At 40.0% G+C, this 128,178-nt stretch overlaps 2 protein-coding genes and 1 long non-coding RNA gene across 15 annotated transcripts; 2 read left to right on the top strand and 1 right to left on the bottom strand.

Moving 5' to 3' along the window:
* The first annotated feature begins 10,073 nt into the window (after nt 1–10,073).
* Nucleotides 10,074–89,523, top strand: ABCC9 (ATP binding cassette subfamily C member 9). 10 transcript variants are annotated; one of them, XM_074871388.1, is made up of 43 exons: nt 10,074–10,204; nt 11,528–11,610; nt 16,757–16,831; nt 18,412–18,577; nt 21,461–21,602; nt 21,970–22,091; nt 23,086–23,252; nt 23,937–24,179; nt 30,381–30,575; nt 33,221–33,385; nt 34,909–35,064; nt 37,842–37,976; nt 39,264–39,426; nt 40,066–40,106; nt 41,045–41,187; nt 43,960–44,068; nt 45,472–45,582; nt 46,541–46,613; nt 48,256–48,361; nt 49,916–49,954; nt 53,422–53,460; nt 55,026–55,124; nt 56,545–56,629; nt 57,123–57,203; nt 58,152–58,289; nt 58,778–58,903; nt 59,429–59,525; nt 61,595–61,842; nt 62,769–62,917; nt 63,682–63,751; nt 64,558–64,715; nt 67,384–67,476; nt 70,215–70,317; nt 72,673–72,774; nt 75,562–75,682; nt 76,677–76,807; nt 77,360–77,438; nt 80,358–80,466; nt 80,703–80,806; nt 81,522–81,655; nt 82,022–82,084; nt 83,258–83,437; nt 84,263–89,523. In XM_074871388.1, exons 4-42 carry the CDS (start codon nt 18,433–18,435, stop codon nt 83,393–83,395), a joined length of 4,722 nt encoding a protein of 1,573 aa, XP_074727489.1. In that variant the 5' UTR covers nt 10,074–10,204; nt 11,528–11,610; nt 16,757–16,831; nt 18,412–18,432; the 3' UTR covers nt 83,396–83,437; nt 84,263–89,523. The 10 variants fall into 10 exon arrangements, with proteins under 10 accessions (XP_074727489.1, XP_074727494.1, XP_074727484.1 ...); XM_074871393.1 differs by lacking the exon at nt 49,916–49,954; XM_074871383.1 differs by lacking the exon at nt 83,258–83,437.
* A 995-nt stretch (nt 89,524–90,518) lies between these two features.
* On the bottom strand, nt 90,519–97,963 carry LOC141944596 (uncharacterized). Of its 2 annotated transcripts, none has more exons than XR_012629281.1 (4): nt 97,914–97,963; nt 93,151–93,312; nt 92,293–92,374; nt 90,519–91,441 (listed from the first exon to the last, which is right to left on the bottom strand). It is a non-coding gene; the product is annotated as an uncharacterized LOC141944596 (long non-coding RNA). The 2 variants fall into 2 exon arrangements; XR_012629280.1 differs by lacking the exon at nt 97,914–97,963 and adding an exon at nt 97,536–97,905.
* Nucleotides 97,964–98,141: 178 nt separating this feature from the next.
* Nucleotides 98,142–105,883, top strand: KCNJ8 (potassium inwardly rectifying channel subfamily J member 8). 3 transcript variants are annotated; one of them, XM_074871380.1, is made up of 3 exons: nt 98,142–98,560; nt 98,822–99,268; nt 103,020–105,883. In XM_074871380.1, exons 2-3 carry the CDS (start codon nt 98,904–98,906, stop codon nt 103,918–103,920), a joined length of 1,266 nt encoding a protein of 421 aa, XP_074727481.1. In that variant the 5' UTR covers nt 98,142–98,560; nt 98,822–98,903; the 3' UTR covers nt 103,921–105,883. The 3 variants fall into 3 exon arrangements, with proteins under 3 accessions (XP_074727481.1, XP_074727482.1, XP_074727483.1); XM_074871382.1 differs by having other exon boundaries at nt 98,143–98,329; XM_074871381.1 differs by having other exon boundaries at nt 98,142–99,268.
* The last annotated feature ends 22,295 nt before the right edge of the window (nt 105,884–128,178 follow it).

Below are 128,178 nucleotides of genomic sequence, written 5' to 3'. Positions count from 1 at the left end.
CAGTGGTCTGCTTTCAACTATTTGGGCTACAACTTGCATGTACTATATGGCATGAGTTGTACACCATGTCTTAAAACAATTTAGAACATTCACAATTTTTTGTTCTAAGTGATTTGAAACAAAGGTCTCTGTCCAAGTGCAGGAATGAGCTTTTCTGGGAAGTCTAAGCAAATCAGACATCACTCCTGTGCCTTGTCTCTAAGGAAAGGAGTCCTGGAAAACTTTAATAACTGTTGACAATACAGCACTTGCAAGGACCTGTCCAGTGAATGGTGCCAATTAGATCTCTTACCTGTTACAGTATTTTAAATGCATTGATGTCTCCTTTAGCTTTGCTAAATGTGAAAACTACCTAAAAATATATCTTTGACATGGAAATAAGTATTTTTCTTAGGTTGGATTAATTGTGCTCAGGCAGAAAGTGCAGAGTTAGCTGCAAGGGGATTAACATTCTGGAGCCAGAGCTCCTCCTGGTGCTTACTATGGCCACACTGACCACAAGCATCCAACAGTTCTGTCAACCATTTTTGTCTTCAGGCTAAATTGCTCATGTGAATATCATTTCAGGCTAATTTTCCTCTTGTCTGTCTTCCCACTTTCCCTAATCAAGTACTCTGTTAGCTCAAGCCAAGAACTTTTTGTCTTCACTGATGTGTTTCTTAGAGCTCAAAGGGAATGACACTTACTGGTCTGGTAACAAGCATTGTTGATAGAGAGGAGGAACTTACTCCACAGCTCCATACGAAGATGGAAGATACCTGAATACTGGTACACTTTGTTTTGGTACCAGTGTTGAATGCTTCAAACTATGTATGAAAACAAAGTTGTTTTAAAATGATAGCAGGATCATTATTAACAGTTGCAGGCCAGGAACTTGCAGGAAGGTACAGCAGCAGTAGGCAAACTCACCTTCCTTGGGAGACTTCATCAGCTTCTGTCTGTGCAAGATAAAGTTTATAAATTTGAGACTGTTAATGCTTTAGCAATTTATTTATTGAATGAACGTAATGTTTTAGCTTCTGAAATTCCAGCAACCTCAGTACATGCTTCAAAAGGCCTAGAGGAGAATGTTGTTGTAGATAATATCATGGATGTTGTATTGAACACTTTTATTGGTGATACCTGGTAATGAAACACAGAATGTTTTGATGAGGAAACTATTCTGCCATTGTTACAAACTTCATAACTTTTCATGATGAAAGCTGAAATGCGTATTTTCAGGAGAGAAAGCTTTCTGAACAAGAATCTTGTTTTCTACTGTTCAAAGTGTGCCCAGAAACTGTGGTAAATGTAGCGGGAATATTATCTATTATAAAATAGTATTTCAGTTTGTTTTATTTATCAGGATCCCATTTTATTGGGGCATAATAAAATGTGTTAGTACATGAAGTAACTACATCATCCCATACATTCCCCATCTTCTTTTACTTCAATTAATCTATCTCTCTCTTTTTAGCTCAGGAAATTTCCTCAGAAAATTTGATTCTCAAGGGTATCAGGAATCTGCATCTCCTCCCAGCTTCAGTGGGAATATACTTAATGGGCACTGATTCGTAAGAAGATTTTCAAAATATGAGGCCTAAAGTTAGCATTTTGCACTTTGAAGATGCTGAAACAAATGTCATAGGAATCAGAAGGATAAATTTTTCATGCATAAGTCTTTCATCATAATTTTCATCTCAACAAATAGGAGATAATAAGAACTCAAAATTCCAGAAAAAAGGTTTTCCAAGTTCTTCCTCTGTGTTTTGCTACTAAAAAGAGGAAATAAAAGGGAGAAAAAGATAGAAATAAGAAAAAAAAAGGCTGTATTTTTCACAAGTAAAAAGTAAAAACGTTGCAGAAATACTTTTTTTTTTTTTTAAATGAGTAAGACAAAAGCTTCTCAAAGCAAAATTCCAGTCAACTGTACTAGTCATGGTTTTCCTACCAGCTGGTATTGAACCAGCTTAATTAAACACTAGTTACCTGGGCTGAGTGTAAGCATTAGGCAGCATACAGATCTGAGAAACTTCAGAACACACCTGCTCCACCGTGGACCTGCTCATCTTCTTCGTTTCTGAACATGAACAGATTCCTCTCTCTTTTTTTCCTTGGATCTCACCTTTTGAGTTACTTTAGCCAAATATCCAGTTCAAATGAAGCCACCTTGTCTTACAATAGGGTCTGCTCAATGAAAGTAAGAAGGGTGTGCAGCTGTATTTTTCTTCAAAGACACAAATGATCCTGGAGACATCCTCTAAAGTATCTCTCCTTTCTCTTCCCCTCACTTTTTCTCACAATTTCTTTCTCTGTTCTGTGGAATAACATCATTCAGAATATTAGCTACTTTTTCCAACAACATAATATTGCCATAGCAACAGTGAGTTTGGAGGTTTTTTACACTAAATAAGAGTTCGCATACACATCAGCTGCTCAGGACACAATACAATATATGAAATGTGTATTGGACATATTGCATTCCGGTTTCATGAACTCATATTTCCATTCAGTATTTTCTGAAGTGAGAAATGGGAGTTTGGCTTCCTGAAGATACCATTTCATCTTTTCAGACATAACATGTCATATGTGTATGATTCTTGTCACTAGTGGCTGCTGCCTTATGTTTCAAATCTAAAACCAATTATATTCAACTGCTCTCAGGCATCCCTCAGCCACATCTAGCAGTTAGTTGCTGCAAATTGGCTCACAGAATCTGTCTCACTGTAAATAAAAAAACACACTTTAGTTTGAAATGTCTGCTGGATAATGATACATCTACAGACCAGATTTGGATCTGAGTTGTACAGATGGGGTTAATTCTTAATTACTGCTGGAGTGATAAGCAATACATTACTTAACACATAACACACACTCATGCACATATACTAGCTTGGTCTTCCTCTCCCTGAGATAACTGGGAGGAGGGATAAATCAATTCATCAGAATAGCTGAATGCAGGATCATGTGCAGTCAATTTACACACCAATTCACAAACTGAAAATTTGGCTAGAGTGATTCTGATCATATTTGTTCGATTATCTCCAGATTGCCTCAGCATGTCAGCATTTCCTGTGCAAAGTTATAAAAGAATCCATTGGTCCACTTGAAGTGAGTTAGTGCTCCCTATGAAGCCCATGACTGCTACAGGGACAAGACGTAAAACAGAGAACTAACACAGATGACTGTCTGTCTAATTCACTTCTACATTTCTCAGACCATTTGCTTTATTACAGCAAGTATGATATAAATCTCCCTGAAGTCTTGTTAATAAATCTTATATTGTCTGCCAAGAGTCTGCCTTGAAGCATTATACGCTTCAGGGTGGTGTTTTACTACTACTGTTCTAGAGGAGCTGCTATTTTCACCCCAAAGACCGTTTTATTTTTTATAATTTTGTACCATATGGTATTATCTTGTTGCTGTCTTGGAAGTGGACCAAGTTGTGTGGTAACAATTTATCCCACTTTTCCTTTACTTGTACGAACCCTTTGACCATCCTATCAGACTGCTGTCACAGGCTCATGAAGTATTACAGAAGTACCTTAGATATATCCTACCGAGGAGCTTCAGAAAGTGTTTTGGGAGAGTCTGTGGGAGTACCATTCCTTGTCACATAATGTTTTTGCAGTGTGCTGATTGCTGGATAATTTAGGAAATTTTTATTTGTTTTCATTAATGGGCTTTTGTGTCTTCTGCTAAGACATTGCCTTCCACTGCCTTGCCATTGACATGTCCTACTGTAAAGGAGTAGAGTTATTTTAAATTAATCTTAATCCTTTTGACATTTATTATTCCAGATTTTCCATGAAAGCATGGAATTTAACAAAGTTCTGTGTGCTGTAAAATGGACTTACCTTGCCATCTCCTGTTTTCCAACAAGGGTCGCAGATGACATCAGCAAAAAGAAATAAGAAAAGATCGGAGATCCAGCATATGAGTGTTTAATACCCAATAAATACAGGGGCAGCTAATAACACAAAGAACAGGGCAGTGCCTATGAAAGCCTCCATTACTATGCTTACACTGCAGCAGTTAAATTACCCAGATGACATACATGAATACAACTGAAATACAACATAAAGCGTGACCACAATGATTTTAAGTATATTTGGGGTTTGCCTTTTTTATGAAAGTGATTTTTAATAGTTCTTTTTTGTTCCTGGAAACCTGAACAGACTTTGTTAACAAGCTTCCAGCTTTGAGATATGCAACTTCAGAGACTGGACTATGAGGATTTAGATAAAAGGCAAATGTGGGACCCTTTACAGTTGAATGCTTTTTTGAAAAGTAAGGCAACTGCACTACATATCTTGCCTGAAAAAGAAGATATGGAAGGTATGGATCTTAAGGATTGAATGCATCCTCTTATGGTAGTGGCTTTCTGAAGAATGTATTCTATATGGTGCAAATAACAAGAACAAAAAAAAAGCTGTATTTTGTATACAGCAGATGTGAGATTTCAGGGTTAGTATAGGCAAATTAATTTCATCTTTTCCTATAAAAGAGATTTCTTATAGTTTTGATGATTCATCTTTCCTTATGCTATACCTTTATCCCAGCATAGAACATAGCAATGCTCAAGTATGACAACTGGAATTACAGTTGGAGATGATAAGGGCTGTGGGAGAAGGACTGTGTGGGTTCTACCAGGTCTAGTAAAAAAGGTGGGGATAACTTCTACAAGATACTTGTCATTTTTTTATATTCTCTTGCTGTACACAATAGTGTAAAGTTGATACATGGAAAAATATCTCAGGCTGAAAATTTATTTCCATACAGAATCACAGAATCACAGGTTGGAAAAGACCTTGAAGATCATCCAGTCCAACCATTAACCTAACACTGACAGTTCCCAACTACACCATATCCCTCAGCGCTATGTCAACCCGACTCTTAAACACCTCCAGGGATGGGGACTCCACCACCTCCCTGGGCAGCCCCTTCCAATGCCTAACAACCCGTTCTGTAAAGAAATACTTCCTAATATCCAGTCTAAACCTTCCCTGGCGCAACTTGAGGCCTTTACCTCTTGTCCTATCGCTTGTTACTTGGTTAAAGAGACTCATCCCCAGCTCTCTGCAACCTCCTTTCAGGTAGTTGTAGAGGGCAATGAGTTCTCCCCTCAGCCTCCTCTTCTCCAGACTAAACACCCCCAGTTCCCTCAGCCGCTCCTCATACGACATGTGCTCCAGGCCCTTCACCAGCTTCGTTGCCCTTCTCTGGACACGCTCAAGTAATACAATGTCCTTTTTGTAGTGAGGGGCCCAAAACTGAACACAGTAATCGAGGTGCGGCCTCACCTCAAAGAAGAAGAAAAGAGAAAGATAATAGGCTAAAATTTTCATAAATGCTACAGTGATTTAGGTTCATTTCCAAGTGTAGCATAGGATGCATAGCAGCAGGAGTCCAATTCCCTAAATCTATGTGTGAGAATTGCTTAAGCCTGTAACAATCATATAGACTCTCTCTTTCTCCATGGGGTGAGACCATCATATCCAGAGGGGAATGAGTTCCCACTATCTTATATACCTGTTCTAGGATGAAAAGAATTATCATCTGAAAATGTATTATTCTCTCCAAATGCTGTATAGGGAGCCTGGGCAATGGACAGAGACATAAGGAATCAAGTATCTGTCATCTAATCCTGGGTGAGGTGAGTTCTGTGTTTAGTGTTTAACTCCCTTTTCAGGCATTCACACTGAAATTAGACACCTAAACATCTTTTTATTTCTGACTACTATGTATCTAAAAGCCAAAATTTGTAAATGGGACTAAACAATGTAGGTGCCTTGTGGAGTTCAATGGGAGAAAATGAAGCTGTTCCTAGTTTAGTCCTGTCTTGTTTGCAGAGAGGATAAGTCTGACTGGTAGGTTTGCTGGCTTACAAATAAGTGAAGATTTTCTGGGCAACATACAAGAATAGTCTGAATTGTCCAGTGTCAGGCTAGAGGACACAAATTCAATACAGCACAGTTAAAAACAAAAATTCAACCCTTTCTTCCAGCTCCACACACAGAGACACACACACAGAATCCACAATGTCATTGTTATTTATAATACAAGTGGGTCTAACGGTTTGATGGAATTTATATTATAGTACAAAAAGTCTATTTTATGATATTTAGGATGAAATTCCTCTATGCTTAGGGGACGTGTAAATTGTTCTTGACAGCCTCGAAAAGCCCTGCGATATTAAAAGAACAGCTCTTAAGTTTTGTGGGGTTTTTGAAGCAAAAAGAGTGTAATACAAGCCATATGTATTTTCTTGCCAGTGTGACAGATTAGAAAAAAACACCTTTATCAAACAGAATGAATAAAACTGGATATCTGAAAAGTTATATTGTGTGTAGCATCTAACCTGCAACTTTGCACACAGATTCAGCCAAGATTAAGAGCTACCAAGACAAATCATAGCGTTGCTTTTAGTGCCTCTGACTCCACCACTGCGCCACTTATGCACAGTTGTCCATCAAAGATCAGAAGGTTTGTAAATCCCCATTCAAGTCCTGTGGCTTTATACACCTTTTATAGCGATGAACTTTGAGGTCTGGGGTTCTCTTGTAGTTCTCCATATAGAGCTCTTCTCTACTTAGGTTGCTCTGTTGAACTTTTGCTGTATATGTTTTCCACAACAGTTTTCCCCATAGAAACCAGGAATAATAACTTTAGAAAAAGCTGTGGAAAATATTTCAAATAATACTAAGCTTCTACTGCTTCCCCCCCTCCAAGCTTAATCACAATAATTATTTAAAAGGGACAGAGAAGTTATTCAAAGACTAGGCTGCATTTTCCATTACATTAGAAAATTAAAATGGAAAACAGAGTCTTTACTACTTCATTAACATTTTCTTGGTAGATCCTTTTTTTTTTAGAGCACTGTGCAATTAAAACAAATACCACGAACCTTTATTTTTTTAAATAGGGTTGTGAGCACAAATAAAATTAATCTTGAAGCTGTCTCAATCTGATCTTTTTATATGATGTCATGAGTTCTGACACAGCGCTGTGGGGATTCTGTCACTGTGACAGATTTAGAAGTAAAATAAAGACTTGATAGACCATAACATATAATTTACTCTGACCATTTGTTATATATTGCTATATTAGCATAAAGCCTTAGTATAAATGATATATGTAGGTTTAAAATAAGTCAAGGAATTTATCACCACTTGCTCACCAAAATATCCATGAGAGTTTTTCTTCAAAACATCTCCTTTAGTGTCAACAGTTCCAACAAAATAACCTGCACGCATGGGTGAAATGACGGTGATTTCAGCTCTTCACCTAAGAAATGGGAGAGGCTAGGAGTCTGCATGCAGCTACCCGAGGAGTGGTAGCTCATTACCGTCCAGTGACTTGATTGCTAGTGTTGGTGTGTCACGAAGTACACAGAGGGAGACCTATGGACTGGTCCGCAATATGGAAATTGGCATAGAGAGTTGTTGTCAACTGAAACCAGAATAGTTTGTTATGTGAACTCTACCCAAAGTACAGATACCCTTCCTTTCCTGTTCAGTGAGTTAAATAAATCAAGACAATTCAGGTGGAGAGTGCTCAGCTGGGAGCTACGGAAAATTAATCCATACCTGCAGTGGCTGTCGGGTCATTTCCCTCACAGTGGTGATTCCTAATTTGTTAAAACTGTTTTCCACTCCCGCTATTCCTCCACCATTTAGGTTCCTTCGCATTTAGCCAGTCAAGCTGATGGAAGCCCACCACAGCGTGGAAATCATTGCCAGCTGAGCTGTGGATTTTGCCTGCCTCGTAGCGAGGAGCCAAAACTCAGCGGTTTTGTTAAAATCTGCTTAGAATTTTTTGCGCTTGCCCCCCTGAAAGCCATCAGGTAAAGCAGCTTCTGTCTTTAAGCTGTCCGTCTGCCACGGTCACGTACGCCTGCTCCCTCATCCCCGGGGGTAGGCTGGGGGTGCCCCTCCAGGGCCGTGGGGGCACCTGCCCGAGGGGGCGGGCCCCCTCCCCGCTGCCGGGGGCCGTGTCGACGCGGCGGCTGCCGAGCATCGCTGCTGAGCGGCCGCCTCCGGCCCGCCCGGTTGCTGCCGGTGCTGGGGCCCGGGTTGGTTCGGGGCCAGCTTCAAGAGGCGTCGGTAACGGAGCGCTCGACTCCTGGAGGCTGACGTGGGGAAGTTGGTGGCATCTTGCGCACAGGGATATCTGAGAACCGGCCCGTGTTTTTTTCCCATTCACTTACAGGTCCAAACACACCCTGAAACATTTAGAATTCCTGTTACTGCTTTTTTTTTTTTTTTTTTTTTTTCCTTCCCCTCTCCCCCCCGTCCCAGTAAATTGAAAAGCCCAGATACAAAAAATCATTTCAGATCAGAGCAGAATGTGTTCTGACATATAAGAGCTTTTTGGATTTTTTTAATCCTTTTAAAAAATGCTTTTCAAAACATTTTAGCTTGTCATGTAGAGGAATGAAAGCACTTCATTTAGAAACAGCAAAATGAAACATGCTGGTTGTTTCCATATTCATTTTACCCTTCTTTCCCCTTTTCTGTTTAAACAATTCAGTAGAAATAACAGAGCTGAATTACAATGAACCACACTTTCATGTTTTGGTAAAGAAAATTGTGATCATAAATGCTGCTCACTTCTGTCTGAAATTATATGTATTTTCAAAAATACTACATGACAATGCTATTTTAGATGATGATTAGATGAGTTAAAGTTTTTATTTTTTATCTCCTTTAATGAAACATAGATATGTATCAGAATTCAGAGTTTTCAATCCACAATCCACAATCTTTAGAAAATCTAAAGCATTGAACATGAAAGGGACGGGAAGTAAATGCAAGTAAAAGGTTTCAAGTGCCATGGAGGACTGTTGAGGACTACTGCAGTTGCTCAGTGTAATGCTATGTTGATGTTTCAAGTCGATGGGAGATAACAAAAGGCACTAATTTTCTCTAGATCTGAGGTTTATGCTTTCTTATCCCTACAATCATAAGGTAAGAAACATCAGAGAAAAAGAAGCAAGCTGGGTTTGCCAGGATTTTGATGAGTCCTGCCAGTGTTTGGCCTCAGCCATCCAACTACATTCTCAGCTCAGAGCTTGCTGCAATCCCTTTCATGGCATGAAAACAACTTTGATCTCAATCCATTGGAAGCCATTTTCTCTCTAGTGATTGAGGTGCAACCCCTGGGTTCTGCAAGGTCTGAGCAAATTTTGTCCCAAGGCCCTCCACCTCTGGTACCTAATGACTGAACAGCTGTGCTCAAAACCACCCTGTGCTACCATGTGTCCTGTGACACACCACCAAGTCCCAGATCTTTGCTATCTGTGCCCTCGAGTTGTAGGGCTCAAGTGAAACTATCATGATGGAAAATCTGAACCTTGGAGTACCTTGGTTCAGTGGCACTGAAAGAAAATGAGCAAACAAGCCAACCAACTGCATGTAGGCTCTCCTGGGACTTCATTCTCTCTAAGTAAACATATACAATGTATTTTGCAGACAAAAAATATTATCCCTTGGAAACAAGGGCTGTTGTATTCAAAATTATATTCCTGGTATGAGCATCAAATTAGTTTTGAATTTTATTTCAAGTTTTAAAAGATCTGTTTCAAAAGAAACAGATCTGTGTGATCAAAAAGTGGGATTTGTTCTGTATTTTAAGTAGAAGAGTCTGGAGGGATCTAGGGTAAAGTAAAATATATGAGTAGACTTCTCTTTTCTCTTCTGCTTAAGATGATGGAAGACATGCAAAATTATGTTGTCAAATTCAAATTATCCAAGATTAATTCAAAAGAAATCAAAAGCTGAATCTCTGCAAGCCTGCCAAAAGTTAGACTACCTTGTCTAAATCAATTACTTCAGAATAGCCATCTGCTGATAGCCCATACACTGTAACACAGCCTCTTGAAATCTTACTACTCCAGTGAGAGAAAAATGAAAATAAAGCAAGCAGAAGAAATCCCAGGGGACTGTAGCTTCAGGAGGCGAAAAATTGGTGCTTTTTGCTTGCCTGTCTCTTCCCAGTTTCCTGCCCCCTTCAGCGTATGAGAAAGACAAGAAGAGTTAGTGCACTTTGGAAACTCGATAGGAGGCAGCAGCTGATCTTCCCATCACCAGCCTAAAAATAATCCACTCCAGGGCTTGAAGCGGCTTCACTAAGTGGAGGAAAATCCTGCCATCGGGATGATATTGATCACATAGCACAACCGAGTGACAATTTGGGTTGGTATTTTGTTTTTGTGTTTACAAAGGTAAGCTACAGAGTTTGATCTAACATTCAGCAACCAAACGGGGCATGTGATGACCCTCCCCCATTATCTCCCACTAACCACCTCCTCCTCCTTCCCTTTATATCTGTGGGACAGGGCTGCTCCTTGTTCTTTCCTGGGATTACAACTCCAATCTCTTTTTCCTTTTCCTTTTCCATTCACAGGCATTCTCAGCCTTTACCGTCCCCTCCTGCTGATGTTTTCTTTGCTGCTGTTCACAGGGTTGTGTTTCTTTTTTTAAACTGTCCTGTCTTGGCATGTGAAGTCGAAGGTTTTACAGCAGGCAGTGTAGCACGCTGATGTTGGAAATAGCATTGTGTTAAGAAGCTTACCACAAAAGAAAAAAGCAATGTATTGGATGTGTGAGATCACTGCAGATGTTTGTGTGAAATGCTTTTCAGTGCCAATAGCCTGTTTAGCACTACTGCTGTTGTCATTTTTTCGGTGGTTGGAGCCTGATCCAAAAACCTACTGAAGTCAATGAGATTCTTTGCACTGACTTCAGTAACATTTGGATCGGGCTGCTGGTATATGCCAGTTAGTGATGTGAATGCTGACAAGTATCAGAGGTAATTCATCACCTTAAGGCCCAGAGTAACTGGGACAGTGCTTAGCAAGAAAGAGGGGTCTATTTAGAAGAGATGCCACAGCTGAAATAGGAATAAAAAGGAAAATTATATTTTGTATAGGATCATTTTGATAAAATAGATTTTAAAAGGGCAGCACTTTTTGCCATGACCTTAGCAGAACTCTTTGCAAATAATGCGTGGACTATAGAGCACATAGATTGCTTTTAGGAAGGTAAGAAGAACAAACTGGTAGGTTTATACCTAGAAAGGAAAAAGATTCAGAGCACTCACCTGAAATCTGTGGCAAAACTCAGAGTTAGGCCTTCCAGTGTGCTTATCCAAACCTATAAATTCATAATTTGTCCTTAATTTTGAATTTTCTCTCTGAAATTCAAGAAGGAAGGACAAATTCTTGCTTTTGTAATGACTTAATTATTCAGAAGATATGAACTACCTACTTCTGTAAAACTCTGAGTACTTTCTCCATCCTGCATCTGTATGCCTACACATATCTATATATGTATATATATACGTATATATATACATATATGAGTATATAATGCACATTATATGTAAGACCAGGAAAAAAAATCTTAACTAAGACCCAAGTATGCTCTGTAAGATGATACATTTTAATTAGAAAGTGCAGCTATTAATTTATATATTTTTTAAAACATGGGCAACAGAACTCCTGAAATAAATGTTTTTCAAAATATTCTTATTTCCCCCCAACAAGGTCCACCTGAGGAGTGTATTTATACTCTTTTCTTTATAGTCATAAGTATCTTGCAGAGCATGCCGAAGAAAGTGATAATCCAGGTAAGATGAAATTCTTGAATATGAAGACTTTTAAGTCCACTTACAAAGACCTTAAGGTAATTAAAATGTCTTTAAATAGAATTCTTACAGTTTTGCACTCAGTGAGGATGTTCCCATAATTTTCCCATTGTCTTCTTCACAATTGCTTATGGAAAATATATCTCAGGAACTGGCTTAGTGCCCTGACAATCTCCATTTATGCTTGTTAAAATGAGATTTGTAAGTGTTTAGGTTCAATGCTACATCATATTAATGTTTACAACTTTGTCCTGTCTTTTTTCTTCCCAAAAGCTTTTTCTTCTTCTCAGTGGATATTTATTCCTGATTCTCTTTTGTACTGTTTTGTGTTTATTATATTATGACTATGTCTGTACACCTTAGCCCAAAACCAGAAAGTCTGAACTTGCCAGTGATGGGGATTTTAGCATGAAAATTTAAATGCTTAAAGGACATAAGTTTTTTTAGCTATTTCATTGCAGGGTGAACTGCTGTTCACATAGTTCACATCCTCATTAAAGTAAATCAACAGGGAATCAGATTCCAAAATGATGTAAAGGAGAGCTGAAACTTGCCTTCCACTGGCACCATCATGTGCCCACCCTCCTGATTGTTCTTTCCATTCCCCTCCTCTGTGAAGTTTTGCTCATGGCTTTAGCTTGTAGCTGACTTCTCAGCAAAGGTCATTTTCAAAGGGAGAAAGAAAAACCACCTCTGAAAATTTCTGACCAGTTCTAGAGTTTGTAAAGACTCAGGTGAGGAATTTGTCAATAACTTTGAAGGTCAAAGGCCCTCCAGACTACAAGTGTTAAAATAAAAAATTTCCTGGTACTTGACACTCCTATTGGAGTGCTGAATGTAGTGGGTACCCTCAGACAGCATATGCTTGTTATTGGATGGATGGTTTTTATCACATCACTGCATTTCCTCTGACTGAAATGCTGTTAAATCTAGTGTGCTTGACAACATTAGTATAAAGTATAACATTCCTGCTATGATTAGTAGTGAAGCATGTTTTGTGATGTACTCACTTTGGTGTAATCACCCCAGCATAATTTCATGGCCTACTATATTCAACAGAAAGGGAAATTTTCTCTGGGAAAGACATTTTTTGTAACGACTATGAATAACGTTGTCTTCTTAAATGAGTAGATGAGGATCTTAGTTATTCTGAAAGACTGCTACAACCTGATGAGAAATGGTGGTCAATAACTTCAGACGATCAACTTTCAAAACAACTTGCTACCCTTTCATGTGTTGTCTCCTCAATATTTTTGTTTGGGTTATGCATTTTATTGTTTTAATGCGGCAGTCGGACTGCTCCCATATTTTGCAGACATTGCTGTTCACTAGACAAAGCTATCTGCCTGTACAGAAGCCTTTAGATCCAAAGATTGCAACCTGAACATGATCTTAGAGAAAAGGTCTTGGCAACCCATATGAAAAGAAGAGGCCTTTGCTTTCCAGTGACTATCCCTTCGTTTGGGACCCGTAGATAAAAGATTTGCTAAGAAACTAGTGGACATTTCTCTGCTGTTATGCCCTATGGCTCACAGGTCCTTGAGCTAGTTCTGCATGAGCCAACTTTGGAATTGAAGTATGGCAACTGCAACTACTCAGCACCAATGTCAGGCTTGCTGTGAGCAGGGCTTCTTATCTTGGGAACAGCACCCTGGTGATTAAGACCATCAGTTCTGAGACTGAACTAATATTTGCATGTCTCTTTTACTAGACTGTGTAGCCTGCAGCAGCAGACTGGCTGAGGATGATCTGGTTTCGCTGCTTAATTCACCTGTGTACAGATCCAGAAAGCCCAGCTTTGTGCTGCTGCCAGTGTTACCAAGGAAGGGGTGTTGGCAGGTGTAGGAAGGCAACTGTTAGTATGGAATATGATAACCTCTCTGAGTTGCAGCAATAACTGCTTTTATCTCTTCTATCCATTGACAACAGAAATCTCTTCAAATTTCTCCTCGTGTGGCTCTGCAGCCCAGTTCTTTCTCTTTGATCTCTCCCTGCATACTTACCGTGGCCTAAAAATCTGTCTCCTCATCTTTGGTAAGGAGAAAATCCCCTTTGACTACACTGTGGGAAACCTTGAGCCAGCTCTGTATTCTGACTGGCTTTGGGCTAATTCAAAGATCTTCAGCATGGCTATTCGTTACAGGATTAGACTGTTGTTCAGTGTGGTCAGCATTCTCTTTGGCAATGATCAACAACTGGTGCTCGGGAAATATATAAAATCTTCAGTGTATTTAATTACATGCTTGCACAATGCTCAGCACTAAGCGAAGCAAACAGCACTTCCTCACATAGGCAAGATACCTCTATTCACCTCTACAGATCTAGTTCTGACTGAAGCCCAGTATTGCCTTACTAGAAGAGTTAAAGCCAATGGAAGAATAGTTTAATTATTCTTAAAGGAAACAAATTTGGTCAGTGATCAGTCATAAAACTGTTTCGTCTTCCTTTCTAAATTCAGCTGCAGTTTTTGATGACTTACAACAGTAAGCACAACTGCAGTTCTTCATGTTTTTTTCTAAATTTCTTGTTCTTCCATTTCACATTTTCATTTCATGAAAAGAAATCTTATGGTTTTACAGAAGAGGAGGGAATAGTGTATTTTCACTCTGCCTTTCATTGGTTATCTGCAGTCAAGATCTTCCAAACAGTCTTCATTTCCAGGCTCAGTTTTTTGAGTGAATATTTTCAAAACTGGGGCTCATTAAAAGTCAGTATAGCTGAGGCTTTTTAAAACTCTTTAAAAATTTTAGAATTATTAAAGGTATCTTCAACCGTAACTCCCAATACTGAAATACTGTTTGAAAATGCAACTCAGACTCTCAAATTAGTCTGAAACTTTTGAACATGGTACTTGCACCGTTTGCAGCCCTAAGAATGTGTTCATCTGTAGCTACGCTGAACTTTGCAAGCATGGGATCTGAGTGTGGGCACAAGAAATTTTGCCATCAAATTTTCTTTTGAAGGAGACTGAAGGTTACACTGTTTGCTTGGATGAGCAATTGGATCTGGAGACCTGTCATGGTCCAATTCCAGTAATTTTGGTGGATCTGTGCAAGCGTTGTTGTAAAATGTCCCATACTGTCTAGAGAAATCAAGGACTTGTTCTTCTGACTTAGGGGCTTTTCTTTCTGTCCTTTGGAAATGAACACAGCTTGTTGGACCATGAGGCCAATGAAGATGAGCTTCTGGAGGCATGCCCTGATGCAGCAGGAAGTAATGGTTAATTTCAGCTTTGAACCAAATGGGAGTCTGGCTTGCATTGACTGTAAATGCAAAGCATCCTTTCTTACATGTCAGTAAAATTTCATCCAATATATTTCCCCTGTTCTTGAAACTTGAGCAAAGAAATAAAAACTACATGACATGCTTTATGTCTGTGGTGATGGGCCTGTGCGTCAGTGCATCTCCAGAGCCTCCTGTGTATGTAAGTTTTCCAAAAAACAGAGCAGAGTCCAGTGTTTTGAGTCACATGGGCGAAACCGTGGAGGGCATATCAGATCTGCATTCTGCACCAGAAATGGATGGGAAGGCAACAGTGGAGTGGTTTCTTGCTCCCCGTGAGGCACACCAGAGAGAAAATTATTTCCTAGAGCTCTGATGTACTGCAGTGTATTTTCATATGCCACTCTTGAAGATACAGAGAACTACTAGCAGCCTGTCTGTGTAAACACCGGAAAGTGTCTGTGAAAGTTGGCATACATCAACAGGTGCCGAACATGAGTCCCCCACTTCCAGTCACAGTTCATTTCTAGCACAGTGGTAATAGCCCAATGGATGGAAGAAAGGAAGGGCAGAAGGAAGGATCCCTATCAGTGCCATACTGTACTAGATGTGTGTCCTGAAATGGGTACTGCTAAAAAGGGAAGTTGTACCCGGTGAGCATTTTATGAGGCCAAATCATAAGCTGTGTTGGGTCAACACAGCATCATGACACTGATCAGAATATTTTGATAGATTTTAAGCCTGTGGAGGTTTAATGAACACGGTCACTGGATGTGCTGATTAATGGTGAAGTGTTTTCTGATTTAAAAACTTGGGAATTTCTTGTCAATTACCGTATCTCATTGGCAATGCAATCTTTTTTATTTTCTGGGTTTTTTTTACAAACTAACCAACCTAGGCTCTTTGATTTTCTCTCTCATTTTAAGAAAAGACAATTAAGTTCTAACTCTTTTTTTGGTAAAGTACCTTTAGCAAAAATATTGTATAGATGGCTTATACCTATTCTTGAAAATTATCATCAGTGTGATGGGCACTGTCTCTTTACATCAGTATTAAAAATAGGACCAGGTTCTTTCCTCAACCCTGTTAACATGCCAAGGACAGTTGGTTTTAAGATGTGTTATTGGACATACTCCATCACAAAACTAGGCCCAGCAGAGGTTGTTGTGAAGATTCAGATGTGATTCTTGAAAGATGCATCTTTCTTGAGAGCTTTCAGGGACTATAGTTTGAGGTGTAATATGAAATCTCTGCAAACTGATGGTAGGTCATAGATATGGTAGTATGGCAGCAGATAGCAATCTCCATGCAGTTATACAGGAACATCTACTGCCTATATTCCATTTCCCTTCCAGAAAAAATGGAAAAAAATCATCAGTTCCCTTAGCTTCTCTTGGACACAGTTTTAATCCTTTCTTCCAGATTTATTTTTGACTAGAAGCCAAAAGCTACACTGGAAGTCAATGATTCAGCGCTCATTTGAACCCAGGATCTTCCTGCCTTTCAGTACCAGTCCAACCACTAGACAACAATAACATCTTATGCTGTCTCAGAAAAGAGTCCTCTTTGTGGGAAAGGGAGGAAAATTCCCAGCAGAACTCCCTTGGACTTCTGACCTTCGATAAAAATGAGGAAACAACACTTATGATTTTCAAGAGATTATCATTACCATTATGTTTCTCTTAAAGGAGACACATCAAGCTTTTACAAATTAAAAATAAACAATCTCTGTGTAGCTTTTTTAAAAGTTCCATATTTGTTTTGCTAATAACTTCTCAGTCTGTTCAGACAAAATTAATATTAACATGTTTCTTTTGTGTTACTAATCATATGCATTTATGAATATGTTTCTATATAAAGATAAAATGATAGAATGATAGTGGTCATATCACTCTATTCATTACAGAGAATGGGCCAAAATCGCCATCAAATTGTGTTCTACTGAAGGTTGAGTGGGTTACCCATCAGCTTTTGCACCACAGTAAGTACATGCATGCATTTTTGCAGGATGTGGTCCACCATCTGACTCTGCGTTATGCTTAACTTCTGGCAAATCTCAGACCATAAATTGCTGATATGTTCGGAAAAGGGACTGTATTTATCACATTCTTTTCAATGAAACTGCTTTAAAAATTTCACTGGTGTATTTCAATATGGATTATGGTTTTCAGATCTAGTAAAAAGTTAGTTAAAAGCAAAAAGGGGGTTTAGCAGAGGTTCAGAGTGCTTCTGAAATCTGTATTCTTTTGAAGATCTATATGTTTCTGCTCTAAGGGAGTACTTGAGTAGTTTATGCTTACCTTGTTATGCTTATCTTGTTTAAACAGTAGGCTCGAAGAACTAATCTGAACTATTTGAGGAAAGAAAGCAAACTGCCATCTCCGCATTCAACTAACTTTTTTTTTAAACTGCTTTCATGCATTTTTTGCATGTCTATATTGTTCTGACTCCTCAAAATTCATTAATGACAGTGTTGCTGCAGAAAGATGCTTTCACCAAAGTATACATATACTTTGCTGAATTAAAGATACTTTTTACATTTCAGTATATAAAATTTGGAAAAAAATTGTGAGCAAATGAGTTCCCACAACCTATTCTACAGCACTATGTTGCTGTGTGTAAGTCTCAGGCAAAGAAATTAGCAAGTGAATGTTTTTATTACAATCTTGCTTCATCTTCTTATAAAGAAGAATTCAAAAATAAATGATGCACAGGTTGATAAAAGCCAGAAGGTGGCCATAACTCTGGGTCATACTATGGCCCACACTCTGCAAGCACAAATGCATGAGCTTATCTTGGTTTACAAAGATAATCTCATAAGAAATCATGGAAGTCAGAGAAGTGCTTAGATGAGACTAAGCATGTGCATAGGGATTTACAGGATCAAGCATAAATGCTGATTTACTGCCTATGCAATCTTCAATACAACCTACTCTGCTTAAGAGTTTGGCAATTATCTGTAATAACTAGTGTATGTGACCATTGTTCTATGGGACAATAAAGAAATACAAAATATCAGTGAATGCAAAGCTGCCAAATCACAAATATCAAAGGTTCAGAGCTTGCACTGAGAATGTAGGGCAACAAATTGTATGAACAGAGGTGTTGCACAGAGAATGTTGGCTTGTCAAAGAAGCAGTAACACACAGGAGTCAGCTTATGTGCATTTGAGTCTTCTTATGAGAAATGGAAATAATTTTTTTTCAAAACTTTCTTGTTCTTTCTCTGTATTCTCATAGAACATTTCAGCATAACATTTGTGTGTATAATGAACGCTAGAAGACAGCATAGTGTATTTAATAAATCATTCTTATAATAGTAAATATAAATAATTATAAATAATATTAACTAAATATAAATAATATTAATTTAATATCAACACAGCCTTCATTCTAATGTGCTTGTACTTGATGGAGCCCAAAAGAATTTTCAAAATACAGCTGAATTATTTTCTATGGGTTGTTCAGTGTATACTGCTTCTGTATCTATTTTATTTATTTTATGTTTAGCTAAAGGGAATGCTAGCAGTCTTGGTAGTCAACTATTCTCTCTTTTTTGTAGTAGTCAGACATTCTGGAAGCGATGAGGCTCTCATTTTGTGGTAATGACAATGCTTCAGCCTATAACATCAGTGCTGGTGTCCTAAGAAATGTCTGCTTTGTGGATGCCCTCAACTTGGTTCCCCATGTCTTCTTGCTATTTATCACCTTCCCGATTTTGTTCATTGGTGAGTTATTCAATAGAGCTGTGCAATCCTACAAACACTTGAGCATGTATTTACACTCAGTCATGTTTATATGTGCTTGGAGGCCTGTGGTGCAAGCCATTGGATGCTTTGTATTTATTAATTTTAACAAGGAAGAGAGAGAAGGGCTTGACCCAGAGGACGTGACACCAGCCTGCTTGAAATATTGGGGAATTTTACATATAAATCTGAACTAAGCAGCATGAAAAGATGGATGAGAACCAGACAAATCAGATCCAAATGCTTTGAAACTTCTCTCTGGAGAAGTTTTCTTCAGATTTGAAATTGGCAACTTGCAACCTTTGCTATTTTTAGATATGAGAAGACTTAGGGCAGTGGATCTGAATTCCCTTCACGTTACGTGAATTTCAGAGAATATCCAAAATGTGCAACTTGAATCTAAGGCTAGGAGAAGTGTAAGAAGGAAACTTTTGAAACAGAATAATTACTTCTTTTGCCAACATTTGTAAACAGAAGTAGAGCAACGGAGATAATCTTTTTTCCACAGGAATGAAAATAAGAAATGATAAATCTCTCTTGAAGAATTTAGGACAGTGAAGTGGCTCTAGCTCACACATTCTTGTAAAAAGCCCCATCTAAACCAGTACTCTATAGTTGTCTCTTTATCCCAGTTATTTGCAGTGATGAAATAAATGCAATCTAATACTTTTTCAGAGCTGTCAAAAAACAGCATTCTAACTGATCATAGGAGATAAAGAGACTTGAATAACCATCAAAAGGCAATAAGTATTAATAAAAATTAATATTCTCCTGACAACTGCATGAGAAATGGCATGTCAGTTTCTTCCATGTTACCTTCCTGATGACACATATATACATTTCTTCAATGAGGAAGATTTTAGTTTGGGAGTATATTCAGACTAAAGATTTAAGGACTTCCATTATGCAAAAAGACTCTAAAGTGATTGAATAATAGGCTACAGGAACCTGTGGGCTCAGACACTCAGTACCTAGCAGTCAAAGGTATAACAAGATCCAGTGACTGAAAACTAATTAAGTAATTAAGCAAGGAAATAAAAAACTTCTAACTTAAGAATACAAGAACGTTCTAACAAAATAATAACTAAAGACTGGAAAAAAAAAAAAAAGGCTTATGGAGAACTCTCTCAGACAGTGCTGTATCTTTGTGCTAGTGCTGGCTCTTTCTTTGATATGAGATGCAAGTCATCCCTGAACACTTCTGCAGAAGTATCTGATAGAAACTCAATGCAAGGTCTGAGGGCAGAGATAATCTTTTACAACATTCTGTGTTATGCATCACGTGGTAGCAGACAGCTCCATTTTTTTCATGGGCATTAGCCAATTAATTTTGAAATAGTTTTGCAGCCAGTGAAAATTCCCTCTATTTTCTAACAATGTTAGGAAAAAAAGTAATAACTTAAATTGTGTGTTATGTATGTTATGTATGTAATCATTTGTTTTCTATTTTGTTGCTTGATTATCAGGACAAATAGTTGTTGAACAGAGCATTAAAAGCCAACTGGAGCCCACAGTATTGACTGATTCCAAAACCAATAATAGATGATGAACCGTGTTTGTGTAGATGTATGGGCAAAGAGGAAATAAAATGAAAAGCATCTTGGGAGAGACAAAGATAGGAGCAAGGTCAAAGAAAGCCACATTAGATTAGGAAAATCTTTGGGAAACTATAGAAAATGCTTAGGTAGGTTTGGAGAAGAGAGGATATTTTGTTCCTGCAGTACTTTGCTTATTAAACAAGGATAAAATGGTGAAATCCTGACAGTTTCCAAGAATGAATAAACCTGGTCACCTGATAAGCCCCTAGGGACAATGAGATGCTGCATCCTTGTGTATCAAAAGCATATCCTGGATTTTAAACTTGGTTGGTTTTGTTTTCTTTTGTTTTGTTTCTTTACTTCCCCAATATGTGCTGTGGGATTCGGCAAGTCTGTCAGGGAATTCCAAGAGTTGCCTTACAGTAGGTGGGACATGTATGGCTGTTTGGGCTGACTGACTCATGACAACCCTGTACCAGGGTGGGAAGGGACAGAGGCCAAAGCAACATGCAGGGCAAGACTTGCCATCACACGAGGTTAACACCTGGTCAGTCCTCAGCTCCCCCCAGCACTGTCACATCCTCAGGTCCTTGGTGTCCCGCTTCTTGCCAGGTTGCTGGCCTCAGAGAGGATCTTGCCTGAAAAGGATAGGTGCCATCTCAGGTGATGACATGGAAATAGGCTTCAAGATTAATTTATTGATTAAATCAGCTGAGTCCTGGTGCTGTGCTGGGAGCTTTAATGTGCCAGGAATGCACAAGGGTGGGAGGCTGTGCTGTGCCTGAGGAGTGGAGGCTGGGAAATCGCTGTTCAGCATCCCCTGAGACAGTGATCCCAACCAGGCCTGAAACAGAGATAATAAATGTTACTCTTCTGAAGTAAATGTATCTCTTTGAGGTCTCATTGGAGGATGCAACTTTTACATTAGTTGGAAATTTTGCCCACTCTTGTCTGTGACTGGGAAAGACATGATGATGCCATCACTTAAGATCTGTCAGTCCCTGTTGTGAGCATGAGACTCAGATGTTTCTTTTGGTTTTCTCATCTTTGTTCTTGGCCAGGGACCTCTTCTCTTTGATTGTGATTGTGAGAAGTCTGTTGTTCCATTGTCTACAGGGTTAGATTGAAATTATGGGGAGCTGCATGGCAACTCAGATGCTCCTGGGTCATCTTATTAGTAACAAGAGCCCCCATAGTCTTGTCGGGTTTTTGTATTGATTGTATATTATTAAGTGTGATCTATGGATTAGAACAGAGAATTGATAACCAGATCACTCACTGGCTGGCTGTGTGATAACCTTCCTCTTTCATTACTATTATTTCCCAGGCTGGGGAAGCCAAAGCTCCAAAGTCCAGATTCACCACAATACCTGGTTGCACTTCCCTGGGCACAACCTGCGGTGGATCCTGACATTCACCCTCCTGTTTGTACACGTGTGTGAAATAGCAGAGGGCATAGTTTCCGATACGTAAGTGACAGTGTTTGGTGGATAGCCAAGCTAATTGCATTCGTTAATGTATAGTGTTACTGTGTGATGGGCTGGCTAGTAAGGCGTAAAGAATTTTTCCTCAAAAAAGCTGGGGTATCATTTCAAAGCTGTCTGGATTTTAATGGGATGAAGGTGAAACAATTATTATTAGCACTTTGTTACTCTCTTCTCAAGTATAATGGCAAGTAAATATTGACAAAAGTTAAAGCACTCACATGGAAAGAAATATTTTAGTCTCTAGGAAAGCCATATTTGTCCTCTTAAATAGATTATCAGAATACCTGGGAATGTAACAATGGTGGAAAAAGACACCAAATTCACTAATTTATACCCTGTTTATTTTCAGACAAATGAAATCTCGCCATCTGCATCTCTTTCTACCAGCTATAATGGGATTTGTGGCTGCCACTGTATCCATAGTCTATTACCATAATATTGAAACATCTAACTTTCCAAAGTTACTGTTGGGTAAGTCTAGGTCTGATATTTATACACTCTTACAAAACCCAGTAGGTTAGCCAAAGTCAGCTTGCATAGATTGGAGAGGATGGTGAAATGTGTGAAAATATTGAGAGGAATAATTCTCTGCTCTTCAAACTAGTATTTTGTAGGAGTTGTTACACCTTTTGTAAGGTACACACTGAAAACTATTTTTAAAAATGATCACAAAAGGAAAAGCATTGTATGCCTGTAGTATTTCTAGCATGAGATTTTAGGTATTTTTTAAGACTGCTCATTATTTTGAGGCAAAAGCTTGCCCTTCAAAAGGGCTATTTTAAAAGGCTACTATGAACACAAACCATCCTGTGCAGATGGCTGTTGTTTCTCAGCATCCTTTGTGGTTGATTCTGAGATTACCCAGTCTGCTGTCTCATTCAGGAGATGATCAGAAGAATTTGACTAGACATTGCAGGATAATGTTTCATACAAGGATACTGTCCAAATTACCTATAACTCAACAACCTGAATGAGCCATTAACAGATACAAGCCAGGATGCAGAATATATTTAAACTATATGAACTCTTCTTCAAAATGAGCATGTTTCCATATGCTCCCCTGGGAGGCACCCTGCTTTTTCAAAGAGGAAATATGATATTTGTCAAGTTAAGTGACTTTTACTTCATTTTAATAACAAAGTTCCCCCTCAGATTACCTCAGTGGACTTTTGTAATTGTGTGAAGACCCACCATTGTGGACATCTTTGAAGAGTGATAGCCCAGGAAACAAAACAGTGACTTGGGAAAAGGAAGTGCAAAGCAAATTTCTTGAACCTGGCTTCCTGACTTTGGCTGACATCATGCGTCGCCAGCCTGCAGGCTGGTGATATAGAGGCTCACCGTGCCTGCATTACACTAAGCCATGGAATATTTCTGTTTGAGAGAGCTAAAACTTTTGCAGCACTGGTGTGATTCATTTATTATTTTTTTTTTTTTTAATTATGCATGTGCACCTGTTTTACAGCTCTCTTTCTTTACTGGATAATGGCCTTTGTCACCAAAACAATCAAGCTTGTCAGATACTGCCAGGATGGTGTGCCTTTTTCTCAGCTGCGTTTCTGCATCACTGGAATTATGGTCATTCTCTATGGGCTGCTGATGGCTGTGGAGATCAATGTCATTCGAGTTAGGGTATGTGGTTTCTTTATCAGGATCTGACAAAAATCAGTGGTATCTCGGGGATGGAGATGGGTCTTTAGTCCCAGTAACACTGGCTTGTGTCAAGTTTAGGCCCAAGTTTAGCTTAGTGGTAAATGTCTGGTTAATTCTATGGAAATTGATGGGACCTGACATCTCTTTAAAATGTATGTCCTTCATGTGTCCCCTGTGCTTGGTATGTATGCATGCCTGTGTATATGTATACACACAGAGAGTGCATATTTACTTGTATAGATAGATATACATATTTGTGCATGTAAGGGTATATGTATGCATGTATGTAATCTATGCTATGTTAATGTAGATAAGCTATATATGTAGTGAATGTATAAATTAGCATATGTTCTTACCCATGATAATCTAAAATATAATTATACCCCAAGAATTCTTTTTTGTTGTTGTTCAGATAGAGACAGGTGGTGCTGGTAGGCTACAGAGCTTTGTCCACATCCCATATTGCTCAATTTCTTGCCAGTTATGCTGTCAAAATGGAAATGTTCCTATTTGTATGCAAATTTATATTTATATTCAATGTATAATTACCTTTAAATGCTTTTAATACTTTGACACTGTAGTTGTATTATACATAATTTTTACTAAAAATTACCATTAATAAGATAATTCCTGAGCACATGCTGTCTATTTTCTCCTCTCCAGAGGTATGTTTTTTTCATGAACCCTCAGAAAGTAAAGCCACCAGAAGATCTACAGGACCTGGGGGTGAGGTTTCTGCAGCCATTTGTCAATTTGCTCTCAAAGGCAACTTACTGGTGGATGAATACTCTTATTATATCTGCTCACAAGAAACCCGTGGACCTGAAGGCGATTGGAAAGCTTCCAATTGCAATGAGAGCACTGACAAATTATGTTTGTCTCAAAGAAGCGTATGAGGAACAAAAGGTAACCAAAGATGTTCATGTCACTGTTTGGCCTTGGAAACTATAATGTCACTTTGAATTTCTTCTGCTTCTATGAAGTCCTAGTTTTAGGAATTTTTAACTTAGGATAATTTGTTCCAAGGTGAAACTTGGCTTAGGAAGTTCCAATCCAATGGTTACTGTTTGGTTTTAAGTGAATTTACAGCAGGGGAGTGTTGCCAGATTGAGAGCAACTGGAAACTAAATCCATAACAGACTGATCACTTACTAGATTTCATTTTAAAGGTGAAAGCTTTGCTTAAATCTTAGCTACTTATGACAGCATCTTAAATTAGAAGACATTCTGTCCATAGTTTCAGCTGGAAACACTCATCTTCACTTTTTTCTCTAGAAAGAGAAATAGCCAAAAACACACATCAAGAATAGCCAAAACGCTTGTGTCTTAACAGCTTTTTAGTCACCAGTCCAAAACACAGCACTGTTCAGGCTGCTATGAAGAAAATTAACTCCATCCCAGCCAGACACAGTACAAAAACCATGGTTGGGCAAACTCACTGGGTAGGGCAGGAGTTTCCAGAGAAACTTCTCGATGCATTTAGGCAAAACTGTGGTGTTTCATTTGTGCTTAAACCTTGTGATTTCTGCCAAAAAAGAAATATTTTGTTTTGCAGAAAGGAGGAAGGATTTGAGAGCCTGCCTCCCTGCTTTGTACATACATATCAATTCTCAAGCATAAACAGAGAGAATACAGGCATTCAGAAGTCACTTTGGAAAATGTATCATGTAGGACAAAAGTATATAAATCCCATTCCTGCAGAAACCAGATAAATGTGTTTCCATGCAGTGTCTGGTTTAGAACTGCAATGAGAAGGAAAGCCAGGAGGAGCAGCTCTATGCTCCCAGCAACTGATGGAGCTGCACTCTACTTGCTGGGCTCTCTGAAATGAAACCTTAATCAGTACAATTGTTTTTATTTTAATAGATGTAAGTTGCTTCTCCTTCCTTTTGTAGTTGATGTTTACAGAGAGTAGAGACTAGAGACCCTTCTGCTTTAAGCAGAAAACTACGGAATTATTGGAACTGAGCTTATCATAGCAAAGGGGAAGTGCATCCCTTAGGCCAGCTCCTTGGAGAAGCATTTGGTGCCTAAATACTACTTAAAGAGACTGGAGAGTCTTAGGCACCTACATGCCCTGAGGATCTGAGTCTCTGTGCCATTCTTAATGACAGGCATGATGTCTGGGTGCAAGCATTGTCTGTAGCTCGTTTACATCTGCAGATACTGTGTGTTCCTGCACAAATATGTGGTTCAGGTGCCAAAAGGCAAGTTAAATGTGCCATTGCTCATGTGCATGAGTGAAAACATTCAGTGTGTATCTTCCCTCGGTGTGTGTCATGCACATATGAAGACTCGCATAGATACGGTTACATGCACCTACATTTAGTTGGCTGACTTCAGATTTTTTGCTTTCCGTAATTGTTTCAAGTCTCAAGATTACCACGGCATTTAGCACATTTATGCTAATATTCAAAACCAGGCTGTAACCTTGACATAAACTGATACTTCATAGATAAAGTTAAAGTAAACCAGAGGGCTAAAACCAATCCAAAGAGTCAGGCAGTAAAACTTGCTGCAGTTCACTCCCACAGAGAAATGTGTTGGTTTGTTCATGGTTGGGTCAGAAAACAGCCACAGAATTAGGAAAATTCTTCAGGTTGAAGCATGGTCTGCAATCTGGAAGAGATGATATGTCACTGTCTCTGCTGTCAGTGTGTATTTTACACTAATCTTCCGCAGCCAGCGAGGGGAGCATCCCCAGCATCCTCTCGATTAAGTGGGGTTATCCCTGCCTGTGCATGAAGATAGCTGATCTTAGCTGTGCTCTGTGGCCCTGCAGACAGAAGGCTTCTGTTCCTTTCCAAACTCTTCTTATCAGGCTTTGATGAAAGATGCTGAACATGATCATGAATATTCTGTATTGTAAAATGCCCTTGAGATAGCTCATGTGATGTTGCTTTGCTATCCCTTCTGCATGCTATGAAAATTGAAAGCCGCTGAGGTTTTCTAACAAGTAATAGCTTGAGGGAATTGAGTCAGGTTAAATTTTGATTACTGTTTTCTCAAAATCACTGTTTTTTCCAAACCTGTGTCTCCCAAGCATATAGGAGTGTAAACTAGTGGGTCTGAGACTGACTTTTTATGGCTGCTATATTCTGCTAAAACAGGATATTGCCACTTGTGTAACCATGAAGTCTGTGAACATTTGAAGTCTGTGAACACTGACATCTTTGATGTCAGTGGGCAACTCCTTAAATCTGTATTCAACTATTTAGAGAGAATTCTTCTGACTCCTACCATATGAAGGTTTGCCCACTGACACGAGACGTAAGCTAACATTTCTCAGTGACAAATCTGAATTCCCTAGTCTGTTCTATGTTTTTTTACATTTTTAAATTTTCATCAAGCAGTTATTATTATTATGAATACATTCACTACTCAGATTTCTTTAGTTATAAGTAATTTTTTCAAACCATTGAGTAATTTAATTATAATATCACTTTCATGCTACATGGTATTTTATAGAATTTTAAAGCCAGTTATCAGTAATTTTACTGTAATATTAAGTAATATAAAACAACACAATACAAGGATAAATAACTTTGACATTCTAATTGGCTATTAGTCTCGTAGTTGCTACTGCAAAAGGCATTCCAACTCTTACAGAAAGATATAGGTAATTTGTTATTGATTTCATAGATAGCTTGTGTGTGGCAACATAGCATAACACAGCCTATCATAAGAAAACAACATCGCATACATTCTTTCAAATTAGAAGATACTATAAAACTACAGGTAAAATAAGCTCTAATTAAGCTTACTTAAATATGCCGTTTGAGGTTTCTTCCTAAACAAAGTATTGCCAAAAATAAATTACAATCTGCTTTCCTTATCTCATTATTTCCTGCCATCAGTAAATATTCTAAAAGATGGACATGATATATTTTCTTGCTTTTCTGGACAGTCTCCTATAGAAGCAGACATACCTCATCTTACAGTATTTTTATCATACCTTTCTAAGAATCCGGGAGAAATTAGAGCTGTGGATAGGAAGGCTTCTTCTGCAGAATAAGCAGTAATGCACTTCATACACATAGGCTTGGATCCATGACTTAAATTCATATATTCTCTTTAATACACGTTCACAGTTCCTACTATATTAATGGATATTTTGGCTGAATATAAAGAATTCTTTAATAAGATTAAGAAGATAAAGATGTCCTTAACAATATGCAATGAAACTCTCACAGCCAAATTTTTGGACCAACGTACTATCTGTGGCTAGTACTTGTCACATAATCCCCTGCCAAAAAAAATTGATCCTGTTTCTGTTGTTGCTTGGCTTTTGGTTTGTTTTCCATACAAGTGGTTTAGATGTTTCAAACCTCTTACTAATGCATCATACACCACATACCCCAAAGTAGATTTAACACATTGATATTACATTTGGTTTACCCCATCAACCAAAATCCCATGTAATTTGCCTTGACAGGCAATAGAAGGTTTTACGTTTGGGATGGTGTAATAGAAAATGCAAGTTTTAAAGTCAAGGACCGTCAGAATTTCCTATGTCTTGCTATTCATGTGCCACTGTGGATCTTACCTGTTATAGCAAAAAGAAGAGGAAAGAAAGTGTGTTATATAGCTAGAAATCACAGGAACAGAGCATTGCCCTTCAGCATCAGACTGACACTGTCAGCTCCAGCACTAAGGAAACAGTCAGATTTCCATATTTACCAAGGTGTACCTTACAGGTGGCTTGATTTACCAGCAAGTGCTGTCTCACTGCCCTTATTTCAACTGTTGAGTGCCCAAGGTAGAGAAAATTACAGTGATTTAAAATGGAGGTGACAAAGACAAGAAAACCTAAGCAAGTGCCGCAGGTGAGAACAGCGGTCCAGCCCAGTAATTCACACAACAAATGCTACCAACTTTACCAACAAAACTAATCAAATGTGAACAAACACCAAGATGCATAGTTGTGTAAACTGATTAAGTTCACATTTGTGTTGCTGAAACTCTTCCCTGTCTTTAGTACAGCTCCATTCCTTTTCTGTAACTGGATCTTTTTTAACATTATGTTTTAAGGTTCTTTTTCTCACCTTCCAAAAGGAAAGTATGTCCTTCCAGTCTCCTGTGACCAAGAGGAGAAGTTCTTGGCTTCAGGTGTCTTCCCAAGCCACAGTGTCTTAAAGGGACTGGGAAACTGCAGAAAATAATCATGATAATAATGTTTTTTTCTGATGCAGAAGGCCCAGACAGAGCTTTTTATTTGATTCTTATGACATTGGCCAAACTTCCAACTGTGGATTTACTGAAACATGTCAGTGGTTGTCAGAGAGCTATAATGAGTGGTGACTGACAGATCAGCACCTAAATAAAGGATAGGATTCAAACATACAACATACTACACTGGAAGCCCATAACATTGGGCCTCAAGAACCGTTGTGGAATAGAGTTTAAGATTAGAAAAAAAAATGCACTTTTCTTGCTCCCCCCTCCTCATTAGATGCTTCAGCTAATTTGAAGTCCTGATTAAGAAAGAAGAAACAACAATAGAGATTATTAGTTAGTTTAATTTAATTAGTTTTTTTTCCAATGAAAAGTGAATAGATTTCGTGTAGTGATGACAATTATGTGAATTTTGTAGTAGTACTGAAAATGGCTATTGAAATAGCAAAATCTTATTAAAGAAATAAGAATTTACCATTGCCATTTACCAAATTTACCATTAAGTGAATGCCCAGAACAGTACGTGCAATTTTTTTCCAAAAGATGGAAGATGTGTTTTCCTTATAAGTTAGTTTAGCTCCTATCAAGCTGTTAGAGTGCAGATTGTTTGTTTGAGGAGGATGACAACAGCCCCTGTAGTGCAGTCTAGCTCAAAACCCATTAGGCAACAAATTCAGAGCCTTTGTCTGAGAAACTCCCATGAGGCCTCTGTGCTCTTTCCCTCATCGGAAGAAGCAGTTTCATTCTTACCACTTTCGGAAATGTTACCTCTAATTTGTCCCCATGCTGCTTATTTCTGTGTACTCAGCTTCTTGGCACTGGGTATGTCCAGACTGACCTAATCTCTAGAAGCCAGTAAGCAGTTATCTGGCCCTCCTGTACACTTGTACATTTTTGGCACCATGCGCATATTCTATCTCACTGTTGAAGTGGCGTAAAAGGACAAACAGAAAAGAGGAAAAATGATGAGGCAACCAGGCAGGGTACAGGCTTTTCTCTGGTTAATTTGCTGGGGGCAGGGAGTTGTTATTGCTGGGCTACACTTAAAATGTCTCTGTGAATGCTCAGGAGGGCTTGGCTTGGGTTACAAGTTGCAGGCATCCATCCTACTTGAAGAATGACAGATGCTTTTTTAAAGTGTCAAAAGCTGCTGCCTGAAGCACAAGGAAGTGCTCTGCAGGCCATGGATCTGTTATGTAAAACTCTTTCTTCTTTAGATTAAAAGGACCTCCGAAATACCAGAACTTCTCTGACTAGATACAGAGATAGCTGCCAGTTGGTGTTTTAGGGCAAGAGTTGTGATACTGCATAGATTCACAGAACTGAAGGCTAGAAAGGACCCTTAGCTGATTTAGTCTTACCTCCCTACAAAGCCTCTTACTTTCATCTCTGAGCACAGTAATTAGTGATTGGCTGAAGTGTGTCTTCCTGGAAAGCATCCAAGAGATGGGAAAAAATCCAGATAAATCAATTTAAATTATATTCTTGTTGGTGTCTGTCTGTGTTTTTTCCTTCAATCCCTTTCTCACATCAGAAGCCTTTACTGGATCGAGTGGTTTCACAGCTACTGTAAAAGTCAAGATTACCCATATGAGCAAGGGCTTGAAAGGTCAGACTTTTTTCTGAGCACACATGTGACAAGGAACGTGCCAGTACGATTAATCTGTATTTGCATTCCTGTGTTCACAGGCTCAGAAAACTGTTAGGATTTAGAGGTGAGGAACCACAGTTACCAAGAGAAAGCAGAATTTGAATTTGATGTGAAGAATGTCTGAAATTTGTTGATACCTACAGCTCGCTTGCTACCTCATCTACTCCAAAATACCCTTCAGGAATCATTTGGGCATCCAGACAGGAGCGAGGTGGAAGCTGCTGTATACAGCCTGGGAGTTATCTTCTTGGTGCATTGATACCTGTTTCTCTGTTTTCCAGAAAAAGGTAGCAGACCAGCCCAATCGGAGTCCCTCCATATGGTTAGCAATGTACAGTGCTTTTGGACGACCAATTCTTCTCAGCAGCACATTCCGTTACTTGGCTGATTTGCTGGGTTTTGCTGGGCCATTATGCATTTCTGGCATTGTCCAGGGATTCCAGAATACAACCAATAATACAAATACAACAGAAAAGGTAACCTGACAACATGGATTGAAAGACTTTTTTAATATGTCTGGCTGCATGATTTCATATGTCTGTGATCATCGCTGTATTATTTCATTGTTTCTTTCAAGCAAATTGGGTATTTTTTTGTGAGAGGCAGTCAAGTTATAAACCTGAGTAGTGGAAGTCTTTCGTGTGAATGCAACACAGGTGTGCAGGCTTCCCCCAGTTGCCCAGCTCTCTGCCTCTTAGTGGAGTCGTCCCTGCAGTTTTGGGGAGAAGGAACAGATTTTCTGCTCCTCTTCAACTGTGCCTCCTCATTTCAGGCAGGATACCCGCTGTTGGTGGATGCATCCATCAAGGATGAGTCTGGGAATTCTTCTTAATTTCTGTTCCTGTCCATTCATAGTTCACTGACAGGTTTGAGCTCTCTGAAATCGGTTTTCTGCTGGGAAGCTGAGAGTAGTCACTCCCTGTTTGTGACTGATAATGCTGCTTATTGCTATGATGAAATGCATTGACTTATAGAAGTTGAAAAGCATCCACTTTATTCAGTGGCATTCTTGATACTAGAGATGCACAAAAGATGCTAGTTCACAGCTCATTTCAAGTTTCACTGAGACTGAACTTTCAGAGATCACCTCTAAGCACTGAGCAAGCCTCTGACACAGAACATTTTCTATCATAAGAAAAAGAAATTATTAGTAGCCAGTGAAAAGATACAGGTAAAATGATTGTACTAGTTGACAGCAGAGAAGACATGATGAAGAAATTTTCCTGCTTCTGTGTTCTGATACAGAAACATCTCCATACACTTTATGCAGTGAGTGTTTTGAATTTGAATGAGCAGATAGGTATGTAATGGAATAACATTTTCCCCTTCAGATAAAGCATTTGACTATTATCACTACCCAAATATCTTCTTCTTGGCTGCTCACTTCTGACATTAATTTTCTTGACTGATGGTCTGAATTTGGCTTCTGACTCTCATTCAGCCATTACACTGAAGAATGAGACTTTAATTGTGCAGCTTGTCAAATAAAGCTCTTTATCATCCTTGAACCTCCATGTGTTGGATTTGAGCCACAGAGTTAAAAGGCAAAGTGCATATTTTGCCTCAAAAATGGGGGGTTTTTGCATGTTGAACAAACAAGGTATTTTAGCTTGAAAATTATTGTTTCTGGATCTCAAATTTAGGACTCTGTACCTTGTTTGCTTCCTTTATTGTACTCTTCAGTGTAGTGGTTTTAGTTGTGGGGTTTTTTAAGTTTTAATCGACACTTGGTAAAGGGAAGATTAAAATCATTGGATAACTGAAACCACACCAAGGGCCTGGCTTGGTGACACTCTCTTGAATACATTTCAGAATACATTTGCTTTTGATTTATGGATTTTGATCAACTTTCTCTTGGTTGTTCTTGCTATTATGTGTTTCTCCTTTAAATTCTCTCTAGTTTCAATTAATGTGAATTAATTGAATTTTATGCTTATTCCCCCCTAATTCCTGAGAACTTTATGTACATTGATAAAGGTATCTACAAATGTTATTTTATTATTGATATCCTCACTGTGTAAACATGGGGAAGTTAGATGCAGCAGAACATTAATAAAAGAGTTTTCAAATATATTTATCTGACCAATCAGGTACTTAAGCAACCCCCGTTTCAAGGAGTCTTGGGCTGGTGGAGCCACTTAGTCCTATTATTTCAGTGGGATTTAGGTGTCTTACAGACATTAGTCCTTTTGAAAAAATGGTTGGGTGCTTATACACACCTTTTGGGTGTCAGCTGCCTGTGGCAGAGGGAGGAGTGTGTGGTGTGGAGAGGCTGGGGTCACTGCAGTGAGGTGAGCCTGCACGGCTTGGGGCGCTTCTCTCCTGACTGAAGTCTCATGGCAGATGACAGTAATCCAGAGTGATGAAGTAACCTTCAAGAGGGTAGGTACATGGCTTACTTTCCAGTATTTTCCAAACCTTTCATCTCAGTAATGGTCTGGGTATTTCAGTAGAACAGTCTTTTTCCTTCTTTTTTTTTTTTTTTTTTTTTTTTTTTTTGGTAGGAATTTCAGTACATCCTGCTTCCAGCTGGATCGGAAATACCAAAGGAATAGCCTTTTCTGCAGTATTTTGGTACATTTATTTCCTTTTTTGCCTGAAACAGAGCAGCACAGTGAACATAACTAGAAAATGAAAACAAATAAAGTGATTTAAAGGAGCTTATTTTTCCCCCCTGTTGAGGCATTTAAACCTCATTTTGTGTGGAATACTGGCATATATATTCTCATTTTATTCAGAATTCACAGGTGTCATAGAAGGAATTGTTTCTATTATATGCAAATGCAACATAAGTAACTAATCCTGTATAATAAAAAATACTTTCTTGCAGCTTTGCGGTGCAGGTTGAATGAGCATTTCTGTCCTACAAATCATCAAAATTCAATGGAGAAACTAAAGATAAGGCAGACATGGTGATCTCATTGTCCCTTTCCTGCTAAAACCAATTAATTTTACAACTGCTAAAATTTCAGATCCTAATTCTTTGGAACATGAGAGGAGTATCTAATTTGTATCCATCTAATTTGTATCATTTGCAATGACTGAATTTCCTTGTTTCCAGTGTCTCAAGAATATACAATCCCTCCTATGCCACTTCCATAATTTTTTCCTTTCTTTTCAGGTGAAGAATCCATCAAATTCATATCTTTCCTCAGAGGAATTCCTCAGGAATGTTTATGTTTTGGCAGTTCTTCTCTTCCTGGCCCTTATCTTGCAGAGGACATTCCTGCAGGCATCCTACTATGTGACTACAGAAACTGGCATCAACCTACGAGGTGCTTTACTGGTGAGCAAAGATGTTCCCATGATCTGCCAAGAAATTCACTAATAATAACTCCAGCTTTGTACTTTCATTTGTCTTGTTCTTTATCTGAAGACTCATTTAACAATTTTTTGACAGAAGATATGCACTGTATTTTTATAGACAAAACTGGAAAAAGTAGTATCACTGACACAGCCAAACTGATGGCAGCAATACCTTTTTCTAAAAACTAGACCCATCATACTAACATGTAGAAGTTTAACACTCACTCTGTGCATGTAAGAACATATCTTTGCAGATGACGTTAGGTATATGAAGATAAGCAGCGTCGTTTTGGCTCTGCATCTGCTTTGTTCATTTGCTTATGAGGTTAATTCTGCTGACTGTTGAAGAGTCATCTGCAGCATATCTTTGGCTGGGCTATGTTTTACAGAAACATTGTCCATGTATAATGAGTGGTGATTCTGAGTATTTATGCCCTTTTGCACAGAGCCCTGTGGGATGGGACAGGAGTGTTTCATCTCCAAAACTGTGTCTCTAAAACTGGCGTCCATTGACCCTTTCTGAAAGTCATGTTTATGACAGCTCAGCATGTGGGTGGGTTGTAGCAGGGATCTCTGCAGACCAAACTCCACAGGCAGCAGTAGCACTGTGTGCAAAACAGAAGCTGGTAAACTAACCATAGGAATATCTTCTCAGCACAGAAGCTTCTGGGGTTTGTGCACACTGTGATTGATGTAGCTGTTTCAAACATTTTCTGCCTTCTCCCAGGATAGATGGTACAGACTTGGGGAAGAAAGAGTACCTGATTATTTCCTTGTGCTTTTCTGACTCCCACTTGTCAAAATGGGGACTCTTAGGACCATATGCAGCTGATGTAATTCATCATGGTCTGTAGGCATTTCTGATTAATTCTACAAGATCTACCTTGCTCATGGATGAAACAGGGCAAAGAGCACAGGTTATTTTAAAAAATTCCTTAAAGCTGCAGTGTTGGATATTTGGTCATCACTGAGAACTGGGCTCACAATATTTGTCTTTAAAATTCTAGTAGATATAAGCCCTGATTAACTTTAAGCCCTTCTAAGTTCCTACAAATTTTATAAAAATAGATGGCCAGGTAAAGGAAAGAAACCCAAGGGAATACATACCCACCCTGATTAAAACTTCATAGCTTGAGTTTAACTATCTTATCAGAAACAAGAATCTTTTTGACAGAAAGTGTCACAGAAAAGCAGGCTCACTAAATATTTGTTAAAAAAAGATCTCTTTGCCCAGTTTTCTAGATTTTGATGTTTTGTTGTCATTTTGTTCTATTTTAGGTCTGCATTAAGCAACAAACCTTTTAAGAGGAACTGGAGTTTTTTAAGTCAGTTCTCTCTCTTGTGCTTTCTCTCTGTCTCCATCTCTCTCTCTGTCTCAGGTGAGAGACTGGGAGAAGGGCTGTCTTAGGTAGAGACTGATACTGCAGTTTGAAACATCCTGCTGCTACTGTTGTTTTAGAATTATATCATTTTCATATCTTCCATTTTATTCCCTTCCCACAGGCAATGATATATAATAAGATCCTGAGGCTTTCTACATCCAACTTGTCCATGGGAGAGATGACGCTGGGACAAATCAATAACTTGGTTGCCATAGAAACAAATCAATTAATGTGGTTCTTGTTCCTGTGCCCCAATCTGTGGGCAATGCCTGTTCAGGTAGAGCATCAAAGTAAGGGCCTGATTTCAGAGATCCTCCAACCTGGTTGAAAAGCATATATGTCTGTGAGAATACTACAAAATCCAGAGGGGAACCTGGACTTCACACTCATTTGCCAGGAAGACTAACAAGCAGAACCATGGCCCATCATCTCCTCCAAAGGCTGGGAGGCTGTCTCTGCAGTAAAGAGAGAGGATTTTTTGAGCAGGATGTCCATGTCATGGATGTGGTCTGTGAGTTTAAGAATGATGACCTGTCATCCTTTCCCTGCTCATATTTCTTCCACTACTGACACAAGTCATTGCTTTTATTTCTGCCACATGGCAGCAGCACTGGCATCTGACTAGCTCTAAGTATTGCATTTGCAGTGTCCACTTGTAACTGTGTTTTGTGGCAGGAGCAAAAAGCAATTGAATCCTGCTCAGTGACTGACAGCAGCACTGACAATGTGCTGCACAAAATGCTCAGAGGAGCTCTTATCTAAACAAGCTTAGTTACTGTAAACATCTGGTTCTTAACAAGGCTGGGAAAGATCTGTAGGCAGATCTGTAGGAAGAAAAGGTAAAAATTATTAGCCTGAAAGAAATCTTTAAGTGCTAAATAACTTAATGACCTAAGCCATGCTGATTTCCCATGAAGCTTGGACTTCTGTAGCACCTTCAGAATTTTAGCTTGGGATGAGATTGGCATGGTCCTTACCTATAGGTGATCCTGCTGACATTAAACAAGTTTAAAAAGGGATAGAACCCACTCTTATAGTAGATCTGTTTTGCTGACATTCCTGGAACTATATCAGTAATCTGTTATAATAGTCAGCAATATTACTACTACCAGTGGATTGGGTAGGGTTTAGAGAGCCATAAAATAATTTATGGAGAAAAAGACAAAAAAGTTTACATAGCAACAGAAATCAGAAATAATGCAGAGAGTTTAAGTCACTGTTTCACATCCAGGTTTATTTGGAAGTGTTGCTGTTAATACTTTGAATGTTATTAAATGAGCAGGTGGTCTGATTGCTGTGGCTAGTGAATAGTTATATGTAGCCTAAATTCATGATTCATTTGTCTCTTTAATAAAGTGTCTGTCCCAGCCACTGTAGAAGTGTAATGGCCTTCCTCACCGCTACTGTAAAAGGCTGGTTTGAGGAAGCTTCTGATGATTTTGCTGGTTCCTATAGTTCACCTTCAGGCAATCAAGAGGCAGGGAACACGGGTAGCTTGACCATAGCTTTGGCTGGGAATGAGCATAGCATGACCTATGAATTTGTACTTGATGAGTGCACTTGGTGAATGAGCATCTGTGGCCAAGGCAATACAGGGGTCCTTCTGCTCTTAAGCTCTTAATCATAGCAATTACCTTACACCTCTACTCCAACAATAAAATCAAAAAGTGAATACTTACTATTTCCTTCTCAAAATATGCAGCTGATACCAATGACACTGGTTTTGTGGTAATACGTCTTTCTGCCTGATAAGCTCAATTGGCTGTTTTTTGGGAAAAAGAGGGAAGAAACTAACCTTGGTAGCTATGAGCTGGGTTATAACTATACCGCTCTGGAAGGGGTGGTAGAACTGTCCTGTCTTGCCTTGTGCAAAGGAGTTGACCTTCAAGGGTTATCCCAAGAAACAGCAGTTGTCAAGGCTGCCCCCTCCTTGAGCAAAATAGCTTGTAGCAAATACCGAGCGTGTATCCATCCAGTGTGATCAAATATAGCCATACCCTGCTGAAGATGAGGGTGAATCTTAGAAAATATACTGTGTATCCACCAGTTATGGCCTGCTATCAAGGGCAAAAATTCATTGCAAGAGCAGGCCCCCAGTAAGGGCTTCAGTTTACACCAAGTACAAATTGCTACCTGTAACCTTGTGTTATTCTCCTAAGAAAATGGCATCTAGGTATGCTAATTTACATTACAGAAGCCCGAAAAGTTAAATAATGCTTTCAAAATGTTGAACTCCATTGATTCTTATTTCTGATATTGTGTAATAAGAAGGCAGATTTAAAGACAGAACTGACTTGTCTAAGAGATAACAAAAATGCAAAGTAGGGAACTAGTTCTGTATGGTCTGTTATCACTGAGGACATCTCTATACCATAAAGTGGGGCTTTTGATAAGAATGCTAAGTAGTAGAGCTTGTATTAACTCGGAAACCAGAATCACAGTAGTTGCATGAGAGTCATTCTCAGGTAAACGTCTGGGGGAAGTGTTCCCAAAATCTTTGTAGGGCTAAGGTTCCATCTTGGTGTTTTCCTACAGAGCTACATGGTATTGATGCACAAGCTCAGGTTTGTGTCACTGCCAGCACATCTGCTTCATGCTTCAGTGCCTGTCTTGGATGTGCCTCTGTCTGCAGTTGCAAGAGGATCACTATAACAGAATGCAACTGTGATTCATGACAGCCCTAAGACCTTTGAATACTTCCAGAGTGATGTAAGGAGCTCTAGTGTAAATAAGACTTGAGACCAGTGATTCTGTAAAATGCGTTGGGGCAAGCACCATCATTTTAGTGCTCTGTTAGTTCTGTGGAAACTTCATCTGGAATTAGGACTACCAGGCTGTAACACAAACAATGCAGTTAATATAAAAAATAAGGGCTTCTGGGTTCATTTCCCACACTTTCCAAAAATGACCTCCTGAAGTACAGGCTCAGCTGATTCCTGTGAACCATTCAACTGTTTATTGGAAGAACAAACATTTTTTTCTTGCTCTCATTCCAGCATATTGAAATCTACCTCTTTTTTTTTTTTTTTTTTCTATTTCATTTTTTCTTCATAGATAATAATGGGTGTGATCCTACTCTATAATTTACTCGGAGTGAGTGCCTTGGTGGGTGCTGCTGTCATTGTACTGTTAGCTCCAATACAGTACTTCATAGCTACAAAATTGGCTGAGGCTCAGAAGAGCACTCTCGTAAGTAAATTATTTCAGTGATATTTGTGACCCAGAAATGAGAACTGGGAGCCAGGTCTTCTGGATTCTGTTCTTGTTGTTAGTGAACATTCATTGCAGAGGTTTGGGCAAGCCGTCCCTTAATTCCATCACCACTTCCTTTCTGTTTTTCTGTGGCTTAGTATCTCTTCCTTCCTAACATTTGTCATACAAAAACCTGAAAAAAGTGTGTAGGCTTTAACCTGCCTTCTCTGCAGAGAGTAGTTTTCACCCAACTGGCAGTTTCATCTGAACTCAATTCCATGAAAGGATGTTATTCCTACATTCAGGTGTTGTATTTCCTGGGATGTTAGCAAACACTACAAATAACTGATAAATTATAGGAGGACAGTATTAAAGAATGTGTACAACCACCCTCTGAAATGGCTAGAGACTTTATGGTCTCACCCCAAGTTTTGGTATTCTCTAAAAATACAGCTGGTGTTGCTGGATTAATAACTATTGTACTTTCTTCAGTGCTGCAAGTTTATTTTGTTGTCTAATTTAGTTCACCAATTAGAAATGTTTTCTGATACTTTGTCTTTGGTAACTTTATTCTCATAATCCTTGAACTTTCTGAATCAACCTTTGATGTTTGTGTTGTGAAATATTTAAAGATCCTTGTTATCTTAATATTCATAAGCAAATTATACATACATGTATCTAATCTTCAGCACACTTCAATCCTGTTGAGCTGTGCCAATTTATAGCAACAGAGGATTTATTTTTGCATAATTTCAGAAATAGTCTGAATTTTTATTTTTGCTCCTTTCTGAGTTCCTCTGACTCATAACATCTTCTGGATTATGATTTTACGAAAACTTATGATTACTGTTTTCTGTTGAGGGGCAATTAGCTAAGTATATCAATAAACATCTTATTTTCATGACCAGGCTGTATGAATCCCAGAATGAATCTTGTATCAGCAATTACAAACATGTAGTATTCCATCTATTGTTATGGACCCCACTGACCTACTAACCTCCCTGAGTTTCACCCTCTATTTGAAGGATTTGGATGTTTTGGTTTATTTTTATTTTTAGAACAGGATCACTTAATTTTTCCTCATGATTTTAAGCATTTTAATATCTCCAAAGAACATGGAATTTTATATTGTTTTACTTGGTATGGCAACTGAAAGCCTTTACAAAATCACAGACAAACAAAGTAATAAATCTTTAATGAACTTTAGAACAGAAGTGAAGGGAAAAGAGCATTGTCACTAAAACTGCAAATTATTATCAATCCTTGTTTTCTTTTGAAATGAAGGACTATTCTACTGAGAGATTGAAGAAAACCAATGAGATACTAAAAGGCATTAAGTTATTAAAACTGTATGCCTGGGAGCACATATTTTGTACTAGTGTGGAAGAAACGAGAATGAAGGAACTCACCAGCCTCAAAACCTTTGCACTTCATACATCTCTTTCCAGTAAGTAACTATGCTTTTAGCACTCGTAGCACTAGGAAATGCATCCTTTTCTTCATGTCAGTATTCCTCCTGACTTCAACTAAAGCAAGATACAGCTGTGGCTATGACACTTTTTTTTTGTGCATGTGGAATGTGATTAAAATAAAAAGACATGAGAAATATATAACACAGAAACTTGAAAATATAGAACATACCTAGTTGATTTTATTTTGTCTTTTCTGTCACCTTCATTATGAAATGACAATTATGAGTTGCTTTATAGTAAGGAGGCTCCAGATAACATTAACAGCTCTGATTACAGCAAAGATAAATTAGTGTCTGAAAGAAATTGTATTTTCTGTAATGTAGAAGAGCTGAGAGGGTAATGTTTTAATTGTGTTGCATAATTGTTCATATAAATCTTTTTATCTCAGTTCACTAAAGTATACAAATGAGATAATTCCTTGGTTTATTTGTTTGTGTGTTTAAGATTTCTCTCTGTCCTGGAAGGAAATTTCTTCCTGCAGAGCAGTTTTCCTTTTGGAGTTTTAATTACTTGAATTGGAAATAACTGGATTCTTCTAGTGCCATACAACTAATTGTAAAACTGTTTTTTCTTATTTCATATAATCTGATGCCTATTTTATTTATCTTTCACAGTTTTTATGAATGCAGCCATACCAATAGCAGCTGTTCTTGCAGTAAGATACTTTTTTTTTTTTTTCACTTTTCCTTATAAAAAGGGAGAGAAAATAGAGGGGGAGAAAGAAAGAAAGGACACCATTGTTACTGAAGGACATATTCCTCGTAAAAACAGCAGATGAGTCAATAAGTCCCTGCTAACTGTAGGATAGCATGACACTGGAAGTGCCCATTCCCAGAGCTGGTATTTCACCAGCTGTGGTTTGGATTGATAAAACCAAAAGGAAATATAAATTTTTACTGTAAGAAATAAAAAAAAATAATCATTGCAACTTGAAAGAAGACCCATTTTGAGCAGCTCTCATTTTGAAGGGATTTTGGGTTGCTTTGCTTTTCTATTGTCTAGCAGTGAAAATCATTCCTGTTTCAAAGTGCATTATAAGCCACCATTTCAGTATTCAAGGAAGGGTACTCTGCAGTTTAAGGAGAAATAAATTTTGCTTGTCCTCTGGGCAGGTTTAAATCTCAGCCTATTGCACTAGAGGAACTATGGCATGCTGGTCATTACAGAGTCTTCATAGACCAAATTCTGAGGGCATTACTGCCAACAGTATGTACCAGAATTGGATGAAATATGACCATAGCTCTGCATCTGTGAAAATAACCCAGAAGATTTATTAGATCCTTACTGATTTTTCTGGGTTGTATGTTTCCTCTAAACCCTGAATTCAGTTACAAAACTTTACAAAACTAAATGCTTTGATTTTACACAGACTTTTTTTCATTCGTAAATGTGTAAATGTCTTGAAATCACTGGCGAGTGTTTAAAAGCTTTTTCACTTTAATAGAAGACACCTTTCTCTTCAGTTTACTGGGATTCCAAATAAATTGAGGTATATAGTCATTGGCCTTAGTTGAGCAAAATATTTTGCTTGCTGTCCTTGTCCATCTTTTTCAAGAGTCCTTATCCTGACATGCTCTTTTCCTGATGTGACAGACCTTTGTGACTTATGCATATACCAATGACAAGCCACTCCAGCCTGCCCAGGCCTTTGCATCACTGTCCTTGTTTCACATCCTGGTCACACCATTGTTCCTGCTCTCCACTGTGGTTCGTTTTGCAGTCAAGGCTATCATAAGGTAAGTGGACTTTCTAGTTTCTCCAAATCTTGAACACCTATGTTCAGTACTACAACAGAGAGGTGCTAGACAAAAAGAATGTTTCTACCTGCTTACGTGGAAGAGGATTTAGAGGTGGGCCTGTGATGTTCAAAAATGTGAGAGAAATCAGAGTAACCATTTCTTTTCACTCCATGATACAGAGACAAAGAAATGCTCCATTCTTTTAATAATATCACCAAGTCTGGCAGTCCAGATTCAGAGCTGGACTGTCCTTCCTTGGACTATGCTCTTCTTCTCACAGTGTAGCCACCCACCATTGCTCTCACCTAGTACTTTTCTGGGCTCTCATGGACACAGAGGGAGATGAGAGAGACTGGCGTGAAGCTATCTAGCAAGACTGGCCCTGCTGATGCAGGGAAGAGCAACTGGCTTAACTCTACCTCCACAAAGGGTGCTCTGGGCTTTAAGTGAGAATTTGGTATTGTCCCCCCTCTCATTGTCTAGCACTAGCGTGGACTCTCTTAGGAAAGAGAGTGGATGGAGGAACATTGGATACCAAAGGATGAGTTACTCAAGGGAAACAGTCCTACAGGATTTCTCCTATAGAGGAAATGGTGTTCCCCTGAACGGCAGTAAAGATATGGCAGGAGAAGAAGCATGGCAAGGCAGACATTTGGGATTTTCATCTGTGAGGGTTAGGGATCTGCATGGCAGAACAGTGAGGAAGTTGTCATGAAGTGGAAAAGATTTTGGAAAAAAAAAGAAAAGGAATTAATAAAATACGTTGCCTCATCAGAAACTTCTATGTTCCAGGCATTTATTTGTGCAAATAGCCTAACAAAACAACTTCCTTCGTGCTGGGCTATAGAGCATTTAATCTCAAGGGAGTTGATTGGTAGGAAGTCAAATTTCAGACTTTTCGCTGTTGCATCAGTGGTCTGTATGGAAAGTCAGGGTCATGGGGCAGTTATGTAGACATACACACTGTCAATATGTCCCAAGAGGCACAAACTCACACCTGACTGGCAGTAACGTGTCAGATGCCAAGCACTAGCAGGATGTGAAGATGGAACTAATCTTCCCACCCAGAAACATAGTTCCTTCTTGCCAAGACTGGGGCACATTGGCAAAGTATTGCATTATACTGCTACCACTGCCTCTTTCTGGTGGGTAATAATAACAAATAGCAGTCAAGGGGACTTCAAGCTTCACAGCTGTCATTTGCCAGCACCACACCCACTTTAAAAAAAAAAAAAAAAAAATAGGGTTTATTTTTATTGAAGCAACAGCAGAGCCACATGGGAGATTTTCCCTAGGTTGAAAATTATTTCTGACCAGTTGAAAACCTCAAGCCTCCTTTATAAATCATGCCAGCCTCTACATCTCTGCACTGTTTATCATAGTTCTAATGTCAAAATGGTATGTACAGTTTCCTAGCACTGCTGGCCACCCCTGAGGACATTATTTAAAAACTATTTTTGCCAAAACAAACTTTACCCTTCAGCAAACTTATTTCCTAACATCCTTCTCCCATGAACATCACCCAAGTGAAGAATGAAGAATGTATGCTTGGCCACTACATGGCTCTATCATCAATCAAATACATGCGCTCACTTGTGTTATGATTAAATGCTTATACTTTGGTCAGAATCTCCATTTTTTGTTAAAGAGTAGTTCTAATAACATGAAAGCTTTTGAGGGTACCTGTCCTCATTCAAAGGCAAAGTAGTGGTTGATGTCTTCTTAGGCAAATGATCAGAATAAGGTCTCTTATCTTCTACAAGAAGATAAATTCTTGCTTGATGCACTTAAGACTGGAATTCTGATGTGGGAGTTAGACGCATGAATTTTCCTTCCAAAAGAAGAAATAGGAACAGGTATACTGGCAGGAAGAAATAATGACAAGAGCAGTGCTTTCTTGCTAACCAGTATCTCTCTGGTTTGAACATGTATTGATAATTTCATACAAAATGCTCAGACAGGCCTTGAACAGGACGGCTTTTCCATTTGCAGATTAATGTTCAAATCCCTGATCTGAAAGTCATATGTCCTTCTGCTTTCTCAGTCTCTGGCTCAGTGCACTTTAATTTTAGTTTTTGCAAAGTAACATAGCTTCACCATGACCGGTGAGTGCTTTTGTGGGTGTTTTTGTTCCCCAGAATGATAAAGAGCCAGGTGCTTATAGCATTCTGAAAGGAAGTGGGGTAGAAAGAGGTTCAAATCTTTCTGTGATGAAGAATGGATTGAACCCGTGTGCTGTATTTCCCAGGGGACAGTTTTAAGAAGTAGGCAAAGAGAGCTCTTGCTGTATTTCTCCAAGGCTGGCCATGACTGTGCTGATTTGTGCAGTAGTCGGTCCTGTTTGCAAGCAGTGTATGCAAAAACTGTGTTCAGGATTCACCTAGTGCACTGGCATTTTCAGAGGATGGAGGTGGGTGAATGACTCGTTTATGCATCCTGACTGTGTAGGCATGAGAAATACACAGAGGAAATAAGCCTGCCAAGGTGGAAATCATTCCTGAAGAGCTCTAGTGGCACTCCCATGACTAGCTCTCCTCTTCATTCCCATCTACCAGTACAATGTTTAATTATTTTCATCTCTCCTTCTTCCATATAAACAAATTTTCACTTGCCATCAGGGTGGCAGACAGTCCAATAGAAAACCAGAAGTATCCCATGAACTACTTTTGAAATATTTCTGATACATCCTGCTGGCTGGACTGCACAAAAATGGAAATGTACTCATGGAAACCTGGGTTTAATTAACTCACTGTCCTGTTTTCTTTCAAGTGTACAGAAGCTAAATGAGTTTCTCCTGAGTGATGAGATTGGAGATGACAGCTGGAGAGGAGGGGACAGCTCTGTAGCTTATGAATCCTGTAAGAAGCACACAGGACTTGTAAGTTCCGTTTTATGACATACAGCCCCCCATAAAAAGCCAGTGGCCTAGCTGATAGGGTGTGGGAGTTTTGGCTTTGAGGCTGACAGTAATATTGACCAGTTTTGCCTCTTCTATGTTGGGATCTCTGTGCTTCTGTGATATGAAGGGTCCCCAAACACATTTAAACATTGCTCAAGTGCCAGTAGTAATAAAAACCTCATAACACCCTGACACATTTACACAAGGTTCAGATTCATCCTTCTCAGTTTTTATAAAAGGCCCAGATGCATTTCCTGTGGCTATGGGGTTTGTACTGTATATTGCCAGTACAACCTATAGTATGTTGGGCATCTTTTAGGTAGGACCAGTTCCTGCTCTGGGAAATTCAGAATTGGAGGTGGGAAAAATACCACCAAACTTTGTGAAATAGGAATTAATTCCAAAATGCTGTTTCTGGAGTGCTAAACACATGGTAAATTTGAGTAAAATTTAAGTGAAAAAATCCACCAAGAGAGATGATTTGGGAAAAGATATTTTTTTCATTTTGATGTTTTTCTAAAGCTAGATATTTCGACTGTTTCAAACTGATTATATAATTTGAAATGTGACTGAAACTTGAAGACAGAAACAGAAAGAAAGGATTAGTACAAAATGAGTTTTATTTTGAGCTGAATTAAATTAGTTTGTGAACCCAAGCCAACATTTTTCTTGTTTTTCTGGGTTAACAGTTATAATAAAAGAAATAAAAATGAAATTGTTTCAGCATTTATTTTGTTTCTCTTGTCCACCTTTTGCTTAGCCCTACAGACAGAAACAGACAGTCTAAATGATGGGGAGAGGGAAAAATAAAGGTAATATCTGTAAAGGTTAAATCATACAGCTCAGCTATAAGGAGTTACTAAGATTACACCAATTCAGCTCAATACAGTGGTGCTTACAAATACCACAGGTAGCTCTGAGTGAGCTGGCTCCACAGTCACTATTATGCATTAGCGAGGTATCCTGCACAAGCTAATTTGATATGCTTCTCACTCCTGCAGCTGTTCTGCTTCCAAGAACCAGACTGGTAACTCTGCATGTCATTACACTTTTACTGACACAACTTTGTTTGGAGCTACCTCAGGTGGGGCAGACTTACCTGGTGGTTTGAGGAGGATGATAGAGCTGAAATTTGGGGTGGTTATGCATGGGAAACCAAAAATCAGACATTTCCTGTGCTTTAGTTATGGGTGTTTTAAACATTACACTATGTGCATCGCAGTAGTGTAGCTTTATTATCATAAATATTGAAAAGCACTGGTTTCTTCCTGTAACCTAGAACAGTGGTAAGAAGGGGAATGGATTGTTTGTTTTATAGGGAACCAAATGCTGTCCTCTCTTGAGAATTCCAACTTTTCTCCTTTCTTCATTTCACTATGTAGCACACCAAGGCCATCAACAGGAGGCAGCCCTTGAGGTATCAGCTTGAAAGCTATGAACAGCCAACAAAGAAGCAAACACGTCCTGTGGAGATAGATGATATTGCAATCAAGGTGGTTTGACAAAATCGTCTCATTCTTTACAAGGAGCAGGTCCTCCTTCCTGCAACAGTACCAGATAGTGCCCAATTGATGCTTTTCTTCCAAAGGCAAATTGTCCATTGCAAGAACAAGCCCTTAAATAAATTAGCACTTTAGCCAAAAATAAAGTGAGAAGAATTTGCTTCAGATCAGTTCTTTATAGTGATTCCCTGTCTTCTCAGGAAACAAAGAGGCATCATGAGTCTAAAGGAACAAAACCTAAATAATTTGATATGCAAAAATTAATATAGATTTTTTAGACTTTACCTTTATGCACTTCTCTTTCACTCTTAGAACCAATATCAAAACTTCTGAGTAATTTTTTGACAATTATTACGACATGTCATTTATTATGACATTATTTAAAGTCACGTTGGCCAACTTTTCCCCACATAGGTGCTCTGTGCAAAGAATGTTTCATGGCCCTGTCAACTCCAAAGGATGTATGCACAAAAAGGCTAGGGTCCACTGGGGAACATTTTTCTTATGTCCAGCATAAACCTTGTGAATACTCAATTTGTACTTTGGGAATACATTCACAAGTGGACATATATCACAATATGCAGAATGATTCATTCCTTGATAAGCTATGCTATTTAGATTGTCACCTGTTAGGTCTTGTGATTATTATTCTTAGTCTTTAGTATTACATTGACAGAATGAAAGTATTTGGTAAAGAGAGTTCAGCTCAAGATCATCCCTTTATTGCATTTCATACAGTATATATAGTATATATAACTTTTCTTATTCACAAACTTTTCTGAGTTTGGCAATCTTTACTAATGTAACGGGATTTTTGGGTATGAGCATACCTCACCATGTGTATTAATTACAGATTTATTTTAGTAATGTATTTTAAATCCAAAGTAGACAATCTATTTTTTTTCCCCTCATGTGTTTATATATCTGACAAGTGGTAATTGTTTTGTAGGTGACCAATGGATACTTTTCATGGGGAAGTGGTTTAGCTACATTGTCCAACATAAACATTAGAATCCCAACAGGTAGGATAAAAGCACAGTTTAAACATTAAATATATAATATCAAACTGTAACTAATTCTATTTCTTGAAAAGCACAAAACCACACATTTAGAATTTTGTAAGAAAAATTGAAGGTTAAAAATGTACACAAAGTCATGAACTGTATTGTCTTGTAGCTATATCATTAACCTAAAATACTATAAATAAACAAAAAATCACATGGTTTTTGTATACCTATATAGTTTATATAGTTTTATAATAGTAGGAACAAAGTCAAGAGTAAGAATAAATATGAAAAAGAAGGTTGCAAAAAAAAATCATTATTGTTTTTAATAGACAAATTAAAAAAAGAAAGAAGGAGAACTCCAGACTCATTCAAACCTAAGGTCCGTCTAATTCAGTATTTTATTTCCAGCAGTGGCTACCAGTGGGTACACAGGGACACAGCACTCATGTATTATACTTCTTTTGCCATTCTTCAACATTATAGTCATCTTCCAGTTCACAACTATTTTCATCTCAGAAATTCCTTGAGCCTCATGCAGTTTGTCTGTCAAGAAATCCTCAATGATTTTCTCTTTCAATGAAATTCTTTGTCCAGATGAGCTCCTTAATTCCTTGGACCCTCAATGTCTTTTGGCTAGGAGTTCCACAGATTTACAAAACATTGATTTGTTTTGGAAGACTTACACAGCAAGTGTGAAAAGTAGCAACTATTATTTTCTATTATTATTATTATTGTTGTTGTTGTTGTTGTTTTTGTTATGGATGCTGTAAATTTCCTAACACTATCTGTTGGTATTTCATGGTTATTAAGTAGTCTTATATTTTATTTTTATATCCTATCAAGTGCTTAGTTTTAAAATAGCTTATTACTTTAGGCTGACACATTTTTGATGACACATAGTTATTAAGTAATGCCAAAGTCTGTATCATTTGTTTCACTGTAGCATTAGGTGTCCCATACATGGATGAACACTTCTTTGTACTAGCCCAGTGCCATGTACAACACCAGCAGAAGGTCTCTGCTCCAAGGAGTTCACAATCTAAGGCCATGGGTTCACAAGCTGGGTCACCCAGTCTAAAAGTTTACCTCCTTTGGAAGGAATAAGACCCTTAGCTCCCCAGCTGGCAAGAAGCTTATCTGGCAAATGCACTAACAGGCCAGTTAGTGAGTTCAGTTAGTTTACAGGAAGATCTGAGAAGCACCATTGCCACTACAGAGTAGGACTGAAGGTGGGAAATTGGTGGTAGGGGCAGGAGAAGTACAGCAAAGAAGAAAAAAGTAATGGATCTTTCAGTTGCAGTAACTTGTTGGATTGGCACAAATTTTCATGGAACCCCAGACTGAATAATCACTCCCCACTTTATATGATTTGACCCTAAATAACTTCCATAAAGTAACACAGTCCCATGCAATGTACGATAATATATGTCAAAGCAATAGTCTCGTTCCTTTGGAGATTAGTGTGTACTTATAATATCCGTTAATGTATACTTCCATAGATGAATACATGCAATATTGCCCATTTACGTAGTGGGTGCTAACAAATTTAACCAACTAGTTCAAGTGATCTAGAACTGGATCTAGCTGGGCCTTGTGGACTTGAGTAGAATCATTTTTTTCTTTTTTGCAAATGTGTTTGTTATTATTGTTATCATAGGTCAGATGACAATGATTGTGGGTCAAGTTGGCTGTGGCAAGTCATCACTTCTCCTTGCTATACTGGGAGAGATGCAGACGCTGGAGGGAAAAGTTCACTGGAGCAAGTATGTTTCATATAGCTACTAATTGCTGTATTCATTTAAGAAGGAGGTAGTTGGGATTTGATGTGAGAAATGTAAACTTCATGTCTCAGATCTGCCTGTTGAATGATTATCATCCAGATCCTCTCTGGAAGGCATCACCTGCAAACTGCTGTTTTATCATGGTTCAGAGCAGGCAGAGCAGAGTCCCTCAGGAGGGGAAAGAGGCTAGCCTGACAATTAATATCTAATATATTAGCCCTAGAAAATGACCTGAATAGAAAGCTTATACTATTCCTGTTACCAAATAAGCTTCAGTACTTACTATAATTGAAGTCAGCATTGTTATGCTGCTACTGTACACAGCAGTGGAAGCATGACAGGCTGGAGCTTCTTCAGTCAAGGGGTACCAGCATACAGGAAAGGCTGTATTTCCCACTCAATGATGCTACTGCTAGCAGAAAAAACCATGACATAATAACATGTGAGCAATGCTTTTCCCTTTCCCTGGTATCTGCCCAAGCCTTGCCTATGGAAGTCAGTGTTACTCTTCACATTAATGTGTTCAGAAAGCAGCCTGAGGACACTGAATACCTAAAGAGTAAAGGCTGTGAAGAAGCTGTTGCTGAAGAGGGAACTGCCAGTGAGGTCAAGCCTCGGGATCCACATGGATTCAGCCCCAGTGAATGAGAACTTCCTACAGAAACTAAGTGGGGCAGCAGCGACTCTTCCATCTTAGGCAGGGCAGAGGCTGGAGAAGGGATGTTGTGTAAGCCCAAGAGTCATTCTTTGGTTTTAAAGATCAGTTCTGTTTCCTTAAAACTACTAAGCCAAACTCTTCTTAAATAGCTTTTTGAGGAGAAAGGGTGAATTTTGTCAGAGGCACCAATATTTTGTTGCCCCATCCCTTGACTAGTAACTTCCTTTGTCATCTTTTTCTTACAGCAATGTTGCAAGCTGGATATTTTTGCTTTTCCTGTGCTAGTATGCGTGGCTTTTTTTGTTCTCTAGCCATATTTCAATGTCTGCTATTCTAAATGTATGATCTCACTGGAGTAGCAGGTACAGTTGGAGCCAAGGCAAGACTAACTTTATTTTAATTATATGAGAGTTTAAGCTTTGAAGGAAGAAGAATATGTGACTTACCACAGTTAATTTCTTTGAGACACATAGTGAAGATTTTGACATCACAGTCAGGCATTTTTTTTCTGAGTAGTTTAAGAAAAGTCAAGGAATTAGTAGAGTGTACCTTGAAATTATTCTGACAATTGTTTTCAAAGATATGAGAAAACTGAAATTTGTCCTAGAGAAAGATATGGATTCTTAGGAAGATCAGAGAAAACAAGAAATCTTAGAAAAATACTAGAGAAATTTTATGAAATACTATTTAAGTTTCACATTGTTCAAGAGAGATTAAGATCATATTGTCAGTTGATTAGCAGTCTGTACATAACCAGGCAACTCAGGTTTTAGCAAGCGTCTCAGGCCTTACTGAGTGACTTTTTTTCATTGCAAATTATAATTTGGTACTGTGATATAGCTGATGCAAACATGGTTATGTTTTGCTGATAATTTCAGACTGCCTGACAGACAGATGAATGCGGAAGGATACTTCAGGTATTTAACTAAGTGGATCCTATATTTTACAAAACCATAATAAAGGTCCTATTTGCTCTCTTAAATCCATTTCCATGTGGTTCCACATGCATGACTAACGCAGCTACTGATCCAGGGATGAAATGCAGGCTAGGTGAATTCCCCAACAAATTCAGGTATAACAACACAGTAATAATAATGATGGATAAGATTTCAGCCCCATTACTGGGGTAATCCTGTGATGCATCACTGTGGAAGCCCATCATGGGGCTTGAATACCCTGTTGCTGTTGTAGTTGACCGCAGTGAGAGCTGTACTGCCAGGGTTGTGACTGGTTTGGGACCTTAGGGAAAGAAAGTGTGTTAATGTATCTTTCTGTAAGAGATCTTGGCCAGGGCAAATCTTATGGGCCAGATCTCAGTTCTTCCCACTTACACGAGACATGCCTCAGATACATTACAAACCTTAGACAAGGAGCTGGCTTTTTGTTTTCCCAGTGATCAATCAGCTAGAGAGACTTCTTAAACACTGAAGCATGAGGCTATCCGGATGCAGCGATTCAGCTGAGCCTGTTTCAGATCTGTGTTATTAACTGTTAAGTCTATGAGGGACAGATGGGAATATGCAGAGATATGTATTCGCTTCATCCACACCAAGCCAAACAATCAGAACTATCTTCTCAGACCACCAAGCAAAGAAGACTAGCTAAGTGGAAGCCTTTCATTTTCATTTGGTATATATTTTCTGTACATTGAACTGGTTTCTGTGCAAACAGGTTGTTGTGTACTAAGTGAAAAGCATAGGAAACACAAGAATTACAACATAGATCCTCCCAAATGGCCTGTTCTGCCCTCTAGCTATGGAAGGGTTCAAGGAAAATTAGGAAAAATCAGTGCTCCCCTCAGAAGGATTGCAAAGTACAACTGCTTACCAAAAGGTTGCAACCACAGTAGTTCATAGAAAACACTGAAAGGCATTATGGACACTGAAGGGATAAATGAGCAGAGAGATAAACATCAGTAGCCAAAGTCCGCATGAATATTAGTGCTGCTGTTCTTCTATGGCTGGTTGCAGGGATAGGAACAAATTCCTCCGAACTGCTGGATAGAATTTGGGTGGATGGTTGGTCCTTGTCTTGCCTCAAATCTCTTGCCTATATTAGGAGAGGAAATGGTTCGTTCTGCCGTTACAGTGATATCCTAGAGATTTTGTATCCTTTTTCCCCCCACATTTTCATTTTGAAGGCTGAAGGAATCTGGGCCTGGTTAGAGATGCTTTAGTCTATTTTAAAACATCCAGAGTTAGCATAAAAGCTGTCCAAACTTCAACAAAGTTTCTTTTTAACTCTTCCTTAAAACTTTGATTTAAATACATTTCTGACAGATCATCTTATATATTCAAAATCTTATAAAAATATCTAATCAATCTAATCAGTTTGATCTTTCCTACCATTTCAGACTTGAACTTGACATGCCCCATTTTAGGGAATATGTGTATTTTATAGTACAGAATAAAAATCAGTATAAATAGACACATTTCAATAAATAAAGAAATTAGAGCAAATATTACTAATCCCAGTGGGCAAATAAAATACTCTCTTTAGAAATCTCAGGAGCTTCAGTTTCAGCCCACTCCCATGCCCTGCAATTGCATCACTCTTTCAGATTCAGGAGGGTTATAAAGTACAAGACCAAATACTTTAATCCCCTTATTTGTGAAAGCCCCAGCTCAGCAGAGGTATTATATGTGTTTATTCATGAGATTATTAATGGTCATGGGTTCTCACAGAAATTTCACTCAGAATTTGAAAGAATTAAAGTATATTTGTCAAGCTAAGCATGGAATGAAATTTCTAACCAAGGAAGAAGAGTTTAAGAAATTGAGATCCTAAAATTAGTCTTTGCTCATTCAGATATTCTATTTGATTATGATCACAAGCACATTAAATCTGGTATTGAATTGCAAGAGGTCTTGCAAGGCTTGTGCACAGTTTTTGTTAAACTGTACTTCAGAGGGCACTCCCAAACTTATACATGAACGCATTATCCCTTTCTCTACCGTTGCAATGCTCTGCTGATAAAAGTTTGGGTTTTTTTAATAGAGGGTATTTAGGCTTTCTTCTTTTCTGTTTGGTTTGACCTAATTTCTGACCTCTTTTTAATCTCTCATTAAACTCCATCTTTTGCTTTCTTGTAACTTTTTCCACTGTAGAGAAGACTGGAAGCTTCTGCTGAATAAAGGACCAACTCTGGTGAAGCGATGTCTGTTTTTGAGCCTCAGTTTATGGCTCTCTGTTCCTTCTGAGATAACCAACAGGGCTTATTCACTTCTGATGTAACATCTTCTCTGGTGATAGGTGCATGAAGGAAACACACTTTAGGAGGCATGAATTATCAAAGTTCTTAGAAAGATGATGTGCAGCACAGAAAGCAACACGTCTCAGTTCTAGCATTTTGGGAAGATGTTTAATATGTGAGTCTGGCATTTTGAGGGGTCTGCTATTAGAATTTTTATGCCCTTTGCCAGACTTGGATCGTCTGCTTATGAGTGCAGCTGCAGTTACTCGTATCCCAGCAGGCAAGCAGATGTTTCTGTCTCAGCAGTAAAATATTTCATCTGGAGGATTTGTAGGCTTGGGAGGGGAGGATTTGTTTATCTGGGGGTTTTTTAAGTCAGGCAAATAACACATTAATGATTTTTCTATTCCCTTCTAATGCCCATTTCCATTTACCTAGGATAAACTTACTCTTTTAGGTTTTGCACTTTGCAGGGATGTGTCGCCATGCCTGGACATGAGCACCATCGCTGGTCCAGAACTGCTTTGGCTGCCATTCCATAAGTCAGATAACAAACAGAGGGAGCTGCAAAGTCATTCATGTCATTACTGACATTGCATGTTCTTCAAAATGTATTTCATGGATATGATCCTTAAGAAGTGGAGGTTGACAAGAAAAGCCTGTGTGTTGTGGTGCCATGCATGGCTTGATGGAGTCTTACTGCTATAAACAGGTTGAAAATCAGTTCTGATTCAAAAGTGTGTTTGCACCTTGCAAAATCATATCTGCAAAACTAATCTTTGCTCCAGGAGAAATTTGACATTAGAGTAGTTACCAACTTTTGCAGGTCATTGATGGAACTGGGTGGAGAAGCTAACTTATTGCTTGTCAACCTTTTATATGCCTGGGCAATATTAATAATTTCATTTTTAATAGGTTTTACAATACACTTTTCATTTTTAATACATTTTCTAACAACATAGATTGCCTGTTTAGCCACTATGCACTATATATATGAAACTGTTGTATTTAGAAAAGTTATATATTTTTAACTAGACCTTGTTTATTTTCTCTTTAAGAACAAAAAAACCCAAAGTGATGTTGAGTTCTTAAAATGTGCACTTAACTCCAGTTTCCCCATATATAAAGCTGGCACAAAATGTTATTCTCAATATTTCTTGCTTACTAAATGTCATTTACCATAACTTACAGTGTAAATGAAAGTGAACCTTCTTTTGAAGCATCCAGAAGGTATTATTTCTGTTTTTAGTGTATCATAATATACTCATTCATTTCTTCAGAGTTTCCTTAAACCCTCATCTTTATACCCTTCAGCCATCTCTGTGTTTTCTTACCATGTCCATAATAATTTACTGTAGGATTAACTGACGAATTCTGTTAAATCCAGTGGATCCCAATCTTCTCAAGCAATTGTACCACTACCTCAGTCCAGTCTGAAAGATGTTCAGTGCTCCCAGTTCCCATTTGATATCACTGCATGTTTAGTGTGCTCCATATCTTGCAAGACAGTGACTCTAGATATAAGACATCATCCCATGTGTAATTCCATGTTTTCTGATCAGCACTGGTTTTCATGTTGCTTGCAACCCAGCTTGACAGCTGTGTGATGGAGCAAGGCACAAGCATGTGAAGGGAGCTGGCAGTGCTCCAGCTGAAATCAAGCAGTGACTCCACCCCTGGCTTCAGGGAAAGGACCTGCAGGTTTAAAAGAAGGACAAGCTGTACAAAAAACACGTCATAAATGATAGAGGAGTAGTGGCACACATAGCTGTGGTTGGGAGCCACACCATTATTTGCTACCTGATAATCCTGAGGATGTATTTCATACTAGTGCATACTGAACTTCTAATACTCCTAAAATTTTGGGAATACTATTGACTGCTTCTAACCAGCTATTTCTCATACCATAGCACCCTCTCTCTCAATAGCAAATCCTAGATGCTTACATACAAAGTTATATCAAATGTTTGGTTTGAAGCAACACCATCAAAGAAACTGAGAAGGAAGATAGGTGTTCTGATCCACAAGCTGGTACCAGTTCACATCTCCTTCTCACACACTTTGGGCACCTCAGAAAAATGTCTGAAAATACATGACCTTTTTTTTGCTGCTGTATATAGGCAAAACAGCCAGAAGTAAAGAACATTCATATCCCTATTGTACACATCATTAGGTATTCAGACACATTTAAAGTATGACTAATAAATACTTGGGAGACTGCAGTGATTCCTCCCCAGTCTGTATCAAGCTGCCCTCTTTTCCAATTTCATGTCAGTCTACTGAGGATCTAATAGACTCAAAGGAAAAAAGCATTCACTGAGAAAAATGTATTTCATGTGTATGGCCACATGAAATAATCTAAAACTTCAGAAAGCAGCAAGTCAAGTGTACTGATGCCATTTAAACAGTGCCTTTTCACTACCTGTTTTGATGTTAGAGAAAAAAATACCAAATAACTATTTCTGTGAGAATTTAATAATTTTTATTACTTATAATTTGCCTTTGGATTGAAATTGCAGTTACTAGATTGAGGTAGGTATCAGCCATTTATAGCAGAATAGATTACAACCTAGAGCGTAGATTTTGCCATCAGGGGAGAGAGTGGGTGCTGTTCTAACAAAAGCATCTAATTTAAAATTCTTCCCTTCACCTTTGTAACAGTTGCCTTGCCTGTGTGTTTCCCTGTATTTTTATAAATGTACATTCATAAAATTAATTTTTAAAAATCTGATTCTCAGACATTTCATAATGTGGGTGCTTTGTTTTTTACTAATGCTCTTTATCTGTCTACATAGAAACAGATACTCAGTGGCTTATGCAGCCCAGAAGCCGTGGCTGCTGAATGCAACCGTGGAGGAGAACATTATCTTTGGGAGCCCGTTTAATAAACAGAGGTAAATATTAACTCCCTTGCAAAAACACCTGGCAGCTTCTTTTAAAGAGGTTTTTGGATTCTCCTTCTGGAGGAAGTTTGTAGATTCTGAAAAATGTCAAGGCACATTAACCCTGGGTGGATTTAGCTAACCTGACTTTAGCCATCTCAAAGGAAGGTTTCTGTTTTAAATTAGTTTTTCAAGGCTACCCCTCTAGCCAGAGTGCTAAAATGTTTGTGAGAAATCACACAGCAGCAGTGACTCTCCATGGAATACAGCGGAAGCCATATGTGTAGTTTTCAAGCAGCTAAAGTTAGGTAAGATGAATCCCTTCTTTGGAGAATACTGACATATTTTCATTTTGTTTAATGGAGCCTGAGGTTGCCAAAGGACTCTGGAAACAGGGATTCTAGACATGTTTCTACTGAGTTTATGTGCTAATCCTGCTGTGTTCAGATTACTGGAGAAGCCACTCTACCAAAAGCACTGCATGTATGAAGATGGGTTGCCTCAAGGAAGTAACCTTAATTCTTCCTTTAGAAATACAGGAGAAGGGAATGTGAAGGCTGACGTGCACAGCTTCTGTTGTACCTATCCAGCACTTGCTTCTTGTGTCCTTCTAAAAGGTCAGCTAAGAAATGCAGTGGAAAAAGTGGCCTGACTTAAGGAAAGCAAATTGCTGGTGTTTTCAAAGGCAACAGTCTCTTTGTTTTAAGTTATTAAAAATATATCCCATTCCTCTCAGTGTGTGCTTTTTTAAGATGTATGACTCCATTCCCACTTAATAAAACTTAGCAATGACCAAAAATCTCAAAATCCAGATAATCATCATCTAAAATTTCAGGGACCAGATCCTTCAGCTGCTGCATCCATCAGCCTAACTTCACTCATATCGAAGGGGCAAGGCTGAATTACAACACTTGAATAGTCTGATCCCAGCTGCTTATTAGCAGATCATCTGTGATACCCCACAGACCTAAAAATCTCAACAACAAATTTCAAGCTTTTGCATGTGGTTTCCTGGTTCTGGCAAGATCAGAAGCACTGTAAGGATCCTTTGTCCTGTAATATCCCACTGAAGTAAATGAAGAGGCACCAAAAGGGGGAACAATAATAACTTGTTGGAAAATGGCTTCAAATACTCCGGAGTCCAGCAAAACAGCTCCATGATAGGGAGGAATGTATTCAATAATTTACGTAATTGATTCTTTAAAAAGTAGGCTTGCCAATAAAGATCTCTAATAAATATGTCAGTTTACAATGCTTAGTTTACAATGCTCCATGATTAGTTGCTGTGTAATCATTTTGCCCTACTTATTTTTGCAATTATCGAACCATTACAGAGCCATAATAGCTTAGCAGTGAATTCCAACTGAAGGTTTTTGTGTTAGCAAAGTAAGTGGCTGGTTAAATATTTGCAATGACCTTATTGTTTTAACAGATACAAAGCTGTTACAGATGCATGCTCTCTGCAGCCTGACATTGACTTACTACCATTTGGTGATCAGACAGAAATTGGAGAAAGGGTAAATAATATGAATCCTTTTATGTCTACTTAGCCTATGTATTAAGAAGGCATGCTTTGATGTCACTCAGACACATCTAGTCTGTATTGGGCTGCCAGACTGGTAAATAATTGTAATTCATCAGGTGTTACTGCAAAAAAATTTGAAAATTTTTTCCTTCTTCAGCTGTTTCTCAGATAGGGTTTTTTGATTAAAGTCTCCTATATTTTGCTTACAGAATTTGATGCTAGTAATGGTTGCATTTTTCAGTCTAAGAATCCTACTGTGCTTAGAGAAGCTCTTGATAATTTACACTTACCCATGATTAGTTGCTGAATAGCAATTTTTCTTCTGATATGATATGAGGATTATGCTTGTTTATCAACAGGATTAGCATTTTAACAAAGTTTTTTATTTTTATTGGAACTCTGTATAATTGTAAAAAATCACGTTCCAAAGTCCTATCATAATATTTATTCAAAGATGCATATTTCTGATCCATTATACTCATTAGGGGATTAATTTAAGTGGCGGCCAACGACAGAGAATCTGTGTAGCTCGAGCACTCTATCAGAACACCAACATCGTCTTCTTGGTAAGATTTTTCTTTTTCACATGGAGCATGGAAAGTTAGTAATAAAACTGTCATTCCTTGAAGACTATATGAATTTGTATTCAACTCCAAATCCAAATTATAGAGATGGGAAATAAACATCCACCAGAGGCAGCAGCAAAACATACTGGGAGACCAATGGAGGTGAGATTTCCTACAGAGATTAACAGCGGAAGAGTAGAACAGATTGTCTGACTTCTGCTCGCTGTCAGTGGTGACCTACTATCAACATAGTCCCACTGAAGTCAGTAGGACTTCTGATAAGGAAAAGCACCTTGTGAGCAATGAACAGACTGAGGGTTCAGTGCTCTCCTGCAGAGTGCTGTGGGTTTGGACAAACATTCCCTTCTCTGTTACTAGTTTCAAGGCATGTCAGGAATTTCAGAAGGCTGCTTAAGCCTCTTCAAAATTAACCAGGGACTTCTGTTCTTAGAGAAAAAGTGTTTGCATATTAATATCCTTATCTGAATGTTGTCTTGTTGCTAGCCACACTCACTCATAGTGAAGACCAAGCACATCTGCAGTTTAGTTTGGATGAAATCAGAACAATTCCTAACTCTGTTTTAACTTTCCCATGCCAGTTTCTCATCAAAATTAGGCCCAAGTTTGGCTCTGGATCCTGGCATTTTCAAATTTGGATGGGAAATTTCAGTTCTGGTGTTCTTGATCAAGGTTATTCCACACTGTCAGTGTGGCACCAGCACTGCACACATCTAGCCACAAAAAATTGACTGAGTCCATTGCTATGAACTGAAGAGCAATGGATTCTACCTCACTGTTTTGTAGTACAGCCCTCTGACTAGATCTTAGTCATGAGAGAGATGAAATGTTAATAATGGTAGATGCTTTCTACTTTTTAAAAACTCTTGAAAGAAATAAAGCTAATATTTGTATTCTGCTCTAATATTTTTTAATTTGTTTTGATTGCAGGATGACCCATTCTCTGCACTGGATATTCATTTAAGTGATCATTTAATGCAGGAAGGGATTTTAAAGTTTCTGCAAGAAGACAAGAGGACCCTTGTTCTGGTGACACATAAGTTACAGTATCTACCACATGCTGACTGGGTAAGAGAAGAGATACCACAATGCAGATTTGCTAAGGATAAATATACACTTGAAGTTAGCACCATAATGCTTAATGAGATCACTACTTTTCTCTGTAATAGAGTCCCTCCTTCTTAATTCCATATGTCATGTGGCTGCCACTTTACATAATATGGATTTTATAGTAGAAGGAACAATTTTATTTTTACATTATTTGTTCTTTTTTTTTTTATTATTTAAAGCCACCAGAGAATTATAACTTAATTGCAAACATGACTATTACTTATTATGTCTTGTCCATGCTTTTTACAAGTACAGGTAAGCATGGCTTATAGAAGTTTCAGTTTATGAGCTGTGTCAACAAACTTAAGAAATTATTAATAAAATATTGAATAAAATTAACACAGAAATTTGTATAATGGTAATCTCACCAATACTGAGAAATGTCTTGTAGGGTCCAGGTGGTGTCTATGTTTCTGAGTAGACCTGTTGGATTCTTTCTCCCCTAGATCATAGCAATGAAGGATGGAATGGTGCTTAGAGAAGGGACACTAAAGGATATCCAAAACAAGGATGTTGAGCTGTATGAACACTGGAAAACTCTGATGAATCGCCAAGATCAAGAATTGGAAAAGGTAAATAGGAGCATTTGGGCAAGGATGACCTTTCTGAAAGAAATATTTTTAAGTTGGTTTCTAGAAAAACCAAACCATTCAGAAAACAAGTTTTAAAGTAGACATTAGGGAAAAAACACATGAACTGTAAGGAACTTTAAGGACCAGAATAGATTGTCTAGGAAGTGTGTGGTGTATCTGTCATGGGTGGTTTGTAAGGACACATTAGGCAAACATCCTTTTGAAATGTTGTACACAACTGATCCTTTGCTGGGGCAAGGGATGGGCTTTTATTCAGTTATTGCCATGAATACTTTTTTTGATGTTTTTATCATTCCAGAAGAGAGGGAATGAAAGAATGGAAGAAAGAGAGAGGGAAGGAAGTGGATAAAGCAGGATTTTCTGAAAGATAAATCCTAAAATACTGTGCTTTTACATTCTGTGAGCTAAATGATCCAAATAAAGTCTCTCTGAGGTTACTGTTGGTGCTACCACAGTGGCAGACAGCTAAGCTCTCAAATTAATAATTAAGTTTCCTTATTACAGGATATGGAAGCTGACCAGACTACTCTTGAGAGAAAAACCCTTAGAAGGGCCATGTACCCTAGAGAATCCAAGTCGCAGCTGGAAGATGAAGATGAAGGTATGTTTTATAATTTTGCTTTATTTACTCTATTACCACATTTCATTGCCTTTCCACTTGAATAGCTGGCAGTTCTTAGCAACGAAGTATGAAGACACTGATGACACTTGGTAATAACAGTGGAAAGTCCAATACTTCGACATGTTTACAATATGCTTGTTTAAGGGATTCTCCATAGATTTCTCTAAACATTTTACAGAGATAAGGGTGTACTAAAACAAGTTAATTTCTTTGCTAACTCATACTGCCTGGAGGTATTGAGGGGTGAGATAGAAGTAAAACAACAGTAAGAATTTTAGTTAAAGCAAATTGAGGTAGCTTTGCCTAGTCATTGGCACAATAATGTTAGATCACCTGTAGTCTTATTCCTCATGAGATATCTGTGAATGGTCTGTTCTGGGCTTTTGAAATATCATCATGTGATCAAACTTCGTAGTTATTTTCAATTCCTTTTTGAATATGGAGTTAACCTGCTATTTTTCTAGCTGCGACTATTTATGGGAGAAGCATTAGGTTTTGTTCTCGAGCCTGTTTCCCCCAGGTCTTGATGCTTTTAGAAGTGCAGATTGAGATTCACATCATTTTTAAAGTGGGGTAGGGGACAGAATGGTTGGATACTGGCAGCTGGCAACAAGGCGCATCAAAAACCTTCCTGGGATGCTAGACCAGGCCTAAAGGGAGCAGTCAGCCCTGGCAAGCAGTAAGTTTGTGCCAGGGAAGAGAAGAGGTGAACTGCAGGCTTCACCTTAGCTCAACAGGAGCACTAATTGCAGGAATTATCATGGTGATGTTGGCTGGAGCAACCACAGAATGAACACTGGCTACTAACAGGCTCTTTACTGCTGCCTTGTGTTTCATCTGGCAATGCTCATGTTGGATTGTCATCTTAAATTATAGGTCTGTAGGTCCTGGATTGCTCCATTTTGATGAGATTCCCAATCACTGTACAACAGGCAGAGTTGGACCCCAAAACCCGTGAGATTGAAATATTATGTTGGCTTCATACTTTGGCAGAGCTGAGCAGAACACCCCTTACTATGTGCAGTCATCAGTACACTTTACCAGTTAAATTCTTGGAAGAGTTTAAATTGAGGTCATTCCCAAGCTCCTCCTTTTGGTCTGTGCAAGAAAGCCTTGCTAAACACCTGTATCTTCTTTGTGGGATAACAGAAAATGAGGAAAAAAAGGCATGTCCATATAGTCCACAGAATGCCTACAAAAAGAAGACATCATTCAGATCAAAAACCACATATCAGTAACTTCAGGACAGAAATATAACCTGACAGTGCATTCTAGGTTATCCATATGTGACCTAGGGAATGTACACAAAGTCTCTGTGTCCCAAAAAGTGTAGAATTTAAACTTTCAAGAAATCACTTGCTAACTCATTTTTAATGTTCAAAACCAGAAATGAGTTAGTTCAGGGCTGTCAAGAGCAGGTCAACATTTCTCCTCCCCAGGTGTGGCCTGCAAGGTTGTGAGATGCATATTCTTATTACCTGGAAAAAAATCATTTTTAAATCTCATGTTTATGCACCTACGAAATATATATTTCCCATAACAGAAGTCTTCCACCGATTAGATTTCAGTGTAATGTGAACAATTACCATTTTATCATAGTCAAAACTTTAGTACTCTTGAATGAAGGGAAAATTGAACTTTTTCATGTGACAGATGACAGAGCCTCTGGATGGAAAGCTTTGGAGATCTTTCTGGAATCTTCCATGTGATCCAAAGTGCTCTGCTGACTATGTAGTAAAAGCAGCTGACTAGGTTGGGAAAGGCCTACTCTACTATAAATAGTCAGTACTGAAGACCTGATTTATAAAAATATTTTATTAACAAAACTGTAACAAGTCAGATTAACAGTATAGCGTTCCTCAAAGAGCACAGAGGAAGTCTATGAAAATATGTGTGAAGTGTTTGCTATTTTTAAATGACAAACTGAATTTTGCTGTTAAAATTAAAATTCAAAATTAAAAAAAAAAAAAGTCAACCAAATCCAGTAAAACCAGGTATAATTCTTAGTACTGAATCCAAGCTAACTTGATCAAATGTCTGAGTCACAGAGGAAGAAGAGGAAGAAGATGAAGATGATAATATGTCCACTGTCTTGAGGCTCAGGACAAAGATGCCATGGAAAACCTGCTGGAGATATCTAACCTCTGGAGGATTTTTCTTGCTCTTTCTGATGATTTTCTCAAAGTTGCTGAAACACTCAGTTATAGTGGCCATAGATTACTGGCTTGCTACGTGGACATCCATGGACAATGCAAATGAAGTCAGGAACGTTGATGATGTTAAGAGCACAAATAAGGTGGGCCATATCTTGGAGCTTGACAGGGGGGAAAAAAAAAAAAAAAAGAAAAGAATGTTCTAAAGTAATTATTTGCTGTTCATATAGAAGCCAGCTAGATTGGAAAGACAGATACAGATATAGTGAAACTGATTATTATATAGGATTAATTAATTGTTCATGCTAAAACATGACAATTCGAATTTTATCAGTCTTTTCAAACATGCAAAACTGAAACAGAAGCATGTTTGAGGTTAGAAAAATGATTGGCCTTTCAAAGGAAGGAATCTCATACTAAACTTTTCCATCTGGATTTTTTAACACCTAAGTCAATGACCCCATTTTCCTCAGTACTGGCTGTCCAGTAATGTCCTGCCAGGAAAAAAAAAAGAAATTTCAAATGTACTACTTAAATACAATCTGCTTATATCTGTAAATTTGACTCGTATACAAATATCTCACTGGAATACATTTAGTAAACTTTCAGAAGGTTTAAATGTGTTATAGGCCTGGCAGATTAGTTTAGGATTTCCTCTGGAAATTTTAGTGGTGCTTGAACTTAGTAAAGTGGAACTTTCCAACATCTCTCAAAGGTCTTAATTCTTGAGAGGTTCTACTTTGGTTGTCTGAGTTTCTTGGCTAACAATTTGCATACTTTTGTATTTGTCCAGTTAGTCATCTTCACAGTTCTATCCCTTCAAGGTCTTGAAGGGTACTCATCAGTAGTTTGAGGGATCTTAGAACTGCCAGATCTTCTTATTATGTGAACTTAATGAGTTGCAGTTCCATCATAGTTCTTTTATTTCCCAAAGATTATATTAATATAATTATGTAATATAAGTGATATGACATACTAGCTGATTGGTAGCAGGTACCTTGGGAACTTCCCAGTAGGAAAGAGAAATGGGTGTTTATTTCTAGGATTGATGTATTTGTCATTTTATTAGACTTATCATGTAGCTGTCTTCAGCATCCTCTCTGGAGCAGGGATTGTCCTTTGCCTCATCACATCTCTGACTGTGGAGTGGATGGGCCTCACAGCAGCCAAGAACCTACACCATAATCTCCTCAACAAGATCATCCTTGGACCAATCAGGTACAGCAAAAAAAATGTTCCTCCTGAAAAGCTACATGGCCAAAACCTGTCCTCTTTGTAACTGGGAAGGTACTCTTGTGAAAAGCTCTTGTATTTGCCCTGATTCCTTCAAGACTCAAAAAGTGAAAATAATTAGTGAGGTAATCAAGGGGAAAAAAAATCCATGTCAGGACATGTGAAATGTGTCAGATAGCTGGCACCACCTTCAAGGTGTCAAGGATAACTTTGAGTGCAGTTCTAGCTCCAGGGCACCCTGATCTGACTCTGACCAGTAGGCATGGTGTCAAACAATGTGGACACCAGGCTTCTTCTGATGGCTAGGGACAGGTTCTGTGCACAATGACCACAGTCTCTCACAGGCAGCAGGATGGCCAAAAGGGTGCCTGCATAACAAACGCAGTTATTATGGTGCTTTCATGAATCAACTGAGTCCTGGTGCCCAGTACTATGCAGGAGGCTGAGTAGCAACCAGGGTGTGAATCTTTGGAAGGGATCTTAAGTCTTGAGGGAGCATAGATGAAAGAGCAGGAGGCAAGACAGTAGGTTTTTGGAAGAGGAGACTTAAAAGTTTTTGGGGGGGGGAAATGCCAAGAGAAGCATCTAGAGGGTCAGGACGCGGACATTATGATCTGTTATGTTATTCATATTTATTGCTTGGTTTTAGAAAATGGCTGGACACAGCTGTGTGTTCTGTCTGACTGGGCTTTTTATCCAAAACTGGAATTTCTTTTCAGGTAACCTTTTGTTTTTAATTTGTTCAACAGGTTCTTCGATATGACTCCACTGGGGCTAATTCTAAATCGCTTCTCTGCTGATACAAATATCATTGATCAGGTAGACCTATCAATATATTCTGGTTTTGTAAATTTTCACTTAGCTACTGAATAAGATGATGCATTAAAATATTCGTAGAGAAAGGCATCAAAAACAGGGTCTGGGAATGATAATAAACAGACTCAGAAAGTACACACATCTGTAGTAATGAGGGCAGGTAGCCATTAGAACAAACGTGGTGGGAGATGGTGGCTTTTAATTTAGTCATATGCAGACTGGTTGCTTCTGTTGGAAGATCTGGATTAGCAAAACAGATTTTGGGCTCAAACTGGAAACAGGGTAGACCATAATAACTTTAACTACATGGGAGTACACATGACAAATAGATGTTCCATCCTGCCTGTAGCACATGTGAATTTAGAGCTTCCAGGGAGAGGTAGAGATTCTTTCACTATGGCTGTGAATTAAAATATTTGGATGAGCAATAATCCTGAATGTAAGGGTGATGGGAACATGGAAGGAAAATTAAGCAGCTATGAAAAAGAGGATTCTGTTTCTCTAAATATTTGGGATATGAACAACAGTTATCTCTTTCTTTCCTGTTATATAAATGAGGTGGAAATTGCTCCTATTTCCCCATGATCTTTGAAACACTGACCTTTAGAAAAAAAACCTACTTCTCATTTGTTAACCTCTGGACATCTGAGTAGTAGACCCACAGAAACATAAAGGTCCCTGAAATAAGGAGAATATCAATGAGTGCGCAGTGGTATCATTCCACTTTCCCTATGGTCCTCTGTAGGAAAAGGCATATAGTGGTACTGCTAGTGATTATTGCCTTATGTATGTTTTTTGTTTTGCTCTAGCATATTCCTCCTACACTGGAGTCTCTTACCCGGTCCACCTTACTCTGCCTGTCAGCCATTGGAATGATTTCCTATGCCACTCCGTGGTTCCTTGTTGCCCTCGTGCCTCTTGGGATAGCATTTTATTTCATCCAGAAATACTTCAGAGTTGCTTCCAAGTATGTATTAAAAAACTGTTCTGAAAACTTCTTCTAAAAAAATTGTACATAAGAATTGTGATGAAATGTGAGGTTATAGGAGGTAGTATGATGGAAAAATAGCCATGGAGTCCTGCTTTTGATCCTGAGGTATGAGTTTGAGACATACATTGGAGGATGTTTCCAGCTGACCTGACTACAAATGGGGTATTTGGGGAAGTAACACTAGTTGCATCACTTTTGTACACTGTTGGCTCGATTTGGATGAGCATGAAGTTTTTTAATCAACTGAGCCAGCTCTTCTTTGACCTTTTGAGGGTTAGTAGAGAATGGAAAATAACTTCCTGGATTAACGTCAGTCACTGCTTTTTTTTCATATTGGGAAAAACTCCACAGAAAGTCATTTACACTGTACAGCAACATTCCATATTCAGAATGGTTTGGCTGGTTATAAAGAGTACAATTTTTCAGCAAAAAGAGTGTCATGATTTCTTAGAGTCATGCTTCTAGTGCTAAATTCATTATATAATTTAGTAAAACATCTTAAGCAAGCCATTGAAGTGTTTTCTTAAATTCAATCAGTCATGCTCCTTTTTTTATCAGCCAGATTTCTGGCTGGATTTACTGCACTTTCTGATACTTAAAAATACCCATCAAGCTGCCTGCTGACCTGCAGGAAGGCCAGAACAACCTACGATCATTAGCAACTGTCACTTCTGGCTCTGTCTCTGCAGTAGCCAGTACCATTGCGTAGCCAACGGTAAAGCGTTAGCTGCTGGTTTTCAGTAGCTCGTTAAGATACACGGTGATTTTCAACTGTACCGGTATAGCTGGCTTTACAGATAATACCCTTACTTACGTAGCCTGAGAAAGAATTGTGTCAATTATTCCCCTTAATGAAGCAGGAGGAGCACAGAACAACATATCAATAATTTAGCTTCACTTTACCCTACTTTTCATCTGCTTTCCTCAGAATTTCCAAGGAGATTTATTCATAAGAAAACTCTATATTCAGAATTCACAAAACAAAAATGTTTAATTCTGAAATAATTTGCTTAAATTCTCAGAGATTTTTCAGAAACCTTGTTCTTTCCCCACCAGGTTTCCAAACTAAAGCTGTATGTGGCAGTACACCAGGTCTCAAGGTGGCCGAGGAATCAGGAGACCTGGTTTTCATTGTTAAATCCATTGTGGTCTTCTGAGTGTCACCCTGTCTTGGTACACATAGCAGTGCACACTGTTTAAACTTATTACTTCAAATACACAAGAGTAGGCAAAATCTGATGTATTAGACCCCAGGGAAATACTACAGTTTCTCTCTGTATTTTATATGTGAGACTAAAGTCTCCATCCATCTCCAAACCTGGTTTTCCCACATGCTATACCGATACCCATACCATGCAAGCTAGCAAGAGGTTGATCACCTCTGTAAGTCAGCACACACACACACATGCACCCATTGGCTCTGCAAGTCCATAAGTACTTCATTCATTTTATTCCCTTACAGTTTTCTGAGAAAATGTGTATCAGCAAGTGTTTTTCTTAAAATCTGTTTAAATTAAACTCTTTTAAATCACTTGTGAAGCATTCAGGGTTGACTTGTGTTATTTTAATCCACAATAGAAATTAATAAATCAAATTTATTTGTAGAAATAATAGTCTTGGGAAATGTAGGATGAAGGAATAGCTTCAGCCAGTATTTATAACTTACTTGCATGGAGTACTTTCCAGGCATATAAGCTTCATTAATTTTTAGAAATGCAAATATTTACAGTATTCCTTGCAGCACTTTGACCCTTTGTTGTATTTTCCATTACATCTCTCAAAAACTTATGTGAATTTTCCATCATAAATTTGAAAGAGAGCATATTTATCATCAAAACATAAGCAGCAATTTCAGTTCTGTATATTGTAACATTCAGCATCATGGAGCAGTTATTTCTCCTGGCTTGTCTAATACAGTGTGCAAACATAGCAGGATTTTAATAAAGATTTTAAATATCTAATGATCTGGCCTCTCTTCTGTTTATACAACTGGCTGCTATGCCAATGACAGTGTTACAGAAAGATATATTTGTCCCTGTGGTTTGGAAAACATTCCTGTTTCAGGAGACTGGAGCTTTTTAGACCTAAATATCATTGCTCCATGCAGGTCTTGAAAATACCATTGCTGAATAATTGAGGAAATTTCTCATTCATATTATTTCTTTGTCAGTGATGTCTCTATTTCAACCAATGTGATAATGTTAGCACTACAAATAGAAGGTCTGCTATAGTCTGTTATATTCTACATTCATCATGTTGTGGTACTTACAGATTCTCAAAATGAGGCACGGTTTATATTCAAAGGCACCCTATTTGTTAGGCCGGCTGATACAGTTGCAATAAAATAGATAAACTTGCAGATACACGAACTCTATTTTATACCTGATGTAAGATCCACAACATGCTATAAAGTGTAAAATCAACTGTTCTGAATTTAATGATATTAATTTTATTAATAATTTAGAATGTTTGAAATGTGACATTTCCACGTCAGTGTCTTTCTATACTATAGAAATACTATTTTGCGTGATCCTGAAAAGAATATGTGCAATACATAAAAATGTCTGTTCTTGTCTGTTATGCAGTAAAATTCTACAGAGATGTTTACATTGTAAGGGCTGTCTGTTGTTTTTTGTACTCCCAGGGACCTCCAAGAACTTGATGACAGCACCCAGCTACCTTTACTCTGTCACTTCTCTGAGACAGCTGAAGGCCTCACCACCATTAGAGCATTCAGGTTAGTAAAACAAATGATTGGAGGGAGGCTCGGGTTTTGGTCTGGCACATGGAGCTTACTTGAAGTATGTCTCAGGGCAGATTGTTGCATTTGGTGGACTTTAAATGTCGTCTCAAAAAAGGGAAGAGATTTTGGTTTTGTGTTGCTTTGCCATGCCTTTAAACACTTGTGTATATTTTCAGCTACACACTAATTTATCTATAGGTTTTCTGCTGAATTAAAGATGATTAATTTTTTAGGATATGATATTTAAACTTTCAGTGTGTCTAGTTTAACCATGCCTTAGTTGGACAGCAGGGAGCTCTCCTTTGCCAGGCAGGCACAGGCACCACTCCTTCAGACCTCCTTGCTCTATCCTACAAGCTGTGTTATCCAAGTGCCCCTGAATCATTTCTGTATTTAACACACTCCTCAGGCAGAGAAGCATCATTAGAGCGGTCTCCAACTGAAAGTCAGTATGAAATTTGAGAGACTTGCCAAGAAAACTACAGCAGAGCAGAACTTGATCTTAATATTGTAAAACCTAACCTTGTCAACTAAAACCGAAAAATAAATTCCAGAAGATTCACAGAATTTTTCCAAATTTCCATGCTAATATTTTTTTCTCTAGTTACTACACGAAATATAGACCAAATTCTCCTTGTATATTCACTACATTATAGCTAGCATGACTGTCAAAGTGTCAGCTTGATGTTGCTCCCCAGTAAGCATAATTTGCATTCATTCTGTACAATGTAGAATTTTGAACCAGTGCAGATATCACTGCAATGCTGTTTACACACCTATTTGATCAGCTTAAGACTGTTTCATCACTTCAAGCTAGCTTTAGGGCCTAGGCTATTAGTACAGAGTGCTATGTTAAGGACTGTAGCAGAACTAGCAAAAATGTTGTGTGGAAGACATGTGAGCCCAGTGGTCAACAAGAAATATTTTAACAAGCTTATATTCAACAAGAAATATTCTAACAAGCTTTAACAACCGGAATGATGTATTGAAATATTGTCATAATTAAGGCCTGATGCTGATGTATGCTGAATGCATCTTGGGAGGTTCAAAGTGGCCTTTCATCACATTATCTCCTGAGAAAGAGGAAGGAGCTTAGCACTCCTTGGGAGTGGTTCAACTCTTCTTTACCTTACAAAAAGGCAATGTGGTCTTGGATGGCAGAGAGCAAAAGGCAGTCCTAGGGAAGGAGTAGGCATCGTAACCATCACTTGAGTTTTCCATGATCTCTGGTGCTAATCAAAGCCGTTTCATTTCCCTGTCTGTGCTCCACTGTCAACCAGTGTTTTCTGTCAGCAAGCTCGTATTTACTGATAGTCCTGTTAGTCATCCTCTGCAGTTTGAGTTCAGTATGTTCCAGGATAAAATAGAGCAGTTCGTCACATAACTTACCACAAAGTAGTACAGTTGGATCAGAAAGCGATTTCAGTGACCTTTGCTGTTTGTCATCTGACAGGATAAAAGTCTAAAACTGCCCAGAAGATCAGCTGGACGTGGATGAAAAGATACAGATTGAGCATGTCAGATTTTCCATTAGGAAAACGGGAGTTTTGCTGCCAGAAAGGCAGACGAGCAAAATAGTCAGTGCATCTTTGCTCCTTCCTGTGTCATTACTGTTACCATTTGTTGTTTTGGGGAGGTTACTTGACATGTTTACAAGCTGTACAGAGGGAAATAAAGTATCAGTGGGAAAAGGAAAAAAAAAAAAGAAGAAAGAAAGAAGTTTCTGGCAGAACAGGGGTTACAGGTGCTTCACAGCAGGGCCCTGAGACTTCAGAATGGAAGAGCTTGCCATGATAAAACAGATGATAAACTGCTCAGTGAAGTTCAGCTAGTTCATTCAAGTGAGGGTATTTAACAGACAATAGAATACAAAAAACCAAAATGGTTTCCATCTGACTGCAGGTCATACCTAAAGTACTGCAAGGCACTTAGACCAACAGAGACTTCCCTCTGCCCTCCCAAAGTGTACCTCAGCTCTTAGGCTCTCTGACATCCTTGCACTGTTTTTCAAATCTGACTGGCATTACATGGGGGAGAGAGAAACAAGTGACAGTGGAGGTAACGCCACCCATTTCTGTAATTCGGAAATGATCTATATGTCTCCCTCATAGTTTTTCCGAGTTGCTTAGGCAATGTGTGACTGGCTGAGAAAACAGCTGAGCCAAGTAGCTGAAAGGTATTGATCTACTGATCAATCTGCAGTCTACGTTAGTTGAAACCTTAGAAATGTCACTCCTGGTGGACTTCTGCAGCTGGCCAGGTAACTTCTGAAATCAGATTTTAAGCTGACAGGTGAGCTCTCTGCTCCTGCTAGCAGCTTGCGAGGAAGAAGCGAGGGGCCACAGCAGTGCTCACCGGTGAGAGGACCAGAGGGCAGCAGCAGCCACAGTCCACAGCTATAAAAGCGGATATGCTCTGAGAAGTACAACTCGGCCCTAGCACTCTGGCATTGCATTCTCTTTGAGGGGACAGGCTCTGATCCAAAATCTAGTCCAATATAATTGTTTGTCTAACAAATTCCTCCCCATTGTATGTGTGGCTCTGCCTGGTTAAGGAGAGCCCTGGCAGCAGGTATGGGTCCTTAGGGAAGAGTTTTTAACATAAAATTTACAAAAGCACAAAGGCAAAAAGTTTTGGTTTGGGAGGAGGGGAGGGAGAGAAGAGTTTAATACTTTATCCATTTGTGTATGAGTGTGTAATATGTTGTAATATAACAACTTTGCTCTTGGCAGGCATGAAGCCAGATTTAAACAACGTATGCTGGAACTAACAGACACGAACAACATTGCCTACTTATTTCTATCGGCTGCCAACAGATGGCTGGAGGTCAGGACGGTACGTTCAGTTTCATCCCAGCCGTGGTTTTGAAACCTTGGAAGCAAATAGAGACTTTGTCTGATGCAGAGAAGATAATGATGAGAATTAATCTCACAATGAGATTATACACACTGTTCCTTAAAATAGGTCGGGATTGTTTATGTTAAACCCATAGGGGTTTTTCAGCTTTCTTGGCCAGGAGTGAGAAAATACAAGTCTCCCTCATCTTTTGCTGTTTTGATGTCTAGCATCTGAAGAGAGTGCAAAAACAAACATTTACATAATTTGAAATGAGGCTTTCTCTCCTACTGTGCAGCAGAACTGCTGCTGCAAGAACTACTTTCAAAGCAGAGCATAGCTTTTTAGTAGTTTCGTGAACTATGCCATCATTCTGCCAGGGCTGTTTTAGGCACCGCTGAGCTTCCAGGTCCTGAGGTGTCTCTCCAGCAGCAGTTTTAATCCCATAGCTGTAATTTAAGACCCTACTGCAGCTGTGAGGCCATACTGTTTGTGATTTTACTGTTCAATATTACAAAAGATGGCAGAACTAGACTCCAACTGAAAACCAAATGACAGTAGGGCACAATGCAGATACTGCCAGTGAGACAGGCTCCTGGCTTTATGGGGGCTCTCCAGGGACAGCACATCAGGAACTTTCCTGATCAGCAAGGCGAGAAGAGGCAAGCAAAGTCACTGTGATTTCCTTATTCATCTGACACTAAAAGAGCAGTGAATAAACAGAGCAGTGACCTGCTTCTGCTAGACACAAATAGTAACGGGCATGATTAATCCTCACATCAAAGGCTGTATGCTCACCTTCTTTTCCTGGTATGCTGGCAGAGCAACAAAGCTGTGCTCCATTTCTTATGATGGCAAAGCTTGCTCTTGTACATGAAGTTTTCAGCTTCCTACAGCATCCAAGATCAACTGAATTTGCTTCCAAATCAAGACAGATAAATAATAGAGAGATAGCCAGTCCTGGAATAAACTGTGGCAATGCCTGTTAATGTCTTATGGTCTTAGCCTTGCTTACATGCGGAATGAGTTTGATCCAAGAATATGCATTGCTTCATCATAGAATTATAAATAATGTGGTCTTGCCAAGAAATAGTTCATTTAGCTCAGCCTACTGGCACAGTGGTACTAAGATCACTCAAAAGTTTGTAGGATTTAATAGCAACTGTGAAGTTCTGTCTCAACTGCTGATGGAGACTCGAGACCATTGTGCTTCTACTTCCCTGTAGATGTTAAGTTTGAGTCCGTCATCTACTCATCATATTTTTTACAGACAGATGAACTAGGCAGCCCTCATTTCAAATCTCAGAAGGAAAGATTCCAGGCAGGATATTGTCAGAGAGGAGGAAAAAAAATGGATGGAAAATGCTAACCCTGTAATCCAAAGTAAACATAATGCAGGGAGCAGTGGGAGAGTGGAAATACCAGCAGTCTCATGAATCAGGCACCTTGACAACTACATGACATCACATGTGGCATTCACTTCAAAACTGAGGTACACATCAAGAAGATGGGTTCAAGCTCCTGCAAAGGTTGTTAGAAGCCAGATCTTTCTAATACAGCCTACACAGCAATTTCTGTAAAGCAAGTCATCACCATGCGACAGAGCTCAGATCCTTTAGGTATCTACCACAGAATCACTCTGAAACCCAAAGTGCTGTGGCTGGAGCAAGGCTCATTGCAGCACCACAACTACACAGCTATACTGCTTTCAGAGTCTACACTGCCAGCACCCACATGGTGATTCACTGCAGGCTGTGAGCACATAGCAGGCTTAGGGATGCCTTCACCATGCACGGTGTCCCATTGCATGACATAGACACTGTCTGTCAGTCTGCCCACTTCTGCCAATAAAACATGTGCATGACCTGTATAAATTCTACCAAAATTCTTCATGGACTTTGTGAAGTCACCGATACTTCTCTTTTGGGGGGGGAAAACCCATGTCTGAGAAGACCTGAAGGAGAGTGGAGAGAGTGGAACCGATTTGTTTTAGTGGTAGGAATTAGGGGTGCCATTGTTACGCCATTCTTATGATTTTATATTTTTTTATGTGCTCATTAGATTTTTTGATACCTCCTCTTTTTGGGGTAGCCACAATGAGATACCCTAGCCCAAATGGATTTGCAGAAAATACTGGCCTGTTTCACTGTGTTCAGCAAGTTCCTTTAGAGTGTTTCAGGTTGGGTTCCACAACCTCTGACCTTTTCCAGGAAAAACAAGCCAGAATTAAGGACTAGGCATCATTATAGAAATAATCCTCAGTAAAGCGGACCTGCTGTGCAATTAAAGAAATTTTCTTGTTGCTGCATTTTAATGTTGCCTAGAATCTTTCTCTCCCCGTCTCTCTCATTCCAGGATTACCTCGGTGCTTGTATAGTTCTGACTGCTGCTGTCACTTCCATCACCGAAGGGCCTAACTCGGGTTTTGTGGGGCTAGGTCTCCTGTACGCTCTGACGGTATGTACCAAGGCAAAGCATAAGAACTTTCAGACCAATGTATTAGTTTTATAATATTTTTTTAAATATTCATGGTTATCTTCCAGCTTTCATAATCTTGAAAAAAACAATCTTGCAAATAATGGATTTGAGCCAAAGCTGAGAGAGTTCAGGGCAACTTGGACTTGCTTCAGGTTTTATGAGCCAATTAAAAAAACACAACCATTCCCAGGCCCTGCATGCTCTCAAGCAGAGCAGGAAAATTAAAAATGCGTAAGAGGACCTGCTGTGCACTCTGTTCTGCACAACACAATGTTGGTTCTGCCTGTGTATAGCAAAACCTGCCAGAAAATACTGTTCCACAGACTGTCATAACCTGGGTAATCTTTAACCAAAGACCAAATAAAATAATTGCTGGAGAACCAAAAATACCAGTTCTGCCTTTGGAGGGAAACTACTCAGATGCCCAATATTGTCCATGCAATTCTGAATGGATTTGGGGATTGGGACCTTTGGGGCTGGTGGGCATGGTCCATCATGACAGGTAGCAGTAGAAAAGCAGAGGAGATGGGGTTAGGAACAATGAGATTTTAGTGGCATGCTGGCATTTTGACACTATAATTAGCAATGAACTGTTTGAGCTGAATCATGGAGAAGGAACCATGTTTTAGTGTACTAGGCTATAAGAGAAGCTGAGAGTGCATCATGAGCACAGAGTGAGTACAATCACCAATAGAGAGTAGAAATATCACTGAATTAACCATGAAAGTGGGGACAAAAGCATGATGAGGATAGTGGCAGGAAGAATTTCTGAAATCATGACTGGCATGGCAAAAATCTGGCTGCTTTATGGCACTGGTATAAGGGAGGGATATAGGTATGGGTCTAATACTGAGATCTGGCTTTGCACGTAAATGCTGGCAAGCCCATGGTTACAACAGAAAGCTCTCAGCCGCTGCCTTAGGGTGGCCTTAGATCCCCTTCGTGCTGCTGTTGCAGCAGTGTAAGAATCTGCCAGCAACTGGGAATCAGTCCCACTGCTTCAGCTGCACTCTGAAAACATTCCTGATAATCCTACTTCATTAGCAGAGATCTGGAAGCACCAGGATGTCTGCATCATCTTTGCCTTCTTTGTATTTAGTCTGTGTTTGCAAACAGATCATTAGTGTAAATTTAGCCATGTGCTGAAGTCTGGCATAGCAGAGGAAAAAATGCTGCAGTCACCAAGTGATTACCTGTCTCTCTTCTGCCCCACAATAACACTGATAAAATTTTGAAACCTTGACACAGGTTTTTCTATCATTTCTCTTTGGAGCTAAGAGAGGGCTGATGTATGGACCCAGGTGAGAGCAAACTGTTTGTACCAACATTGTGTTTACAGTAGACATCCATAAGCTTATTCTCTCCCCTTGTACAAACACTGCCAACTCCCTTGCACAACAGTGATGAAGGTTGAAATAATGCGTAGAGCCTTTCAGATGCCAGGCTCTGTTATGAAATCTGCCAGGTCTGTGATTGCAGCCTGCTACTGCTCAAGCAGCAGTTCTGCAGTGTTCAGCTTACCTGCAAACGCATTTCCGTAACTTCCTGACTCAAAAGCTGGACACTGAATGAGCGGGTTTCTAAACAACAAAGAAAATAATACCCCCTTAAGTAACTCTATTTTAAGGATAAAGCAAGCAACTAAATCCTCTAAATCAACAACAAATGTTATTGCTGAATCTCAGTGAAAATTATTTACTGTATGCCTATTGGATCAGTATTAGGTTAGTGGAAAAGAAGTGGCGCTGAGTGATTTATTCATAATAAAGTTCTTACTTGACAGATTCAGCAATTTCCCACAAACAAACGGAAAAACCTTTCTCTGAATATATTTGTGTACAGGTTGTTTTCACTGTGTTAAGTTTCTAGACCTTTATTCAGGTATGTAAAGTATCTCCATTTTTGAAGGTGCTTGGCAATCAACTGTTCCTAATAAGATCAGGTTTTTTTTATATGAGCACCTAAGTACAGACATAGGCACATTTAGCAAATGTTTAGGAAATTGCTTTACAATTTTCAGCTTTAAATAGTCAGTCCTGACTAGAGATCAGTTTGTCTAAGCTACTGGGCATTGTTAGACAACTAATTATCAACTATTATCTACTACAGGTAGTACCTTTACTATTGATCAAATCCTTTTCATTACAGATGGGAATAAAAACCAAGAAGGAAATACCACTGAGCTGTTAATACATTTTTTTCTCATGTATTTCTATGCTAAAAAACCTCACATTTTCCACAGAGAGAAATTAATTATCTAAATATGTACATAGAAACAGAAATGAAATTCCCATCAAATCTTTTCAATATATTTGCAAAGTGAACTTTCTTAATCCTTAGTTACAGTCTTTGAAAGATTAGAAAATGTAATATTTTCAAACAGCACTTCAAATTTTGTTTCATTTTCTGTTTGTGTGCTTAAAGATGCCTTTCAGTACTGATTACTAGATGCTGAGAACAAGAGATTCCCTTAATCAGCCACATCTTCAGACCGTAGGTACAACCTTTCCATAGTGCTCCTTCAAGAAACAAGGATGAGAATACCGAACACTAAATTACTATGTCAGGGTTGTTTGTGTTGGAGTACAACTGGCTTATTAGGTATTTGATGCTGTTGCACTGAGTCTTGAACTGTTATTTAATAAGAAACCCACTGTGCTGAGTCAGGACAAAGACTTTTACAAATTTATCCAACCTTTATTTGCAAACAGGTAGGTGAATAGACAGAAGTCTGAACCCTGTCCTTGCTTTCATTTTGTGATGCAGATAACCAACTATCTGAACTGGGTGGTGAGGAATCTGGCTGATCTGGAGGTGCAGATGGGTGCAGTAAAGAAAGTCCACAGCTTCCTGAACATGGAGTCAGAAAACTATGATGGCTACTTGGGTATTGCACTCTAATCTTTTTGGGTTTTAATGTGGTAATTGTGAAAGCATGCAAAATGTATACACATCTTTGGTGGCCAAAATCTGTTCTCATTGAACTCAACTCGTGTTGGAACTTCCACTGATCTGAATGACAAGGATAGCCAAAAGCAGCTATGAGATATGTAGCCCATGATAATCAACATAAAAAAACCTCCAAAACTACCAAATGCCAGGGAGACAGAGCATGGCCCTATACAATCAGAAAGTACCAGGGCACAGTTATAGATGGGATGAACAAAACATCCATGTAGCTATTTAGAAAATAAAAGTATGGATAAAAATTAGAAATGCACCATCAGTCACATGCTTCAAAATCTCTCATCTTTGCAGCAAATGGGGACTTCAAGACTGGGTCACATTGGCAATCAGACCTCAGCAACTCTTCCCTGAACTGCACATTGGTGTTCATACTCCACATATTTCAAATTGGCTTTGACTGGTATTTTAGAAGTGCTTGAAATGCAAGACCAAAAAGGCTCACAGGTCAGCAAGTTTCCCTGGAAAGCCAAGCCCCTTAGTCTGGAGACAAAACCTGCCTGTGTATTTACAAATCAGGATGAAATATGAGCTGTGATAATGTCAACAGCTCATATTGTACAGCAGTAACAACATCCTTCCTTGTGCTGCCCTTCCTGTGCCGGTTACTGACCAAAGAGCATGTTAACACTGCGCTGACACTACATTCTTCTCTGCTCATTTAGCTTCTCCCCATTTTGTTGCCAAGAGCCACTTCAGCATCTGCCCTCTCTTCTTACGTGTTGAGATCTGGAAGCTAAGTGCTAATGCACCTGTCAGGCAGTTCCTAGCTCCCTCTTGGCAGGGAAGTGGGAGTCCATTTCTGGAGTGGATTCAGGAAGGTGCCCAGCCAGGAGAGAGGGGGGAAAAGGGGAATGTCATAAAGGGTGACCCTCTGATTGCATTTGTTTTGGTTTGGTTTTCTGTAAATATTTCAGATCCCTCTCAAGTCCCCAAAGACTGGCCCCAGGAGGGGGAAATCAAGATTGAAAATTTGTGTGTTCGATATGAAAACAACCTGAAACCTGTTCTTAAGCATGTTAAGGCTTATATCAAACCAGGACAAAAGGTACCAAGTCAAGCAATTACCTATCATCCTCATTCCTTATTGTGTTTTCTTTTCTAAGATGGCAGAAGAGCAAGAATAACAACTTGTAGTGACAGCTATATACCTTGATGGTCCTCTCTGAGGTCCCTGAATATGAGTCAAGAAACTTACACTGATGACATCTTATTTTAGGCTGGGATCAGTTTTCCTTCTGAGAGTCCCACTTCTTTCCAAGTCCATCTCCCTCACATAGAGTGAGTCTAGGTGGCCAAATGAGATTAGATGATCACCAGACTGGAACTGGGTAAAAATGCAATAATACCTCACATTTCAGCATATAGTGTCATTGGAGTCCAGATCAAAATACTGAAGTTTCAAAAATTTCCTGGGACAAGTCCTTACGATGCTGAGAAGCAGAAAAGGGGAGTGAGCTTGCTGTGCTGGTCTGCCACCAGCCATTGGGAAGGACCTTTCTAGTCACCACTAGGGCAATCCAGTCCTGCTTTCCCAAAATCAGTTGCAAGTCTGATTTACAGCTTCCCTCTGTAAGTAACATCTTGCATTCTTTTGCAGGTTGGGATCTGCGGTCGTACTGGCAGCGGCAAGTCATCCCTGTCTTTGGCATTCTTCAGAATGGTGGACATATTTGATGGTTAGTTTTCACTGGAGTATGTTGTCACTCCTGACCTGCTTCCCCCTTATTTCTTCAGAAGAAGTGAGGAGACTTTTTGATAGTTTATATGGCTCTCAGGCTCAGAAGATACTTGATTAGAATGGGGCTTGTTATGCCCGATCCTTCAAAGTACAAAGTGTCCTATTTTGAGTAGCGCTTGGTTCTTCCAGGAAATGTTATGCACAGATTATATTTCTAATTTTTTAAATTTTTTTGTGTGTATGGTCTGACAAAACAATATGCCATTTTTGAGATAGGAGGAAAAAATATGCAACCCTTTGGAGCCTCTAAATTTCTCTGTAAAAAATAACTGCATTAACTTATAATAGTTGTCAAAATATTAGCAGAATAGAAACTAGATTTCCGCAAGTCCATTCCCTTGATATTTACTTTTGATTTTATTGTGGTTTCCCACAACTACAGCAGAAATTGACTAAAGGTTTTGGAAACATTTGGCTGTTTTCACTCCTGCAGCATTTCACTCTCCCAGATAATTGGCGTGGACTGGTGTGCAGCAATATGCATCCTGGCATTTATAATAGATATACGTGTGTACTGTTGCGGGAATATGGAAACCTACTGGAAAGTCATCTTTTTGTTTCAAAGATTTCCATGTTTCTAATTTAGCCATTGCACATGGAACATTTGCTAGGGAAACCCCTGTAGGATGTGGGAAGATAAGTAAATCTGATGCAGCTAATATTTGCTTTTGTTGTGGTTCTGTGCCTATATGTATCTATGGTAATAGGTTTCTGATTCATGACTGGGGTTCCTGGGTATATAAATAGTGCAAACAAATAATAATTATGTTTATGGTCAACTTTAAGCTTCCTTCTACTTTAATCTTCTTTCTGTATCTTTTTTTTTGCCTGTTCCTTCTGTATCCCTGCTTTTTCCCAATGGGAATGCCTAAGTCTTTTCTAATCAAGCTCTGTTTATCCTTTGTGCGCATCCCTCTCTCAGCTAGACCCATATTTGGCCTTTATGCTGGTCCACTTCTGGGTGGAGCCCTGGCTCTAATAAAAGTTACAGTAACTCTTCTAGAGCCAAGATTTCATTCATGTTGTCCATCTTGGTCCGTTATGTCTCTGTTACGTCTTTAAATTTGTATGTGTTCCATTTTATTCCCCTACTCTCGCTTCCTTCTTTTTTCTTTAGGGTTTCCCTTTTCTTCCCTCTGTTCAAACTACCTCTTATTTCTCTTCTGTCTTGTTTGGTCACCCTCATTACTTTCCCAGTTTCTCAACTCCTCTCTAATTTACTTTTTCCCTTAGGTCTCCTCATCTGCTCTTTTCTTTTCCTTGAGCACCCTGGCTTCTATCAAAAATGCATTCCCCTATTCCCAAAGCATGCCATATTAATTTATTCCACCTCATCTCCTGCTAACCCTCTCTCATGTCCTCATTTGTGAAGAAAAGGAATTGCTTAAGTTTATGCAACCACTAATGTCTCATGCTGAAGTCTTATGATCTGATTCAGGCTTTCTGAAAGTCTGAAAATAATTGGGCTTTGCACACTACAAACTAAATCCTGGTTCCTCTCACCATCTAATAAAAGCATAAGACTATTGGTAGTCCAGCTAGGTGGGGATTAAGTCTTTCATTGGAAATGGGCCAAACAGAGGAACCTACAAAATGCAGTATCATGACAATTGGGAATAACAGAAGAGGCATACGTGAACAGCTTTGAATATCCGTGTATTTGCCAGTTCACAGTTAGGTCCTTGCTGTTGGGAGAGAGAAGTGAGGAACTTAATGTTAGGTACTTCCCAGGGAGGAATGCAACTGCCCAGTGAAGTAATCCACAGGGAAACTGCTGAAGTGAGCCTGATGAAAATACCCCTTATGATACCCTCATTCAGTTTGCCCTGGCCCATCCCTTCCCCATAACCTGGAGGAAGTTTCTGTGTTCAGGGAAAGTCAGTGGAGTCAGTAGTTCCTGACTTTTGTTTGAGGATTCAAGGGAAGAGAGCAGCCAACCAAGTTTCTCTTATACATTTCCCCCATCTCCCTTGCCTGAATACCAGCAGTTGCCACACCCAGCACATCATAAATCAGATTTTCAGATGAGATCCATATGCTCATTGACCTGAACTAGTGACTAGAAAAGGAAAAATCCTCTTACTTTACCAAGTATCCCAGCTGTTGCAGCAACTTCTGGTCAGGGAATGAACACTAGGGTAAGGAGTGATTAATGTGACTGCTTCCAGTAATCTTATGTTAGCAGAACAGTATGTGGCTAATTCACAACCAAATACTCAAATAAAACTGAGCTGTAGGAACCAGCATGAATGGTATTAAAATGCCTTGGAGTAGGACATCCTTTTTGTTTTTCTGATCTGCCTCCTGTTAAAAAGTTAATGCTACCCCATTCCTTCTAGAGTTCAAAGGATAGTTTTGGCTCCTGATGTATGGACTGCAGACACATACATACATTATGTAAAAGAAATTGTGCACAGTCTCAAATTAAATATCTTCTGTAACTGTTAAAGTCAAGGGGAACAGAGAAAGGCGCAGGATGTGGCTAATTACATAAGTTGTTCTCGTTCTCGCTTTGTTTGAATGAAAGCTCAGGTTGCCCCATAATAAATTATTCTTCTGGTGCTATCATTAATCACATAGCATGGAAGCCATGTATTTCCTTTAAGGGAGGGGGCAAGGGAGAAAAATAAAGGGAGTAAGGCAACAGTGTCACTAATAAGCTGGGTTTGCTCTGGCTTGTGTTACTACATACATTCACCTTCCAAGTGTTTATATGACAGTGCTGAGAGATCAGAGGCAAGCTGCCTCATCATGTGGAGTCCAGCCCAAACTAGCTGTTTTATCCTCTGTCTGCTACTTGCAGATCACGCACTTTGTGCAATTCCTTCACATGTCTTCTGCATGCTATTTTAAACAGGGAGGATAGTGATTGATGGAATAGACATCAGCAAATTGCCTCTTCATACTCTCCGTTCCCGACTCTCCATTATTCTCCAGGATCCAATATTGTTCAGTGGCTCCATCCGGTAGGTGTAAGTCATTGGGGGGTGACAAGCAGCATTGCATGGCATGTTTGTGATGGGCACTGTGGTACAGGAAGGGATGGAAAAGGGAAGGAACCTTCCCAGCTCAGTCCAATCTATCTACACAGTCTGTCCAAGGGAAGTCAAGTGACATACACAATGCCAAAATATTCCTTTGCACAAGACCTGAATGAACTCTAATTGCAGTAACAAGACTCCTGTTATGGTTTTGTTTGCAGCTTTAATTTGGATCCAGAATGCAAGTGCACCGATGATAGACTGTGGGAAGCTTTGGAGATTGCTCAGTTGAAGAACATGGTCAAGTCATTGCCAGGAGGCCTTGGTATGTCTGAACGAAGTCTCTGAGAACATAGGCCAATAATGAAATTATGCATGCATGAGCATGCACACATATAAACAAATACATGGAATCTTACACTTTGAACCATCATGTAGAAGTTCACAGGCACCTAATGAATATTCTTGTATCTATGCTGGAGAGAATGTTCTCACTAAAAACTGAAGACTAGTCTGGTTTTCCACTCATTGCAGAAAAATCCTGCAGCACCTCAGCATCATAGTGGGGTGACTAGTCAGCAAAGAGTTAAAAAAGAGCACTTTTACCTCCACTCCATCAGCAGAATCTGACTCTGCCAGAGAGCTGTGGCTCTTGTCTAGAACACTGACACAGCATTTTCCTTAGAATTTCAGATCTGGTTCATGAAGGAAACTCACATATTTCCTTCCACAATATGTGTATTTCATATTACTAAGGTATTATCCTGCAGCCTACCAGATTTGCTAACTATTTGTGCCAACTATTTGCTTAATGATATATTTCTCCTTTCCCAAAAAGTTGTGCTCACTTTTCTTGGTATCACTCCATTCCAGTGTTCAGTCAAGATCATGCTTATTGGCTTTTACAGGGATTTTGCTTGTCCCTGGAATAGTGCACAAGCAGAGTTTTCGTGGTGCCCACTCAAAATCACTGGGTCCTGACTGTACAAACATACCGCATTTTAGTGGGGCAACATTCAAAGTAACTTATTTTATTACAGATGCAATGGTCACAGAAGGAGGAGAGAACTTCAGCGTAGGGCAAAGGCAGCTCTTCTGTCTGGCCCGAGCCTTTGTTCGTAAGAGTAGCATTCTCATCATGGATGAAGCCACAGCATCTATTGACATGGCCACAGTGAGTATATCAATTAGCACCATTGATGCATGGATCTACCCGGGGAAGAGGCATCTCCTATGAATATCAGTCATGAGATCTCTTTAGTCGAAAAAAATGACAGCTTTTTTGCTTTTCTCTTGTGTTTGGTTTCAGCCATTGCTGTTGATGTGTTTTGGGGATTGATGTCTGTGGTGAGGGGAAAAAAGACAAAATGAAATGTTTTAGAAAATCGCTGCTTTCACAGATGTGGCATTTCATTACTGAGAATCTGGTGCACAGATCAGAGATAGAATGGAATATGATTCTCTCTCTTACGTGCTTGAAGACACATGAACTAAAATGTAAAAGGATGTAGTAACTGAAGTAAGCCTTTTCCTTTGGTAGGAAAACATTTTGCAGAAGGTTGTGATGACTGCCTTTGCAGACCGCACAGTTGTAACAATAGCAGTAAGTATTGATGCCAGCAAATGCTCTCTTTCCTTATTGCTCAGGCAGTTAATCTTGCCTTTCACCAGTTAAACATCACTGTATAAAACTAAGAACAACACAAAATAAACCTAAAACACAAGGTCAGAATATTCCCAGATACTAGAACAAGTCAAGACACATACTATCAACATGAAATTTTGCAGTAAATGCTATCTTGCTACCAAGTAGGCCAAACTAAAACACTTAGGTCTGAGGAAGGACTTCACAGGCAACTTCAGCATCTACATCATCTCCAGGAAAATTTGAAGTCATTCTCGCTAAAAAATTGAAACCAAACCCATGGTTTAAACCATTATTGAAAGTTGCATCAAAATCTAGATTTGAATTTAGCCTCTGAAGTCTATGCATAGTGTGTACAATCATGGCACAGATTTATAAAAGGAGACGAGATTTCAAAATCTTTTTGGTATGGTTTCTCAAGTTAGGTTATCTTTTCTCTCTTTCAGAATAAAAAGTTGGGTTTATGATAAAGATTTTAAAAATTGGAATCAATGGGAATTGCTCAAAAAATGAATATCTGTTCAGCTAAGGTTTAGGATATTTTTTCCTGTTTTCCTGCCACTCCTAGTGCCCAAAAGTTCCATATAACTTTTTTTATATGTATGCACATGTACATGCATACACATGCACAGACATACAGTAGATACCATTAAGAGTACTTCCACCTTGTGACAGCAGGCTTACTCAACAAACAGATGTTTTATCCATGAGATAAATACATGTTTTAACAGCTGGTTCGTTTGCTTTGTCTGGAATCCAGTCCTGCGGTTAGAGATTAGCATTATGCCTCCTGGACTGTGGTTTCAAGTCTGTCAGTGACTAGTTTGTGTCAGGCAAACCACTTAACCTAGCTCATTTACAATAGGCTCTAAGGTTCTTGGACGTGTAAATGCTGAAGATGCTAACAGTAAGCATATTATCCTCCAGTTACATGCTGTTCAAATTTTCAGTATTGTCCTTCTGACTGGAATCTCACTTTTCTTTTGCTTTGCCTTTCTAAAGTTGGTGTCCCAAGCCAAATAGCACACTTTAATATTTAGTTTTCCTCACAGAGCTGGCTTCATTTCCTTCCTCTCTTCATTCATGGCAGATCCTTCCTTCACCCACCTGTTTTTCTTTTCTTTTTTCCAGCATCGCGTATCTCACATTTTGGATGCCAATATTGTCCTAGTCCTTTCTGAAGGCTTTCTAGTTGAATGTGACACTGCCTCAAACTTACTCCTCAAAGAGGACGGCCTGTTCACCACTTTGGTGAAGACTCACAAGTAGACTCTCTCAGTCCACACTGTTCACGAGACTCCTGGCTCTTTGGTAGTTATTTTACCTCTTTAGTTTCCTTTCACTCTGCTTCCTTTCTACTGCACAGCTTCTGAGACGGCAGTGCAAGAACGTGTTTATTGTGTGGTTCCTGGGTTTGTTTAATTTCATGACTATTTATGCTAATCATATTTAACTAAAGCTTAGGCATACAGCTAACACTGAATCTATCATGTCAAAGGAATCTGCCCCATAAAGTAATCCCTGACCTTCAGCCTATATAGTGAAATATCACACTTTTAGAGTTTGTCCTGCCTATACCTGACTGGCTGTATTCATACAGAACTGAAAACAAACTCAGCCTGTTTTCATTCCTGTTGCCTATGGGACTATTGCCTGTAGTACACTCAAAGTTAATCTCAGGGAAGCGAATTTATTTACAGAAGAAGACAGCGCAGGAGTGCCCTAAGGTACATGCAGAGTAGTCAGTCAGGGTACAGAGACCAAGGAACAGGGCAGAACACTAAGCCACCTGATAGTGCAGGCATACCCAGGATGTTTCTCGCCCATATTTCCTAAAGGAGAAGATGTATTTCAGTGACACCGTAGGATTTATTCCAGCAGCTGTGCTGTTCATAATGGCAATTAGCGGACCTAAAGTGAAGTGCATGTTTAAGTATTTTCAGGCTTTGTGGCAGAGGCTGTAAAAGTAATTGGAGATCTCTTCAGATTAAAGATACAGAACAAGGACCTACTCCAAATACCACTACAAACAGGGATAGCCTTTCACCAACTTCGTGTGCCTTGCATTAGGCCCATTAATGAACTGCAGTGAGAATTATCATACTGAAAACTTCTGTCTGCTTTTCTTTACGGCAGCATCGGGTTCACACCATCCTAACAGCAGACCTGGTCATCGTCATGAAGCGAGGGAATATTTTAGAATATGATACGCCTGAGAACCTACTTTCTCAAGAAGATGGCATCTTTGCTTCATTTGTCCGGGCTGACATGTGAAGAATCGTATGATGCATTTTAATAGCTTATTTTTAAACAAATGAAATGCAAATATTTTCTATTCAATGTGACATCACTTTTATATCTTTTTTTAGAGCTTCCTTCTTCACACTTCCATCTTCCAAAATAATAAAACCAATTGCAATACACATATGCCTCAAAGCAATAAAAATGTCACTTCATTCAAAAGCTATTAAACTTCACACACACATGCACACGTACACACAGACTCAGAAGGTTTTATTTCTTGGGAATTTGGCATTTTCCTTAGACTTTTTAGTGGCTTTATTTTCTTTTATAGAGGGCGAAAGAATGCACTGCTCTTATAAACTGCATATGTTATACTGGAACCAGCAATCAAATCGTGCAGTTTGTCAAGGAAACAAGAGATCCCCAGAAGCATTCTGTCCCCAGTGGGGGAAAATTAAAAAAAAACAAACAAACAAATCCGAACCGTTAACACTTGGGGCAATCTGCCACATTCCAAAGGCATAAACTTTGCTCTTCAAGTGTGGTGGAGGAGCAGTGAATGAGGGAAAGGATTTAATCAGAAATAAGGAAATTCTTCCTGTCCTTCACTTTAGTTAGCACACTATAGTTGTCACGGTACTATTTTTCAGTGCAATGATGCCTTATCGCTATAGTCAGTTTCTAAATCCATATTTGTTCTGCAGACTTTCTTCATTCAAAGATGCAAATCATTCTATGATTATGCATGCTTTGATACACTTATAGAGGAATTTTGTCCAGTATCTTAAGACTTTGTATTAATCTGAATTTATAAACTTGATATTAGTCAATCTTTTAAACATGTCCACTAAAATATTCTACTTAAAATGGCATGTAATTAGCCAACCACTAATTGTTTTGTATGTCTTTAGCCCTTCACATTATTTTTTATCGTGGGACAACCTTTCTTTTCCTTTTACACATTTCTGGCTTATCTCTAAATCAGATCTAGTCCAAGAAGGTATAATTTTCAAATTATTACTATATCTTCAAGAATTTAGGTGAATTTAGATACATATTTACATCACACAGCTTTGAAAAGGTTGCTTGCACTTGACTAATGCATATGGCTAGATTCTGAACCATGATAACTGCACAATGGACAGTAAACCTCCAGAAGGAGTTTTACAGACATACTTCCAAAGGCACGTCTTGAGACATCATCTTCACTAGTAGTATTCAATGTGATTCTTATTCATCTATTGTTATAAGATCTAGGAAGAACACAAGGTGCGCTTAAGCCTATTTCTAGTGTAATTAAAAACATAAGGCACAGTACTTGGCAAAAAAAAAATGCTATGAATTTTGGAGAAGTTGTAGGACTTAAAATTGGGATTACATTTAGTTTGGTAGTGTAAAAATGATACAATGGTTTATCTTTTTTTTTTTTTTTTTCCGTCTTAACTATCGGAAATAAAAGCTGTGTGACACAACTAAACAAAAAAGCTCAGTCTTGAACATTTTATGAGGGGAAGTACTTCTGTGATTTCCCTGTCTACTGCTGTGAAAAGATTTTGCTCTTTTCTGGATTAATTCCCTGTGTTGACCTTTGTCATACAAAGAAAATAAAAAAATAAAGCAGATGTTTACAGCGGAAGTGCATGTTGTTACGCAGATTCCAGAGCCAAAAGGCCAAAATCCTTGTTGATTTAATTTCATTGTCTTCAGCGAAAAGCTAATTGGATTCATTGTTGTCAGACTCAGTATGAAGATGAAGTACAAATAACTTTGTTTATCCATGTATCTTTGATGACAATGCAATCCTGATGTATTTTAAGTGGTTCCAAGTAGTTCAATGTGATCCCGGTTCCCATTACATTAAATGGCTGACATGGGCCTGGGATTGTGTCATGTATCTTGTAGTACTTAAGAGGGACCAATAATTAGTTCCTCTTTCCTCTTACATTTGTCCCAGAGCCAGGGTTTAAGGAGCACCCAGGTTTAAGAAGCACCTTCTTTGCTCATCCATCCCTCCAGAGCTATAGAACTTAACACTGCTGTTTAAACATGTAGAAAAGAAAATATATTATGGAATGAGAAAAAACCTACCAGCATGCTTCATTCATTCTGAGGGAGGTTTGCAGGAATATTGGCCCTAGTATTACATTAACCATGGTCAAAATGTTTGATGATCATTGTAGCATGTCCCACAGCTGCCTAGCAGGTTTAAAAGCACAATTTGATTCCTGAAGCAACTAATCCTATTCAACATACACAAATCCTAAGAGAGCTAGCAAACATAAACCAACTGCTGTAGACATACTATATCTCTTTGCATTATAGCCACTGTGCATATGATGTTATATACTCACCAAGTGCTTAGGCTGAACTTTGCTTTTTTGTGTTTTCCTCTAATGGAGGAGGGTAATCCCAACAGTTGCACAGCTGTTTTGTTACTAAGAATGGTACAGAAGGGACAAAGTCTTTGAAGCAAATTTCTTTTCATTTCATGTAAAGTTCACAAATGTGTCCTCCTTAGGAGCAGTTTCCCTAGGCTGTGACGTATACATGGTAAAGGAAACATCAGTCTGGAGATTTTACTTCTTTGACTATTGTCACACTGCCTCTTCTGCTGGTCACCCCTTACTCTCTTGCCACAGCCTCCTTCCTTTTTTTTCTTCACCATCTCCTTATATCATACCCTCTTTGAGGCTCCTGCTTGTATCCCTGAATGCTCCTTATTCAGTCTGCAGTCTCCCACTCCTTCCTGATTTAGCTCCATACCCTCTGCCTCATTTTCTCTCTGACACAGCTCTGCCTCACTCTCATACCCCCTGGCTTTCTTTAGCTTTCTGTGATAACACCCTCCTGTTCAGGGGGACACTTACTCTAGCGTCATCATGTTTTGGGGTTGGTTGGTTGTTTTTTCCAAGCATTAAACTAAGCAAGCTTTTATTATTGTGATATCATGCTCTAGAACTATTAAGGTCTTCCTTTTAAAAATGACCTTTGAATGCAAACACTGGCCGTGTGTACATTTCTAACTATGGACATCTCAGTGAGAGATCCTGAATTATATTTCTCATCTCATCTGCATTTCTTTTTCTGTTAAGTGTTTCTCTGACAGAAGCAGCAAAACAGGAGTAGGATCCCTTGTTGCCAATCACAGAACCATAGAATGGTTTGGGTTGGAAGGGACCTTAAAGACCATCTAGTTCCAACCCCCCTGCCATGGGCAGGGACACCTTCCACTAGACCAGGTTGCTCAAAGCCCCGTCTTACCTGGCCTTGAACACTGCCAGGGAGGGGACATCCATAACGTCTTTGGGCAACCTGCTCCAGTGTCTCACCACTCTCACAGTAAAGAATTTCTTCCTAATATCTAATCTAAATCTACCCTCTGTCAGTTTAAAACTGTTACCTGTCGTCCTATCACTACATTCCCTGAAAAAGAGTCCCCCCCATCCTTCCTGTAGGCCCCCTTTAAAGTGGAGCCACAACAGTGTTTCTCAACCTTTAACTTGCAACCAGTGGGTGGGTTATCTTTCCCACTCTTTGAGCCAGGTCTAATGGTTGGCATGGATGAGACTGCTCCCTTCCTATATGTTGTCTTTCAACAAAATCGAAACAAACAATTAGCTGCTCATTACTGCTTCTTCTAAACTAGAAATATCCCATAAAACCTTTGTGTTTATTACTGAGCCAAAACTCAATTGTGACAGGAAACACACTGTGGGGGTCTTTAATTCTTAAAGCAGGTCCACAAGCCTCTGCCATAAAGCAACACTGTTGACAGGTAGCACAAGGGGAAGATTTCCCTCCTCAAGATCCAGTGCTTAAAACAGATTTCTCCATTTATTCATTTTGCTGGGGATCTACAACAGCACAGTGGATGCTGGGATTCATCTAAGGTGAATTATTTTGATGATGTTTTCCAGGCAATTGCAGCTTGAAAGACAATGAGAATCTCTTTAAGAATAGCTTTGCCTGAACCACTTGTGTTCTGCTAATTGTTATTTACGCTTCAGGGATTTTGGGAGCATGACAATTATTTGGACTTAACATTTCAAACAATACAGTTACCAAATAGGAAAGTTGCTTTTTTTAAAAAAAAAAAAAAAAAGGAAATAAGTCAGTGACTGTGAGGATTCCTAATTCTGAGCTGGCTGCTGATTTTTTGTAATTTCAAACTTGGTTTAGATTAATATTATATGTTATTTCAAAGAGTCCCTTACAACTAACTGTTCATACTCCCTTTGCTTTGTTATGAAGACCCCTTAAAACCACCTGGATGAGTTTTCTGTTTGATACACAGTATGTTGTCTGCATGTGTGTGTGCTTATACTCAAAAACACACATGTGATCTTTTATTCTAAAGAAGTGTGTGGTACAAGCTACTCAAGGTTCATTTCCTTTCTGTTCAGAAGAAAGATTTCTTCTGAAAAGATCCATGTCACATCAGTCAATGGGATGATTCACCCACTGGAGGTGCCTGTCTCTCACCCACCTCTGCAGGAGTCTAGGCAATGAGCTTGAACCAGATGTCTGCCTTTTTGATTGCTAAATTTAGAGCCTCAGGGAGCCTCTGAGAGTTAGAGATAGGCAATCAGTGGAATTTTAGCCATGTATAAACTGAAAAGGACAAACTGATCCACCAGCATTTCCTGCAAGGCAGGAAACTCCCCCATAGAAGTTTGGGATAGATCTGATAAGCCAGGGGCATAAGCCAGGCAAAGTCTGCAGGGAGAGATCATTTCTTTGTTAGGCAAATTGATATGCAGAAGAGGTATCTCAAGTGTTTATAAATTCCAGTTTCATTGCAGACCTGAAAAAGCTCTTTATTTGCAAGAGCATGCCTGCTTTTCCCAACTGTATCATTCAGCTGAAAGAACATATTATCAAAAGTTTCTCAAGCACTTGGATGAGCCCTTTTTAGGTTAGTGTAAACTAAGCAGAACACCTCTGCTATAAATTAATACACTTCCACTGAATTCAATTAGCGACAACATGAATATGGCCCAAAGGATTTGGCATCTCATTATATGTAAAACCTCTGTCAGCAAAAAGTAATTGTATTGAATTATGTTTTCTTAAAATACAGATGACATCAATTTTGAATGTGGTCAAGTAGGTCTCTTCAAACTTCTTATACAATAAATTGTTTGATTAAATTATATGTGTTCTTTTTGCTTCCTAAAGTAATGTGCTGTCATGCTTTGTTGTGAAAAGATGACGATACATTCACATGCTGTTTTGCTAACGTGTCATGAGAAGATGAAGGAAACAGCACACGTACATTTTAAACAAGCTATGCAGGCATTTTATCACAAATGGAGATATAATGTATTTGAGGCAAACAGCCACCTTCATAAAAAAGCTGTGGACAGGGGCCATGTTTTCATTATTATGTTTCCATTATCTAGTGGCAAAAGCTGGAATATGTTTCTATTGCAAGCACTATGTCCCAGCATCCCCAGTGTGATACTGCCAATAGAAATCAGTTCTAAAATATGTAGTGAAACCACACCGCTACTTGTTAAAATCTCTCTGGAGCAATGATTCTCCCATAAAATGTGTTTTAAAGCAAAAATTAATTCAGCACATTTACTATTTTATAATCTCAAGTAGTATCTTTTGAAAGCCTAATTTAAAATCAAAATATGTTATGTAAATTCTGTGATATGAATTCAATGATGCCATGTGAAGAGCTCTTTAGTTTCTTTGCAAATAAATCCTTTCAAAGGCAAAACTAAGAGAGTACTAAAAAAAGTCTGAAAACAAAACTGTAAATCAAATTCTTCGTTGCCATGCAAACATCCCAATCATTTCCACATTGTTTTTTTACTGCTCTGGTTTTTCTCCACCAGAACTGACCTCTGTGTGGAATTGTGGGGAAAGATTATCAGGTTTTCAAATTATCAAAAAATTGTTGTGAGGCAAAAGTTCTCTGACTGTTACAAATTAACAATGTGCTGATGCTGTTTTGGCAGGACAGCTTAGAGTATTGGCTTGTATGATGCTGTGGAGTTAGAGAAGCTTCCAAATGTAATCCTTCAAGAGAAGAGAGATTTTTAGAAAAGTCTTAATCTATTTAACTACATAGTTATTATTAATTATTCACTATTGATAGCATCTGTCTGCTGCTAGACACTACCCATGCAAACATAGCATACATTCCTGGCAGGAGCTGTTTATTTCTCTAATATAATAAGCCACACTCTGAAAGGACTATAAACAAGCATTTCATATATATATATATAAAAATTAGTTTCTATTTGGTGTAATTGACATTCATCACGTGCAAGATGCCTTCTTTTGTTTTCATTGAACACAGAGATTTTCATCCTATGAATTACTATATAATAAAGCAGCATCCACTTCACATTACCATGTTGCACATTTCACTGCCCGGTGCATTAATTCCTGTGTATGTATATTAGTCCATTTAATATATAAACACATTACATAGTTATACATCCTCTGGATAAAAGGTATAAATAAGTAATGAACAGTGCCAGCTAGCACTGCCCATAAGAGTGTCTCAGGGCTATTCCCATGACATTTCTTAACTCTCCCTTTAATTTACTTCAGGGTTTTCTGGCTGTACATCCATAAATATCACTTAAATGTCCAGTGAAATATTTAACCATGTAACTAAGGAACTAATGCAGCTTAGTGTAAATGACATGGTCCAGAACCACCACCTTCAGTATCACAGTTACAGATGACCCAAAGCAGCAAATTCTTTGAAAAGCATAAAGTTAGAGATTCATATTTGATGTTTATATGTGTTTTTATCATATCAGCCACATTAGGCCCTTACTCTTTCAGCAATATCAGCTATCTCCATCAGAGGCAGGAATGTGAGGTTCTAAGAGGCTCTCAGTACTGCAGATTTTCATGGCTGAATCATTCAGGTTTGGGGCCATCTACTTCTCCAGGTCTCACCACAGAGTTGAGATCAGAGGGCTCGGAGTTGCCAGTTATTCTGTGATATGATCTTAAAATGAGAGATGGCATCTATCTTCCATCAATGGCATAATCTCACCCTTGCAGCCAGCAGAGATATCACTCAGTTGTAGGCAAGGGGACCTAGAAGCACAAAGATGGAGATATACAAAAAAATTCCATTTCACAAATCAGAAGAAAAATCTCCTTCAGCTGGTAGTATGGCCCTCTGAGCCAGCTCTGAGCTTCTCAGAAGAGGTGACAAAATTCTATTATACTACTCCAAGGCTGAAGCTAGCCAGAAACCTTCTGGCTCCTGCTACACAAGAGGTATAAGCACAGTTTGGATAAGGAGATGGAATGAAAAGCCCTTGATACCCTCAATACCTTTGGTATCTGAAGCTTTGTTGAAGCAACAAAGCTTCAGATACCACCAGAAGAGAAATGGCAGCTATCATTTGTCCCACCTGTAGGAGTACATACGCTCTCTTAGTTTATGGGGTTTTGGCTGCCTCCAGGACTTTGCCACCAGAGGCAGCTTTATCTGTTCCTAGAGCCAACTCTTAGGCTCCACCTACGCTGCTAAATAAAATGGGAAAAGTGGCACCGCCCACCTGTGAGAGCATCCATGTGTCTAAAACCACAGCTAACCCAAAACAAGGTTGCCTCGCCCATCCTGTGCATTTAGATTAGTCTCTGGACCGTGCTTGGGGCATCCCACATCCAAGCCATGCCTGGCTACTGGGTGGGAAGATGCCACCTGACACAAGCCAAAATCCTACCATGGAAGAATTGGAGAAACAACATTTCAGTGGAAGATGATTTTAAAAATTCATTATACACTTTAACGTATCATTTAGCGAGGAAATTTTAGACTTAAAATCCAAATGTTGTATGGAAATCTGAGATGAGACTGAGCAGAGGGAAGAGGGCAATGACACCAAAGAAAGTACAGAGCCATGCCTGGTCACTGAGGAGCAGGCTAGCAGACCTACCTCGGAGACTCTCTTGAGTCTGGGAACAGCTCAGGCATTCAAACACCTCTGTTGTTTTGTGTGTAGTCTGCTATGGGTAGACCTGCGGGGAAAAAATGGAGGAATGCAAGAAGATGCTAAGGAGTCCAAACCCTCATTTATGTTTTCTCCAATGCCCTGGTAATATGAAGTACAGCATTGAAGCTTCCCACCAGCTCTTCCACCCCAGGTGCAGGGAGCCACTGTGGTTTCACCCCTCAGTGAACTTAAATCATTTGATGCCTCCATCTGATGACTATCATAAGAGTGGGAGGAGGAGCACCCACAACTCCACCAGCTAGAAGAGGCAAAGAGTTCACATCTCTATTCAGAGGTTAATCTGGCCAGTAAACTCAGAAATGAGAGTCATCATAGACAGATGGATCAGCAGACAGTTTTTCCACAGAAAAAAGTAATAAGGGAAATAGCCAGCGAGCCAGATGGGAGAAGCATCTAAGGGAAAGAACACTCCAGTGAATTAGCAACACAGCTAGAGACTTATTGTAACCATGTTCAACCTACCTAGAAACTGATTTACAGCCTTTCCATAAACTATGGCACGGGAAGGCAAAGAAACAATCCCAAACTGTTCTCTTCCCAGAGCCTTAGAAGAAGCTCCTGCTCCAGGAAGGGGCACGTAACATGACAGATATGCTTCAGAGCACCAGGTATCAGGAAAAGGCTGTACCACTTTGACTGTTGCATATCACCCTGTAGCAGAGACTGACTTGGGTAAAGTCCCAGATGTGACAGTACAGTATTTCTGTACTTTGAACTAAGGTTTAAACTGAAGCATGTGGGAGCAAATATCTGCTGTGAACTGAAAAACAAGAGGATTACCTAGCTTTTCTGGTCAGGGATACCATGACCTAAAAGGTGGACTGGGTAAAAGCGATGCCAGCATCCCTGATCTGGAGGTGTTGTGACAGCCTGAGTCTCTGTAGCACTGAGGCTCAGCAAAGCGCAGTCTTTGGTTTTCAGCCAGCACTATAAACAAGAGATCTGGGAAGAAACAAACACATAGCTAAAATTAAGACAAAGATAGGGAGATTGATAAGTAGTGTGGGGCTGCAAGAAGTTTTGCTGGGTTTTGTGCAAGGATTTAATATGATGTGGTCATCTCTAGAGGGAAATGAGGCTAGAGCTTATGGCAGAGAGTGAATATAAGATATACCCTGGAGCACAAGGCATTTCTTTCAACTATCCCTTTCTTGGCTCATGCATGTCCCTGGAGCAGAGGTGGTGTTAGGGAAACAGAGGCTAAAAGACATTTGATTTCATAAATCAGACAACTGCAGGAACCATGTAATTTGGGTGTGATAATCTTCCCTCTCCTCTCTCCCCTCTTGCCCCCACTCTGCTGACTGTGCAGGAGGCCAGGGGCTGCAGTCCCAGCCCAAAACTGTGCCCTGCCTGCTTTCTCACACTATGGGGCTGAATGTATTTCTCTAGGACCGTGCCCTCTCTCACCAATGCATGATGGTGGCCCATGCGCTGACCCTCTGCACTACCAGGTGAGCCCTCAGAGGACAGCAGCATTTTGTAGGAGAGGCCACGGGAGCCAGCTGGGAAGCATGTGTTGCGTTGCAAGCAGCAGCAGCAAGGGCCCAGCTCTGGGCAGGTTTGGCTGGAGTATCACTGCCCCACCAAGCCCATGGAGCCAGATGTGAGCAGATGGTCTGAAGTCAGCCTAATGCTGTTCAAGCTATAGCAAGCTCAGACTTGCTTGAACAGCTAAGGACATGCTCTAGGGATATAGCTGCTGTCAGTTAAGATGGTTCACCCAAGATGGTGTGGGTCACTCTTTCTCCCCCATGCTCCACAGGGAGCAGATATAAAGGTAGGGGATACCTTCGCCATGGCCAGCAGTGCCCCTCAGCTCTCTGAACTGCAGAAGCTAAACCACAACATATCACCCCATCTGCTACCTGGTGACTACATGCAGGGGGGGTAGAAAATACTAAACTCCTGGTGACAAATGCACCAGGCCCCATTTGTTGGCACGGGAAGTAGCGTAACAGAGATTTAGAGAACTGCCAACATATTGCTAGCTTTGCAGAGGGTCGATAGCCTGCACCCCATAGCCTGACACACACAGAGAAGCCAGATATGTACCAGATTTCATCAAACAAGGCTGATGTATCATTTCCAAACCAGATAGTTTTCATGGGAAAAAATCCCTCTGCCAGCAAACCCCTAGAACATCTACAAACTTCACCACGCAATTTAGTAATATTGGATGAGGGGCACTAGTTACATGTATTTTGATGATAAAGACTATTTTTGTCCAGCTGCTCTTGCATGAAACAGAAAAAAAAAGCTGGTTCAGGGTAACAGATGCCCTTAGTTTGCAGTTTCTGCTCTTTCATGTTTGATGGATCTACTGTCAGTTCAGCTGGGGAAGAGTTCATCCATGTCATCTGAATATGGTTTATCAGATTTGTGTCTTTGTGGAAGCCTCATGCTGAGTGCATGACATCTCTGGAGGCCTGCAAAGTCATCCTATCTCTAAGCTAAGATTAGAATTTCAAACAAAACTTATTACAAAGCAGGATTTTCTGGAAGGGCTGGACACAGCTATAATGTAGATAGTTCAGATTCATGTCTAAGCACATTATTTAATCCTTTTCTAGATACGCATCATTGTAAAGTGATATTTACCATAATATCAGTAATTCTTGTGGTTGGAGGGGAAATGAAACAGCAAGAAGGGAGATGCATGATGGGCTGTAAAAAAACTGGACCCAAACCCACCATCAATTCTGATTTTTTTTTGCCTTGAAAAGGCTGTGTTCACAGCACTCAGACACTATGTTCCTTACAAAATGGGTTAGGAGACGTTTTGGGAGATTTTCCCAGCTATTACTTAAATCTCAGACTAAAAAGTGCATGTGGCAACCAAACAAGTATTTAAAAGGGCAAAGGGGAACATTTTTAGTAGCTGTCACTCTCCAGAGCATATTCATACACTGTAACATGGGAAGTGGATGCTGTGCTCAAAATCATGCCTCATAATGCTTAACCAGGGAAAGGGAATAGTTCTGGTGTTCCTGATCTTCACATCCTGGCGGTCATGGCCCAGCAGGCTTCCTTGAAGCTAATCTCAAGAGAGGAGGACGGCATCCCCTCCTCTGAGGGGGAAGCTCTTTCAGTATTGAACAGGCAGAGATGGAAAGACGGGATTTCATAAGCACTTTTCTCCCAAATACAGTGATGGGTGAAACGATCAATAACTTTTGTTTAGACACACTGGAGTTGTGCCAAGACTATTTGTGTGTGTTTAGTGGGACCCCTTCCTATCTCAGCTACAAAAAATCTGGCCTCTGCATGGTGCCCAATTAAGGGGGAGGAAACCTCCAGCAGCTTAGCAGGGAACAAATGAGGCTGAGAGATCATACAGGTCTCTGACAGCACCAGCACTGGCATCGGTTTCTGTTCCACCTGACCAGCTTGAGGAAGGTTCCTCCTTCCTCCCACCTGCCCTCAGTGATGATTTGGTTCCATTTTGCCAACCCAGCTGCTAACCCACACACTAACTGTGTCACACAGTCCCAGTCACTGCCAGCAAGGAGCAAGCAGCACACCAGTACCTGAGGGGTCCCTGGCAGAGGGATGAGAGGCTGAACCTGAATACAGCCACAGTGGTGGGTTATGCTCTAAGGTGGCAAGTAAATAAAAGTGACATTTTTTGATATTTCTGTGTTCCTGTTTTTAAAGCTGTGGATTTCAATAACTTCAGAGGAAACCGTGCAATCTGGCATGTGACATGAGTAAATTTGTGTCAGAAGCAAATTATACAATTCAAGGATCTTATGAAAAAGGAGGGGGGTTTCCATGCAGTTCCCGGACAGTTTTTTATTTTTTCAGATGCATCTAGCAGCTATACGGGGGCACATCAATCTTGTTTCTAGCCCTAGCATGGAACAAATACTCCAGAGGAGCTAAAAGGAAGAAAGGATGAGGAAAATTATAAAGTAAAAAAGGAAAAGGGATTTTTTTTTTTCACGTGTATTAAATCTTATTTCTAATAGCTACACCCAAGTGAGATGCACTTTTGGAGGCTGCATCAAACGAGTCAGCGCCCTAAGATCAGTCTCTGCCACCCCATTTGTAGCAGGGTAATGTCCCAAGTGATCCAAGCCCAGCCCGTGAAGTGCCATAGCTGGCACCAGTGATGCTGATCCTGCAGATACCCACCCAAGTGACCTTGTGGATGTGTACCCAGATGCTGGTTAGAGTGTAAAGGGAATTCAGATCCTGATTTTTCAGACTGGAGCTGGTCATATGCCTAAAGTTAATTTCATATGTTTAGTTAATTGCCTAATATGACTGGGGCTTTGAGGCTGTCCCTTTTCTGACTACTCGGTATCTGGTATTAGAAAAGAATAGTGCTAGAAAGTTTCCAGGAATCACTCAACTATTTTAAGCTGAGCACGTGCATGTGTTCAACAGGGTGGATATCTTCAAGCTGAGGATTACACTGCCTGTCAAATGCGCCTTCTCAATTTTTCCAAGCCTGAATACTCTTAAAACTTTTCTGATCACAAGCAGGCCTGTCAAGTGTTTGCTTTCTTTCTCGAGTTTACAAAGAAAGTAAGGTGTTTTGTTCTGTATAAATTTTATAGCGTATAGGTCATTCACTTGAGCAATACAAAGAACAGTTTAGAAACCTCCCTGCTGTACACACGCACATTCTTTGGACACGGGGGAGTTAATCTGACACAATGAAATCTCTGCACTTTGCTTCGGTAAAATCTAAATTTAGATCTTTTCATAAAGTTGATGTACTGTTTATTCTTCCTCCTGCAAACCCTAAGACTTCGGAAAAAACCCTGCAATTTCCAAGAATGCAAGTTTCCATTAAACACAAGAGCCAAAACTGTAAAGCTCGACCTGTGGGAAAAAGAATGAACTTCTGCAGTTTTGCTGGTTTTTGCCATTGTGCGTAATTTCTCCTATACCCACCCCATACACAAATACCCATCTGCCAACGCCTGATCATTACAATGGGCCTGACTCTGTGGCCAACAAGAGTTGTGACCCATAAAAAGGAATGTATTTTTAATTTTCTTGCAGAAACAGGTAATTAAGTTTGTCAAAAGCAGCAAAGGCCATGTAGACCGTGGCTTGGGTCCTCCAAACACTTATGCACATGCTTCGTCTGCAAGCTGTCTCGGCGAGATTCGAGACGAGATAAAGTTAAAAAGGCACAACTCTTGGCTTACCGGAGGAAGCAAGCGGCCGTGCCACTGTCCTGCTGCAGCCCGGGGTTGGCTGTGCGCACCCCGACAGAAAAGCCACAAGCCAACGGTGGGAGCAGCTTGTCCCTCTGCTACATCGCTGGACCGAGCCTAGCACGCCCATCACCCCCTCTGCCGCAGCGGTACCGCTCCGCGCAAGGAAGCCTGTGCGTGTCCGTGCGCTGCGCTGCGCCGGGCCGGGCCGAACCGCACCGCACCGCACCGCACCGCACCGAACCGAACCGAACCGAACCGAACCGCACCGAACCGAACCGCACCGAACCGAACCGAACCGAACCGAACCGCACCGAACCGAACCGCACCGAACCGAACCGAACCGCACCGAACCGCACCGAACCGCACCGAAACGGGCCGGGCCACTCTGCTCTGCTCTGCCCTGCCCTGCCCTGCCCAACCGGCCAGACCCCCGCCCCGCCCCGCCCCGCCGGGCCCGGCCGCGCCCCGCCCCGCCGCGGTAAGTGGAGGCGGGTCGGGGCGGGCTGGGGCGGGGGCAGGGCCGGGGGCTGGTTGAGCCGCGTGTCGGGGCGGGGGGTCCTTGCCCTCCCCCGGTGGGCCGGGCCAGCCGGCGGGGAGATGCGGGGGAGCCGGGCTTTCCGTAGGCTTGTTCTGTCACCCGTTTGGGGACAAACTTTGGGAATAAAGGGAGGGTTTCCCAGCCTAATCCCGGAAAGGAAGGAGAGCTGCGAAGGGGAGACGCGACCGCCTGCTCCGAGGAGTCCCGTTCCCTGCCTCCCGCCCCTCCGCTTCAGCTCCTTCTGGTGATGCTTTCGGGGGATCGGACGGGGGCTTTTGGCGGGGCTTCTGGCTGCACGGCAGGGCGAGCGCCGTGAGAAATGAGGCTCCATGGTCTCTCCGCAGACTAGCCTTGGTTCCAGCCGAAGTCTGATTCTTCAGGTCCCGAAGGATGCGAATAACTTAGTGCTCCGGGTTGCGGTACCCACCTGGGCACTGCTGTCTCCTGGAGAAACAGCCTGAGGAACCGACCTGTCGTACGTCATGTTACTTTACACCAAATTTGCAAGGCTGTTCCGCAGCCTCCCTTCCTGCAAGGAGTGTCAAAACAGCATCTTTCATTTCTGTTATGAGCTGATACCAATTGCCCGTATAAAAATGATGGTCTGAAAGAGGGAGGGCACTGTAGAATCATACAGTGACATTTAATGTAACACTTGTTGGTAGGGGGTACCTAATCGGGACTTCTTGCTGTACTGCATCGGTGACAAATCTGACCAGGTTCTCTCTTTTTGCAGGGTAGAGTGAGCCCTGCAGAGACACGCTAGAGAGACCACCCCCCATTTCACATCTTGCTGAGTGGACTATGGTGGCAGGAAGATGTTGGCTCGGAAGAGTATCATCCCTGAAGAGTATGTGTTGGCACGAATTGCTGCCGAGAACCTGCGCAAGCCGCGCATTCGAGACCGGCCCCGCAAAGCCCGCTTCATCGCCAAGAACGGGGCGTGCAACCTGGCACACAAGAACATCCGTGAGCAGGGGCGATTCCTCCAAGACATTTTCACCACCTTAGTGGACCTGAAGTGGCGTCACACACTGGTCATCTTTACTATGTCCTTCCTGTGCAGCTGGCTGCTCTTCGCCATGATGTGGTGGCTGGTGGCTTTCGCCCACGGCGACATGGACCCAAGCACAGAAAGCACTATGAACAGCACGAAGTGGACACCATGTGTGACATGTGTCAGGTAAAGTACAGTTGGTGGGATGGAGAAAGGGGGGGAACAGGCCTGCTGTCCTGCCAATGCCTAAAATGCAGCTTTCGTTTTACATGAACTGTTGTGTTTGGTTGAGACAGTTGAAAAGTGCAGTGTTTTCCTCTAGATTGCATAAACTCAGCAAGCCTTCTGGGCTTGGAAAATACTGTACTGTAGATTTCTTTGATTCCTTACAGGATCTGAAAGAGAGGGAGACCTGCTGCTTTTCATGTGTCTCCATACTCTGTGGGTAACATACCTTGCCTGTCGAGATAAGAGCCTGCTACAAGAGTGGGTATGTGTTATATGTATTGTAACATTGTCTATGGCAGCGGGAGCATCCCCAGTGTGGTGTGAGCCACTCGCTGTGCCAGCGAAAGGTGACCACCCCGAGACCGATGCCTGAGAGGCAAGATACCAGCCATGGGTGTCAGGCAGAGCACTGGCCGTGGGTATCAGGCAGGGCTAGCAAGAAGAGTGCAGCTTAGGGCGAAGCTATATGTCTGCCAAGATGATTCTCATGCGACAGCTAAATATGGGGTGCTTCAAAATACCTTGATGAAGCCATAGGCCAGCAGTTTGACAGAGGAACAGTTTCCACTGTGTGCATGATGTGTCAGACAGTGAAAGCTTAAATTAGATTAAATGTCACCTGCTATTTTACCCTCCATCCCTGAAGCCATGACAATTTTCAAGGCACTGATAAACTGACACATACACACATAGTGTTTGTTAATTGGAGGCAGAGTAAGCAATAAGATTGCTTCGTCATCTCGTCAGTAAAATTTCTTTTTATAGCACTAGGTTTTTAAGCAGAAAAATCCTGATTTGGTACCACCAGACTGCCCCAGATCAGCTGCCTTTACACATTACAGTTCTGTGAGGGACTGGGAGGGGGGCTGCAAGGTCTGCTGAGACATTGGAGTATCCGCTTCCCTTTCCTCTTTTCTCCTGCACATAGTTTTAAGACACCTCACCAGGTTTGAAGGAACATTGTATCTGGCTCATGAGGGAGACGAGATTTCATTCTCCCTTTGTTTTGACACTTTTTTGCTAAATGAGGATTTTCCAAGCTAAAGGAAATGGGGATTTTTCCAAGCTAGCCTTCATTAGGTTGTGAGGTTGGGGCAGGGAGGGGGGGTTGCTGTCTTATTTCTTTTCCAATAACTGGCCACAAGCAGTTGGCTCTGAAATGAGACATCACGACCCAGCTTGCACGTACTGGAGTGTCACCCCTGGCATTTCTGGGATTTGTGGTATTTGTCCAACCTAAATTAGCAAGCAGCTACACACCACCAGCTCTTCAGGGTCAGCCAGGGGGACATCCCTCTTCTTGGTTGGTGGCCCCCTCAGCTTGGCCCACCCCATGGGGCTCCCCATGGGGCTCCTGGGCCACCCTGCAGAGCCTGAGCCATCTGCCGAGGGCTTTGTGCCACTGGGATGAGGCAGACCCGTGTCCATGGTTCTTCCAGGATGGCTGCTAACCTATGCTGCAAGGACAGCCTGGAGGGGTGTCAAAAAGTAGAGCAGATGAATCAGTGTAACTTTCTGGTTTAGCCCATGACAAAGAACACACATCACTCCCTCGTGCATGTACCTGGTGGTACTTCAGCCAACAGCTGCTCAAGCGTCCATGTCCAAGCCATGGAAAATCTTTTCCATTCATAGTGAAATACTTCGTCCTGTTAAATCTGGCTACCACTTTGGACAAAGTTGTGAAAAGCAATATGATTGCTGACATTTTTAAGAATGGTGAGTTGCTGGATGTAAAATATATTTAATATTGCAGTGCTATGTATGCCAAAATAATGGCAAATATCTTTTAACCTACTTTCCCGAGATTTAGGCCCACAGATATTTCGGGAGAGCTTTCTTGGTTAGGTGTCATTACAGATATACAGGAAACAGGGTTTTTAACCAGTGCCTAAAACATGCACAGCACTTTAATTTTTCAAAGTACTGCAGAAATTTCTAAGTCTTACAGCTCTTGGCCATACAAAGCAAACATTACCCAAAGAGGTAAACTGTTACAGAGCTCTAAGGGGAAGGACCTGGGAACAGTATGATTTGGAGTTTCTGGCTCCTTCTTCACATTGTCAAAATGCTGTACAAACTAGCTGCTTCAGTTGCTTCCACTGTAAAAAGGTAGATTCTCTTTTGCTTTTTTTTTTTCTTTTAAGGAGTACTGTTAAGAGAAATCAGAATACTTACTCCACAGAGCTTTAAATTGAATTAAGCTGAATTAAGTTTAAACTTAGAAGTGAAGTTAGAAGTTAAGTTAAACTTAGAAGTTTCATTCTGCATGTAACTAAATATTCATGAACATAAGACATCATTCAATGGATTCTATTAATTTACTCCTTTGTCCCTGACTTCTTCAGAGTGAAATGCAAAAATAAACCCCTCAATACAAGGGAATCTGCCAAAGATTAAAAATATAGAAAAGGAAAAAAAAGAAAGGCAAAGTTCTTTCAAAGATATCTCTGCAGAGACTGGGTGGTTTTCTGAAAGATGAACTTTCTCATTCTATAGAAAATTATCCCTGATATTGCCTATGCTATTTTAATGTCTCCTCATTATCCCAGGTTCACTGAAAATAAGGTTAGGGAAAAAAAGAAAAGATTATTTAAAAGCAGATTAATTGAAAAGCAAACCAGATCCAATGAATGGTTTAGAAGCATCTTCATGGGCAGGACATATTTTCCATAGGTAAAGCCATGTTGAGCATGGCAATTCTTCAAACGTTGGTGGATTGGACTGTGTTAAAAGGGTGACTATGATATTGGTTCATACGAGACCCGGGGTACTGCAATTCTACCGGATAAACTCCAAGGTACTGATTTTAGACATAAGAGATTGGTGAAGGATGTATCTGTTTACAAAAGACCCTGTTATATACAGGGGATATGACATTGTGGACTACTATAAATAATGTATTTTGGAAAGTCTGTGGACAGCATCCTCTAATGTTCGTCACTATAACATATTAGGGACATTTAACTTAACCCAAACTTCTACAACTCACTTCTGTGTTGAAATTTTCCAGCTAGTCTTGCCACAGCAGTGAGCTAAACCCAAACTCTGGGTCACAGCATTGTCCTCCTGCCAGGATGTGCAGAGGGGACCCTGGAGGCCACTGGCCTCTCTCTGCAGCCTGATCCTGCGGGCTCAGTCACAAGGCAAGCAAGGATTTGGGAAGTGTCACAAATCTGGGAGTGCTTCTTTCCCCTCCAGGAAATCCTACTAAAGGGGGTCACAACTCAGGTCATATGGGTGAAATGCTGCAATTTTCCCATTTCCTTTCCCTGCACAGGCTGGTGGAAGAATCTTGGTGTGCTAGCCAATTACTCATTATTGCCGAAACCACCGCTCTCCACCAAGAGCTTCCTGGGATGGAGAAGGTGGAAAGCCCAGCTGTTACAGCACTGTCAACAAACACAGTGGGCAGCATGTGTTCCTGAACAGAGGATCTAGTGAGCTTCTCAGGGTCACCTAGTGTTACAGATGGTCTTTTAGGACCTCAGGCTCTGAGGTCTTCCCTGTCACCATCAGATACTGCACCAGTCATACAGAAACAAAGTCACCGTGCATGCAATGCTTTTGCTGGTTTTAACAGAAGGCTTAAGTGTACTAAGACTGTACAAATAGGTCCTTAAGTTTGTTTCTAGAAAGTATATGTTACTAGCTTCTCAGTGTGTGTTCAATGTCCTTAGAGATAATTTTGTGCAATCTTCTTCTCCAGGTCTTTCACCTCTGCTTTCCTCTTCTCCATTGAAGTTCAGGTGACCATTGGTTTTGGGGGCAGGATGATGACAGAGGAATGTCCCTTGGCCATCACAGTCTTGATCCTGCAGAACATTGTGGGTCTGATCATCAATGCTGTCATGCTGGGCTGCATATTCATGAAAACTGCACAAGCTCACAGGCGGGCTGAGACCTTGATTTTCAGCAGGCAGGCAGTCATTGCAGTTCGAAACGGCAAACTTTGCTTCATGTTTCGAGTGGGAGATCTGAGGAAGAGCATGATTATTAGTGCCTCAGTGAGAATCCAGGTTGTGAGGAAGACTACGACCCCTGAAGGAGAAGTCATACCCATTCACCAAGTAGACATCCCTGTGGATAACCCCATTGAAAGCAACAATATTTTCCTCGTGGCTCCCTTAATCATTTGTCATGTCATAGACAAGCGGAGCCCTCTTTATGATATCTCCGCTGCTGACCTGGTGCTCCAGGACCTGGAGCTCATCGTGATACTCGAAGGAGTCGTAGAAACAACTGGCATCACGACGCAGGCAAGAACCTCCTACATAGCAGAGGAGATCCTGTGGGGTCACCGCTTTGTGCCCATCGTCACCGAAGAGGAAGGCGTGTACGCAGTCGACTACTCCAAGTTTGGTAACACCGTCAAAGTGGCAGCACCACGTTGCAGCGCTAGAGAGCTTGACGAGAAGCCATCCATTCTCATCCAGACCCTGCAGAAGAGTGAGCTGTCCCACCAAAACTCCCTGCGGAAACGCAACTCCATGAGGAGAAACAACTCCATTCGAAGGAGCAACTCCATGCGGAGAACCAATCCCTCCCTCATCGTGCCCAAAGTGCAGTTTATCACGCCTGAGGGGAGCCAGAGTGCCTCAGAAACATGATACACAGCCTTGTGCAAGGTCGGTGGGTTTCAGAAGGAGGAGGCAACAGTGGTGTTTTGTTTAAATTTTCTTTTACTTAAGAAAATGAGAACACAGTGAAGAAAAGAACTGTGCAAGAACTATTTATTCTATTACTTACTGAAAGCACCACCTAATGGCATTAGGAAACACTTTAGCACTTAGTGTATGAATTAATAAAAAATGGCACGTACACTAAAGAAAACACAGTTCACTCATGTAATATAATCGGTATTTATACTTGTTTTAATGGCATGCTAATTTTTTAAATTGTATTTTTCCTACCAAGAGTGTCTTTCTTATCTTCTGCTGCTGCCTGTCACAAAATGTGGTTTTTTTCCTATGTAAGTGGGTTACCCACCTGCAGGCAGAAGTGAGTGTTTTTTCAAAACTGCTGCAAACAAATCCCACAGATTTTGTGTGGGATATTTGGATATTGATCTTTTTGGGGTGAATTCCTTGTTCTCTTGAAAGGAGTAGCTAAACTCCTCAATGATTTTACTGGAGAAGAGCCAGTATCTTATCTTTATTTTTCCAGATCTTTCCTTTCTGTTGCTTTATGATAAAGGCATTTTCAGAGCAAATTCAGGTCAGCTGAAGGAACCCGACCATTCCACTGGAAAACTGGTGCTGCTCTGGGCAGCACTGGCAGAAAAAACAGCAAAACAGCATGGCCTCTTGCAGAGCACTGCAAGATTGAGATAAGGGTGAGATACTCTGCTGCAGAACAGCATGCACCCGTAATGTAGCTGTGGCCCAAGTTGAGAAACTCAAGTCTTCCCATCTGCCACCTGAGCATCCATTTCACTGAAATTATTCAAGTTGAAAAAAGCACATGCCTCTTTAACATCCTCTTCATATCGTTGGAAGACCAAATCCTGTTTGTTTTCTCTTATAGCTTCATACACTGAAGGCAACAAGTGTACTTACTTCACTTACAGTATTTTTCATAGGATTAAGTCTGCTTGCTTCAGCAGAAAGTTACTTTTTGCCAGTGAAAATTCATGAATGGGAATGAGAGGGAACCATGCCAATAATATCAAAAATAGTATTTTCAAAACTATCTGAATAATTTTCAGGGGGACTTGGGTGCTGCTGCTGAATTACTATTTTTCAGCAGTGTCTCACCTGTGTTTTTTATATAATATGGCATTGAGAATTGGTGGTAAGCAGCTTTTCTCTTCAAATTAAAATGGGCATTTGTTATCTAGAGCCTTCCTAAAAATGTCATCACAAGTTTTTCTACAAGAATAAATAAATGTATGACAACTAATTGTATCACATTTGGTAATGCTAAATTGATGCATGCTTTTTTCCTTTGTGAATAAGAAGTATAATTATGGACAAATTCCTATTCAAATTTCTTACAAAAGTTGCCTTATTATGTCTGTGGCTCAAAAGAAGTACTATCCATGTACTGACTTTCCAAGCCACTCAACCACGTAAATGCTTTTGTAATTTTAACTATTTGCTCATTCCTATTGGGTAAAATAGTCAAAAGCAATGCTGAATTCTCATTCTCTTTGGAATTCAGTTCATCAGCACTTGTATGGAAGGTTTGCAGGCTTCGAGTGGTGTTGGGTGGTGGCATTGTTCTGAAGTGTAGGCTCCCTACATTTGGAGCAGGTGATCCCCAGAACATAAACACTGACAAAATGCTTCATCTGAAGCAGTAATGGAAACTGAAGTTTCTGCTAAAAGCATTCATTCCCTGGCCTGCCCATTAATGCTCTGGGAGGATGGATGGTGAACATCTGGAGATATTAATCTGTCCATTGCATGTCCAGACAATGAACATCTGTAACTTCCAAGAAGAGTCAGAGTAAAGCATATAGTTTGTCTCTGGCCTCCATTTCCAGGGCTGTGAATTTCTGTTTGATATATAATTCTGTCAGATGCTGTACAAAAGCAAATTTACTACAAAATAAAAAAGTGACAATAATGATTTCTTCCGACTCTGATTTTTCCCTATTTCTTTCCCTTTTTTCCTTTGTATTCTCCATTCATTCTTCTATATTCTTAGTCCTTCTTGTATCCCAGCCTTTTCCACAGTCCTTTTGAGTAATAATTTTAAATTATCTCAATACTCTCTCAGTATTTCAGCTGAGATGTTTTTAACCAAAATAATTTTCTCATTTTCTCCTTAAGTACATTCTTCCCGCCAATTTTTATTTTGCCTTCATCTCTCTCTCTGCTTTACACCTGATGTACTCTCTTTCCTGTAAGGCTATTGTAGAGATATTGGTATTTTTGAGGTAACACTAAGATACCTCAGTCATGTGCAAGGATGCTGAACAGATACACAAGGCAGACCCTTGTGTCATGAATATCATGTTCATATGTGCTGTGCTCCTGTTCCTTGCGGAAAACCCCTTAGTGCAAAGACCCTTTCCGGAGCAAGTTTTGCAGTCCTGGAAGAGGCCAGCAGCAGAAGCAGCTGGGGTAAGCCGCCCCACTGGCCATGGAGAGCAGCAGAGAGGTTTCAGGGCTGGGAGATGCGTTCCTCACTGAAGGACAGGTTTCAGACCCAGCTTTGCAGCATCGTGCCTGCCAAGAATGGATGAGCTGGCAGCACCATGGTTCAATATGTTTAGTTATTTATTCTCCCTAGCAACTTTATCAGATGAAAGGGGCTTTATTTTAAATTTGAAGTTTTCTGTGTTTAAAGAACACTGCCAAGTTAAGAAAGACAGTTGAGATTTCTACCAAATACTGCTGACAGTTCATGCTGGCATTTAACTGTCCATCTCTCCCACTGATAATAATTTAGAAAATTAGAAGCGACAATGTATAAACATCATCCGACTGCCGTCTCTTCACACTTATTTGTGTCCCTGCCATTCCCATCCCCCTGTAACATGATGTAACTGAAACTGCATTAATCAACATCGCTTATTCTGCACATTTAATGTGCTTTGGCTCTTTGAACAGCCTACCAGGCAGATGTCGCCGGGGAGCAGAACTATTTCCTAAGAGTAGAAAAGTGATTATAAAGTCCTTCCTTAACAGCCATAATATCTGGGACTGCACTTTAATTTTTCTTTCTAGCCTTAACTCAGAGAACTTCTCTATTTTAAACAGTAAAATGGCAGTGAGACCCTTTGTCCTCTCTCTGGACACCAGAAGATTCAGAGTTACTGTGGTGGGGACATGGAGAGGAAACAAACACAGACAGTGCTTACAGGTGATACAAAGCTTAATGCTCCAGGGTCCAAGCCAGCCTCTGAGTAATGGGGTTTGGAGGAAACTTTTCCTGCTGGCAGGTTACTCTGCAGCTGTCACCTTCAGGATTTCTTGCATTCTCTTTTGAAAGGTCTGGTGCAAGCCAGGGACAGAGGCAGGACACTGGCATGGGCACACCCTAAGCAGATGGGCAGATCAGGTCTCTGCAGGAGGGCTGGCAGACCGCAAACACCAGGGCTCTTCCTTTCCTCCCACTCAGACCGATGCCATCAAACTCCACAGTGAAGCCAGATACTGGAGATCCGTGGCTGCAGTCAAGCCTTGTCAGGATGTGCAATGTACAGTCACTGAGTGCTGCCCAGAGCCCAAAAAGTCTGTGTCCAGGGAGGAGCCCTCAGTGCCCGTGGCATGAAGGAGAGTGCTGCTGAACCAGACAAGGCTCTATGTTGGGTTTGGGGCTGCCTGCTGGAGGGGGTAACCTGGCTGAGTGGGGCTGCTGGGGTGGTCTACACTGCAGGCAAGGCAGCAGGGTTGCCCTTCAAGCCTAGGTTGGACCAGGACTGCTGAAGATGCAATCTGGATAGGCACCTAAGCACTAAAAGCTAATGGAAGTGGGATCATGACTTAACAAGCAATAACTGGGTGTATTTTGGGTGCCCTGAGGCACCCCCACAACTGCTTGGAATGCCACTGGTCTCCCATCAGGGCCATGACACTCCTGCCTGCTCAAAGCACCCCTCTTGGGCACCCTCCAGTGCACCCAGCTGCATCTTTCTCTGTGTACCAAAACCCCCTAAAGCCTGCTGCAAGCCACACTTTGAACCCCTCTGTAACACTTGGCATTACTGTGGCCTTGTAAAATGATCCCCCTCCTGAATATTGCTTCATGGGCATGTGTTGCACCACAGCAATTTGCCCTTGCGAATACGGCTGCTTGGTTCCACCCACAGAAGAGTTAAGCCAAGCTTTCCAGGATACTCAAGACATCCTACAGCAAGTGAGCCAGAAATATATTCAGCTTTAGTTAATACCTCATGTATACAATAGGCCTTTGCCCTAATGCCATGTCTCACTGTAGTCCATCAGGTCATTTCAGAGGCACAGGACTTGACTTAACTCACAGACATCTTGAATATATTTCACAAAAGCACACAGCTTTATCTATATTGCATAAAGTTCAGGCAAGGAATCATGCTTATGCTTTTCCCTCTGGAAAGCGGTATGCACACACCATTCTTGCTGACTGAATGGCTAATTCTGCATATCTTTTCTTCCTTTGCAAACTAGAGAATGAGGACATTTTGTGAAATCAGTGTCCAAACTCTCCAGTGATTATTGTTAGCAAATGCTTGTTACTGTAAGATGAAAAAGTAGTTAGTCCAAGATCAGAAAGGAACTTTGACTGGAGAAAAGAACATTAGATATTATACGATGAAAGGAAAAAAGCTTTCATCATTTTTGACAAATTATATTCCCTGTGGAGCCTGATATTTTCAAAACACTGGTGGGGGTTTGGCAGGCACCATCAAGCAATAAATCATGTCCTGCTAGACTCTGATTTTGTGCTGTGCTACTATCAGCAACAGGGTTTTGTAGCCCCAGCACGGCATCTTACAAGTGTGCATCAGCCTGGTCTCCAGATGCCTGCAGTCACCAAACACGATTCTGGGGATTCACGGTGAGCTGGGTGGTGGCTGACTCCAGGAGCTGTGGTCACCAGACTCTATGGGGAGTGATGTTGGGGCTCATGGCTGCAGGGTTGGGGCTGGAGGCAGCGAGACCCCTGGTGTCAGTGTCCTGGGTTGGTGACTTGTCTCTAGGAGCAGAGTGGGAAGCAGTATGGCTCCCCAGGTGCTTTGGACAGTGTCTTTCACAGGAAGGTATTGTTCTTCATGTCAAGCTGATGAGGGACACTCTTGTGTGTGACGGATGGCAGTGAAATACAAAATGATGGAGTAAATTCCCACTTCTCTAAACCTGATTTCCTGGTCTGGGTTGCTTGCATAGTCAGGTGAGAGTTAACTTTTTCTCCCCCAGATGCTTATGTTAAAATATATTTTCCATATATGTGTGTTTACATCGCATCCAGATTAATCTAAGGTGATAGGCAAGAATTGCTAATACCGCTAGCATATTAATAATGCTTCTTGGCCCTATCTCTCTGAATTATGTCTCCTACTTTCCCTTAAGAATTCTTTGAACTTAAAAAAGAAAAAGATTTCTCATGTGATAACTGGACAGTAAAGATAAAATATATTCCCACATTCCCTTATTGGACAATGTAGAGAGATTTAGCCCTCAGAGATGAGATCAGTGCTGTCCAAGAGAAATAACCACTGAGACTGAGGCACTCACAGTCAGGACACATCACTGAGGGGCTTGGATTAAAGGAAATATTTAAAAATACTAAGTATTCAGTAGGTTTCTGGCTGAGGACTCTTCTTTCAGACCACTGATGAGTTAGGAGTTAACAGTGAAGGGAATATGCTAGGACCATTCAAGACATATTATGATGTAAGAAAGACAAAAACCATGCATTCAAGGAAAACATTGTACATACTTTAGTTATTGCTACCAATAATTTTAACACTTAGGTTCTTAAAAATTCAAAGACACAAACAAAAAGGTGATATATTCTCTCTTCACCTTTATTAAAGATTTAACACCCTTTTTTTTTTTCCTACTACTCTAAAAAATACTTGATCCAACTGAAGACATTACTTCTACCCACAAACATGCTGTAGTTTTCTGGAGGATATGTGTTAGTCTCAACACACTTTTCTGGGCTCAGTGCAGGAGTAGCTGTGTATGATGTCATGGCCTTGCTGCTCAGGAAGTCTGATGGGATGATATAATGGTCCCTTCTGCACTCCAAATTTATGAATAGGGAGGGTTAATGAGTTTTGGTTGAGAAAGGCTTCCTCTGATTCAAAAGTATTAAATTAAGCTCCCACTGAGGAAACAAACAAACATGAAAAAAAAAAACCAAAAAACCAAGCCAGGGTTAGGCATTCCCAAATTGTTGATTTATTTTGACAAGTGCATTTCAGTGCTAATTATGGATCCTTAAAACAGTACTGACAAATGTCCCTGGGGATCATTTGTAAAAATTAGGGTATCTTATCATTGCAGGAGTTTACTTTTCTTCCTGCTGTTGTTAAATTTTGGCTTAGTAGCAAGGATGAGAAAGCCAGATTCTGTGTGGGCCAAAGTAAAATTACAATTCTTGGTTTTATGGTCTGAGGTCTACTGCAAAGATCATTAAATTGAGGAATGGAACTGGAGTGATTACAAAGGCCTGTTACGGTTTGGGGCTCAGTGTCTTACTCACCCAGGGAACATCACTGCTCTCCTCAAGCGCTATTTTTGTAACCACCATAGCCATGAAAATTAGTTGCATCCTTCCATGGCCCAGCCTCTTTATCCTTTAGGGTATATTTTTTGATGTTAGGTCTTTGATTCTGGGTGATCTGGGTTGGTCTGTCAAAAAGGGGTTGCTTCTGCTGACTGTCATGGTTTTCAGATTCAGTCAAGGCCAGGACATAAAGCAAAACTGAAGGGTTGCAACACCCAGTAAAAGAAACTCTGCAGTTTGAGTGAGAGCAAGTCATAATTGTTAACCCCTTGGGTGGCCAGCTTTGCATCTCACAGCATTTCAAAAAATATCAGATAATAAAAGATGTTCTATGTGCAGCCTTAGCTAGTGTTTTAAATTATGTTATAAACACATACTATTCCTGGTGGATCAGATTAAATTGTTTGTGATGTGCTGTTTTTTCCAGATACAAAATCTCACCATATTCTCTAAATCTTTTGTGTTTAATTAAGAGAGTAATAAGATTTCTGAACTGAAGCTCTCCTTATAGTCAGCCCCTTCATACTCTTTATATATCAACATGAATAATGGAATACAAGTCTGAATGCGCTTCTTGAAATATTTAATTTAGCCTAATTTTAAAGACACAAGTATCCTTCAGTTTATATTGGTATTAAGTATGTCATTATCAGACATAGGGTTTTTTCATTCAGGGACAGTAATCTGTTAAAATATCAATTCAGATATTCTGGTTAAAGATAAAAAGTAACAGGCACAAGCAAAGAGTAAGTTTACATTTTGATCAACTGCTCAAATACAACAAAAGTGCTTATGATATTGCATCATGTTTCTGTGAAGGTTTGTGGTAAACTGTGACTGAGGCCAAGTTTTTCAGTGTGTCCTTTTTCAAGGATTTAAAAAAAAAAAAAAAAGCCTTCCACAGTCTAATTTATTATGGTACGTCTTGAGGAATGATTCCAAGAAAACATATAGTTCATCACGACTACATTTGCTACTGAGGTTCAGCTCAGTACCTCAACTAGTGCTCAACTTTGAAGGAAAACTGTCCCATCACTGAGCATGTAGGGCTATGTCCAATAAACTGTGTTTATTTTTTGTTTGAATAACAAAGTTTCACCACTTTCACTGAGGCCAGACAATCCCTGCAAAAGCATTAATGTGGAGTAAGAGGTTGATGTCCTTCCCTTAGGAGCATGGGAGTGATAACATTGACCCAACTGCATATTGTCTATCTACACCCTTTCTGTCTGTAGGCCAGGGTTAACTCACACAGGATTTCAAGTTAACACTCAAGCACTTTGTTCAGTCACAGCCTAAGTTATGAACACCAGGATGATACAGAAAACCTACATATGTCACCCATAAGACATTCGCAGAATTAAACCAAGCACAGTAAGATGACCACATAAGGCCACAAAGCAGCTGCCCCAGTGGAACTACATGACCCTTACTTGTGCCCCTTCTGACAATGAAGGCTGCAGGCAAAATGGGCCATCTGCTGGTTTGGTTTTTTTTCCTTGCTTCAATCCTAACAAATGTTTCACCCCTGTTTAATTAAACTTGGAAACCACACAACCCAAATCATACACAAACCCCTGAAACATTTCATCAAAATAGTTTAAAGCCTCTCATGTTTATAAGCAATGGAAAAATCTTATGTTTAAAATGCAAAGGGTTATGCTGTACATCGCTTTCAGGAGGAGTTGGAGAAGGTCCAGGGCTAATGTACTTCAGTCATATCAATTATTAGAGTAAAGGCACAAAATCAGAGAAATGAGAATTTAAGATGACCAAAATAAAGATTTCCTGACCGTGCACTGAATGGTCAGTGGAACAATCTTCAAAGCAGAGGTGGCAGAAACTTTACTGATGGAGACATTTAAAGTGAGACCGTACACAGACACATACAAGTATAATAATTTAGCATGGGAACATGTAGACTAAGTCAACCATATCTTTCCCATTTCAAATCTCAAAATCTGAACACTCACCGACTGAGAGGCTGCTAGCAATGCCCACAAAATAGAAAGATCATCTTAAGTAGGTAGGCACACCTTGCACAGTGCTCACAATTCACTGCAAATCACACAGCTACCAACTAGAGATAACTCCTTATGTCTTTCCAACATAATACATCTGTGTATATGAATACATTCTTTCCTATTCCACTTCAAGCACAGGATTATTAATTAATTAGTAAAATCCTTAAACTTAAATTCTCCTTGTGTACATTAGCAAATCAAAGGAGAAAATCTTGTTTAACTTGGTATTTATATAAATAGGTATATATATCTCTATAAATTTATATAAAGAGGTAAGCCAGATTTGATGGTAGGGATTCTCCAGGTTATTGTTACTTTGTTTTTTCAGCCAAAAGATTCCATTTAAAGTTTAGTCTCTGGCCACACACACACAAATTTTATATCTCTATCTCTATCTCTATCTCTATCTCTATCTCTATCTCTATCTCTATCTCTATATCTATCTATATCTACATCTATATCTATATCTATATCTATATCATCTCTGTCTCATGCATCCTCATGTCTCAGAGACCCACTCATGTGCTTTAGAGAGGAAAAGATCATCACTGTGATGGATTTTTCTCCTGTCCAGGGCCTTGACTAACTACATTGACCTTTGAACAAAGCTACCAGCAATATCTGTTCTGGCAGACATTAAGGAAGGTCCGACACAGCAGAAGATGCATTTTTTTGTTTGGGAGAACAGGCTGTGAAGGGGGAATTTTCATCCTTATTAGGGCAACCTAGCAGTGATTAATGTGACGTGATGTCACAGGAGAAGCGTTGGTTTTGAGATTGATTTCTGTTTGTAACTCTTTGCAGTGTGTTGGTTTAGATTTCTGTCAAGTGTCTCAGAGAGTTTCACATGACCACTTTCCTCTTTGAGGTTTTCAACTTAACTTACATATGTATGCAGTGGTGGAGAAAGACTGATACATGCCAGCGTGCCATGTGGACAGAAAATGGGGCAGGATAGTTACGAAGTGAAACTTATTTTTCTTTCCCCATTAGGATTTCCAGGCATTTCATATGGGTATTTCAGAAATGTCATTGGGAGTATTACACAGGGGAAATAAACTGTAATGGAAAAATGTGTGCATGTATGAGTGTGTATGTGCAGATACACATGCAAAGATCATTTATGTTTTGTTCCTGAACTTTTTGTCAGAAAGGAAGGGTTGTTTTAGTAGAAACAGATTTCAGATCTCCCTTTGAAAAACTTGCCCACAGTAATTTGGGTCATGAAATCATCAAGAGGCTGTGGCAGTTCAACTCAGTAAAACTGCCATAAATATGGATCCATCTTCCCAACAGCATCAGTCATGACATGCACACAAAAGAGGGTACAAATGTACCTTCCAGGGGGTGAAATATTTATTAGCAAAGACACGGCAGGCTTACCAAATGGATTCGTTCAGCAATCTGAGTTTTTAAAGATTTCTTACTCTTGGTACCCACTCTCCGAGCCCCCAGGAGCTCCATGAGCACTCACAGCCACAGGTGATGCCATAGGTGGAGCTGCACACACTGTGCAGGACATGCGCTTTCAGTCATGAAAAGTGGTAGCGACCACACAGCTACGTGCCTCCCCGTTCACATCAGACAGGGACTCACTTCCAGCGGGGTCGCAAGCCATGGCCATGTGAACTTCACAGCAACAGCGAGGATCAGCCCTGGATCTTCTAGCTCTCAAAAGCACATGTGTCTAATGTCTCCCTGGGGAAGGCTTGCTTGGAGCTACCAGAGCACAGTTCAAAGAACTGTGAAAGACAAACCAGATTCCCGATTCCCTTCCATGGCTTGTTCTTTTCCTCTTGCTAAACAATTGATTATTGAATGTAAGGGTCTTACACACACTCTGAACCAGAATAGTCCCTTGTGTCCTCTGACTGAGCATTAATGACCTGGATTCTCTGTAATAAATAGTGAAAAGTTAACGCTGAAACAGTTCCTACGGTGTCAGCTGTGCCACTGTTGTGAATAAAGCATGAAATACCGAGTATCATCTGCTAATAAGAATAAATGTGAACATAATTAAAACACTATGGGTGCTGTTAACCACTGAGATAGACAGAAACACCTGAGCACCTCTGAAATCCTAAACAGTTCGGGAATCTCTGTACACTGCTTTAAGTCCCCTCCAAATTAGGAGGATTCTCAAGGAAGCCTCTGAAGTTAAATATATGCTAAAGAGGCCAGAGTCCAGGCAGGAAGAGCACTCAAAGTGAAAAGTGTCAGGGTCTCCAGAGCATAAATCTGTCTAGCAGGAGAGTCTTCCTAATCCTAAAGCAGCCCTTCCCAGGCCACGTGGGTGTGTGTCTTCCAGCCCCAGGGAATTATTTAACCCTAAATTTACATACAAACACAAGAATCTTTGTTTAGACATTTCAATGCAGCCTCTCCTGGAAAAGAAAATGGCTGTAAGGTTCTAGCTGCCCTTTCCATATGGCAGCAGTGTACTTTTGTTTCATGGGTTTCTGGTAAAAAAAAAAAGAAGATTATGTAGAAACAGGACCTCAATTAATAATGAAAAAAAAATCAGTAATAAAGTAAGCAAACAAGATTTGTTTTTCCCTGTTTTTGAAAGAATTGTCTCCTTTTTGATAGAGACAGAACTCCAGACACTGCAGGGTATTTGAAATGACAGATGTAAAAAATGTACAATGAAAACAAATTTAGGTACACTGTTTGGATCACCTATGTACATTTACTAGATCTGTCCTCCCTGTGTATCTGCAAAGTGCCTTCCAAATGCTGTGATTGCAAGCAGCTCATATCAGGAAACAGTATCATGTAGAAAGTAGAGGTTCAGGTTAGCTAAAATTTGTGATTAGTTCTGACATAATCTGAACACAATCTGAATCTTGCAAATCCTAACTCCTAACTGTCACAATGTGGTCTTCTGTGGAGGACTTTAGGTTTTCCAGATGCAATTCCAATGTATTTTACAAGATTATTCACACTGACTATGCTGTATTTCCAGAAGATAGAACAAATATGTGTTTTCATTTTATAAACAAATCAGAGTTTGTTTCTGGTTCAGTTATGTAATAAATACACCATAGTTACAGCAGGCACAAATCATCACTGACCCCTTATACCATGGACGCTGCCCTGGTTTGCACTCAAGTGTGTTGGCTCTGGCCCCCAAATTCCCTGTGGGAGAATGTATGAAAGCAGGGATGGACAATGGACCAATACTGAATTGGGTTTTCCTGAGCTTGCCACGCTACCTGCCACCAAAATGTGGTCAAAGTATTCCAGCTCAGCTCAGTCTTGCTCAGCAAAAGACTGGGAAGACAAACCCCTGTACATCCACTGTCATAAGCCAGTTTAGCCTTAAGCATAAAGGAAAGAGCCTTACAATTACATAACTACATGTACTACTTGAAGTCAGGGAAAGAAAAATTACTTCTCTCATCTGAGCAAAGGCCCAGTAATCACTTGAGAGACAAAATGTCAACCAGGAAGCATCTTCAGGGTACTGACCATTCCCAGAGGAAACAAGAGACACATTTCTTCTCAGGAGATTTTCCCACTGGCAGAAAGCAAGACCATCGTGCAGTTTACATAACAAAAAATTGAACAGATCCCAGTAGTAATAGATCAATTGAACATTTTGGGGTGTGATTGTTTTTGTTTTGTTTTTTATCTAGTTCATAAACCTGAAATTAAATATTTACAAACAGTATTTTATATTATTTTCCTGGTGATACAGCTTTCTCTTTGCCATTTAAAACAAAAGAGCCAGGATTGCAATGCAAGATCTTATTACTATCAAAACCAAACTGCAGTGCACACATCCCCTTCTAACATACATAGTTATATTATATGAAAGAAATCAAAAAACATAAGGTTGTAATAACTTAATTCACAGGAATTGGTTTACTGCTGAATTGTCCTCTAGAACATGTCCCAGAGTACAGTAAAGGGAGGATCTATCTAGTCCTTCATGCATCAGCCAAAATTGGATTTGTCACAAAAAAGAAGCAGCACCCAGATACCCAAAATAGATGCCCTATTTTGATATAACCTTTCTTTACTGAGTGCTAAACCCCAACCTGCTAAGAAGGATCATTCTTTGTTTCCTATGTATAAGAAAATGAAGCTCTGGAAAATTACTCTTCTTTCGTCAGTCTAGTCCTAAATTTTGGTTACCCCCACATACACATGCACACCTCCTCTTTTCATCTGACTATCGTCAGCCCTGTCCTCCCCCGCTTCTTGTCTCCATGTGAGCAACTCAGTGTCAGCATGGAGCTCCTGGTCTGGAGCCACAGCCTGGCTCAGTTCACCCTTTGTCTGGAGGCAACGTGACTGTGGTACCACACAGCGACCCAGCACTGGCAGTCTTCTCTGGTGATCAGCCTGGCAAAAAAAAATCAGAGATGCAATTGAATTCCAAGAAATATTAAAAATAAAACACTATTGACAGGCTGTATAAAATACGTTGTGAGAAGACAGGGTAGTTAAGGTTTAATTTCCATGTCTTACCTCTTTCACTTTTGAAGTTTACAGGATCAGTGGGTTTGGGGTTTGTTTCTCTCTGAGATACGAATGTCAGATCACTCCCAGAAGGGTATTCATTCTTAAATATTTGTGGCCTGAAATTTGACTGAAGATGGTAGACTTTTTCTATTTAATCTAAAGACTTAACCTAGATTTTAATGTCATGGTAAGACACTACTGTGAAGGTTTTCATACTTTTGTTTCTATCTGAAATCAAGGAATCACGGAAGTTCAGACAGAGATACTTTACATTTGTCTTTGTCTTAATGGCATCTTTCATTGGATTCATGCCAAATCTTGCTAGAAGTATGTTTATCACACCAACTGAAACTATTTCTGACAGAACTATAAGATAGGATGAAATTATAGCCATTGAAATCAATTCTTACTAGTGATCAAGCCTGGATGCTGTTTGTCAGACTGGCTTTACAAGAAATCAAACCACAGAAATCTACAGACATTATTTCCTTTCCACACACTACAAAGCTTTGGGAGAATGCAAAATTAGAATAAACATTCTTTACTCTGTGTGTATATATATACATAAACACATGCATATATGTAGCTAAAGGAATAATTTAAGCAGTGAAGATTAACAGATATGCTACATTAGTCCTACATTATTAACAGATATGCTACATTAGTTGATCTTCTAAAAACTGCAATGGATTTCTTCTGAAAGCCTTTAAAAGAAGCTGCACCACTGCCTGGATGGAAGAGGATGCAGAGCAGATCAAGACTCATTTAAGAAATACAACATATTCTCTCTGGTGGAAGAGTATTAATAAGCCACTGAGACAGTATGTCATCCTTCAGTGATAAGGAACTATTAGGTCATGCTTCATTCAGAAGAGAAGGCATATTGCAGCATATTTCTTGTTGTACTCATCAGTAAGAAGGGCCAAACATTCACCCGATATTTTTGCTATCCATTCTCTGAATTTCCCAGCAAATGTATTGTTCCATAACTTAGCAATGTCCTACATCACGGTCATTTCTCTTGCTGAAAGATATGGGATAGCATTCAGATGAAACTCACTTGCCTTCCTCATGCTTTCATCCCTGTTTTGGCTGTGGCAGACGGAGATAGTGAGGCACAAATATTGATATTCAATAAACACACCCATCATTTTCTCTGATGAAGAGAAAAACGGTGGATGGATGAACAAACTTCCCCGACTATTAAGGGTAGCTGGGAGCACTGCATTCTTCAGTATCACTGGCCTGTCACCTTGGGGAGTTCATTTCCACATAAACCAAACATTAACCAGACCGGGTAATACTGTTCTCACTGTTACAAAGGAGGCAGCTGGCCAGCTCAAAAGGACTGAGTCTCTATTCCTTTGGGACATATGGAAATGGTCATTACAAGACAATATTTATTTATAAACACACTTGGCCCCGTCAATTGGGCTTGAATATATAGAGGAATGGAGCTTATTAGTAAGATAAAGCTTTCCCATGACCTATAGAGGACACTGCATAGGGACCACAGATGTTCCGTATTAGAAAAGCTGGAAAATTTATGTCAATGGCCATGAAAAGCTCAGTTCGAAAATAAGTAAATAAATAAATAAGGACATCACTAGCAAAGACAAGGTTAAGGACACTGGAAAATGGGTCTTCCAGGATATTTAACCTTTATTTATTTAATTAAGTAGAACAGATCTTGGCCTCGACTGCATGTGTCTCTCCTGAGTAACTCTGCTGAAGTTACCAGAATTATTCTGGATTTGCACCAGTGCAGAGCCAGGAAGACAGCAGCCTCCATGGTGGCTGGTCTGTCACGCCGATGAACACATACACACACACACACGCACACACACTCAGCTGAACACACAGACACAGAGACACAAACACACAGACACAGACACACACACACACACACATACACACACACACACACAGGTTTGCCTTGACAATGGGATTCACACAAGTAGTGCCAGTAAAGGGCCAGGGAAGAACTGTAATTCTCAAGTCAATCCATGCCATTTTCTGATGCAGGTATGGAAAAATGTCTGTCCCCATCAGACAAACTCATAAGGACTCAGCTTCAGCTGCATAACTTAAATCATGGAGCTTCTTAACACAGAATTTGTAGTCTATGTTAAGATGGAATGCCAGCAAAAGCTACACAAAACCATCATGAGACCTGACTCAGTTTTTATTTAGCAGAGCCTAGTTCTTCAGGTTGTGCAAGTTGGCCTGTCTAAGCCCATGGATCATCTCTGCTTACATCAGCTCTGAATCTGGTCCTGACCAAATGCAACCATATCATGTCCAGTCTGGCCTTAAGCCTTGAATCAACGGTTTTGTGTATTTATGCAGACTGTGCTCATGAAAGTCAGTGAACACAGGTTGATGTTGTTTGCACAGCTGCAGGCTCATTGTACACCTGTGGTCTGGCTTGCAGCCTCCTTTGGCATTGCAAGTTCTTCTTCTTCCAGCATGACATGGAGCAATCAGACCAGCATCTCCTCACCTATCTGTATGGCAAGGGACTTCTGTGTCACACACTAGCTCCTTGGGCAGTCTTGGTCCCCCCAGAGGGTGATGGCTAGTTACCTTCCAGTAGAGCCTTCTGAGAGATTTTGAGCATGGACTACTGTTTTTTCCAACCATTAAAATGGCCTTCTTTTGTTCTGGTGTGCCAGGCCACTCACTGATGCAGCAGGAACTAGAAAAAAAATCCCTGTTTTTTCTAGCTAGGACTGAAAGAAGCCCCATTAATCTGCAGGAATGGAAGTGAAGCCACAGAGCTCTTGGGGTGGTGAGACATCTTCCCTACCACAGTTTTGCAGTGAAAATGCTACAGCTGTCTCATGGCTGAGAGCACTACAGATGTGTGTGACTGACTGAGCAATATCAGGCAACCAAAGTCTAAGTTCTTCTAAACCCTCATGGTGCTGAAGGAGGTTTCCAGCTGTTCCTGACTTCAGAAGGCCAGGCAAGCATTCACACAAGTACAAAAGTATAGGTGCACCTCTACTGTCAGTTTGCCTCACTTTCTATTTTTCCCTAAGCACCTGGTCTTGCAGATATCCCTACCTTTCAGCTCACTGTAGTCCAGAGCTACCCAGATTTTTCCTAGGCACTGAGAAGGCAGCATGTCCTTAGCTTGCTGCCTACAGAGGTGTGGGCCCAGGTGGACATGCTCCCATTCTTCTGGAACCCACTGGTGTGGACCTTCTCATCAGCACAGAGCTACCTGGTTTGCACCATGTTGGATTTTCTGACAGGCAAAAATTGGAAAGTGCTGAGATGGGGGCAGTCATCCTGCCCCTCCCAGGGTAGCAGCTGGTGAGGCAATGGAGGGGCAGAGGACTAGCAGCACGCCAAAATTGGAGCAGGTGGACACCTACTAAAGATCTGAAATTGTTGTGCTAAAAAAACAAACAGACCACACTTCAGATCAACATTTTTTAGTATTGTTTCCCATGGTAGGATAGATAGAAAATATCAGTCTGATTACTACAGCTCAGGCTGGGTTTACTGCAAGGGCAATTACTGAAGAATTTTTTTCTTTTCCTATGAGCTTGGTATAGTTTACGTTGAGAGAAAAAATCCCACAGTGCTGTTTTGCAGTCATTTTCCTTACATTTGTTCTGTTTCAACTTGTCTAGGATTTTTTTAGAGTAGTTAAGAAGAAACAAAACACTTGAAGTACATATAAACCTCTGGCTTATGACAATTCAAGCAATTCCCACTACTTTTCAATGCGAAGGGGAAAATTTTCATCTGGAGCGTAATAGTATCTGCAATATGGACTTTGTTGGATATGGTATGTTTGATTCAGCCTTTGATCCATTGTATCTTCATGGGGACTTCTGCAACTGAAAGTAAAACAGAATCCATGATAATTTATTATTTCCAATAAAAAATATAAGAAAGAAGTGAAACTATCACCACTTTTATAGCATGTCACCCCTGAGGATTACCAAATGTATCACAAACAGGAACTGCAAACATTTCAATAAACAAGTGATACTTTCATCAGTTCTTTGAACTCCTTTGCCATTATTCTTGCCCTCAAACTTATTTCGAATTTTTTCACTGGTCAATGAAAAAAAAAACACTTGCAGTATATCATGGCCCTCTCAAAATCCTACAATATAAGACAGTATACATAATCATTGAAGGGTTGAGGTTGGAAGTCACCTCCGGAGATCACCCAGTCTAAACCCTTTGTTTAAAGCAGGGTGAACTACAGCAGGTTGCCCAGGACCATGTCCAGTTGGGTTTTGAATATCTCCAAGGATACAGGCTCCACAACCTCTCCAGGCAACCCATTTCAATGTTCAGTCACCATCACAGTAAAAAAATGCTAAAGTGGAATTTCTTGCATTTCAATTTGTGTCCATTGCCTCTTGTCCTGTCACAGGGCATCACTGAAAAGAGTCTGGCTCCCTCTTCTTCATCCCTTCCCATCAGGTATTTATACATATGGATAAGATCCCCCAAGCCTTCTCTCCTCCAGGCTGAACAGTCCCAGTTCTCTCAGCCTTTCCTCAAATAAAAGATGCTCCAGTCTGATAACTATATTCACAGCCCTTCACTGGACTTACTCCCATATGTCCATGTCTCTCTTGTACTGGGAAGTGCACATCTGAACCTAGCACACAAGATGTGCCTCACCAGGGCTGAGTAGAGGGGAATCACCTCCCTCAACCTGCTGGCAGTGGTCTGCCCAATACAGCCCAGGATGCTGTGGGCCTTCTTTGCCACAAGACTACGTTGCTGGCTCCTGGTCAACTTGTCCACCACCACCCTCAGATTCTTTTCTACAGAGCTGCTCTCCAGCCAGTCAGACCCCAGAGTGTATTGGTGCATGGGGTTCTTCCACCCCAGAGGCAGGACTTTGCATGTCCCTTTGTGGAACTTCATGAGATTCCTCTCAGCCCAATTCTCCAGCCTCTTGAGGTCCCTCTGAATGGCAGCACAACTATCTGGTCTATTAACCACTCCTACCAGTTCTGCATTGTCTGCAAACTTGTCGAGGGTGACACCACTGTGCCCCATCATCCAGATCACTAACAGGATTTCTAAACAGTATTTGCCCCAGTAGCAACTCCTGGGGTACACCACTAGTGACTGGCCTCCACTGGACTTCATGTCACTGATCACAACTGTTTGATCCTGGCAGGTCAGACAGTTTTCAGTTCACCTCACTGTCCACCCATCTAACCCATACTTTATCAGTGTGTCTATGAGGATGTTATGGGAGACAGTGTCAAATGCTTTGCTGAAGCCAAGATAAACAGTATCTACTGATCTTCCCTCATCTACCAAGCTGGTCATATCATTACAAAAGGTTATGAGGTTGGTCAGGCATGATTTTTCCCTTTGGAGGTCTGTGCTGACTATTCTTAATCACCTTCTTGTCCTTAATATGTTTGGAAATTATTTCCAGGATTAGTTGTTCCATCACCTTCCCAGGGATCATGGTAAGGCTGTCTGGCCTGTAGTTCTCCAGATGGTCCTTTTTGCCCTTCCTGAAGATAGAGGTGACATTTGCTTTCTTCCAGTCCTCAGGAACCTCTACTGATTGCCACAACTTTTCAAAGATAATAAAGCGTGACCTCACAATGACATTGCCCAGCTCTTGTGGGAGCAACCCATCAGGACTTGTGGACTTGTATATGTCCAGTTTGTTTAAATACAAGTATTTCTTCTTAGGGAAGGAAAATACTGACATTTACTCATTTGTTTTCATTGGGTTTTGACTTATTTATCTGTTTTACTTCTAGAAACACTGGTGCTGAACTTGTCATCTCACAGTTTGCAAATTTTTAAGTCCACCCATAATCCCATTAATGGAATCAGAAGTTAGAGACTTCACTTCTTCCACACATCAGGCTTCACTCTCTGCTTCATCCCTCAAGGTATTCTAGTTTCTAAAACATGAAGAACAGGAGATTAAACCATTTTAATGTTGTTCTTTGTGCTTTTACTTGTAATGAGATCCCAGAGTCTGTCTGTTTGTGTGCATTATTTACTCTCGCTCTCCTTGAAAGGACCAGCAATGTTTCTAACACCAGCGCTCCCTCTTTTGACACTAACCTGTCCAGTTCTCACAGAGGCTATTCTATGTGGAATTAGAAACACTGACTCATCCTAATGAGTCTGTGCTCAGAGCAGTTCCTCATCTTCCCATGAGAGACTCTGAGTAATCCACAAAGTGAAAAATACTATCACAATGCAACCTTTCTTTCCAAATCCTCTGCTGTCCGTGGACACCATGGGAGACCATTTCAGCCACAGTAGGGACAAAGATATTTATTTTGATTTATGCTTTTCTATCTGCTCCTTCTTAGTCACAAGAAGCTGATCTCCAAGCAGACGCATCATCTCTGCATATCTCTGCTCCTCAACCACACAGTGACCTATTTCAGAAGTCAAACTGAGATCAAATGCTACTCTCTGGTTCATGGTTAAAAAAAAACTTTGAATCACAAGAGGAACTAGAGGAAAAAGATGTCCATCCTGCACACTGCTGTGTTTACAATGAGTACGGTTGGTCCCTTTCCCACACATCTTTGCTGTTTATTTGTTTTTTGATTAAGCTAACATGCATTTCAGCAGCTGGATCCTTGAGAGTTTTAAAACATATTAAGGACTAGACTAACCCAGTAACAAGAAAATAGGACTGGGAGAAAGAAAAATTCTAACCTAGCAGATGCTGAAGCTTGTTTTTCTCCTTGTGGCTCCATGCGTACTCGAGGAAGTGGTGAAGTAAAGAAGTGTGGGAAGATTTCACAAAGCACACAAATGACAGCACTGTGCTGATCTGGTTAAAAATTTGTTACATCTAGAAGAAGGAGAAGGAGAAGGAGAAGGAGAAGGAGAAGGAGAAGGAGAAGGAGAAGGAGAAGGAGAAGAAGGAGAAGGAGAAGGAGAAGGAGAAGGAGAAGGAGAAGGAGAAGGAGAAGGAGAAGGAGAAGGAGAAGGAGAAGGAGAAGGAGAAGGAGAAGGAGAAGGAGAAGGAGAAGGAGAAGGAGAAGGAGAAGGAGAAGGAGAAGGAGAAGGAGAAGGAGAGGGAGAAGGAGAAGGAGAGGGAGAAGGAGAAGGAGATAAAAACTCCCAGTCAATAGTCCTTGTTTCAGCAAAATAAAGCTGGAGTCACTGACCATAAACAAGACAGTTATAAGGCTGGGTCTGAGTCTCAGAGTTCATACTAGTGAACTGCCAGCTCATGGTCAGACTGAGGCTCTTAAATTAAGGTACAGAAATAACACAGCAATAGACCCTCCTGACATTTATGGGTATTCAGACTTGAACTCTATAACCTCAGCTTCTTGCCACAACTCCCTTTCCCCTTCTGTTGCACCACTAAATCTTCAAGTTTTTTATGGGTTTTTCTGTGTACAACATCTATGAACAAAAATGTTTCTCTGCACTCCAAAGCCACTGGCTGAAGTGATCAAGACATAAATTTGTCTTTGTTCAATATGTCTTCAAAACAGCCATTAAATAAACTTTCTGTTTCTTTTTATGTTCCTTGTAGAAATAATGCAGAACTTTGCCTTAACAAGGACAGATTATATGCAACATGTCTATAGTTTGTTGTTTGGATCATTTGTCTTTCTAAACTAGGTCTTAGATGGAAATCAGTGAACCTTTAAAAAATAGGTGAAAAAAGGAAGGATCTGGCTGAAAATTAAGCAACTTCCTAGTACCTGCCCTAAGATTGACGAACCCAAATCTGTGGGGTTTTTTATGGCTACCCATATTCCTAGTACTGGAGCTATCAAGTCACTTGGTAACAAGGGCTCAATCTGGTTCCATCAGAAATAAAAGGAAAGGAGTGCTTTCACACATGTGTTGACCTAGAAATAGCCAACACCGTGTGAAAGACTACTTTGTTATGAAACACTGCACTAGCACAATCATTTGGCAACAGTTTGTTTAAAGAGCAGTGGAGGCAGGGAGAACATAAAAGAAAACACAGGTTTACATCTATTCAGGATGGAGGCACAGTTATTTCCAAGCAACAAAAAGATAACATTGCTAAGTGCAGTTTCAAAGTTGACTTGCCTGTTAAACACATCCAGGTTTTGGGTTTTTTTTTTAAAAAAAAAAAAAGGAAGGAAGGAAGGAAGGAAGGAAGGAAGGAAGGAAGGAAGGAAGGAAGGAAGGAAGGAAGGAAGGAAGGAAGGAAGGAAGGAAGGAAGGAAGGAAGGAAGGAAGGAAGGAAGGAAGGAAGGAAGGAAGGAATATTTTCTTCTAGGATGCAGCATGCTAGAGGAGTCTCTCTGAAAATGGGCTCTGCAGTATATGCATGATGGGTGGGGTTGAGGGAGGGGGCTCTGGAGCTGTCCTGGCCAGTCCTGAGGGACCAGCTCTTGTATGTCCTGTAACCCCAGGAAAACCGAGATTGGAGAGGGTAAACCACTAGATCAAAACCAGTGGCACTTCTCAGACACAAATTGGTGAGCAGTCTGCAGTTGAGCAGTCGAGGGAAGGAGAGACACTTTTTTAAAAATGATCATTCAACCTGATACAGAGAATTTTTTTCGTATGTTTCATCTGCCCCATTCAAATCCTATAAAAAAGGGTTAAGACTGCACAGCCTTGTTCAATTCTTTGATCTTGTAAGTGCAGATTTCCCTTATCAAGAAAAAGACCCTCAGTTTAGCCTAAGCTATGCATGGGCTCAGTAGCTGACTTTCTCATCGACACCAGGTCCTGAGCTGGTTCAACTGGCAAACCATACACGCCAGTAAGAGTCTATTCCCCTTGTCTCCTGCACCAAATAAAACCCAGTGCAGGTGGTTCTGGGACTTTGAGGATACTTTTTCATTGCTTGAGTCCTTTTCCACAAAGAAAGGAGACTAGAAAGTCTATTCTTCTGGTTGGGAAGCAGAAAACATTGCAGAAGTTCTAGTCAACAAATCTGCTTATAAAGGCATGGAGTTTAGAATAAAGTATGTAAAAACTCACAATCAGAAAGCCATGCTCTCTACCATTTTACAGAAGAGCTATTTTAATATATACATCAAATATGAATATTTAGGAAAAGACTTCTTGACATGATCAGAGATTGTAACAATAATCTAAATTATTGCCATTTTTGAGAGACAGGATTTCAAAGAGAAACAAGCAATTCCCTGAGCAGCCAAGCTAGTGACACCTTCTTTCATAAGGATTTTATAGTTTTAGTTACTTTACTTTGGCATCCAAGGATGTAAGATTTCCAGGTGATATTGGGCATAACCGTGCATTTATTTATAAAGGTACTCTCTTATGCAGGTTCTCTACTGACTAAAAAGATGTAGGCTTACACTACAACTCTTTCCTCAGTAAAAATACTAATAAAGTCTCTTTTCTGCTTGGATACTTATTTTCCCAAAACTTATAGTGTCTTTATTACCCTTGAAACCCCTATCGTTTGTGGTTGATGGTAGCCAAAGGATTCAAAAATTACTAAGAAGAGAGGAGGAAGAAACGGACACACACACAGTGGTTGCATTCACCTTGTTTTAATCTGCAAAACTCTTAACATAGTTTCAGGTGTGACATAGTTTCAGGGCATGAAGAACAATTAGATTTGCCCCTTTTTTTTTTTTAATTAATCTGAGGAGAAAAGTGAAAGAAAGGATGACAATTAGCTTCATCTTTGGAAAGACCCAATGATCTTGGACTAAGGCAACACAAACAGAAGTATGAGTTACAAGTAACAGAAACAATATACCTGGGAAGAGGCAAATGTGTCAGACTTTAGTAAAGTGGAAGATATCTCTAGCCTGGTTTCCCAAGCCTACGAGGAAGGAGTATAGGGTCCCTTGCCATGACAAAGTGGAGGAATGCTTGGGCCAGATCTCCCTGCTGGGACCTCCAGTCTACAGGCACGAGTACCACAGCTGTTGAGGGAGTTTGCTTCTGTGGGTAATCACTGTCATCATCAGGCATCCTGGTTCCATTTCTCACTTGAATGTGTGTTTCTTTAATGCTAGCTACCAGCTCTTGTTCTGACTTTGTCAGATTAAGGATCACTTTAATGTAATCTTTGACTATTTTTCTTTCAGAAACTACCTGTATGCCTTTTAAAGCCACACCGTAATAAACTGAACAGATTTAAGTTTTCCTTAGGCTCCTTATTTTATTTAGCAGTTTTTGTGACACTGGTTCAATCACCCCAAGTTTTCCGTTTTCTTTTTAAAGAGCAGACATCTCTGACTTATTCCCATGTTGGATTTATGACTGTCAAATAACAATACAACTGTAGCTCCTTGCTGCTACTTACTGCACTCCTATTCCTGTGTCTGTGGGTCATTGTTCGTCCTTTTATGGTGTGGTGTCAGATGCCATTCAGGTTTTGTCCCCACTGACCTCAGCATTTGGTAAGGGCTTGCAGTGTCTCCTCAATCTGCTTTTCTGTTTATGGTTTCCTGCTGTGAGTTTGGGCATAGCTAGGGCAGCCAGGAGCTTTGCGTAACAAAACATAAGGATACCGTATAAGAACAAAAGGGCATATATACTCAATCAAACCAAATGTTCCTCTAACTTGGTAGGTTAGGGGAGGTTTAGTTATGTTCAAATGTGGTATCTCTTCTTAATGGCTTAATACAACAGATGCTTGCTGTGAGGAATTGCCATTCAAAGGTTTTGTTGAGCTGGGAGATGGATCCACACTCTGTCTATTTATTATCCAGTAGGACACTGGCCTTTTTCCAGAGAAAAGAGTCCTGAAGTGGCCCATAAAGGGTGTATAGGGAGAGGGTAATGGTACACACCCCCAGGAAGCTCTACCAGCACCTATATTTTGCTGTCCAAAGGCCTTCTGAGGCAGACATATGGCCTCACAACCCCAGCCTTTGATGGACTTCTATTCTCTGAATTAGTCAAATCACTTTCTGAATATGTGTACATTGATAGAATCCACCAGATGCTGCAGCAGGGAATGACAGCTTAACTATATTTTTTGTGAAGGGTCACATAATCACAGAATGGTTGAGGTTGGAAGTAACCTCTGGAAGTCATCTTGTTCAACGCCACTGCTCAAGCAGGGCCACCTAGAGCCTGTTGCCCAGGCTCAGGTCCAGATGGCTTTTGAACATCTCCAAGGATGGAGACTCCACAACTTTCCTGGGCAACATATTCTAATGCTTGGCGACCCTTACAGTGAAAAAGTGTTTCCTGATGTTCAGACATAACCTCCTATGTTTCAGTTTGGGCGCATTGCCCCTG

Source organism: Strix uralensis, chromosome 5 (genome assembly GCF_047716275.1).
Source record: "Strix uralensis isolate ZFMK-TIS-50842 chromosome 5, bStrUra1, whole genome shotgun sequence".
NCBI lineage: Eukaryota > Metazoa > Chordata > Aves > Strigiformes > Strigidae > Strix > Strix uralensis.
Note: the sequence above shows the minus strand (reverse complement) of the source record. Positions and strands in the feature narration are given on the sequence as shown.

Excerpts from the sequence above, each read along its gene's own strand:
- ABCC9 (XM_074871383.1), top strand. The coding sequence starts at position 18,433 with ATGAGGCTCTCATTTTGTGGTAATGACAATGCTTCAGCCTATAACATC. Across the intron at positions 23,253-23,936 it reads TCAATGTCATTCGAGTTAGG|AGGTATGTTTTTTTCATGAA; the intron begins GTATGTGGTTTC and ends TCTCCTCTCCAG. Across the intron at positions 44,069-45,471 it reads GTAAGAAGCACACAGGACTT|CACACCAAGGCCATCAACAG; the intron begins GTAAGTTCCGTT and ends TTCACTATGTAG.
- KCNJ8 (XM_074871380.1), top strand. The coding sequence starts at position 98,904 with ATGTTGGCTCGGAAGAGTATCATCCCTGAAGAGTATGTGTTGGCACGA. Across the intron at positions 99,269-103,019 it reads CCATGTGTGACATGTGTCAG|GTCTTTCACCTCTGCTTTCC; the intron begins GTAAAGTACAGT and ends CTTCTTCTCCAG.